The sequence below is a fragment of the Mesoplodon bidens genome (genome assembly GCF_964165515.1).
Source record: "Mesoplodon bidens genome assembly, chromosome: 19".
NCBI classification, from domain to species: Eukaryota; Metazoa; Chordata; class Mammalia; order Artiodactyla; family Ziphiidae; genus Mesoplodon; species Mesoplodon bidens.
The window spans coordinates 46,638,330-46,772,802 of NC_138179.1; the positions used below are offsets into that span (position 1 = coordinate 46,638,330).

At 45.3% G+C, this 134,473-nt stretch overlaps 5 protein-coding genes across 20 annotated transcripts in view; 3 read left to right on the top strand and 2 right to left on the bottom strand.

Annotated features, from left to right (window-relative positions):
- CCDC47 (coiled-coil domain containing 47) overlaps positions 1 to 11,099 on the top strand; it is an 18,119-nt gene extending 7,020 nt beyond the window's left edge. For both annotated transcript variants that reach the window (XM_081219486.1, XM_081219487.1), the window contains exons 5-13: positions 462 to 583; positions 969 to 1,034; positions 3,215 to 3,316; positions 3,519 to 3,629; positions 4,342 to 4,427; positions 6,094 to 6,152; positions 6,664 to 6,773; positions 7,000 to 7,167; positions 10,511 to 11,099. In XM_081219486.1, coding sequence (XP_081075612.1) covers positions 462 to 583; positions 969 to 1,034; positions 3,215 to 3,316; positions 3,519 to 3,629; positions 4,342 to 4,427; positions 6,094 to 6,152; positions 6,664 to 6,773; positions 7,000 to 7,167; positions 10,511 to 10,591 — 905 coding nt within the window. In that variant the 3' untranslated portion in view covers positions 10,592 to 11,099. The remainder of the gene's footprint in view (positions 1 to 461; positions 584 to 968; positions 1,035 to 3,214; positions 3,317 to 3,518; positions 3,630 to 4,341; positions 4,428 to 6,093; positions 6,153 to 6,663; positions 6,774 to 6,999; positions 7,168 to 10,510) is intronic.
- A 5,262-nt stretch (positions 11,100 to 16,361) lies between these two features.
- On the top strand, positions 16,362 to 45,585 carry STRADA (STE20 related adaptor alpha). 10 transcript variants are annotated; one of them, XM_081218836.1, is made up of 13 exons: positions 16,375 to 16,776; positions 24,965 to 25,044; positions 27,646 to 27,703; positions 29,941 to 29,969; positions 36,482 to 36,584; positions 36,986 to 37,107; positions 38,964 to 39,072; positions 39,178 to 39,301; positions 40,900 to 41,071; positions 41,601 to 41,705; positions 43,787 to 44,028; positions 44,332 to 44,374; positions 44,659 to 45,585. In XM_081218836.1, exons 2-13 carry the CDS (start codon positions 25,009 to 25,011, stop codon positions 44,809 to 44,811), a joined length of 1,296 nt encoding a protein of 431 aa, XP_081074962.1. In that variant the 5' UTR covers positions 16,375 to 16,776; positions 24,965 to 25,008; the 3' UTR covers positions 44,812 to 45,585. The 10 variants fall into 10 exon arrangements, with proteins under 10 accessions (XP_081074963.1, XP_081074965.1, XP_081074962.1 ...); XM_081218837.1 differs by lacking the exons at positions 27,646 to 27,703; positions 29,941 to 29,969 and having other exon boundaries at positions 16,362 to 16,491; XM_081218839.1 differs by lacking the exons at positions 27,646 to 27,703; positions 29,941 to 29,969 and having other exon boundaries at positions 16,362 to 16,491; positions 24,965 to 25,020.
- Positions 45,586 to 46,320: 735 nt separating this feature from the next.
- LIMD2 (LIM domain containing 2) lies at positions 46,321 to 50,602 on the top strand. Of its 4 annotated transcripts, none has more exons than XM_081218848.1 (5): positions 46,321 to 47,091; positions 49,038 to 49,132; positions 49,318 to 49,368; positions 49,448 to 49,587; positions 49,683 to 50,602. In XM_081218848.1, exons 2-5 carry the CDS (start codon positions 49,091 to 49,093, stop codon positions 49,840 to 49,842), a joined length of 393 nt encoding a protein of 130 aa, XP_081074974.1. In that variant the 5' UTR covers positions 46,321 to 47,091; positions 49,038 to 49,090; the 3' UTR covers positions 49,843 to 50,602. The 4 variants fall into 4 exon arrangements, with proteins under 4 accessions (XP_081074974.1, XP_081074975.1, XP_081074972.1 ...); XM_081218849.1 differs by lacking the exon at positions 46,321 to 47,091 and adding an exon at positions 47,528 to 47,914; XM_081218846.1 differs by lacking the exon at positions 46,321 to 47,091 and adding an exon at positions 48,132 to 48,247.
- A 1,442-nt stretch (positions 50,603 to 52,044) lies between these two features.
- On the bottom strand, positions 52,045 to 115,289 carry MAP3K3 (mitogen-activated protein kinase kinase kinase 3). Of its 2 annotated transcripts, XM_081218850.1 has the most exons (17): positions 114,929 to 115,289; positions 106,652 to 106,773; positions 104,925 to 105,017; positions 95,608 to 95,648; positions 87,072 to 87,171; positions 82,072 to 82,185; positions 74,870 to 74,990; positions 65,616 to 65,749; positions 61,912 to 61,985; positions 59,746 to 59,813; positions 59,441 to 59,533; positions 58,614 to 58,805; positions 57,907 to 58,055; positions 57,155 to 57,286; positions 56,539 to 56,668; positions 55,997 to 56,174; positions 52,045 to 54,799 (listed from the first exon to the last, which is right to left on the bottom strand). In XM_081218850.1, exons 1-17 carry the CDS (start codon positions 114,930 to 114,932, stop codon positions 54,571 to 54,573), a joined length of 1,974 nt encoding a protein of 657 aa, XP_081074976.1. In that variant the 5' UTR covers positions 114,933 to 115,289; the 3' UTR covers positions 52,045 to 54,570. The 2 variants fall into 2 exon arrangements, with proteins under 2 accessions (XP_081074976.1, XP_081074977.1); XM_081218851.1 differs by lacking the exon at positions 104,925 to 105,017.
- Positions 115,290 to 123,297: 8,008 nt separating this feature from the next.
- Positions 123,298 to 127,343, bottom strand: TACO1 (translational activator of cytochrome c oxidase I). 2 transcript variants are annotated; one of them, XM_081220313.1, is made up of 6 exons: positions 127,287 to 127,343; positions 126,790 to 127,235; positions 126,379 to 126,485; positions 124,878 to 125,005; positions 124,177 to 124,354; positions 123,298 to 123,845 (listed from the first exon to the last, which is right to left on the bottom strand). In XM_081220313.1, the coding sequence occupies exons 2-6, from the start codon at positions 127,067 to 127,069 to the stop codon at positions 123,645 to 123,647; spliced, it is 894 nt and encodes a 297-aa protein (XP_081076439.1). In that variant the 5' UTR covers positions 127,070 to 127,235; positions 127,287 to 127,343; the 3' UTR covers positions 123,298 to 123,644. The 2 variants fall into 2 exon arrangements, with proteins under 2 accessions (XP_081076439.1, XP_081076438.1); XM_081220312.1 differs by lacking the exon at positions 127,287 to 127,343 and having other exon boundaries at positions 126,790 to 127,284.
- Positions 127,344 to 134,473: the final 7,130 nt, after the last annotated feature.

Here is a 134,473-nt window from a genome sequence, read left to right on the forward strand (position 1 = left end):
CTCTTAATACCACTGTTATCATTTTGCTGCAGGAAAAAACAAACTTGGATAAAGTTAAATGAAAGGAAACACTGTGAGGGAGAGTTGAATAGTTAGTATTAATGGTATTTTTAATTCACTACATAGGTTTTTTTTTTAACTTTTGGCAGAGACATTTAAACGGACTTTGCTCCATTTTGTACCTACTCTTGAGATATTTATATTCCAAGCTGAATGTCGTTAACTAACAAGGACACACAAGTAATGCTAGAGTCCATAATTTTTTAATGGCAACAATAAAGCATTTTAAAAGTAAAAGGAATGATGCCCATCTGTTGTAATCTGTGTCTAAAGGAGAGTTCTGTAAGCTAGCTAAGTATTGTTAACCTAAAGGTACCATCATTTTGGGGTCAGAGTAGAAGAGTGTGTGGTGATTAGGCCCCAACATTTCCAGTGAGTCATGTTAATGGTTTTACCCCTAGGGGATGATGGAACTAACAAAGAAGCCACCAGCACAGGAAAGCTGAACCAGGAGAATGAGCACATTTACAACCTGTGGTGTTCTGGTCGAGTGTGCTGTGAGGGGATGCTTATCCAGCTGAGGGTAAGTAGGGAATTTCTGGTACAGTGTATATCTTCCTTTCATTTTTTCCTGTGTGATCCCAAGTCCTGTAAGATCAGTGTCTCATTTTTTTCACATTTGACTTAAAATGAGATCTAAAAATCATCTTTGGGGAATTCCCTGGTGGTCCAGTGGTTAAGACTCTGCACTTCCACTGCAGGAGGCCCTGGTTCGATCCCTGGTCAGGGAACTAAGATCCTGCAAGCCATGCGGCGCGGCCAAATAAATAAGTAAATAAAAATCATCTTTTTTACTGACTGGCAAATGTAGAGTATATTTGATGAAACATTTGAGTCCCCCTCCAATGTCTTCTCCTTATATCAAACAGAAGTTGCAATTGTTCTCTTGGGTTTTTTTTGTTTTTTAGTTCCTCAAGAGACAGGACTTATTGAATGTCCTGGCCCGGATGATGAGGCCAGTGAGTGATCAAGTGGTATGTATTCTTCCTGCTGGTTTTCTCTGTACAGATTGAATTCTTTACTTCTTAGAGCTTGTTCCATTTCTTGCCAGGATTATATTTGGACTTTCTAACAACTAGTGTCCCTTGCCCAAAAAATGGAACCTTTTCTATCTAGACAGATCATCTTCCACTCAGTGTGAAACTGGGGGTGGAGGTGCAGGAGGGTGTGAGGAGACGTATGTGCTTTTTGTGGGGAAAGAGGTAATACTCTGTCACCAGGTAGATCAACAGAATCAACCTGGATGATGAAGGGAAAAACAGTTGTCACAGACCGTTTGCCCTCACATCTGACTCTGCTTTTGGTGTCTGCTTTTATCTTTGGCAATAGGCTGGGTTTCTTTTCAAATATTTTTTGCCTCAAGTAATACATCTTGGGCTGAATGAGTTCATAACACAATATGGAGACCTTATTGTTTGGCATACTTTCTTTTCTTTGTTAAATTAACATGTTAATCTGAAAATTGTGTCCTTCATTAGAAATGCCACATTCCCCCTCCCTTCATTCTTCCAATAAATAATTGTGCTGACTCCCACTGCTGCAAGAAACAAAAATACATGAGACAGTCTTTTATATAAGCTAGTAGAACAAGAAATGTATGCATATATATCAAAATACAAAGTAGTATTTGGTTAATAAGTGCTGTATTGGTAATATAATTAGGTACTTTTTATTGGATTGAAACTCAATTGTTATTTTAAAGGTCTTATTGTTAGTTGGAAACCTGTTTCTTTTATTTATTTTAATTTTTGTAATGTGGCCGCTGATGATTTAACCCACTAATTTTTAGAGCCTCCTCAGTTAAAACTCAAAGGAGGAAGTTTTGCTGCATCTTCAGCCATCTTTTTGTAGAAATTATTCTTTAGAGTGTTGTGTTAATCATTTGCAGTTCTTTCCTGAGGTAGATTTAATCTTCTCTTTTCCTCTGAGCCAGCCAGCCTTTTACCTTTTTTGCTGTTTTGGGGTTTTTTTTTCCCTGCAATGAAAAGCAGCCTCAACAAACATATGGGTTTTTTATATTTTTAAGCCTTTTTATGTGGTTTTGCTTAAGGTGTTACTTTGTGTAGTTTCCCCTCAATGATAAGAGAGCAGAAAACCTTTTCTTTAGCAGCTGCCATCTTGCCAGATCTTTGCCATATTTCCCTACATTGACATTTCCCTTCTTCCACATATATACTGGTAATTTTTGACCCAAACTTTTAAAGACATAGTTAATAAGACAAATAGGGCCATGTTTTATCATACCAGACTCTTCAGGCTTATAACTTTATCTCTCTGGCCCAATGTAGAGTATTAAAAATTGTTTAACCTGCCTCTGGGGTGTTTCCAACACCAACAACCAGTTCTCTGATTCTCCAGATACCAGTTGGGTGTCCAACAATTCAATTCAGTTCTGATACTATCTACTTGGAGTTAGTGCCAGATCCCACAAGTTAAAGGTCTCATTCCCACAAGATTGCCCACACTTCAGATGCCAGTTGCAGGCCCCAGGCCGCCATACTTCTGACTGCCCAGCTATAAATCTAGAGTTCCCACAGCCCTCCCCTCAGATTCAATAATTTTCTAGAATAGCTCAGAGAACTCAGGAAAACACTTTACTTACATTTACCAGTTTATTGTAAAGGCTACAATTCAGGAACAGCCAAATGGAAGAGAGGCATGGGGGTGGGGCGGTGCACCGAGCTTCCATGCCTCTGGAGCTTGGGCCCCTCTTTGTAGGGTCATTTAGGCTGTTGGCAGAATTCAGTTCCCTGTGGTTGCAAGTTCCTATTTTCCTGCTAGTTGTCGCTGGGAACCGCTCTTAGCTCCTAGAGGCCATTCTCAGGTCCTTGCCACGTGGATTTTCTCCACCCCATAGCCCTTTCACACTTTCACTCTTCCTTCAAGTAGGGTCCAGTCCCTTTTGAGGACTCACTTGATTAGGTCAGTCCACCCGGGATAGTGTCCCTTTTGATTAACTCAGAGTCACCTGATTAGGGACCATCTGCCATGTAACACAGCATAATCATGGGAATGATAACACCATCACATTCATAAGTCCTGCTCACATTCGAGGGGAGGATGTATACACTAGCAGGCAGGCATATTGGGGGCTGTCTTAGAAATCTGCCTATCACAGAACCTAACAGGTGAGTTTTGTTGGTTTTTTTTAAAGCAAATAAAAGTAACCATGAATGATGAAGACATGGATACCTATGTGTTTGCTGTTGGTACTCGGAAAGCCTTGGTACGCCTACAGAAAGAGATGCAGGATCTGGTATGTCAGGTTCTTTTTCAAATAATATGTAGAAACTGTGCCTCTTTATTACATAAATGTTTGACTTCAGAGCATAAGATAATTATATCACTTGAACAGTTGTATCACTTTGAAATAGGTCAGTACATATCCTCTTGAGAAAAAAAAAGTCCTAGTGCATAATAAAGTATCATGTCTTACTTTCAACTACGTCTTCCTCTAGAGTGAGTTTTGTAGTGACAAACCGAAGTCTGGAGCGAAGTATGGACTCCCTGACTCCTTGGCCATCCTGTCAGAGATGGGAGAAGTCACAGAGGGAATGATGGATACAAAGGTAAATACAGTAGAAGACATACATTTGTAGACCATTTACAGGGCAGTCTCCCTGAAAGTTACACTGTACAAATTCTTCATTTTTATCTTCCTTTCCCACACAACCATTAAAATACTTTCTTTAAACAATAGATTCACTTGTCAAAAAGACAGTTTTATTAGTCAAGAAATTCTCTCTAAATCAAGAACAAATTGTCCCTAGGATTGCTAATGGCTTTCAGGTTTTTTGAAAAAGGACTACTACTTTAATCCTTATCACCATGTCATTTACGACGTTTGTTAAAGTTTCAGTTAGTATTGACGACGGGTATATAAAGAGCTATTTTTTCCTCTTGCTTGTGTATGGTAACAGCGCATCTTAGTATCATAAAAATATAGGATTGCTCAAAGACAGTTCTAAATAAAAGTTCTGGGTGATGTGGTTGTGAAGAATTCCTAAAATTATTTTAGATTTTATGTGCAAGCTTTCACTTGTATTTTGAACACTATTTTGAGATAGACTTTCAGCTGCTCAAGTTTGATCATTGGTGTGACTAAAGAAGGACAGTAGTTTCATCATAGGGAGGGTCCTTGTTTCAATTTAATTTTTTTTAAGCTTTAGCCTTCATGACATTGTGCAAAAGTAAGGAGGATTCAAGAGTGAATATCTCTATGAAAAAAGAGAAGTGCATCAAACCTACTTTAAAAAAAATCATTTTCTTTTCTTATTTCAGATGGTCCACTTTCTTACACACTATGCTGACAAGATTGAATCCGTTCATTTTTCAGACCAGTTCTCTGGTCCAAAAATTATGCAAGAGTACGTATGAAATAAAAGTATTGAAATCAGTTTTCTTCCCTAGCTTTCTGTGTTGAAACACCTGCAAGGTGCTTCTGCAATTTCCCTTCCCAAATACGTGAGGGAAGTTGGTAACAGCACCCAAGTTTTCCTTTGCTTTGACTGCATGCATCGTGAAGGTAATTGAAAACCTATGGAGGCCAATCAAATAAGCCTCCCCAGTTTGCATGTGTCACCGCATGTATGCATCACCCACTCAGTGAGGTAAATGAGAATCTAACAGAATGGCTAATACTAAGAAAATGCAATTGGTAATCTCTGTCCTTTGTAGTCTAGGGTGGTTGTTTTTGGGGGGTTTTTTTCCTTTTTAATTTATGATGTGAATCTGTCTGTGACGTTTGATATGTGTTTGATTGCATTTTGTAATTCATGACCTTTTCCGGCTTTCTTCTTTGAATGGTTGAGTGATTATATTCTTTCTAGTGTATTATCAGACACCCTTAATGCCCATAAAGTTTCTGGCTTTATAGTAATATTGTTTGAATGTAAATAATCAGGGCTTGAATTTGCTGTTTGATTTCACATCCTGTGGCAGGAGAGCATATTTAAGTTTACCCTTGGCGTAGAATTGGTTCTGACCTAAATTTTTGGCTAAGGACTGTGGAGTTGAATACAGTTAAAAGCCAATTTGAATTTTAATTTTGTGTCAAAATCACTAAGTAATCAAAATTACTTATGCCTCTAGATGGTGTTGCATCATCCTTGCCTTGCTCAGCTCAATAATAACACTTTGGACAAAGTATCACATTGCGGCATTCATGGAGCATTTTGTATGTGGGGGGGAGGTGTGGAGGGTTGAAAGTCAAAGATTACAAGAGGATTCTTTGGGGAGTCAGAACTAAATTATATATGCTATAGTAGATTATTTCTCAACTTACTCTGAGCCTGACTCAAAAATAAGATCCTTCATCATAGGAAGATAGATTAAAAGTTAGAAATAAAACATAAAAATCCATCAAAATAGGGCTTCCCTGGTGGCACAGTGGTTGAGAATCTGCCTGCTAATGCAGGGGACACGGGTTTGAGCCCTGGTCTGGGAGGATCCCACATGCCACGGAGCAACTAGGGCCGTGAGCCACAACTACTGAACCTGCGCATCTGGAGCCTGTGCTCCGCAACAAGAGAGGCCGCGATAGTGAGAGGCCTGCGCACCACGATGAAGAGTGGCCCCCACTTGTCACAACTAGAGAAAGCCCTCACACAGAAACGAAGACCCAGCACAGCAAAAAATAAATTAATAAACTCCTACCCCCAACATCTAAAAAAAAAAAACCATCAAAATAAACAAAAAGGTTATTTAAAATATGGGCCTCATACTTAAATACAGGCTCATTTCTGGCTGCCCAGGTGAGATGGAATTATCCTGCCTGGAGGGGACATCACTGGAGGTGTTGAAGGATAGGATAAAGATCACTTGGGAATTCATCCATCAGATAGACAAGTGGACGAGATGACCTGTAAAGCTCCTTCGGGCTCTGAGATTGTATTTAACTTGGGGATGCCAAGCCAAATACTGTGCTGATTGTTTGCACAGGTATATGTTCACCTAAGTGAATTGGGTGACTTATGTGCATGGAAAGTATCTCTCTCTTGTGTTCTTTCTAAATAGCTCTTTCTTTTATGACAGGGAAGGTCAGCCTTTAAAGCTACCTGACACTAAGAGGACACTATTGTTTACATTTAATGGTAAGTGTTCTGTGTCCTGTCTGAGTTCTTTGTTTTCTGTGAGATGATTTTAAGGAGAGTATTGTTTCTTTCTAAACGATAACTATAAAAAACTACATTAAAACTAACCCCAGGGACTTCCCTGGCGGTCCAGTGGTTAAGACTTTGCTTTCCAATTCAGGGGGTGCCGGTTCGATCCCTGTTCAGGGAGCTAAGATCCCACATGCCTTGCGGCCAAAAAACCCAAAACATAACAGATTCAATATTGTGACAAATTCAATAAAGACTTAAAAAAATGGTCCACATCAAAAACAAAATCTTTAAAAAAAAAAAACACCTCATGCCAGCTCATTGGTTTTTTGGTTTCTTCAGTAAGAGATCCTTTTATATATTTTAATTTCTATTTTCTGCTGCATTTTAGCTGCCTAAGAAACTTGGAGAAAGGAGCCTATTAATACAAAAAGAAAAAAAGTTAATACAAGAAGTATGAATGCTGCCATTAACTCAATAGGAAAATGGTTTTGTTTTCCAGTGCCTGGCTCAGGTAACACTTACCCAAAGGATATGGAGGCTTTACTACCCCTGATGAACATGGTGATTTATTCTATTGATAAAGCCAAAAAGTTTCGACTCAACAGAGAAGTAAGACCTGCAGCCTTTTTATAAGTTGGAGCCTTTTATTGTGTTTTTCCCCCCAAGGGGCGGCGGGGAGGGGGGTCAGCTTTCGATTATTTCAGTGATTTTATCTTTGCTAGTTGACTTAAAAGTGCTACATGGGAGTGGTTTTATGAAAGAATATTAAATGGGATTTTGTTTCTGTTTGGATTGAAATGGATTTCTTATGAATTGCTTTGTTTCCTGGGGAAAGGGCAAACAAAAAGCAGACAAGAACCGAGCTCGAGTGGAGGAGAACTTTTTGAAGCTGACGCATGTGCAAAGACAGGAAGCTGCCCAGTCCCGGCGTGAGGAGAAGAAAAGAGCAGAGAAGGAGCGAATCATGAATGAGGAAGATCCTGAGAAACAGCGCAGGCTGGAGGTAAGACAAACTTTTCTTATCACTGGGGTAAAACTCAGATTTATAAGGATGCCTATTTGTGCCATATTGGCTGTTAAGGTAATTTTGTGTAGGAATGTACACGGGCTAAAAGCTTAGCATTTTCTCAGCACTTGGGACAGTTGATAGCACTGTAAAAAAAGAATAATCCTTCCTGTTCAAACCATGTTAGATTGAGCCTCAATCCTGGAGAATGATATGAATTATCCTGTTCCCCCAGCATAGGCCCTTTTTGAAAGTTCCACTATCATCTTTCAAGCCAAACACTTACTAAGGTAGAAAGAAATTTGGAATTTTAGTAGAAGCCAGGACATGTGTCCTATGGTCCACATAAACTTGTTTTATAAAAATTTTATTTTGATTATAGAATTAGAGAATTCTAATATTTTTTCTTTGTATTTTGTTTTCTATTTTGTACATAACTAGAATCTCAAACTCAAGAGCTTTTTAAGGCTGTAGTCTGTTTTGTTTCAAACTTCAGCATGTTCTCATGTTTTGTGAAGTAAGATGCTGTAGTCCAGCTCTAAAATTTTAAACCTTGTAAATGCTGATCAAAAAAGAGGAGAACAAAGTTCTGGGAAATATGAATTTTAATGTGAATAACCTCAAGGATTGAAGAAAATTCTTGTAAGTGAAGGAGGCAGGCTGCCAAGAAAAAGTGAGCCCCTGGACTTCCCTGGTGGCGCAGTGGTTAAGAATCCGCCTGCCAGTGCAGGGGACACGGGTTCAAGCCCTGGTCCGGGAAGATCCCACATGCCCCGGAGCAACAAGCCTGTGCACCGCCACAACTACTAGCAGCCTGCGTGCCTAGAGCCCATGCTCTACAACAAGAGAAGCCACCGCAGCGAGAAGCCCGCGCACCTCAACAAAGAGTAGCCCTCAGTCCCCGCAACTAGAGAAAGTCCGCGCGCAGCAACGAAGACCCAACACAGCCAAAAATTAATTAATTAATTTAAAAAAAAAAAAGTGAGCCCCTGTGTGGCACTTTAGTTGCTGGTAGAGTCATTAATGCTGTTGAGTGAAGTGCCCAGAGTACCACAGCCCTCCTCTCATCCTTTCTCATCAGTCTTTGTTTGATTTAGTTGATGGATATTTTTCCCCTGAAAATAGAGCTCTGTGTTTATGCAGTCTTCTTTATAAATATAAATGGCTTTTTAACAGATACACAGGAAGAATCTACATGGACTCATTAATAGATAATGCCTTTCATTTTTCTATGAAAAAAAAAGTTCTCCAGTTATTTCTAGAGTTTGAAGCTATAGTAGGTTTAAGTAAAAGAGGGGCCCAGAACTTAAGTCAGATTGTAAGTTGCTTGTGGGTGTAAACCATGTATTTTTGTTTAGAACCACCACTTTATAGTATCTAGGCCTAGGTACCTTGTAAAAAGATCCAGTGAATTAAATGGGAAAGGAGCCAAACAAAACACAAAAAACCCTATAGTGAATTTCTGGCTTGAATGGCTCATTTATACCAATGATCTGGACCTTCCTGCCACTACTGGTAGAGCCTTGTTTTGTTTTGTTACATATTTAATTTGAAAAGTATAGAGAAACATATACACAGACATTAAAATTAACTTTAATTCTACCATGTAAGAACAATGTAACATAATCCTTCAGAGAGTTCCCATCCCTAAAAGTAACCACTGTTAACACTATATAGTTTATTTAGTTCCTCAACTGTGTATATTCAGTGTACTTATTTCATTTCTTAATGTAGATCATCTTATAAACTTTTTATATTAAAAATATAGCAATCTTTCAAGAAAGTGTCTTTCCATATTTGTTCTTTTTTATTTCCTGAAGAAAACAATCCTAGGAGAGAAAAAGAGAAAGAGATTGGCTGCCAATAAGAAGTTGTACCAATTTATACTTTTACCACTACATGATATGGGAGCTCCTCTTTACTCATGTCTTTATGAAAGCTATTTAACAAGTTTTTGAATGTGTGACTGATAGTGGGGAAATGGTATCTCATTTGTTTTGCAGTTTTTGAATTATTGAACATTTTTCACATATTTATGGACATTAACATACACGTTTCTTAAATATGTTGATGTAAACGGATTTCTTCTCTTAATCACCATACTGTATTCTGTGCATTGTTAGTTTTACACATGTGTATAGTATGTAATATGGTAAGGGATGGATAGTGTTGGGGAAAGAATGAGTATGGTGGAGGTTTGGACGGTGGGAAAGGGACCTTGGGACAGTCTTTTGACCATTTTATATTGCTGTCCCAGAAGAGTATAGCTTCTGACAAATATGCTATTGCTGTTTGCCTGCTACTGAGCCCTCACAAGAGGCAGCAGCTGCCAAAGGGTGGCTTCATTCCTGCTTCTGTGAACCCAAACTCAGAATGCATTTTTCCATTGAAGTGGTGTTAACAATGATGGCTCAACTCTTCAAGATAGTTACACAGTAGCACAGCTTTGGATAGATACTCATTCAGGGTTACCCTGCTGTATAGATGGTTAGTGGATAGTTTTTTGTTAGCAAGTGTGAGAACCTGACAGAGTCAGTAGTTCCCAAACCAACAATTTACAAATCACCCTTTGAAACATAATTTGTTATACTATCGAGAACTATATATATACTATGTTCCTCTGTTTTTCCTCTTCCATATTTTCTCAATCCTGTACCAGTGGAGGAGTATGTTTATCAGAACATTTCTACCTTAAACCCCTAAAAAAATTAGGTTTGAGATTGCAGCTGAAATAAGCTTTAATCAGATGTGACCACTGTTAACTAACCGTGAAGTCATACCTTGACTTGGCCATAAAGGTTCCCTCAGTACAGGTGATAAAAACCAGTGACTTCTGCTACCAAAATAATGTGTTTGAAGCTCTTTCTCCTTTTACACAACCTTCTAATTCCTAAATAAAAATATGATAAAAATTCCCAGTTGAACATTATGAACTGAAAAGTGTTGTGCTTGGGCATAAAGTCTATGCTAATAAGAGATTTATAATTAATAATCTGATCAAACAAGATCTTAAGGTTTTCTGAACTGAAATACAAATCCTTGGCAGATACATATGTTATGATGAAAGTTGGGCTAGTGTTTCCTGTGTTTAGGAAAAATCAGACCAGAATAACGAAGTCTGCTTAAGTGTATAGTGTTTAATTTCTCTCTAACTTGAGATTTTAGTTATCTTTACTTCAAGTTAATTTTCATTAACCAACATACATATTAGCAATTCTTATGACTATCTTCTGGAATGTTATTTGTGGTGCTAGCCTAAATAGTATAGGCAGTATTCTAGTTTTGACTTTTTTTTAAACAAGTACTGAAATCTTAGTTTGCATTCCCTCTTTTTCTCTAGGAAGCTGCCTTGAGGCGTGAGCAAAAGAAATTGGAGAAGAAGCAAATGAAAATGAAACAAATCAAAGTGAAAGCCATGTAAAGTCATCCAAGAGATCTGAGTCCTTATGCCACCTGTAAGCTCTGAATTCACAGGAAACAAAAAATACCAGTTCATTTCTCATCTTAAAGTTTCCCAGTGACTGAGAAATCCTTATTTCATCATGTGTTCTGTTTTTGGTTTGGAGTTTTACAAAGTTCATAGATACATTGGAAGGACTCTGTTACAGTAATTTTCTTCCAGATAATCAAATTATTTTGATCATTTTATAAAAGGAATAATATATGAAATCTGTGTAGTTTCAAAGCATTTTAAAAATTACAACATGAATCAGTACTTTTAGTGTTTGATATTTGAAGAAATATCATGAAATTTATAGATATATAATTAGATTGTTGCTTTTTGTTTAAACTAGGCAGTTGAAATGGCTATGAAGATGACTCTAAACCAAGATTCCACAGATAACTATTGGAATTGCACAATAAACATTGCTTGGTGTTCTCTTCTGTGTCTACATTAAACTTGTAAAAAAATAAAATTTAGAACACTATATGTGGTGTTGAGATTTCAGGGACTCAACAATCTAGTTCAGTATATGTTTATAGGTGGGAGGTGCTGATGACAGTATGATAGGATATCTGTAGGCTTTAGGATACTTACATGTATGTGGAAAATTCTAGGGATAGGTAGTACAGGAGCACGGTTTCCTCCTTACCTGATACCATGATGAGCTAATGACAATGTGAATGCTGTATTTTAAGTGGTTGTATGTTTTCTTGAGTAACAAACACATGAAAAATTAACTGCTTCACCTAGATGAGATCAGTGGTCTATGTGAAGTCACAAAGTTTTCCTTGTTGGTCGCTGCAACGTATGGGATGCTCACGGAGAAGCTCTGTTCTCTGTGTTATGGCCATGTCCCTTTGCTTCTCCTTCTGCTTTTATCTCTTCCACAGTTGAGGCTGGGTATATTCTTTCAAAGAAATAGCCATGAATATGCATAAACGTACTTTTAAAAATGAGCTTTCCTAGACTATTGAGAGTTCCTTCTGCCTCTTGAGGAAGGAACTCTTGGGAGAGAGGCCCGTCTATCTGCACGAGCATTTAGCTTGTTCAGATCTCTGCATTTTATAAATGCTTCCTACTAAGAAAGCATTTTTTAAGTCACTGCTTGTACCAGGTAATTTTTGCTGGGGATGGGAAAGGGTTGGGTTTTTTGTGGGAGAGGGGTGGGTGGGTATTTTTTGTTGATGCTTTATGTGCAGGTGTGTTCTGAGGCAATAACAAGTTGCTGTGAAAACAGCATGTGCTGCTGCCTTTGTAACTGCATGGAAACTTTTCACATGGGTTTTTCTCTAGGTTAATGCAGAAATGTATGAACTGGGAGATGCAAATATAATATTTTTTTTAACAGTTCATGAAATTAAGTTATTAAAATAACAAAATTTAATTACCTTAATGCTATATAATTCTAGAATTAGCCTTGTTTTACAAACCTTTAACCTGCATTTTAGAAATCAAAGTTGGTATGCTTAGCTATCTTTTGATTAATAAAAGCTTTCTTGAAGTCCCACACATTTGGACCATGGCAGCTAATTTTGTAATTTAAGCATTCGTATGAACTACCTATGGACATACATTAAACTAATTGACAAAAGTCTCAGAGTGCCGCCTTTACTTTTCTGGGATTGCCCTACAAGAGTATAAGCCCATAGTTGTTACCAGTTTTGGGTGTTTTGTTTTGTTTTTGGCTGTGCTGCACGGCTTGCGGGATCTTGGTTCCCCAGTGAGGAATCGAACCCGCGCCCTCGGCAGTGAAAGCGTGGAGTCCTAACCACTGGACCACCAGGGAATTCCCACTAGTTATTTTAATTAATGTTTTATATTTTTAGAGCCCCATTATGTCATTGATGGGCTTCTCCCCAAAGTCCCCCACTAGAGTTAAGACACCATTGTCTCTCCTATGACTGAGAGGACAAAGAGAGGAGAATGCTGTTGACTGTCACCTGTTGGAAAACCTGTCTTGTCCTCCAGTATTGTCTGCATTGCCTGGGCACTTAGCAATACCACAACAGGTGCTGGACTGGAAGATAAAGACTTGGCCTTTAGTGCCAGCAAAACCAGTTACTAATCCTTTGACTTTGGGCAGGTCATTAACCTCTTTGAGTGTCTGTTCTGATCTTCCTTCTACAAAGTAAGGGAAGTAATTATTTTCTCTACCTACCTCACATGTAGGTCAACACCAAGAGGTAATATATGTAAAATTCTCCTGTAAATGGTAGCACTTTAAAAAATGTATCATCTGGGCCTATTCTCCAAGTGGTGTATTTTTGCTTTATTCTGTTTTGCTTTTCTTTCTCTCAGTGGAAACCAAGCAGATCCTTTCGGAGTTCTCTGACTTTATCTGCAAAACTTGACAGGGTATTATTGGGGTGGGGGGGGGCCGCGATAGTTTACAATTCTGTTTCCTTAATAATAGAAACTTTCCTTGTCAGGCACCAGATGTGAAACTCTTCTTTAGATGGAACTTAGACCAAAGAAAAACATTAATTGGCTTTCTCATTCCACCCATCCAGTAGGAATTGGAAACGTGAAAATTACATAGAGCAGTGCTGGACAAGGATCTAGTCGTTTTGGTGTGAGGGATGAAATACTGTACTTAATCACCCCAGATTCTCTTTCCTTACTGTTCCTGGCTCCATGAATTCAAATTCATGCTTTGAATTATTTGAAAGCATGTAAGAGGGAGAAGACAGTTATACCCGTAAGAGTGGCTTCTATTACACACTACTAAAACAATAGTGAAAAGTATTTTCTCAGTTTCTGGAGTTTGGTGATGGGCTAAAAATTTATTTGCATTTGGAAAAAAAGTGTAATGTTTTTATCTTTGCGCAAGTTGAATGCCATCTTCTCAGCTCTGTGAACTGAGAAATAATACCAATTTCAGAAGGAAGTTGTTTTGTTTTTTTTTCCCTGAAAGGGAGAACTTTGTGTCTACTACTATACTGCCTTTAATGGATATTATTAGGTTATATTTTCATCTTTTAAAATTAATTGTCCTCTTTAATTTCACCTATTTTGCTTTTCCAAATAGTGTAACTTTTATTTATGTAAAAGACACCCAGGCCTTTTAAAATATTTAGTTCCATGGGAGTTATTTGGAGATCAGATAATATCATATCTGCCTAGGTTATTGGTTGTATCAACTTTGCTTTCCTATCACATTTCCATCTTAAATGCTTAAATAGCTTTCTTTTGCCTCTTTTTCTTGCATGTTAACTGCATCACTTAGCAAGGTTGTAGCAAAGCTAGAATTGAAGCTAGTTTTCTGCTTCAGGAAAGAGCCCTGGGTTTGTGGGTAGGGGCCCAGGTGCTGTCCTAGTGCTGTAACAAGTCTCTTTCCTTATCTATAAGTGGGCATCATCTACTCTGCCCTTTCTAAAATGCCTTTTCAGAGGATATTAGATAACATGTGTAAAGTGCTTTGACATATAAAATGCTCTATAAATTAAATAATCCTGCTCAACTTGTTAAACTACACATTGTAAGCATTTCTAGCTCTCACTTGAGCATTCTAGGCAATTCGTTTTATCTTTCTCACAGTTAATTTATGTGGTATCTTAAAGAGGGCAGTGCATTCCGGGTGCTCAGAGTTAAAACAAAATAGCCAGGATCTTCAGTCTATCTCCATTCCTCTAGGCTTCAAGCAAGTTTCAGAAGGCTCCGGAAATCTTGGGAGAGTCCCAGCCCTTATGATACATAAATGAAAAGCAATAGGGAGTTTGTACATCCTGTGACTCAAGTCAAAAGCAAAGCAAGGAGAAACTGAGTTTGTAAACTCTCAAAATTGACCTTTCATTACAACAGTTTTCTAAGTTATCTGGATTTAGGAGGCCCTTTTGTAAGGAAATTTGCTCCATGAAACAGAGTCTAGGCCAAAAGTTTCTCAAAATATCTTTTGTGGGCAGTCCTGAAGACGGTGAGATCTTTTAGCCCCCTTGACCAACTGACATCCAATTAGAAAATGACATAGCTACTGGGCTGGACATTAGAACAAATGAGAAGTACTTCCGTGTTTAAATTCCCCATTGTGGTGGCTGCATCAAGTCTGGCATCTTTCAGGCACTGACTCCTCTAGTACCCTTGACTCCAAAGACCACACGTGAAGAAGGTCTTTTCAAGAGAACATCACAGGGGACTTCCCTGGTGGCACAGTGGTTAAGAATCCACCTGCCAATGCAGGGGACGCAGGTCCAATCCGTGGTCCTGGAGGATTCCATAGGCTGCGGAGCAACTAAGCCCGTGTGCCACAACTACTGAGCCTGCGCTCTAGAGCCCACGTGCCACAACTACTGAAGCCCACCTGCCTAGAGCCCGTGCTCCACAACGAGAAGCCACCACAGTGAGAAGCCCAGGCACTGCAATGAAGAATAGCCCCCCTTCGCCGCGCACAGGAACGAAGACCCAACGCAGCCAAAAATAAATAAATAAAAATAAATAAAGTTATTTAAAAAAACACATTCAGTAATTAAAAAAAAAAACATTGCAGGGATTTTACTTCCATTTCTGCTACTATCTTGCTTTGTCAATTTACCGAGTTTGCAGCTAGTATCTTATTTGATGACAGCATAGCGAGGATACTGTTTTGGAATGTTAAAGCACTAGATAAGAGCAAAGTGATCTGTGTAAAATTCAGTGAGATCCTGAGATGCACTGGCAGAGTTCACATTCAGTTTCGGCATCAAATTTCCATCGGTCCCTGTTTGAATGGAGCGAACTGCTTCCCCATCTTGGAAGTGAGACCAGTATAAATCCGTGTCAAGGGTCGTAGCTGGGAAGAGCGAGTGTTCATTACTTGATGGCGTATATCCAGTTTTGGATCTAGCCCACCCCATCCCCGTGGGCGGAGTAAGTCACTTAAAAAAAAAAAAAAAGCAGTGTCGCAGAAGGAAGCCTTGCTCCATCCCTTACTGCTTCATCCCTTCTCAAGCCCTGCATGCCTTGGCTTAGGCTAGCTTCCCCAGCAAGGAAGGCAAACCTGACAGGTTTCTGCAAACAGAACATGTCTCTCAGAGTTGTGGGTAAGGAAGGATCCAGGACCAAAAAGATCCAGAGGGGGAAAAAAAGATAGTTGAGGTATTTTCTTCCTTTTACCTAAGGTGGCACAGAGAAAGGGTGGGATTCCCCTTTGTAGCTTGTCAGCTTGTGCCCGAGAGGCCAAAGCGAGGGGCATTTGAGATATCTTCAAGGAAACTGCGAGACTGATTTTTCCACTCAAGTCCTACCACACGAAAGGAAGAAGAACTTTAAAGTACTCAAAGTAGCCAAGTCAGCAGCCAGTGTTGGTTTGCCTTATTCTAGTCCCCTTGACTCTGCATTACTGAAATCATCCCACTGCCTTCCTGCTTCGGGGATGGAGGCTCTGGAGAGCCCTTTTCGGACCCTGAAGGCCACACCAACGACAAGCTACGTCTTTGGCTTCCACACGCGGGGGGAAACGTGTCCCCTCCGTTGAAAACCGAATGCCCTCAGGTATGCGCATCGCGTAATGAGGTAACTCAGCACTGGAGAACCGCTCTCTTGAGAGGCCGCCGCTGAGGGCCCGCCGCACCAGAGGAGACGCGGGAACCAGGAAGAGCTTACCCACCTGCCGGGCCTAGCGGGCCGGGACGGGCCTTCCTCTCCTGAGCGGGGCGGGGCGCGGCGGGGCGCGGCGAGGCGGGGCGGGCGCGGCGAGGCGCGGCGGGGCGGGGCGGGGCGGGGCGCGGCGGGCGCGGCGGGGCGGGTTGGGGCGGTTCTCTACCAGCCCTCTCCGGGTCCCTCTACTGCGCATGGCACGTTGCGTACCTCCCTCCCAGCAAGTGGCCTGGCGGCAACGCGGCCTTAAACCAAGGAGGCGGAGCTGAGATTGGGTCGGGACTGCTTGCTAACTCCAGGACCAGGTACCGGGCTGACGGGGCCGCCTGGTGCGCTCCAGGGATCGGTCCCTCCTTGCCCTGACGCCGATTCCATCTCCTCGGGGGAGGGCCTCCGGCAGAGCGGCCATCCTGAGCCCCCCCTGGCCCTCTACGGGCCCCTTTTCACCCGAATTCTTCTTGATTCCCGCAATGAGGGGCTGCAGCCCGAGAGCAGAATAGGCTTGGGCCTGGCCCGGAGACACCGGAGCAGAGTTGCCGGGCGGAAGAAGCGAGCGCCTGCTCCCTCTCCTCTTCCCCCCTCATTTTCAGGTGGGAAACCTGGGGCCCAGGTGGCAGTTTGTCCTGATCTAGCAAAGAGGAGGCATATCCTAGGCTGCCCTCTCCCCGCATCCCCCCACCTCATCCCCATCTCATCCCAGGCTGGATAGCCAGTGGGTCAAGCCCTCCTAAGGACAGAGATCAGGTACTCCCTGAATCAGCCTAAACAGAGCTTCTGATTGTCTTGTTTTCCAAAATGCTTAAGTGCCCACAGTAGACTGGGGTGGAGATGAGGGGCGGGGGTAGGGAAGTGAGCGAGAGAGAAGGGGTGTGGTTAAATAAAACTGTTCAAGTTTTCAGGAAATGGGGAACTAACTTCTCTGCCCAGCCTTCTGCTAAGATATCCTAGGATATTCTAACTTGACTTCTCCCAAAAGAGCAAAAGCCGTTCGAATTGATTCTTTTCTTATTGTAATATCTGTTGGGGTAGAACCGTATTCCAGTATGTATTTGTGGCATTAAAACAGTTTTTCATTGATTGATGGATACTTTTCTTTAGAGACCCCCAAGACTGTTTCTTGTCCCTGAGAGTTGAAGAAACCAAATTTTTCCTGATTTTCAAATCTCCTCAGGCCAGGAGCCTATTCAGCCATATGTTAGTGCTGAACGGGTTAAATCTGTTGCCCCCCCCTCACCCTTAACTAGGTTTCTTAGAGGTATTGTGGCTCAAATGCAGTGTTTATAGTTGTAATCGCAGACATGGAGGAAGTTTAGAAAACCAGTGACAAAAACAGGGAAAAAAGGAAAAATCAAAGTAAATGAATCTCCTTTCTATACCACTTGGCATCTGGTCAACCTCATTGTCAAATCAGGTGATGCTTTTTCAGTCATTATATCTTTGCACACACAGTCTTGACACTTCTCCCTAAGCTTCTCTATTATCACTCATGGTTTCTAGAGCACAGGCTTTGGAACAGAACTGATCAGTCCTCCACCACTTGCCTGTGTAACTTTGTTTTTTTGTTTGTGTGTTTTTTATTTTTTGGCCATACCACACAGCTTGTAGGATCTTAGTTCTCCAGCCAGGGATCAAACCTGCAGTGGAGGTGTGGAATCTTAACCACTGGACCACCAGGGAAGTCCCATGCCTCTGTAACTTTGGGCATTTAACCTCTCTGAGTCTTAATTTCCTGACCTGTAAAATGAGGATCTATAATACTTACTGTGAGCTGATCTCCGTGAAGCATTTAGCACAGATCCTAGCACATACTAAGTTCACATAAGTGTCTGCTGCTTTTATTATTTTTACCATTATTAATTTAACAGATACAGGAGTGCCAATATTAAGTGTTGGTCACAGTAGCCCCTGGGAATGCAACAGTGAACGAAATGCGTTCCCTGCCTTCACAGAGTCTCTATTCTAGTGGAGGAAACTGATAAATAGGCAATTAAGAGAGTGGTAGGTATAAGGGTTGAATACAGAGGCCAGACATCTAACATGGGTGGGGAGGGGCGGTCAGGGAGGACTTCCTGTAGCACAGGACACCTGAGATGAGCAGTGAAGGACAGGTAAAAGTTAACAGATTGGGAGAGTGTTAGTGGTCCACAAGGGGAAGCAGGATCGTTAAAGTTTTTCCTTTGGGTTCCATTTCCTACCTGCCTTTCAAGCTCCATGTCCTAAATATGGACCTATCCCAAGGCTTACTTCCCAGCTTTCTGCTTTTCTCTTACCGTTTTCTTCTTTAGTGAATTTTTGTCGCTCATATAGCTTTAGCTGCTAACTTCCAAGTCCACATAGCCATCTCTAAGCCCTCTTTTAAGCGTCAGTCTTTTCAGTACTTCTCTAACTGAATGCTGTTTCTACCTGGGATATATAACTGTTTCTCAACCTCAGTATGACCTAAAAACTCAAACTCATCCTTCCACCAAAACTTCCATCTCTGAGCTTTCCCATTTTGTCTTTGACAAGCTACTCTTTTCCCAGTTACTTGGACACACACACAAAAAGTCAGAGTCATCAGAGTTGTTCACAGTTAGAATGGGCTCCCTGATTAGGTAGTGAATCTCTGGCATGAGAAGTTTTCAAGCAGAGACTAGATAACCTTTATTCAGGGGGGTTTTGTTTTGTTTTGTTTTGGGTTTTTTTTTTTGCGGTACGTGGGCCTCTCACTGCTGTGGCCTCTCCCATTGCGGAGCACAGGCTCCGGACGCGCAGGCTCAGCAGCCATGGCTCACGGGCCTAGCCGCTCCACGGCATGTGGGATCCTCCCGGACTGGGGCACGAACCCACGTCCCCTACATTGGCAGGCGGAGTCCCAACCACTGCGCCACCAGGGAAGCCCCAGGAGTTTTTAAAAGCGGTTCTTCCAAAGGGTGGAGGATAGGCTCGATGACTTACGGTGAACTTACTAACTAAATTTCTTTATTTTTCCTTCTCCCTATCCATCTACTTCTTAATATTCCCTCCGCCACAGGCTCTTATCACCACAGATGTGGTCCAGTATAATTGTATTCTAACTGGCATTCCTTTTCTGAGTTATTTTCACCTCCCCCTCTCCCATCCCTTTGCAGATTAATATTCCTTAGAATGTTCCTTAGAACAAGGCTTCTCAAATGTCAATATGATGGTCCATAGATCAGCAACATTACCATCATATGGGAGCTTGTTAGAACTACCAGGCCCCACTTCAGACCTTCTGAATCAAAATCCGCATTTTCACAAGATCCTCAGGTGATTTACATGCACAATAAAGTTTGAGAGACACCACCGTAGACCACTGTTTTGTGTTTGTCACCTTTCTGTTCAAAACCTACAGTGGCTTCCTACTGCCTGCTGAATAAAATCCGTGATCTAGCATGCACTTAAGGCCTGTTAATCGTTCTCATATGTGTGGAGTTCTGCTTCTGTAACCGCCCTCACGTTAATTGGAGAGAATATGCAAAGTGCTGACATACTGCTCTGCCCATTTGATCAGTCTTTCAGTATTACTGCGTGCCTACTCTGTGCTAGGCGCTCTTCTAGAAACCAGGAGATACACCTGTGGATATGTAAGCACTAAATAATCAGCAGCTAATACTATTTTATGCTTGGAATTCCCATTTTCTTTAAGTCCTGTTTGACATTCAAGCCCCGCCTCTTCAATGAAACTATCCAGGTCCACCTAGCTAATCTTTCCCTTTGCTGAACTTCATAAAGTGTTGCCCATTTCTACTTTTGCCTTCCCCAGACCTGCTGAATTAAAATTTCTGGAGGCGGGAGTTTGGATGGGCATCCATAGATTTTTCTAACAACACAAATGAATTTGATACACATCCTGGTTTGGGAACCAGTGGTTCAGATCCTTAGCGAAGCTGTTGAAGTGGCAGCCTAGAACCAGTTCTTGGGTCTCTCCAATTGGGCAGTTGTATTTGTTTATACGGTGTTTTGGAATTGACTTTATTTTCTATTTCCAGTATTTTTTCCAGAGCGTAGATAATTCCTTCTGAGGATAAAAATCATCTCTTTATCTACATTAATATTCTCTTTTCTTTCTATTGTAGACTACAGATGGATATGGATGTTGTTTTCTCTTAAATTTCTTTGGCTTGATGCTTTGTGTTTAATGTTATTAGACAATGTGCATTCTAATAATCTTTTTTTTCCAAATTCAATCTATATTTTTACTATTTCATGGCAGGATAAATGATTCTCTGCATGGTGGGGTGAGGCTTCTATAAGATCAGGGTTGGGGTGAGAATAAATGCAATTTGGTAAAAATCTGTAGATGATTTTGAAAGGCCTCCTCACTCCCCTGGATTGAAAACCATTGCTTCGATTTCTCTGAAGCAGTTCTAAGGACTTTTAGATTCTGTGTACCACACTAAGTCCCCACCCCCATTGCTGTACCACTGCCACAACCCCTCACAACCCTACCCACCCTTAAAGAAAGAAGGGAAATGTGGCAGGGTTTTTTCTAGATTCTTCAAAAACATTTCTGAGTATTTATTTTAGTCATTTTACTTTTAAAATCAACTTTATTCAGATGTAATTCACCTGTAACAAAATACACTTTTTTTTTGTTTTTTTGGTTATTTTGGCTGCGCTGGATCTTCGTTGTGGCGTGCAGGCTTCTCTAGTTGCTGTGCACAGGCTCTAGAGCGTGCGGGCTCAGTAGTTGCAGTGTGCGGGCTTAGTTGCGGTATGTGGGATCTTAGTTCCCTGACCAGGGATCGACAGGCCCCCTGCATTGGGAGCACAGAGTCTTAACCACTGGACCACTAAGGAAGTCTCAAATATGCCTGTACTAAGTGTACAGTTTGTTGAGTTTTGACAGATAACTCACATAACCACCATGCAATAAAGATACAGAACTTTTCCATCACCCTGAAAAGTTCTCATGTGTCTCTTTGAAGTTGGTCCCTCATCTCACTGTTGGTCCCAGGCAAGCCAAATCTGCTTTCTGGGACTTCCCTGGTGGCTCAGAGTTTAAGAATCCAACTGCCAGTGCAGGGGACATGGGGTCAATCGCTGGTCCAGGAAGATCCCACATGCCACGGAGCAACTAAGCCCGTGTGCCACGACTACTGAGCCTGTGCTCTAGAACCCGCGAGCCACAACTACTGAGCCTGTGTGCCACAGCTACTGAAGGCTGCGTGCCTAGAGCCCATGCTCTGCAACAAGAGAAGCCACCGAAATGAGAAGCCTGTGCACCGCAATGAAGAGTAGCCCCGCTCGCCACAGCTAGAGAAAGCCTGTGCGCAGCAACAAAGACCCAACGCAGCCAAAAATAATCAAATAAATAACTTTATTAAAAAAAAAGATCTGCTTTCTGTTGTATTTTTACTTTTTCTAGAATTTCATGTAAATGGAAACAGTATGTAGATCTGTGTCTGACTTCTTTCACTTAACATGAAATTGTTGCCTATATCAGTAGTTTGTTCCTTTTTATTGCTGAGTAGTATTACATTGGTGTATGTACCACATTTTTAAAATCCATTTACCAGTTGGTAGATGTTTGGATTGTTTCCAGTTTGGGGCTCTTGTGAATAATGCTTTTACGAGCATTCATGTACAAGTTTATGAGAAAATATGTTTTCATTTCTCTTGAGTAGATTACCTAGGAGCAGAATTATTGGGTCATAAGAAGCTGCTAAACCATTTTCCAGCGTGGCCATATGTGTTTGCATTCCCACCAGCAACGTATAAGAGTTCCAGTTGGTTGATATCAACACTTGGTATTGTCAGTCTTTATGTTTAGCCATTTTGGTGGGTGTTTAGTGGTATCTCATTGTTGGTTTATGTACATTTCCCTGATGACAAGTAATGTTGAACATCATTTCATTTGCTTAGTGGCCACTCATATATCTTCTGTTCAGATATGTTGCCCATTGTTTAAGCTGAGTTGTCTTATTGTTGAGTATAGAAATTCTTTATATATTCTGTATATAAAGTCCTTCGTAGACACACACACACATATACGTGCACACACAATATGTTTTCTCCCAATCTTTTCATTTTCTTAGTCGTGTCTTTCAAAGACAGACATTTTTAATTTTGATAAAGATCAATTTATATTTTTATTTTATATTTCATGCTCTTGATGTTCTTTTTTTGAATCTCTACTTATCCCAAGATCATGAAGATTTTCTCCTCTGTTTTCTTTAGTAGTTTTAACTTTCTCTTTAGTTCTATGATCCATTTCAAGTTAATTTTTGTGTACGATGTAAGGTAAGGGTCAATGTTCATTTTTTCTAAATAGATACCAAGTTGTATCCAGACTGTCTTTCCCCATGAAATTACTTTGGCCATTCTTTTGAACATTAATTGACCATATGTGCATGGGTCTATTTCTGGATTCTCTGTTCTGTTCCACTGATCCATTTGTCTATCCTTAGACCAAAGTACACTGTCTTGATTACTATAGCAATAGAGTAAGTCTGGAAATCAGGTAATGTAAGCCATAACTTTCTTTTTCAAAACTGTTTTGGCTATTTTAGGTCTCTTGTATTTCCATGTAAACCTTAGACTCAGCTTATTAATTTCTTTTAAAAGTCTGCTGGAATTTTGATTAGCATTGCACTGAATCTGTAGATCAATTTGGAGAGAATTAACATCTTAATGATATAGAGTCTTCCAATCTATGAACATGGTGCACACTCTTATCTAGATCATCTTTAATCCCTCTTAGCAGTGTTTTATAATTTTAAACGTACAGGTCTTATCCATAATTTATTAAAATATTCCTAATTATTTTATGGTTTTGTAGATATTATTGATGGTGTTTTTAAAATTTCATTTTCTACTTGGTTGTTGCTAACATATAGAAATACAGTTGCATTTTATAATTGACCTTCTTTCTAAATTCATTTTAAGTATAATGATTTTTTTATAGAATACTTAGTTTTCTATGTATACAATCATGTCTACATAGAAAATCATAAAGAATTTTACATCTTTTCCAATCTATATGCCTTTTATTTCTTTTTGCCTTTTTGCATTGGCCAGGACCACTAGTACAATGATGAATAGCAGTGATAAGAACATTCTTGCTTTTCTTCTGTCCTTAGAAGAAACTCATTCATTCTTTTTACTGTTAATAGATGTTAGCTATATTTTTTTTTTAATTTTTAAATTTAATTTAATTTATTTTTTTATACAGCAGGTTCTTATTTGTCATCAGTTTAATACACATCAGTGTATACGTGTCAATCCCAATCGCCCAATTCATCACACCCCCACTCCCACCCCCCCAAAATTTTTTATACATATCTTTTAGCAAGTTAACTTGGTAAATTCTATTTCTATTCTATTCCTAGTTGACTATTCCTAATTGACTAAGAGTTTTTTTTTTTTAACTTGTGGGTTAGTGTTGAATTTTGTTAGATGCTTTTTCTCCATTTATTGAAATGATTGTATTTTTACTTGCTTACTCAGTTAATAAGGTAAAATGACATCGATTCATTTTTTAAACTTCCTTAAAATTGGTTGTTCTTTATTTGCAAACAACTTCAAACAAAGACAGTTTTGTGTGCATTGATTCATTTTTAAATGTTAAACCAATCTGTTATTCCTGAAGTAAACCCCACTTGGTCATGATGTATTATGCTTTTAGCCATTCTAGATATAAATTCTTAAGTATAAATAGCAAACATAAAATAAGATCAGGATGATATGAAAAAAGATACATTTGAGAAATGGCAAAAGCTCTTGGAAATGGGTAACAAAAATGTAACACTTAGTAGAAAGGTTGGAAAATAAAGTTTGAAGAAGTCTCCTAGAAAGCAGAGAGTTGTGAAGTATGAGTGAAATAAGTACAAAATCGGGGGCTAATTCTAGAAGTACACCTTTAACGATTAGAGCTTCTGTTCCTATTTCTTGTCAAAGAAATTACATTCCCCAGAATTGGAAGCCCCAAATCTCCACACTATAACGGCTGACTAAGTGCAACTGACTAAGCAGCTAGTCCAGATTGCAGCAGGATGGAGGGCCTCTGGAAGGCCGTCTCCAGGGGAAAATTGGAATGGATGAGTTTGAGTGTATGGAAAAACACACTGATGAGACTAATAGCAGAAATGTTGAAGTATTTGGAAAAGTTAATAGCTACATGGAAAAACGAGCAAGTGAAAAAATGAGGCAATTATTAACTCTAGGGGGGAAAAATGAGTGTATGGGAAAGAAGACGTGGTCATCTCTGTTTGCCTCAGCAAAGAACCATGTTTGCATAGTCCTAGTAATGTAAATTTGGACTATTGTTTTAACCAAAATTTATGTCAGAACTATGTTGGGAGAATGAAGGCAGGAATGTAGGGTGCAGGAAGTTGGTGTAGGAGAGCTTAGTCTTCACCCACCGTGGTAGGAAGTTGGTAGATAAATGTCTAAAATGGATAAGTCATGACATGTAAACAGCATTTAAGAATGATGATAAAAAGGAGGATAAACAGACAAAAGAATTGAAGGTAATTGCTTCTGTAGAGGGGTCAGTGGAGGGTTGGGTCACGAGAAATTTAAAAATTAACTTAAACAAAAAAACCCTATAAAAAACTTCTCTTACAGATATTGCAGTATTTCAGAATGTATTTGGCCAAAGTACATCCAGGTTTATTGTCACTTAAAGTTTCTCTAAACAAATCTTTAGAATCTAGGAATTTGTAGGTCTAGTACAGTGCTTTGAATGGTAGACCCATAGTAAGTTTTTGTTAATCAACAAATATTTCTATAAAAGCAGATTTGACTAACAACCTGTGTCTATTTTCCTTTTAGGTTTAAATTTTTGAAATTGAAGTAGGTCTACACGTTAGGAACTCATGTCTTTTCTTGTAAGTAAACCAGAGCGAATTAGGGTGAGTGCTTCTCTTCTTCTGGCTTTACTATTTTTTATTTTCTGAAAAGCAGTGTGTTTGGCAGATATTGTAGGAGGTTTTTGGGGTTTTTTTTTATGTAATGTTCAGAATCATACAGAAGTGAGGGATGTAGAAAGTAAAGCAGGTATTGCAGCCTCCACTCCTAAGAAAAGAACTTGCAGGGACTTCCTTGGTGGCACATTGGTTAAGAATCCACCTGCGAATGCAGGGGACACGGGTTTGAGCCCTGGTCCGGGAAGGTCCCACGTGCCGCAGAACAACTAAGCCTGTGCACAACTACAGAGCCTGTGTGCCACAACTACTGAAGCCCGCACGCCTAGAGCCCGTGCTTTGCAACATGAGAAGCCACCACAATGAGAAGCCCGTGCACTGCAACGAAGAGTAGCCCCCGCTCGCCACAACTAGAGAAAGCCTGCGTGCAGCAGTGAACGCAGCCAAAAATAAATAATAAATAAATTTTTAAAAAAAAGGAACGAATTTGCAGGCAGAGGCTGACCAGTGACATAGAATATACCCACCAGCTTGTCTGATAGAGAAGAAACAAGGTGGCTTATTTTATGATTATCAGTCATTCAACATTAAATGAGTTGCTTGCCCTTTTCAGTGTAGATGTGTACCCACTAATGATCTGCCTGTTTCCTACATGTTTTCAGTGAGTTTGTATGTTTTAAAAATCAGCATTGGACTTCCCTGGTGGTTCAGTGGTGGGGAGTACGCCTGCCAGTGCAGGGGACACGGGTTCGAGCCCTGGTCCAGGAAGATCCCACATGCCGCGGAGCAACTAAGCCTGTGTGCCACAACTACTGAGCCTGTGCTCTGGAGCCTGTGAGCCACAACTACTGAGCCTGCATGCCACAACTACTGAGCCTGTGCTCTAGAGCCTGCGAGCCACAACTACTGAGCCTGTGTGCCACAACTACTGAGGCCCGTGTGCCTAGAGCCTGTGCTCCGCAACAGGAGAAGCCACCTCAATGAGAAGCCCACACACCACAACAAAGAGTAGCCCCCGTTCACTGCAACTAGAGAAAGCCCACGCACAGCAACAAGGACCCAATGCAGCTGAAAATAAATTAATTAAAAAAAAAATCAGCATCAGATTGTAGTCTTTGGAACGCTTTTTTGAACCCGGGCCCTTGGCAGTGAAGGCACGGAGTCCTAACCACTGGACCACCAGGGAACTCCCATCATAGGTTTTAATTGAAGGCTTTTTGAAAAATTTTATTACACCTGAGAACTTCACTAGCTAAAATGACCTCAAGAACAAATACTGGGTTTAGCTTCTTTACAAGCTTCCTAAATGATTTCCTAGAAGACTGTCTTGTTTATTATCAAGTACTTAATTTCTAACTGCTGTAGGAATTATTTAAAAATTCTGTAACACTGTATGTGTACTGTGAGACATTGTGAATATACCACTTTCTCTTTTTTTTCTCTTTTGGCCGCACGGCTTGTGGGATCTTAGTTCCCCAACCAGGGACTGAACCCGAGCCACAGCAGTGAAAGCCTGGAATCCTAACCACTAGGCCACCAGGGAACTCCCTTAATATACCACTTTCTTTAAATATTAAGGTGTAAATTATATTTTGTGTTCCAGTGAATATAAATTTTTTATATCAAATTTTTTTAAATTTACAGTGTTCTTTTTTAATTTGGAAAAAATTGATATAGAGAATGATGTTATAAATTCATAGTCCATATTATGCAACTTATTTCTGAATGTTCCTTAATCTTCCTTTTTCTTATGTTTATGAGATAAGAATAATTTATAGTGGAAAGAGTAAACCTCGCTATTAATTAAGAGAAACAAAACAATCCCTCTTTAGCCTGAACTCTACCCAGTGGAAAGAATACCCCTAAGCCAAGCTTTAATACCAGCCCTTGAGTGAAATATAACCTTGATCCCATTGCTTTTATGTATGAGCTTCTTTTCTATTTCAACCTAACCTGATTCAGGTGAAACCAGACCGCTGATCAGTATGATGGAAATCCAATACTAGTTTGAAATAGTCAGGTAATGGGAACCATAGATTAGTCATGCTAGTTTGGTCCTTGTAAACTTGGTAGAAAATGTAAACGTTGGTGATGTCTTTAGAAATCCTAGTGGATGAAAGAATATGCAGTCTGCTATTTCCTTTTACAAACTAATAGAGGCTTGTGAAAAACTGTTTCATCCCTATTTTCTGTGTGTGAATTCTAGTATTTTTCAAATTGGCATTAATGATCCAAAGCATCTGTAGTAGACAGCCATGGAATGAATAAGATGGAACCAAAAGGCAGTTTTATATATAGGAAGGACAAAAGCATTCTTCATTATTAGGGCCAGTACTACTTATTTCTCATCTGTCAGATTTAAGAATTGTTTATCAAACTAGGCAAAGAAGAATAGAGAAAGGAATTAATCTATTGTTTTCAGTTGATTTAAATCCAAGATTTTCAAAACTTTTCCATAGAAATGTAGCTTAACTGTACTGCATGATTCGCTTTTTGTAGTTGTCTTTTTGTCTGTCTATCTAATGGCTGATAGCTAATTTTTTGTGGCTTGGAAGAAATACTAATTCTCTTTGGGGTTTTCCTCTTTAGCGGTGGGTCTCGGAAAAGTTCATTGTTGAGGGCTTAAGAGATTTGGAACTATTTGGAGGTAAGTACAGTATGGCATTTAGCCATCACTTCAGGATAAATATCGCTGCCTTTTTTGTTGATTAAATCAATTTATAGAAATTAGCAATTTAAGGGCAAGTTGTTATATTTGTTTGGCTACAGCTGTTATATTTACTTGGCTCCTTTTTGAATCCATGCTTTCCCCAAAATTTGAGGACTAATCTGGCAGTTGTCCTTGGCCTGTCTTGATTGTTAGAAAGCCAGTATTTACTTAAAAGCACACGTGTTTCTTCTAAGTATTTTTCTATGAAATACATATTCTTAAAGGAAAAAAAGTAGGTGTTTAAAAGTCTCTAGCCTTGAAGATTTAAAAAATAAAATTATAGTCAGGACAAAGGTAGCAGTGATATAAAAGTTATGGTTTTTCTGATCAATCTAGTTGACTCATCTTTTCATGAGACTTAGAGACTAGAGAAAAAAAAATCTGTCAGGACAAAAACACTGACTTCCTACTGTAAAATCTAAATGTTGATTCAGAAGTAAAGTAGGTTTGCAACTTTGAGGTTTAACAAATCCAGGCACTCCCCTTTGGCTATTTTCCAACTGAGCTGTTTTGGGAACTGTGATCTTGACCTAAGGCAAGGAAAATTCTTTTTCTATAAAAATAATAGTTGTAAAGCCCCTTTCTTTTTATCTGTACACCATGATACTCTCTTCAGCTCCTATAGCTAAAGAAATAGGTTATCAGATAGAGTATGTTGGTTAACTGATCCAAACTACCTCGAGAGGCTTGAGTAATTGAAAACTCAAACTTGTTAGTTAGTAGGTGGCACCTATTAATTTATCTTCCCTACTACCACTCAAAGAACTTCTGGAGTTGAATTGTTCATAAACTTTGTCAAAGGGTTTTATAGAAGACAAATAAGAGTTTAGAAAAAGGATGAGTTATTTTTGTTTTGGTTATAAAGAATAAAAATAATCTGCACAGTAAAGGAAAGGCTAATGGAACAAAAACACTATGTTCTGGTGCTATTCTCATTTGTTTCCCCATCATTCATGGCAATACAGTGGTTTTAAAAGTAAACATTGGCATTGATGGAAATTGAGTTGGAAGTCCAGTTTACATTAATTAGCTAAAAATATTCCAGTTATGTGAATTAGATGAATGGATTTTGGTTTCAGTGTCTTGAGTGTAGGATCTCTGGATGTCTTTTGATAATTCCCTAGTCTCTGATCTGAGGAGGATGAAGAGATTGTTCTGTATATTGTTTGCAGCTTAATGAAGTGTATGTTACCAAGGTGATTCAGCTTGGAATTTGCCTTCTGCTCTAAGAAGCCTTGGTTTGATTTCCTTTTACCTATTCACCTGGCTTCTTATCTTTGACTTGTAAGAAGCCCCTCTTAAGCACCCGCTCCTGCCATTTGTATACCAGAAAACTGATGTCCATGGCACACACACAAAGATCTTATTTTGATAAATTGAGGCTAATGTACTGTGCACCCAATATCTAGCAATATAATTTAAGATATTTGGAGACGTGTAATCATTCCAGTACTTTACAGTTAAAATCTTTACTTTGATCACTTTTCAGAATAGAGAAAATAGAAGGCACAGATACAGAATTTGTCTTCTTTTGGAGCAGAAAGTCATTTAAGTTGTCCTTTGCTTTATTCATATTCATCAGGAGTAGCAGGGGGCCACAAGGCCCTTTTGCTTTATTTTCATTTAGAATAGAATGTATCTGACTGGAGAATCAAATTGGGTAAATGGTCCCACAAACACATGTTACTGTATTAAAACTTTTTTTTTCTTTTTTTTTGGCAAAACTGTTTTCGAGTCCCTGCACTCCCTGGGAAATAGCCAACCATGTATATAATTTTATAACGAATTTTTTGTTCACAGTATAAGACTGAAACTAGCCTATTGAAAGTAACATTGTGTGCTGATGGAAAGTAATTGTATGACCAGAACTATAGCAGTTGAGTTGTACTCAGTAAAGAATACCCGTAGAATAAGAGCCTTGACAAGTTTTGAAGAGCCGTAGATTCATGTTTAAAACTCCATCTATCTGCAGCAATTTTACTGTGGATCTCTGGGTGTGTGTGTGTGTGTGTGTGTGTGTGTTTATATGTAGCACGGCAGGCACTTTTTGCTGTAATGATTCTTAAATGGTTTCCATTAGTAAATGTAGTCCTAAGTGCAGTAATTGCTGTTCTGAATGTGGGTGTGTCTTCTTCCAAAACCCAAAATGCCAACACTCGATCTCTCCACTCCAGAGCAGCCTCCGGGTGACACTCGGAGAAAAGTAAGTGATTTTCCAGGCTCTAGTACTGTGGCTTGTTGCATGGAGGTGACTTGTGGAATGTTGTATGTTTTTTTGGTTGGCTTATCATTTTATGTTTCTGCTCATCTGTCATTGAGTTTTATACGTGGTATAATTCTTCTACTTGTGGGGACTTAGGTTTCACCCTAGAGAGATTCTGATGTGTACTTTGAAAACTGAAAAACTCTCAGGCACTTTTTCTCTCTCCTCCCCTTTGTAGCCCTACCAGTCACCTGCCACCCCCTCCAAAAACTAAAAGGGACAGTTTCAACACTCTGACATGTGGTTATCTTTCAGTGGCTAGTAGTACTAAATTTCCCATCCTTAGTCTATTAATAATAGATTTCAGTCCACAGAGGTAATGTAGATCTCTGTCTAGATTATAAGGCAGGACGTCAAATCTAGTTTAAAAACAAAACCCCATGTTTTAAAGTACAAAACAGAAAATGTATTTTTTTGGCAGAAATTTCAAGACTCTTGCCCTGCTTCTTACTCTTCTAGTTTATTTTACCAGTGGAAATAACAGCAGCGTACCAAGCTGCTTATTTTTTTTTAATTTATTTATTTGTTTATTTATTTATTTATTTTTGGCTGCCTTGGGTCTTCGTTGCTGCACACAGGCTTTCTCTAGTTGGGGCAAGCGGTGGCTTCTCTTGTTGCAGAGCATGGGCTCTAGGGCGCGTGGGCTTCAGTAGTTGTGGCATGTGGGCTCAGTTGTTGTGGCTTGCAGGCTCTAAAGCGCATGCTCAGTAGTTGTGGCGCATGGGCTTCGTTGCTCCACAGCATGTGGGATCTTCCCGGACCAGGGCTCGAACCTGTGTCCCCTGCATTGGCAGGCGGATTCTTAACCACTACGCCCCACCAGGGAGGTCCCCAAGCTGCTTTTGATACTGTGAATCAGTGTCTTATACAGAGAGGATAAGAGCCCTTTTCTCCGTAGACTTCTTCCTCTTTTCAGATAACAGACCTTTGTGCCTTTTGCAGGCAGCTCCAAGGTGAGCGAAGGGTAAGGCTGCTGACTAGGAATTTCTTCCTGAGTAAAGCTTGGCTGCGCTTTACTAGCCAAGAGCACTTCAGTATCAGATCCCAATATTTTCCAGTCAGGAGACCAACAATGTGCCCTATAGGATCAGTTGGGTATTTTTCCAGAGTACAGTGCCAATTATATATAGTTCTTATATTTTCACAGGTGTCAAAAGTTATCCTGTGTGAAACCTTTGGGAGGTTGAATGTACTTATTTGTTGGACATTTCATAAATATTGTGTTTGTGTGCTTTATTGTATTTTGTCTTTAAACAAGCTCTTTAAACAACGTTATCATTTTATGGTCATTTCTGGATAGCAGTAGCTTATGTATTTTTCAAATGCTTCAAAATGAACAAAGTGCTTTTCATGGTGGGGGAAACTAATTTGATAGAATTAGTTTCTTTCTCTAGGCAATTTGAGATTATACATTATACTAATAAAACTGTGCCATGCTATGTTTAACGAGAATGGGCTAGATATCTCCTTTTCATCTGAATTTTGACCTTTTCTAAATCTGAAGCAGTATAATGGACTAAACTGCCTTTCTTGTGGTAAAACCAGACCAAATCTCTTCCTTTCAAAATATTGCCTTTGTTTGTTTTCCTAAATAAAGGTCGCCTTCTGTCTGAGTTCAGACTATAGAACATCCACAAAGTAGAAAGCATCCATTTTAGGGTCATTTCCAGGGAGTTGGGGGCAGGATAGAGGGGTCACAGCAACCACCAGACTAGTTCATTTCATGCGATTCTGGATTGCCCAATGAACTCATATTCCCAATTACCTAAAGAATTTCATTTTCTAAACCTAACACTTTGAAGTAGTTTTCCATAGTCAACAAAGACAGTAGAAATATTGTCAAGTTACGAACGAATCATATCAGTAGTTTAATGAATCATTTCTCACCTAGGCTCAACAAAAGTGTGGCTTGAGTGTGTAGCCTGGTAGGTAGTATGTCTTACGTGGGCTCCTGGCAAGGAAAAGGGAGATAGGTAATTTTAAGAAAAAAGTATCCTATATGTAGTTTCTCCAAAGGGAGTTATTTAAAGTGCATATAAAGGAATTTTTAAAAATCTCAGGTCTCAGCTGTCCCTCATAGTCCGTTTCTTTTTCAAATTAGAGAAACAAGGAGTTTGCCTAGAGATCAGAGGAGAGACCTTCAAATACAAAGTCGTTCTAGGTTTGTCCTCATTGGGGCCATATTGTTACCTGCTAAAAAATGCAGTACTTTCTCACATGCAGGTGTCAGATTCTGATCTGTGAAGTTCTGGTAACAGGGGAGCTAGGGAATGTGTTGTAGGAGGGCTGGCATTTGCAGTATAAGTCAGCATGTTGAACTGTCTCCAGTGGAACCGACTGGTACGTTTGCTCTCCTCTTCAGCCCATGGGAATAACAAGGTCATGGGCAGAAAACCTCCTGAGTTCAAACGTTGCTTAGATGATGACTTTTTAAGTAGATGCCAGCACCGTTGTAGGCATTGGGGAATACATCAGTGAAAAAGACAGACAGGCCCTGCCCCGACAGAGCTTGCGTTCTAGCAGAGAAGACAGGCAATAGACAAAATAAACTGCAGTGACCACTATGAAGAAAATCAAGCAAGATGACATAATAAAGTGACTGGGAGCTACTTTACTTGGCAGGACAGAGTCTTCAATGAATAGGTGACATTTAAGTTGAGATCTCAAGGACGAGGAGAAGCAGCGATGAGAAAATGGTGGGGCAGGAGCGTTCCAAAGGGACAGCTGGTGCGAGTTTGCTAAGACTGCTGGTTCGTGGGGGTCAGGTGCAGTGAGTCAGTGCAGCCCTGTGTGGGGTGAAGTCGTGGAAGTAGGCAGCGGCCGGATCGTGTGGATCCTCACAGGCCAGGGTAGGGGGTGTTGGGTCTGAAAGCAAGCCCCTGAGTTTTGTGTTAACTGGGGACACTGATTTTATTGAGGGCAGGTCGATACTTGAGAAAACAGCAAAGCAGAGCAAGGGTATGTGCAGCGGGCTAGAGGTATAAGGTTAAGACAGGACTCTCCAAAGTTAGCTTAGCCTGCAGCGAAACTCTCAACAGCTGGGGAGTCGCCATTTCGGAGCTCTTGGTTTAGGCTTTTTGCTCAAATTGTTACCGAGTCCAAGCTCGCTCTGCTCGCCGCACAGCAGGTCAATAAATCGGGAGACGAGGTGTTGAGGCGAGGGATATGACTTGATTCAGAAAGCCTGCAGACCGAGAAGATGGCAGACTAGCGTCTCCAAAAAAACCATCGTATCGGAGTCTGGATGCCAGTTTCTTTTATAGAACAGAGCGGGGAGGAGATGAGGAAGTAAAGTAAAAAGGCCGTAAGTTTTGCAAATATGCCCTGGAATGGCCAGCCTCAGGGAGCGGCAGTGTTCGTTTCTTCTTTCTTGCAGCCATCCACAGGTAGACAGGGTCAGGATGCTTCCCTGAACAAAGGCACTTTGGTTTAACATTCAGGCAGAGGGGCAGGTTCCCTGAGGCAGGCCATTGTGTATAGACAGTATCCCTCCCTTAGTGAACAAAAGCGATGGAAGCAAAGGTTAAAGTAAAAGAAACAGATCCAACGTGGAGTCAGATTTGGCTCTTCCCTGTTACAACATCTGTACTCCATTTTGTTCCTTGATTGTCTGTATCCCTCTCACCTGTGTGAGGCACTGGCCTGGCACCAGTATCTTGTTTTGAAGACAAGATAGTTTCAAGAAGCTACAGTGGCTATTAAAGTCATCCTAGGATCTGTTTTCAGAGCATTTGGAAACACAGACACCTGTAAAAAAACAAAATCAAACCAACTTTAACTATCGATCCAGCCCTACTTATGAGTCTCTGTTTTCTCCATTTTCTCTGTTCCATCTTCTTTGCTGAACAGGAGAGTGACCAAAAAGTAGACAGCAAAAGAGAGAGGGGAAGAACAGAATTCATATTTATTGAATACCTGTGAAACACCGAGTAGCGCCAAGCTCTTTACATATTTTATCTCATTTCATAGTCACAGCAACCCTATGAAGTGGGAATTGTTCCACTGATGAGATGATGAAGATCCCAGGGCTTAGAGGTACCTGCCCAGGGTCACAGAGTTCAAGTTCAAGTTCTATCCCTGACCCCTCAGCCTAGAGTCTTCACATTATACCATATGTTTTACTTAAAATAGCCTTTTCCAAATCATCTTCCCCCAAATTTAACAGATGTTAGGCACAAAAGACTTCTCTGGACAGGTATCTTTGGGAAATATTAGGTTAAACAAAGTTAAACTTTGTCAAATTACAGAACTTCTCAAAGCCCTTAATGTGGGAGTACCCCTTGTGATTGTCCTTGAGAAAGAGAGTGCTGCATTTTGTAACTTAATTGGACGTGTAAACATTTTTCGTGCGTTAACTGGCAGATCCGTGTTCCATGGGGCCTCCTTTGGGGAAATCCTGCATTAAAACAACTAGGTAGAAAAGTGGACAAGAGACAGAAAGAGGCATTTTCACTCTGGAGAAAACCCACGTAGCCAATAAATACATGAAAAGATGCTCAACTTCATTAGCACTCGGAAATGTAAATCAAACCCACAATGAGACTGGCAAAAATGAAGTCTGAATATACCAAGTGTTGGGGAAAAGATGGATCAACAAGAACATACACGTATTGCTGGCGGGAATGTAAATTGATACAACCATTTGGAAAACCGTTTGGCATTTTCTTCTAAAGTCGAATGTTCATATACTCTGTGACCTCCAGTTCCACTCCTAGGTGTAAGCTTTAGCGTAACTCCTGCATATATGTGTCAAGAAACACATTCAAGTGTGTTTTTAGTAACACAGTTCATAATAGCAGGATGAAAAGTAACCGCAAAAGCCCATCAGCATTGGAAGGATAAATTGAGGTATGTTCACAAGATGAGTATTATACAATATGGCTAAATACAACAAGGTAGGTGAATCTTAGAAATATAAAGATTAAGTTAGAACTGTGATTTGCTAATAGGGCTCAATTCTACTTGACTGGGTTCCTCTTAATGTTAAGTGGTGCTGGAGGTAAAACCCCATTTGGTTTCTTTCGTCATTGGCAGCATCAACTGTTTTGAAACCAGATGTGTTTCAAACATCAGGCCCCCGCCCCCCACACCCCAAGGGGATACCAGCACATCAGAATATTCTCGACTCCAGCACTTCTCTGTCTCGTGCTGAGCCAAGAGACTCCGTGTATTCAAAGACCTCTTCCTGATCAGGGGGCAGGTTTATGAACGCAGCATATGAAATGTGAGCTGGCCTAAGGCTCTTTGTTTCAGTTAGACATACATCTCAAGAAAGAGGATCCAAAAGAAAGAAAAATACTCACAGTCCCTAAATCATACAAATAAATTTAGGTTTGGAAGAAGGAAACTGAACCTATTAAACTCAAGGAAGAGCCGTTGGCCTGCCATGTATTTTGCTGGGCACTTTTCCATCAGGACCTCACATGTGACACCCACATCCTAAGTGGCTGGGATCCAGCTTCATTTGCAGCCTGAGTGCACAGGGACGAGGGAGCAGGTCACTTCTGCTGCCTGGGATGATGGCTGAGACCTGACAGCTGTTCCCTGCCTGCAGCCCCGTGTGTTAGCTGTTTTCTGGCTTCACTTGGAAATGTCAGGGAATGATTGGTCTGGCCTCTTGGTTTGCTAACAAGGGGGCCTCTTATGGCCACATTTTGCCTATAGCAAGATTCAGTGTTTAATCTTTGGGATTTTTTTTAGTCAGGACCTTAAAAATAGGACCCTAGGGACTTCCCTGGTGGCGCAGTAGTTAAGAATCCGCCTGCCAATGCAGGGGACACGGGTTCAAGCCCTGGTCCAGGAAGATCCCGCATGCTGTGGAGCAACTAAGCCCGTGTGCCACAACTACTGAGCCTGCATGCCACAACTACCGAAGCCCACGAGCCTAGAGCCCATACTCTGCAACAAGAGAAAGCTGCCGCAATGAGAAGCCCGCGCACCACAAGAAAGAGTAGCCCCTGCCCGACACAACTAGAGAAAGCCCGCACACAGCAACAAATACCCAACGCAGCCAAAAAAAAAAAAAAAAAGAGAGACCCTAATGCAGCAGGAAATTCAAGAGAAACCCCACCTCTCCATTCCCCTTCTCTTTTCTAAATGTGCCTTTCTCCAGACATCCTTTCCCAAGTAAGAATTTCATAGTTTTTAGCAGATGAGCCAGCTGTTGGGAAGGACAAGCAAATCAACTGTTGAGTAGAAGCGGCCCTTGTCCCCATCCCCACTTGTAGGTAGCGCTCACACTTACTCTGATTGTAGTGCCAATTACTGCATTGAACCGCTGATGTTTTACTTTATATTTCTCATCAAATAGTGCTGGAACTGTTTCTTTGCTCCAGGGTCAGAATTTGTATGTTTGTTTACATGCCAGTCTCCTTGTGGGTCTGAATTACCACCTCCCCACTCTCACCCCGTCCCCAAGGTTCTCTTACTAACCTGTGTTTCTTTTTCTTTAGACCAATGAGGCGAGTGCAGAGTCAATAGCATCCTTTTCTAAACAGGAGACCATGAGCAGCTTCCTGCCGGAGGGAGGGTGCTATGAGCTGCTCACCGTCATAGGTAACGGCCAGGAGTGTCATGCTCCAGGGGATCAGGGCAGCCTTCTCAGCATCCTCAGATGAATGTGTGCCAGAAGCTGTCAGCCAGTTAGCAGGATTCGCGGAGACAAAACTGGCTTTTGTGGTTCTTCTGTGGTTTTCTTCTTCCAAGTGTAGGGGAAGAGATCATGTTTCCAGGAGAGAAGCTCTTTTCAATTTTTTCCTTTGGGCGGTACACTTCTGGTGTCCTGGGCCATAGTCAGGTAGAGTAGTTGGCTGAGAAGGAACTGATGGAAGAAAAATCAAGAAGTAACAGAAATGAAAGTTTTAACTTGAATTTTCTTTTAAAATCAAGTCGCTTTAAGGAAGATGAAAACCTGCGTTGCTCTTGTCCCTGTTTATGGCGTTTCTCTTTTCTTTTAGGCAAAGGATTTGAGGACCTGATGACAGTGAACCTAGCAAGGTACAAACCAGCGGGAGAGTATGTGACAGTACGAAGGATTAACCTAGAAGCTTGTTCCAATGAGATGGTGACGTTCTTGCAGGTAATCAGACGTGAATGTGACACTTGGAGGGTGGGCTCTCAGTTCCAGTAGTAACCACGAGGCGTCTTTACATGTGTCTTCTGAAATAGCTGGCAGGAAACGAGGGTAGACCAAGCCAAGAAGTTACGGAAGCTCTTGGTGAAGAATCTTGGGCACTTGGCATTAAGGGTTCTATAACACTGCTCAGCCCGATTTATATTCCCCTCTTCTTCACCAGATCCTCCTGTGACCCATTTATTCATGTACTTATTATTCAGAGAGGCTAAGTAACTCGCCCCCGGTCGCACACACTAGTAAGTGGCAGAGGCAGGCTTCACACCCAGACAGTCTCTTTCCAGGTGCGGGGCAGCTCGCCTGGCCACGGGCGACCGTCTTCCGACTCTTAGTGTCCTGTTTGCCTGAGGTTCCTTTCTTCTGGAGAAGCAGGTAGCTGCCCTCTTGTTAAACTGGGAGACACTGCAGGTCTAGTAAGTGCCTGGGGGTGAAGGCTTGCCCTGGGAACTCCCTAGATTTAGGGCCTGGCTCAGTGTATCTTCAGTGTACAGTTGGCTGCAGCCCCTCCCCCCTTCTTCAATTACAACGTTTTTCTGAACTCACGCTTATCTGACGGTGCTCCAGTACCAGTGCATGTGTTCAGAGTAGTTTTGGGGTCTGAGGATGGAACAGAATGTCAGTCCCAGCTCAGTTATTTGGGAAAAAACATACCTGAGTTTGTTCTAGAGCATATTTGAGCTTTGTGATTCTTTTCTTTATCCTGTACAGCCACGGACAGGTAGAAGGTGCTGCCTATTTGACCTTGGCTCATTTCCCAGAGGCCAGGGCCCTGGAGTTCCTGCAGTTTTTTTGTCCAAATTTTTTTTCACATCTTCTGTCCAAATTTATTTTAAAATTCCATTGGTCTCACACTTTTCATAGCCGCTTCTGAGGAAGGGAGCTCTCGACCTGAGGTCGCTGGAGAAATCTATTCTCATGTTTAGTAGTTGTTATTTGTTCTTTAATGCTTTCTTTCTGTGTTTCTATTGCTAACGTTTTCCTTTATAATAGGAAAACACTTTTTTGTTTTATCTTTTTTAATTTTAAAATTTTATTGGGTCTTTGTTGCTGCGTGCTGGCTTTCTCTAGTTGCAGCGAGTGGGGCTACTCTTTGTTGCGGTGCGCGGACTTCTCATTGTGGTTTCCTGTCTTGTTGCGGAGCATGGGCTCTAGGCGCACGGGCTTCGGTAGTTGTGGTTCGCGGGCTCTAGAGTGCAGGCTCAGTAGTTGTGGCGCGCGGGCTTCAGTAGTTGTGGTTCGCGGGCTCTAGAGCGCAGGCTCAGTAGTTGTGGCGCGCGGGCTTAGTTGCTCCACGGCGTGTGGGGTCTTCCCAGACCAAGGATCGAATCAGTGTCCCCTGCATTGGCAGGCGGATTCTTAATCACTGCGCTACCAGGGAAGTCCTTGTTTTCTTATCTTAAAGAGGAGTTCTGTGCCTGGGCCCTTGAAGTTGAGCTAAGCTTATAACTTCCTAAGTCTGCAGTAGGCGGTTTGTTTTCATGGCCTCCGAGGTGGTGCACTGTGACCCTCGGCTGTGTTGTTAGCAGTTTCCCTGTTGGCAGGGAATGGTTTCTCAAGGCGCTTTAGGATTGGCTGGCAGAGCCCAAGTTAGGCAGGAGCTGGCGAAGCAGGGCCGGCTTCCCTGCTGAGATGGCAGAGCCTGGTTCCTCTCATACTGGTGGCACCTGCTCGGGCTGCTCCCAGGGTTCTGAGCAGGACACGCAGGGAGGCCTAGGTCCTCGTACTATTCATGCTGCCCCCTTCACGTTGAGCATCCTGCTCGGGGCTCCGTGGTTCTGACTGCAGCTCACCATTGCTTACAGGGGGAGCTCCACGTCTCGAAGCTCTTCAGCCACCCCAACATCCTGCCCTATCGAGCCACCTTTATTGCAGACAATGAGCTGTGGGTTGTCACAGCATTCATGGCCTACGGTGAGCGGGGAAGGGGTCCTGGCAGAGATGGGCTCTAAGAACTCTGCTGTCGGCTTGCTCACGCACTGTCACCCTTTGCTCCGTCCCCGCAATCCTCTTCCTCAGGCTCTGCAAAGGACCTCATCTGCACACACTTCATGGACGGCATGAATGAGCTGGCGATTGCTTACATACTGCAGGGGGTGCTCAAGGCCCTGGACTACATCCACCACATGGGATACGTGCACAGGTGCTTTCTTGGGCCTATTAACCCTTTATAAGAGTGGTATCTGAGCCCGTGAGCCCTCAAGTAAAGGTTGACTGAAGTTAGTGAAGCCAGAGTTTAAATCAAGGGTCGAATCCTGACCTTGCCTCTGCTGGGAGGGCAGAGCATTTCCCCTGTCAGTGCTAAAGCTACTGACTTTCTCTTTACCGAGCAGCTTGGTCCTGGGTATGAGGGGAACACCTGGCGTGGGCCTCTGCGCCCCACCCTCTCCTTCCTTGGAGCACCCATACTGGGGTGTGCCCTGGAGTCAGCCCTATGCTGGGAGGCTCGGGAGAAGACAGATTGCTCTGAAGATGGTGTCCAGAAGAGCGGCTTGTGGTAGGGAAGATAATAAAACTAGGACTCCTACCTCACTCCACATACAAAGGAGCACTTCACATAGATTAAAGGCCTACATGGAAACTATAGACTTAGATAGAAGGAAATGCAAGGAAATATTTTCGTGACCTGAGGCATACCATAACTTCTAAATGTTTTACATGCACAAAACATAAGGCAAAAAATGGATGGAATTGATAATATCAAGATTAAAACTTTCTCTCCAATACAGGACACCAGGAACAAAGTTAAGAAAGGAGTTACAGCGTGGAAGATGTTAGTTTTGTCTGAAACACACAGGAGATTAGTAACAAGGAAATTCTGTGAATCAATAAGAAAAGGATAGCAAAGCAATAGAAAGATGAGCAAGGGATATGGAGTCTATAAAAGAAGACCCGAAAGACTAATGGTCATCTGAACAGACACTCAAATCTAGTAAGAATCAGAAAATCAAATTAAAACAGGAGGATGTCACCTTATACCCGGGGGACTGGCTGTAATTCAGAGGCTGGGTGAGGACCAGTGTGGTGAAGAGGTGGGTCTCCCATCCGGATGGTGGAAGGTGGCCCAACACAGCCACTCAGGGTCACTCGGAACCAGGACCGTCAGTGCGGCCTCTGGGTGCATACCCCAAAGAAACCCTCCCACAGGCCCATCAGGGGACATGTATGTGGACATGATTGTTCATATTTGTGGTGATGAGAGGCAGCCCGAGTGTCCTTCCTGGAAGAATGGATTAGTAAGTGTCAGACCCCACTCCGGAGTGCAGGTGGCATTTAGAAGCAACAGTTAGGTGTATACAGTTGGCAACACAGATGGATCTTGGAAACATTACACTGAAGAATGGGCTGCATAACACAGTACCATTAGGTCAATAGAGAACGCATGAGAGAAAACAATACACTTTCGATAATACCTACAAACAGAAAGTACAGATTAAAGGCAGTAGACGGTAGAGGAAGCAGCGGTCTGTAAGCATAAAAGAGAACTTTAACAAAACATAAATAAGTTTTAAAGTCTGGTGATATGTAAATGGGGTCCTGCTATTTTTTCTTTTTGTGTATGTTTGAAAATTTTCATTAAAATGCATGTTCTTGTGTATATATATATATATGTATGTATCTGCGTGTAGTACACACACACCCCTGCCAGGGGAGAGAGCTGACTGGGTCTAGTGTGTGAAGACAAAGGTTTGTGGTGTGAGGGGCTCCTGCTGCCCTGTGACCCCCCTCCCCGCCCCACAGGAGCGTCAAAGCCAGCCATGTTCTGATCTCAGCGGATGGGAAGGTCTACCTGTCTGGCTTACGCAGCAACCTCAGCATGATCAGCCACGGGCAGCGGCAGCGTGTGGTCCACGACTTTCCCAAGTACAGTATCAAGGTTCTGCCGTGGCTCAGCCCAGAGGTCCTCCAGCAGGTCTGTGAACTGGGTCTCAAGGAGCCCCCATTCCCCACCAACTCGTGATTCCCCAAGGAGGCCTTCAGGGATTTCTGGGGATGGGGGTTCCTAGAGGGAGGGCTTCCCTGGTGGCAGGTAGGACTGGGATGCCTCTCGCATGGATGTTCCACGCCCTTGGCAGGTGATGTCGTCCCCCCCCCCCCCGCCCAACCCCGGGGAGGGTCCCAAACCGCGCCTGAGGCTCCCTTCAAAGATGCTGCCATTTCCTGGGAAGAGGAGCGTCTGGGAAACGTTTGGCGCTCCTTACATCCCCGTCCTAAGCGGGAGCACTTCCTCCTGCCACAGAGCATCAGCAAGGCATTCGTGCCTTCTAAAACAGCAGTGACCCCTCGGCAGTACAGGCGAGGAAAGTCTCAGCATCCGGTCCCGATCTGGGGACAGGCCTTCTTGGCCTCTCCCCAGTTTTTGCTCCACTCGCTTCTTTCTCTAAGAACAAGGGCCAAGGCTACAGTGTGGAGTGACCTGTGGCTCTTTTCTCCTGATTTAGAATCTTCAGGGTTACGATGCCAAGTCTGACATCTACAGTGTGGGAATCACGGCCTGTGAACTAGCCAATGGCCACGTCCCCTTTAAGGATATGCCTGCCACCCAGGTGAGCCTGCAGCCCGGGGGTTTCCGCCTGCCTGTCTGCCTTCCACAAACACTTGCTGAGGAACTGCCACGCGCAGGACACCAGCCTGGGATCTAAGATGAAAGACCCAGTTCTTTCCTTCAGGAGCCCCACCAGTGGGGAGATAGTTGTGTAACTGTTTACTTCTGTCAGTGGTAACTGTGGTGGTAATGGAGCCCGGGGGGTGGGGTGGGGGCTCACAATTTCAGGCCTGGAGCCCACACACCAGGTGTCTATTTAACACATATAAATTAAGCTAACCAAGTTTTATAAATTTATAAAATGTGTTCTATCTTCTTACCTTGATCCATATACCTGGAAGGCCAGTTTCTAATTTAGGATTCTTAGACTTCTCAGGTTCTGTGCTACCACGTTCCAGTCAATTACCTTTGCAACCTCCAGCCTGCAAGTTCTACTTCTGTTCATGCCCCTTTTAACCACCGCCCTTGGCTTCTAGGCATACACGCAGCCAGTGGCATCGTCTACCCTTGGAGACAGACCCAGGGAAGCGGGTTATCCGGGTCTTACCAAGTCCAGGAAGTGGACTTGGGTCATTTGGGCAAGGATTACCTGGGTCCCAAGTACCTGGAGCATGATCTAGACCTGAGAGGGGGTGGGGGCAGGCGTGTAGGCTCTGAGTCAGCCTCTCCCTGAACCCACAGACTGCTTGCCCTGTGGGGAGAGGAGCAGCTAGAGAACAGCCAAAGGGCAGCTCTAGAGGAGGGGATCTGGGAAGGCTTCTGGGAGGAGGTGACCCTTGAGACTTGAAGGCAAATAGGCATTAACTAGGTGGCGTGGTTGGAGAAGGAAGCAAGGGCAGATCACAAAGGACTTTGCTTGTGTGCCACGTCAGGGTGTTTGGTTTCTGTCCCAGAGCATGTCGAGAATTGCTGAAGGCTTTTAAGCATAGGAGTGATAGCGTCAGATACATATTTTAGAAAGATGACTCTCGCAGATGGATTAGTTCTGGCAGACTAGTTAGGAGGGTATGGAAATCTATCTAGGTAAGGAGTCTAGAAAGTCTAAATAAGACAGAAACAGATGCTCAGGAAAGACTTAAAAGGCCATTTTTAGGTAAACAAGATATGGATGCAGAAACAGCAGTGTCCAGGAGAACTTCCTGAGGTGATGGAAATCTTCTGTACCTGGGCTGTCCAACATGGTAGCCACTAGTCACCTGTGGCTATTGAGCACTGTGGCCAGTGAGTTTGAGGACTGAATTTTAAGCTGAATTTAAATAAATATAAATAGCTATGGGAATTCCCCGGCCGTGCAGTGGTTAGGACTCAGTGCTTTCACTGCTGGGGCCCAGGTTCAATCCCTGGTCAGGGAACTGAGATCCTGCAAGCCAAGCGGCATGGCCAAAAGCAACCCCAAAAAATCTCTCTCTCTCTCTCTCTCCTCTATCTCTCTCTATCTCTCTCTCTCTCTCTCTCTCTCTATATATATATATATGGCTACATGTGGCTGGTGGCTCCCATATTGGACAACACAGCTCTAGAAGGATTTCCAGGTTTCTGCCTTGAACAGCTCATGAGGTCCATGAGGACAGCAGTCCCCACACGGTGGGCTGCTTTTACAGGTGTGGAGTCTGAGGACTTTGGAACAGCTGCCCAGGCCTAGCCCGCCCCTGGGTGCACTGCTCCTGTGCAGCCCGCTGCAGTGACAGTCGGCCAGAATGAACCCCATCGGACTCACCTGGGTGTGGCACACTGGGGCTGGGCTTTAAAGAAAGGACCTGGCTGCCACCTTGACCCTAGGGTGAGGGCTCTACAGTTAGAAAGATCTGATGCCTTATAAAGGGGGAGAGACTGCAAGCCCCTTCCTTCCAACCACGGTGGAGGCGGGTACTCTTTTGCAGCCCTCCTCCTCGTCAGTTTGGCCTTGCTAGGGTGTGGCTGCCGAGTCAGTGGCTGGCACTCCTTTGGAAAAGTCGGACTTTTTCCACTTCTTTCTTCACTCCCCCCGAATCACTCGTGTGTTGGGAAGAGTATACTTGTGAAGAAACTCTATAGGCCTTCCAGGGGCCCCTGCAGCCTAGCCCCTGGCTCTATCCTCCCCAGATGCTGCTGGAGAAGCTGAACGGCACCGTACCCTGCCTGCTGGACACCAGCACCATCCCTGCCGAGGAGCTGACCATGAGCACCTCGCGCTCAGCGGCCAACTCTGGCCTGAGTGACAGCCTGGCCCCCAGCCCCCCCAGGACCTCCAACGGCGACACGCCGTCCCACCCCTATCACCGCACCTTCTCACCCCACTTCCACCACTTTGTGGAGCAGTGCCTTCAGCGCAACCCGGATGTAAGGTATATCTGCTGGGCTGGGAGTGGGCTTTGTGGGGAGCCCAGGGGGCTCTGGAGTGCAAGGCCGGGTTCGAGAGGATGCATCTGTCCTGTAAAAGTCTGGGTTCCTGGGAGGAGTCCAGAGCCCCCGCGGCAGGAGGGATCAGCCCAGGGTTTGCTAGGAAGCCAGCCTGGGTAGCTCTGGCTGTTGTTTCTCGGTGAGCTGAGGGAAGGAGAGGGGGCACTTGAGGGTAAGGTAGAAGCAGCAGGATTGGGGAAATCCGGGGCACAGGGCTGATGCTGGTCTCTCCTCCCCTTCCTCTACAGACCGAGTGCCAGCACCCTCCTGAACCATTCTTTCTTCAAGCAGGTACAGTAGCACTTTCCCAAGGCTCCCTGGTGGTGGTATTTCTTGCCTGTGGTTCCAACCACCCTCAGTCCCCTTAGCTTTGGGGTCTTTAGATTTTCTCTCCTCCTCCGTTCAAATCAGAGAAATGACCATGTTTCCAAAGCCCCTTAAAGGCGCTGCTCCTTCCTCCCATAGAGACTCTTGGCTCCAACAGCCCATCTGTCCCTGGGCCGTGGTCCCTTGCCCCATGATGTCCTGAGACTCAAAACAACAGGATCCACCCCCAACTCTCTCTCCTCCCCCAGATCAAGCGACGTGCCTCAGAAGCTCTGCCTGAGTTACTTCGACCTGTCACCCCCATCACCAGTTTTGAAGGCAGCCAGTCTCAGGATCACAGTGGAATCTTTGGCCTGGTAACAAACCTGGAAGAGCTGGAGGTGGACGACTGGGAGTTCTGAGCCTCTGAAGAAGGTGCACATTCTCCATCCTGGGCTGCGTGGGCCTCCGGGACCCTTCCTGAGGGCTGGCTGCACTCCCACCCTCCTGGGGGCAGGTTGAGCAGAAAGGACATTTCTGCCAGGAGAGTAGGCTGCTTACTGACTGGGAAAGAAATTCCTGGAAGGAAACTTTTTTTTTTTTTTTTTTAACTGCTCCAAAGGCTTTTGAGACATGAGGGAATCCCAACAACCAGGGATCGGTAGGGGCCGGAAAGCTGACGTTCCCAGTCCTGTGAGCTCAGGTGACCTGACCTCTTCAGAAGGAATAGATGCTGCTCTGGCTGCGGCGGCTCAAGTCCAAGGCCAGGGTTTGACTCACCCACCCAGGGAACGGTGCGACTTCTTCCCACTCTGGCTCTCCTACCAGCCTAGTTGCGTCCTTCTCCCCTGCTCTCAGACCCTGTAGGTCCAGAGGGGCAAGCAATAAGACTCCCCTCCCCTCGGACCTCTCCCTAATAACTGAGGGCAAGGGTATTGTTTCTTTATAAGCACTAGCTTAAGGCTAGGGCAATCCATCCTCCTCCCCCTTTTTGCTTGGGCCCTGACACCTGAAACCTTCCCTTGGTTCATCTTTGTAGCTCATTCCTTTCCCACGAAGAGTCCATCTTACTGACTCCTGCCGGCCGCCTTGGTGCTTCCTCCAAGGGCCATCATGTTTTGCCTAACCTGAGGGCCTGAGTCCTTATGCCGTGTTAGTTTCATTGCCAGAACAAATTAAAAGTTCCAGAGAATCCACTGGAGAGTGACATTGTTGTGTGTTGGCCACGCAGGCTCGGACGTGAGTCATTCCACCCCCGGTCCTGCCATCTGAGAGTGGTCCCACAAGTACTTGTGGAAGCACAGCGGTGACTTCCTTCGTTAGCTAGACAGCCTCACAGCACACATTTCTTTTAAAACCCATAATGGATTTGTCTCTTAACTATCTAACGTTGAGAGGATTAATTTTAGCCTGTGGCCATCAAACTGCTTTGGGGCTGGAAAGGTCTGAGTGCTGGAGACCGGCCGCTCTGCAGTACCACTTATGGGCCACTGAAGCCCAGGCAGAAGAGGCTCCCTTTTGTCAGGAAAGGCTGTGGACGGGGTTGTTTTGGAACAGGACTCAGTGCCTCCTCACCGCTGGGACTCGTACTCCAAGAGCAGGTAACCTAAGACCCGCCCCGGCCCTTCCTGTCGTCCTGGCTGGCAGCCAGGGAGTCCGGGCCAGCGGGTGATTCTCACCTCGGGCCGCTGCGTGTGCTTCCCAGCCTGCACGCGCCCCCCAGCCGGGCCCCTTCCCCCACCAGTCTCCCGGGGTGGGTGCCCCTCTCTAGCCTGGGTACTTCAAATGTCAGATCAAGGAAGTGCCCCTCCCTCTTCCCTGTAGCTGCTTTAACCCGTCAAATGCCCTCGCGTTCCCTTTCCTCTGAAATTGTAACATCAGTTTTAAAAAGAAAAACAGAAAACCTCTTCCCGTGGGCAGTTACAGGGGTTGAGGGGAAGGGACTCGCACCAGCCGGGAGGGCCTGGGGAAACCTGAAACGGAGGGGGTGAGCAGGCCAGGTCACATTTATTTCCAGCCCTCTTGCCAGCTCGTTTTTTTTTTTTTTTTTAAGCCTCAAGTTCCCTTTTCTTAACACCCTCGGCGGCTTGTTTTTTTCCCTCTGATCTGCTTGCTCCACCTTGCTGTCGGCGCCCCAAGGGCTGATTCTGTGGGGGCCGCCCGCAGTTCAGCTGCGGGTCATCCTGGGCAGGGCAGGGGGGCCTGAGGCGCCAGCCAAGCGCTGCTCCTTGCCCCTCCGAGGGCTTCACGTTTCTTGCATCACCACGGCCCCCTTTGATCATCTGACGGCAGGTGTGGAAGCTTGGCTGGTAAAGATGCCCGTTAACAGTTTTAGAAGTTCTCACACACCCCATCCAGGGAGTTCGGGGGGGCTGCAGCTCAACCCAAACGTACATCTTCCTCCAGAGAGGGAGGGAGGCTGAGCAGAAGAGTGAAGCACAGCCTGGGCGCCCTGAGCGAGCCAAGGGAACAGCTGGGGGCTGGGGATGCCTGCCGTCCCGCTCACTCTCCTGCCAGGTGAGCACGATGAGCTGTTCTCTTCCTGACAAGGCTGTGGGCCTCGCTCTTGAGCCCCTAGTTCTACTCCTGCCATCGCATGGGAACAAGCTGTGCTTAGGGCTGTGCTTCGTGAAACAGCTTCCAGCTGCGACCGGGAGGTGGCTTCCCTGTGCTCCCCGCAGAGCTGAGGCTCTACCCCACAAGTGAGTGATGCTCCCTGGGACCCTTAGTGCCGTGTGCCGGAGCCCAGGCAGCCGGCTCGGCCTGGGGGGCGGGGGGGGGAGGGGGGAGGGGGGAGTCAGGAGGCCTGGCCTCTCACGCCAGCCCTGCCGCCCCAGCTTTGTTACTTGAACGAGTCACTTTAAATCCTCAGGCCTAGCTCCCTGTGTCAAATGAGGTTTGGGTGAACCCAGGTTTGCTTGTTTGAAGGATGGAGATCTCTTTCCCTGAAGGGGGTGCCGGCAGGGGCTGGGAGTTGGGGGGTGACGAAGCCCACAAAGTCCCTCCACAGAAGCGCTTTAGGACGGCAGCCTCTGGGCACCACAGCCGCAGGCTCCCGGTTTCCCTCTCTCCGGGGCGCCAAGAGAAGGCGCTGAGGGCAGGTGGCCAAGCTGACCGGACACGGAGACCCCGGGGCCCTTCGGCGCGGGCCGGGCCTCGCAGCCTCGCGTGGCCGGACCGCGTGCCCGGCCGCCCCTGCCATCTTCCCCGGCGGCGGGAGGACTCGGAGCCCGAGGGGGCGTGGGAGCCGCACGGGGACGCTGGGCGGGCCTCCGGGGCGGCCCCCGCGGGTCCTTCGTGCCGCAGGGTCCACGGAGCGGGGAAATGGAGGCAGCGAAAGGCCCAGACGCGCCGGGTTATCCTTTTCCGCCGCGAGGGCCTCGTCACGAGCGCCATTTGTCCCGCGACCCCAGTCAGCGCCACCTGGACTCGCCCCTGGCCCGAGGCCCGCGGCGCGGGTTCTCCAGCTCCGGTCCCTGCCTCTGTCCGGAGTGGGCCGACGGGGCGGCCGGTTTCGCGAGGACGGTGAGCGCGAAGGCCGAGGGGCGGTGCGGAGTGCTGGGAGAGCGGGGTCGGCGCTGGGTGCAGACAAAGGCGGGGGACGCCAAGCGAGGGGAAGACAAAGCGCAGAAAGGGGGTCGGCGGCGGCGCCGGGGCCCCGGAGGCGGCTCCGGGCGCTGCGGAGCCAATGGGCGGGCGCGGGGCGGGGGCCGGCGGGGGCGGCGCCGCAATAAGGCGGCGGCGGCCGCGGCCGCTCGGGGACCACAGGCAGCGGCGGCAGCTCGCGCCCGCGCACTTCTCGCACCCGAGGCGTTCCCCGGAGACCGACCCCCGCCCCGCGGCCCAGGCCGGGGCCCGGTGAGACCCGCGGGCGGGCCAGGGGAGGGGCCAGCATCACGTTCGCAATCCGGGCGGCCCAGGTGGGGGCTGTGGGCGCGAGGGCCGCCGCCCACGGGGTCCCGACGCCGAGCGCCTCAACCCGTCGCGCTCGCCCGTGGCCCCGAGGCCAGCGTCCGCCCTCCGGGTCCGGCCTCCAGACAGAGGCGGGGCCGAGGTCCCCTCGGCTGGACCCGCGGGAGTCCCGGGTCTGGGGTCCGGTACGCGGGATCGGGACGGCGGAGCTGGGTGCGCGGGCGGCGGCTCGGCCGGGCGGGGCGGGCGGCTCGGCCCGCGAGCGCTGTCCAGGGGCTGGGTCGGCCGAGCGAGGACCGCGCCTCGGCCCCGCGCCTCGGCCCCGCTCTGGGGAGGGTCGGGCCGGGGTCAGGCCGGGGCAGCGGATTCTGGCCGCGCCCCCTCCCCCCCAGGCCCGCCCTCTCCTGACCTCCCCTCGCGCCAGGCGGGGTCCTGGTTCGCGAAGCGCTCCGGCTGCTGCACGGAGCCCCTCCCCCAGCCGCTGCCAGCTAACTGTTCTTTCCCCGACACATGGTTCCACTCAGGGACCCCTGCCCCCTACGGAGCCCCGTGGGGGACGAGCGGGCCAAGGGGGAGGTGGGTGAGGGGCGGAAGTGGCAAGACCCAGGGCAACAGGAAATGACTTAGGGAAAGTCCCAACCGCGGCCCCCCAGCCCCTTGCCTGTAAACACCCCACCCCCACCCTGCGGGCTGGGGAAGGGCTTGTGGGGCCCTCTCAACCGACTTCCCCTTGCAGAACCTAGCGGGTGCCGCGGCTCCACACGGGGCCTCCATCGCCGCCAGCGAGCCATGTTCCAGGCTGCAGGAGCCACCCAGGCCACCCCCTCCCACGTAGGTGCTCAGCTGGGTGGGAGGGCACTCCATTCCCGCAGGTGTCTGGCCTGAGGGTAAAGGCGTGCCGAACTGGCGTGTTTGCCTGTCTCCCTTCCCCTCCTCCTGAGTGTCCCTGGGATGTGGGCTGGTGATGGTCTGGGGCCCTCCTCAGCTGACCCTGCCCCGCCTGCCCTCTCCCTCAGGAAGCCAAAGGTGGCAGTGGCAGTGGCAGCAGCGCGGTTCAGCGCTCCAAGGTAGGGCCCCGAGGCTGGGGTGTGCGGGAGGGCGGGCTGGTCGCGGGTCAGGCCCCTGATGGGGTCTCTCCCGGAACAGTCCTTCAGCCTTCGCGCCCAGGTGAAGGAGACCTGCGCTGCCTGCCAGAAGACCGTGTACCCCATGGAGCGGCTGGTGGCCGACAAGCTTATTTTCCACAACTCTTGCTTCTGCTGCAAGCACTGCCACACCAAGCTCAGGTGCGCCCTTCCCCTTCCCCCGCCCTGGCCTTCCTGACCTGACCCGACCCGACCCGACCCGACCCGACCTGACCGCAGCTGTTCTGCTTCTACAGCCTGGGCAGCTACGCGGCGCTGCACGGGGAATTTTACTGCAAACCCCACTTTCAGCAGCTGTTTAAGAGCAAAGGCAACTACGACGAAGGCTTCGGCCGGAAGCAGCACAAGGAGCTCTGGGCCCACAAGGAGGTGGACCCCGGCACCAAGACAGCCTGAGGCCCCTCTCACCGTCCACTCCCTCCTTCCTCCGTCGAGGGTCTGGAGCAGGCAGCGGGCAGGGTGGGAGAGAGGTTGGACTGGGCCCCGGCGGGGGCAGGGTGGGAAGGGGATGAGGCCGTCTTGCTCGGTCAGAGGGTCTTGGGGGCAGGGCTCTGCTCCGGGATTCCCTCCTTCTCCCTCAGTGGGTGGGGGGATTAGGGAACCAGGACTGGGCTTTGCTCACCAGCCCGCTTCCTGCTGCTTCCAGCCTATCCCACCTCACCCCACGGCCCCCTGGGAAGGCTCCCCAACCCAGCTTCCCTATCTAGGTGCCTTTTCTCCAGCAAGGAGTCAGCATGCCCCCCTCAGGGTCCCAAGCTCCCTCACTGCCACCCAGGGCCCTGTGTGGCCCCCACATCTCCCCATCTACCTCTGCCCTTAGCCTGGTCCTGAGCCATGGAGACTGCAGGAAGGTGAGCCAGGGTGCCCCCTGCTGGGTCTCTCCAAATGCCCACCAGGACCCAGTGGGGGAGGGGAGGGAAAGTGGAATAACCCCGCCCTCCCACCCGCCCCCACCCCCAAGGCGAGGCAGGGCGTGCCCATTAGGGCTTGGGACCATCCCACACCACGGAAGCAGCAGAAGCTGAAGCACCGGCCAGGCTGAGAGCCACAGAGACTGGTGGGGAGCTGGCAGGGTCACGTTCCCAGTCTTCTTCCATTCTGCCGGTTTTGACTGTTGTAATCAACCCTGTTTTAAACACGTTTCAACAGATCCTGACTCTGTATTATGTGGCCTGATGGGGGGTTTGTGGCAGGAACAGAGTCACCACACAGAAGTGAAGGGGGACAGGGTCAGCCCAAAGCACCCCTGGCCTTGATTGGTGGTGGGGGGCTAGTGGTGATGGGTGTCAGGGGAATGAACACTGGGCAGCCTGAGAAAAGGGGGTGCGCTTCCCAGCCAGGTCTTCATGCTGTCAAACCCAGAGTGTCTGATGACTGAACTCCACTTTGCCCCTCAGTCTGTGTTGCTTAAGCTCAGGCCGTCAGTGGGTAATGGTGCTGCGCCTCGCTGCACTTCAGTACGTTGGGGTACAAGACAATCCTTTTGCTGAGTCCTCGCCTGAGCCCCCTTTGCCCTGGAATTCAGGAAGGCATGGTGGGAACCAGCAGATCCAGCAATCTGTATCAAAGGTCTCCTAGTCTCTGTGCCCTTTCCCCATCTGTCCTCTTCCTCCTGCTTTTTCAAGCTCCAGGGAATGGGGCAGCCGTGGTCACCATCCCAAGCAGTCTAAGGAGGAACAGCTCACCTGCTCTTCTGAGGGGACAACAGTTTACAACAGAGCAAAGAAGGCAAGCTTGGAGGATCTAAGATCCCCCCGCCCCCACCCCCACCCCAGCAGAATACAGGCAGGATGTCTGGCTTGTCCTGCCCCAGACCCGACCATCCTGATTTCCCCCAACTGCCTGTGGACTATGTGAATTGGTGGAACAAGAGGGCAGACTCCTGGGGGCTTTGCTACATCCCCCCCATATACGTCCTTAAGGTCCTAAGTGACCTTATGCCCATAGCACAGGGCAGGGAGCTGGGCCTCAAACTCCGATAGCAGGTGGGCAGGCCACTGTGCTATGTTGCCCCTGGAGATGGCAGAGCTAACAGCAAGCAGAGTTGGCACCCCGAGCCTGGGTCCTCAGAGCGCGAGGAGGGCTGCCGAGAGCCTCACTCGGGGCAGGTCCAGCGTCCGCACCAGAGGCCTCAGATGGGGACAAGGATGGTCTTTCTCTGCTCCGAGCTAAGCAGCAGCAGCAGCAGCAGATAGCCCTGAGGGAGCCATCAGAGAGGTGGCTCCTGGAGGTGCCCGATCCCTGCCCTGCAAGGATACGACTCAGGTGAGTCCTTCCCTCGGCTGGGAAGACCAGTGGATGCCCCAAAGGTCCCAGGAATGAGCCGCAGTGGAAGTCGGGTCAGGTGAGCTGACACTGCCGCCTCGGGGTGGGGTCGGCTGTGGTAGAACCTCCTCGGCACGAGCTCCGAGCGGGGCGGGGGGGAGGGAGCCACTTGTGAGCTAGCAGGGGAACCAGCCAAGCCACACCATCCCAGGACCCCTCCTGGAGTCACTGCAAGTTCTCATCTGCTAAGGGAGGCCACACCCAGCTTCTCCCAGGTAAACACCTCTTCCCTCCACCCCCCCAACCAAAAGCACTGCCACGGGACCCCTGGGGTATAAATGATCCCTTTTATTGTAAGTAATGCACGACACTGGCCTGGCTTTGCACTGCAAGCCCTCGGTCAAGATATAGTCAAAATAACTATGGCTGCAGGTTCTTCTGCACGATCCACAATTCAGACACAGACACAGAGCTGGGGGGGGCAGGAGGGGCAGGAGGGTGGTGGAGCGTGGACTGTCCCCAGCCCTGGCCTCTCCGTGTCGGGCTGGCCAAGGCGGACATACCCCACGGGTTGATGAGCAAGTGGTGGCAGGCCCTTCCCACAGCCAGCCTGGGGCTGCTAAGAGACGGCCCTTCAGATCCTTTGGGCCAGGCCGCCTTAGGCCCCACAACTTTTCATCTAGATTATTTAATAAAAAAACAATAAATTAAAATTAAGCAACAGCTTGGTCCTGAGGATGCTGAGCCAGCATGTCCACAGTTTTTGGCACACAAAAAATCAGGGTCGTGGTTTTTTGGAGTGTAGGATTTGTTGGCTTGTTCGCAAATTCATTTTTAAAAACATTCCCTGTGCGGCAAGACCCCGGGGGTGGGGGGGGGGCTCTGTGAGAGCCTGAACCTGGGACACAGAGTCGTCTCATCTTGTCGGCACCGGCACCACGCCGTTTCCTGGTGGGGGTCAGGGACTGGGAGCGGGGGTGTGGGCCCAAGAAGAGTGCTACAGCCATCAGGACAGGGTCGTGGAGAGGCCGAGCTGCCGCTCGGCAGCTTTGGTCGAGGCAAGGGGCCAGTCCCCACCCTGGGCAAGAGCCAAGGTGGAGGCAGGAGCACATGCTCACTGTCTTCAGAGCGCCCGCCTGGGGGTGCCTGACAGAGACCCCTGGGGGAAAAGGATGGAAACAGAGGGGCCCAGGCCCAACTGGCACCGTGCAACACACATTCCTGCAAAACCAGCTGCTTTCATTTTCTCTTCTCTCTCTTGAGGCGTCCATCACCTGTAACAGTCTAGAATTGATATATATAAAAACCATCAAATATGATCTGAGATATAAATTAACAAGTACAAGGCCTCACATTACATGATGTGAAAAGGCTAAAAACAGCGATAGAAACTACATTCATAAAAGTGCATCGTCAACATACAACGAAGGCTTTGGCTTGTTCTGGTGCCCGTGGGGAAGTGGGCAAGCCTGGCAATGAGCTGCCTGGCGCTAATCCCCAGCTCCTTGGAGACGCCCATCCCTGGGCACTGGCTTTTTTTTTTTTTTTTTCCTTTAATGACAACTCCCAAGGAAACTGGGTGTTGGAGAGGGAGGAGCTCTAGCAATAGGCACATTTTTGGAGGGGAGGGGCCGGAAGAAAGGACCAGCGCCCAGGCTGAGGTAAATAAGGCCAACTCTAAGCTGCTTGGAGATACTGGCTCCCTGACCCCTGCTGCCATTCCTCCCCCGTAGGAGCAACAAGGGAAAGAGGCTGAGACCTCATGGGGATGAGCAAGGCTGGCCAAGGAGGAACAGAGCTTTGCGGTTTTGGACACAGCTGGTGGCATCAGAGAGAGCTCTGGCCTAGCAGGTCGTGACCCGCAGACAGCCTGATAACGGCTCCCCTGGCTGCCCTGAACGGCCCGCTCGGTCGCCAGCTGGCTCAGATGCCTTCACTGCGTTGTCCATCTTCCTCTCTGCCCCAGGAGGGGAACAGGTGCCAGGCCAGGCGCACAAAGGCCACGACCTTCAGCTCTTTCCAATCTGGCCCAAGGCCCAAGCCCAGAGCAGGGGTACTCAGAGCCCAGAGGGCACACGAAGTCTCCAGTTTAGAAACTGGGTACAGCATAAGAGTGACTCCAACTTGTAAAACAGAGACAATTGCATTGACAAAACTGGGTCTCCCTCTCAGTGGGGGCAGTTCCACATCTCAGGCCCCTGCTTGAGGGTGGGAGGGGGTCAGGGTCATGGGGGCAGGCAGGACAGGCTCCTCCTTCCCTGAATAAGGCAGCATAACATTTGCTTCATTCATCTTTGGTAAAGGAAAGGGACTGGCAAAGCTGGCCTGGGGCTCCAGGGGGGAGCGCAGCCCAGGCCTCCGCTTTCCATTGGCTGCGGGATGCTGGGCTTTACCTCAGGCTTCGGTGGGCTCATCCAGCCCAGAGATGCCCTGGTGGTCTCCAGACATGGGGAGAAGAAACAAAATAACACTCTGAATGAAAGTAACACTATTCAGACCCTCGTGTCCATCCTGTGCCCCCAGACTCCCTGGGGTCTGGTGCCGACAGCGGTGTCAGGACACAGTGCCGAGGGTGGGGCCCACGGCGCCTCGCACACTGTTGCTAGCCCCTTCCCCTCCAGGCTGAGCTTAGGACGCTGGAGCTTCAGGTCTGGCAGGCTGGGGGCTCCCAGTCCGTGAGGCTGCAGCCACCCTACCTGGCTCTGGGCCCCAGCAGCAGAAGGGCACAGACAACGCTGGCTGGACTGCAGCTCCGTGGTCCACAGCCTTGCCTGGGAGAAGCAGCAATTTTGCTGAGCCCCAGAGCAGCCCGTCACCCATGCAGCAGGGGGCGGCCAGCAACAGCGTGGCCTTGAGAGCTCAGTACACGAGCTGTGCAAAGTGGTGTGTGAGCAGCTCCTCGGCCGAAGGTCTCTGGCGGGCCTCCACAAAAATGCGCCTCAGGAAGTCCCGGCCGTGCTCAGAGATGTGGGAGGGCAGCTGAGGATTGGTGGGCTGGGTGGCAATCTTGAAAATGGCGGCCATGGCTTCATACTCTGCCCAAGGTGGTTTCTCTGTCAGCATCTCCACCACAGTGCAGCCCAGGCTCCTGGAGAGAGAACCCCAGTGTCATCCCCTCAACCTGCCCCAGGCTCCCAGCTGCCCTGCCCACTGTTGTGAAAGGAGGTGCCCTTCCCAGAACACACTGAGACAGGATGGGCCAAGCTGACGGCTGACACCCCTGTAGAGGGTCCCCAAGGCCAGAAGAGGCTTCAAAACCCCATCAGCTTCGTCCACGTGGGCTTCATCAACCTACACCCACCCAGGTGCTTCCTGACATTGGGGAAGAGAACCACTTTAGCATGTTCAGAAAGAGCTCTGAGGTCATGGTATTAGTTCCTGTTGCTGCTGTAACAAATTACCACGAACCTAGTGGCATAAATTTATTATCATTTTGGAGGTCGGAAGTCTAAAATGAGTCTCACTGGGCTAAAGTCAATGTATCAGTGGGATGGTTTCTTCTGGAGGCTCCGAGAGGAGAATCCATTACCCTGCCTTTTCCAGCTACTAGAGGCTGCCTGCATTCCTTGGTTCATGGCCCCTGCCTTGCGTCACTCCAACCTCTTGTTTCCTTTGTCACCTCTTACTGCTCACTCTGATATCCTGCCTTCCTTTTATAAGGACCTTTGTGCTTATACTGAGCCCATCTGGATAATCCAGGATCATCTCCCCATCTCAAAGTTCTTAAATTAATCTGCAAAGGCCTTACTGTCATATAAGGTAACATTTACAGGTAACATTTACTAATCCCTTTGGCATTAGTATGTGGACATCTTCAGGGACCATTATTCATCCCACCACAGTAACATTCTAAGAGGAAGTGATGCTCTCACAACTTTCAGGCCCTTTCAGAGGATGGACATGAAGTTAGGTAGAGCAGATGCAAGCCACCTGAGCACTAGGAGGGAGTGGAAGCCTGCTGCTGTTTAGAGGCAGATCCAGGCCCTCAGACTGGATCCTAGTTCTTTCAGGGATTTAGCAAACATCAGGGATGTTTTCCATGGCCAAGTTCTCAGTGATAACAAAACAGTTGCTATTCAGAGTTAAAACACAGCGCATCTGCTGTATGTACTGATGCAGGCACCACCACCTCTGCCCACATGGAGCCTGCAACCTGGCCTCGCTGGCCAGAGGTGTGTTCTCACTCCCTCCTGCCACACTGCAAAGCCCCCAAGCCTCATTCCTAAGTTGGAGCCGCTACAGCCCAGACAGGGAGATGGGGTCCCAGCACGTCCCCAGTGCTCACCACACGTCTGCCTTCCTTCCGTAGCCCTCACCGCTGATCACCTCAGGGCTCATCCAGTAGGGTGTGCCAGTGACCGAGCGCATGCCCGTGCCTGACATGCAGATGGTCTGCAGGCGCTTGCTGGCCCCAAAGTCCCCCAGCTTCACATTCCCAGCAGAGTCTCGGAGGATGTTGGCTCCTAAGGCATGAAAGGGCAGAGGCTGCAACCCTGAACCCCTGGGCACTTTCCACCATCCTCCCTCTCTCTCCCTCCCAGGTCAAAGGGCTGCTGGGGAGGATGGGGGGCTACCACGAATTAGACATGAACTGCACAGAACGAACAGGCTAGTGACGGGAAGCCTCAGCCCTACAGCACCAACTGTCATCACCACGGCCGACACCTGCAGAGCACCTCACGGTATTTTCCCAAATTGCTCAACTCATCTTCATGCCGATCCCCCAAGGAACCAATGAGGGTTCCACTTGTCAGAAAGTTCAAAACGACCCGGTCCAAAGTTCCCAGGTAACTAGGTCACGGGGACCACACAGCCGCCCGTGCTTACCCTTGATGTCCCGGTGAACAATCATGTTACTGTGCAGGTAGGACATGCCCTCCAGGATCTGCCGGGTGTATTTTCGGGTCACACTCTCTGTCAGAGCTCCGTAGGCCTTCAACTGGTCTTTCACTGAGCCCTAAAGCCACAGGAGTCAGAGGGAGTCACTGCAGGAAGGTGGTGGGAAGGGGCAAGGCTACTTCCAGCCCCCAGCATTTGGCAAAGGAGTGATTCTTCCGATCCCCATTTGTGATGTGCCAGGCACTTTGCTAGGGGCTGTCAGGCAGCTTGGAGAAAAGTCTGAGACAGTCCTTTCCTCAAGCAACGGATGACCCAAATCCAGAAGGGAGGTCTGTCTACGCCAGGTAAAGGCGCTACTTACTGGACAGTGCCGCTGCCCTGTAAGTCTCAGGTTAGGGTGGCCTGGGACACTTGTCACCCCGCACCGTCACTGCAGCCAGACGCAGGGCCTGCTGACTCCTAGTCCTGCCACTGCCTCCCTTTCCCCCCTGAGCCTCTGGAGTCTCAGGTAATCAGACCCATGTCAAAGGGACCCCTCCTCCACAGCCCCCAGCCCCAGGAGAGGTCCTCTCCTGTGTGTCCCACATGCAGCTGGGGAACATACCCCCGGCATGTACTCCATGAAGATGGTCAGAGTCTTCTCGGCACGGTCCCGCAGGCAGCCATAGTACTGCACTATGCGTTCGTGCTGCAAGTTCTTCAGCAACTGGATCTCGCACTCCAGTGCACTCACCTCCTAGGGGAGAGGCCCAGTTGTCACCTAGGCTTTCAGGGCCCTGGTTCCACCTGCCTAGGATCAGCTCAGCTTGCCCTAGTCAGTGGCCTCAGAGGAGTCTGTCTGCCTTGGGAACTTCAGCTGGAGAAAAGGGGGGACTCTCAACTGTTTGGCCCTTGTCCACAATGCTGGCTAAGCCTTGGGATGGTGGCATTCCCATGCTGGAAGACAGCAGACAGTGGGGTGGGAGACGGGTTTGTGGGTGCAACTCAACAGTTTAGATAACTGCTGTATTTGTCCACTCAAACTGGAATGAAGGTCACATCCAAAGCTAAGCTCCAAAGACAGGCTCCTTCCTGGTCTGAGAGCTGGGAGAGAGAGGCATCTGTTTGGTGAGGGTGGGGCAGGTACTGCTCTTTGTAGCACTGGCCATCACCTCCCAGTTTGGGTTGCTTGGTACTTTGGCACCAACTCAGTTCCTCATACCCAATCTCTCCCCTGGGCCAGGGTCAACAGCAAGGGAGCCTGGGAGGAAGAATGATGGGAGAAGCAACCTGTAGCATCTCGAGCAATCTGTGCAACGAGACAGGTATTTTCTTGAGAGGGAGGAACTGGACGTCAGACCATGGGGAAGGCAGTACCTTGCTTGTCTCAGGACTGTCTGGGTCAAACTGGACCTGCTTGGAAGCAAGTTCTCGTCCTGTGTCCACATCATAGCACAAATAGACCCTGCCAAAGGCACCCTGGCCCAGGAGCTTCCCCCGGCGCCAATTGATGGGGGCACTGGGAGCTACAGGAGAACAGAAGGAAAGAGCATTAGAGTTCGTGCACTTAGTTACCGATATCCTGCCTCATCCTACAGAGGCCCGAGCTGCCCCCTCACCCGGCATCATCACATGTCTCAGCATAGCATCTCCACACCCATCTGGAACAGGCTCAGTGCCCTGGTCAATCAGACCTTAAGGCCCAAGGCCTGAGAAGCAGAGGATTGGCTAAAATAGTGGTTAAATGTTCATGTGAATTGATTAAATACCTTCATACTTCCAAGGCCCCCAAATATCTCATAATATCTCATTATGGATCTCATTAGGGATTAAGGAGACTGCTCTTCAGTTTAAACATGGAAAAACTAAAGGCCAGAGAGAAGTGGCTTGTCACACAACAGTGGAGTGAGGACTAAAGTCCAGGGGATCTGCTGCCCACCCTCGGGCTCTTCCACTGGGTGCGGATGGGCCAGAGCTGCCAACTGCTGAGCCGAACAGCCCCAGTGGACCCGCTGGCCTCCCGCCCTGCAGTTGGTCTGAGCATCCCCTGGGCAGCCTCCACCTGGCCAGGGCCCACTCCTCACACTTGGTTGGCACGTTCCTCTCCTGCACAGAGAGGGCGTTCTCACTGTCCGCACTCCGCAGGCGCCCTCGGGGGTCCAGGTACTGCACCGCCAGGCCCATGTTCTCGCCATTTGTGCTCAGGGAGCGGCTGGAGGGCACCAGGGTGAACAGGTTGCCTTGATGACGTCGTATTCGGGGAAATGTTCTTCTGCCTGAAGGGTTGCAGGGGCCAGAATAGAGCAAGTCAGACCCCTGGCCACAGGCTGAATGTGCAAACCGGGCCATAACAGCAGCTCCAGTTGGGTGAGCTCTCTAGAACCTATCTGCCCTCCCACCTGACTCGTGTCAGAATGGCTAATGTCTCAAGCATCCTGAGAATCAGGACAAAAGCAGGAATTAGCAAGCAGCCAGATGGTTTAGGGAAACCTAGCCAAAGCGAAAGCATAGGGCTGGCCCCTATGTCCTACCTCACTCGCAGGGCCAATCCACGGCTGATCTATTTTCCTTGGCATCCTAACCCTAAACCTCTGAGGAAGCTCCATTCCGTTTGCTGCGTGAGGCAGAAGGGGGCGTTGGAGAGCTGGCGCCCTGGAGCACGCTGTGCACCCCAGACAAAGGACAGAGTTGCTACAGGCAGCATCAGTCTACAAATACCAGCCTCGCTCTTTTTTTTTTTTTTTTAAAACCCTGACTCTACTGCCTCAAGCCTGGGCACAGTTACTCAGGAATAAAGGAAACATGGGGCCAGGAGTGCCTGGGCCACCCGCTCCAGTGGCTTTTCCTGGAGGAGCTTTAACCACGTCCCTTCTGACGTGGCCAGCAGGGGGCAGGGTGGAGGCGCACTCACCATCATTGTAGTCCTTGTGGTGCACGGACACGTGGTAGCGCCGGGGGTAGGTTCCACCTTTGACCCCTTTGTCATAGAGCTGAGTTTCCCGATCTGAGTAGGAGAGAGGAATCACTGGCTTCTCGACAGGCCAATGTTAGTGATCCATTTAAGCCTCTAGGTCACCTGAGACCTCAGAGCAGCAAGCCCGAGGAGAATTAAAATACAGCCCTGGCTTCTCTTCCCAACTCAGCCATCAAAAAGCAGACTGCCTGCAGCCCCACCCGGACACCCCGCAGTGCTCACCCGGGCTCTGGAGAACTCACCCGAGAATTCCTGTCTGTTGTCTGGGAAGCTCTGGGCTCGGGACATTCGCGATTTCCGGAAGGATGGGCTAGAAAAACAAAATGAATCACAAAGTAGACTTCAGGGTACCTCCAGAGCAGCTCAACAGGGCAGAAGGCAGGATACTCACACAGACTGCTTCTCCTAGCTCCTTCCCACACATGTCATTGCATGGTAGGAAGCAGAGTCGGAGAGAAACAGCCCTTTTCTCAGCCTACTACTTTCTCTTCACTAGTCTGAGGCCCACAGCTGACGGGGTCCTGAATAATGAAGCCCTCCAGTGCTACCGACCTCCACCCTGGCTGCACAGCGCTTTATCTTATCCTTTCCTCCCACCTTGGTGACAGGGGAAGAGCTGCACAAAGTCCCTTGCCCAGCGCAGTAATAAAGATAGCAACAGCATCATCCTTTCAGACTAATCACCACCGTCCCATTTTAGAGACGTGGAAAACAGGAATAGAGAGGTTAAAGGGCTTGTCCAAAACTATTCAACTAATATTTGGTGGAGCTGGGTCTATATGGCTCCAGATCCCGTGAAGGGAAGATGAAAGCTCTGACCCTAGGTTACGCTGGCCCTCGAGGAAGTAAAGTCCAGGTCACTGAGTCTGACTCCCAAGGAGAAGAAAACAAAGCATTGGAGGGACAGAGGAAAAATTCAAGAATCAAGTGAGTTATCTTTCCCAGCATCCACCTGAACGGTTCTTTCCCTCATGTGAGAGTGCCTTTTGAAAAGGTCATAGGTCAGAAACTCTCAAGGCAGTGATGCAGGGGCTGTCCCCTACTTCCCAACTGCTAGACCTTCTGTGGTCCTGTCCCACAGCTCCCCTCCCCCACCAGCGTGGCCACAAAGCTTAGAAGAGAGTTCAAAGCCAGAGTCAGTTCCTGTCCTGGCAGAGCTCTCAGGTTGCGGCAGCAACTCTGGCACTTTCACCTGTGCCTTCTTACTTTTTTTTTTTGTTTTTTTTGCGGTACGCGGGCCTCGCACTGTTGTGGTCTCTCCCGTTGCGGAGCACAGGCTCTGGACGCACAGGCTCAGCGGCCATGGCTCACGGGCCCAGCCGCTCTGCGGCATGTGGGATCTTCCCGGACTGGGGCACGAACCCGTGACCCCTGCATCGGCAGGCGGACTCTCAACCACTGCGCCACCAGGGAAGCCCTGCCTTCTTACTCTTTTGGTTGGAAAGCAAGCCTAAAATAAGGCTGCAGATTGGATGCCAATAAGCAACTGTGACTGTCCTATGATACCTAGGGGGGAGACCACGCTCAGCAGCTCACAGGTCTGTTAGGAGAGACACGGTACAGATCCGGCCATGGTCACAAGGTGATTACCCATGTGAGCAATTAATCAGTTACAGAAAGAAAAGAAAATCCCCAGAACTGTTCCTTAGCCTCTGACCACAGTCCTAAGTCCAGCCGGATGTGGTCAAAATGTGCTCTTGGGCATAATAAGGTCAAGGAGAGAGACTGGCTACATCAATGATAGATATGCCAAAGCCACCAATGATAGGTGGCCAATGATAGGTGCCAAAGCCACCTCCAAACACCCCCCCGCTGACGGGCAAACCAGCTCCACAGAACCATGTGGTGTGTAAAGGATGACGCTTGTTGCCTCCCAAAGCGTAAGAACAAGATTACACACCAAGCATGCAGTGTGGTAAGCCAGGCAGTCTGAATATCTTGTTTTCTGGTTTTTATATCCCAGTTTCTTATTCCACCAGAAAGACTTGGAGAAAAAAAGAGAAAGTAAACCCAAAGGTGATAATTCAGTTTTGTCCCCCAAGCATTGAAGGTCGTCCAGATCTCAGCAATGAGGCTAAGTGTACAAGGGCAGCATGTGTTATGTGGGACGTCAAAACATGTAAAGTGCTTGGAACAACAGAGCAAGCATTTAATACATGTGAGCTGCTATTATAACCTACTACATTCATCTAACTATACAAACATAACATTCTCCCTGTTTGGAAAATTAAGGAGAGGGCTAGGAATGCTAGCGAGAGGTTTCTTTCCCAGAAGCATGACGTTTTAACCATGGGCCTGCAGACCATTGTGTAGTTCAGGGACACACACACTAGCTGACTCCATTTCCTCAGCTCATCAGTTCCAAAAATGCCTATGCACTAACTCCCGAACCAGCCACAGTCTCATACCTGTCTGCAGACCTGTCCAAGGATTGGCAGCTTCCTGACAAGGAATTTTCAGCACTGCTCAGGGGATCCAGCATCTGCAAGGCAAGTCATACAATAAAACCCCAGCCCCAATCCCAGCCAGGTGACCCAGCCAAGGCCAGCAAATGGTCCTTTTCCTTTTCCAAAATTTGAAGGTGCCCTTTCTCCGCCAGGGCAGTGGGAAGAATGGTTAGGAAGGTACCATTCTCCCCCGCAGTCTGAAAGGCAAGTTTCCAGGAGTGAGAAAAATGCCTGGCTGGCATCCCAAGGAGCTCTGCCAGGAGAGCAAAGCAGAGACGCTGCTTCTCTTGTTGACATTTTCTTGGCTTGTGAATGCTGGAGCCTGGTGCTGGAGATGGTCCTACCCTGCAGAGGCTTCCAGTGCATTTGGGTGGGACCATAATGCTTCTGTTTACACTCCACAATTTATAATTTACAATTCATAATTTTATTGCCCTCATTTCACAGACAAGCCACTGCAGGTCTAGAAAGGTTAGGAGAATTGTCTGAAGTCATGAAACTAGCTAGTACACAGCTGACACAGAACAAAAATTTCCCAGTTCCTGGTTCTCCTGCACAGCCAGTAAGTACCTATGTAAGTTAAAATGTTTCTCTGGCCCTTGGTCAGATGCAGTAACAAAAAGCCTTCAGATTAGTTTTTTCTCCAACTAATCTCCCCTTCATTTTGCCTATGGGGGGTATTCACTATCAGAGAATTTATTATCTGAGATCCAAAGTTAAACATTACATAGGGAAGCAGAGTATTAGAACCATGAAAATTCATGAACAACTTCCATAAAATTGGTTTCCATCTCAAATTCTCTCTTCCCATTTAATGCTGGAGTCCACCTCACCCATATTGTCACTCATATATTGTCATATATAATTTTTTTTAAACTGCCGATCAAGGCAAATTAATTGAAAAGTAAAATCCCAAAAATCTTGCTAAGGATATAGGATTTCCCCAAGAGGATAAAACCAACATGGGAAAGAACTGCTCCCAAACCATAAAGTACATATTTGGCGAAGTTAGATCAGATAACAGAAGAAGAGAGAATGAGCGAGTATAACAACATGACAGGTGTGATGAAGGTGGAAGAATACCAAAGGTTCAAGAGAGGCCTGTGGGAAATACACTGAACCCCGTGAAGGCTTCTGTAAAAAAAAAAAAAAAAAAAAAAAAAAAGGAGCCTCTTTAGGACAGTGCTGCAGAAGTCAAAGAGGAAGTGAAGGAAGTTATGTTGTGCTAGTAAAATTTTTGTTAGAAAAATTAAGCCAAAAAAAATTAGCCTGAATCATGCTTTGTTCATTCTAAAAATTAGCAAATAGATGCAACTATTACTCAAATCTGATTAAAGAAAAAACAAAATAAAGTTATCTTAGTTTCATTTTTCAAGAAAGTCCCAGTTGGATACTCTTTCACTATATACTATGCTGTTTTGGTCTCTGTTAAGTGGATTTATCTTGAATGGCCCATTAGCAGCAGCAATTCTCTTTAGCTAAAGAGGCGGGCACTGGGGAAGGACCTAGGCATTCTCCTGCTTCCTTGGCCTCTTTCTAAAAGTCTATCCTCACTACAAGTCTAATACTCCCATGCCTTCCAGGGCCAGGCAGGTAAAGAAGTAAAAGGACCAGGATATAGGACCATGGGGAGGGATAGAGAGCAAAGGCAATCAAACTCATTAGCAAAGTCACCCCTAGTACAGCTGATGTCTGGAAGCACTCTGGTAAGAGAAAATGGAAAGGATGGTCAGTAAGATATCCAAGAAGGGACTCTGCAGCTAAAAGCACTCTAGGTCACTGTTCTAAACATAAATTTATCTGGAAGACAGGACTGTAGAAGAGAGAAGAGGCAGTGTAAAAATGCTTCTCATAGCCTATATAGTTTGAACAATGCTACACAGAGATTAGCTATTGAGGGGAAAGAACAGTTGTAAGAATCAGTTTTAGGAAAAAGAAGTTATAAGGATCAGGGTTTTTTTGGTAAAATCCCCCATGTGATGGTGCTGGCCTTCTACTGGATGCTTTTACCCTTAAGAAATTTCCCCTTTCAAGATCAAATCCCAAAAGTTTATAAGACAGATCTTTTTCTTGCAATCAAAGCAAACTCACTGAAAAAACTTCAGAATGAAGCCAGAGATCTCATTCTTGCTGAATTCACTAAGCCAAAGTGCCATTTTCATCAAGTGGGCCACAAGTTTAAAAAGCTAGCCATTAAAATGGGTAAGCCATTGTGGTAGACACACCCTAGGATGTCCCCACTCCACCCCACCCCAATAAGTCAAAAGCCTTGCATAGCCCCCGCCCCTTGAGTATAGGGAGAACTTGTAATTTGCTTCTAGTCAATAGACTAGCAAAGAGGATGGGATATTCATTCCCATAATTGTGCTGCATTATATGAGACTTTATCTTTTTTTAAATTTAATTAATTAATTTTATTTATTTTTATTTATTTTATTTATTTATTTTTGGCTGCATTGGATTTTCATTGCTGCGTGCGGGCTTTCTCTAGTTGCAGTGAGCGGGGGCTACCCTTTTGTTGCAGTGTGCAGGCTTCTCACTGTGGTGGCTTCTCTGGCTGCGGAGCACAGGCTCTAGGCGTGTGGGCTTCAGTAGTTGTGGCACACGGGCTCAGTAGTTGCGGCTCCCGGGCTCTAGAGCGCAGGCTCAGTAGCTGTGGCTCACGGGCTTAGTTGTTCCGCAGCATGTGGGATCTTCCCGGACCAGGGCTCAAACCTGAGTCCCCTGCATTGGCAGGCGGATTCTTAACCACTGTGCCACGAAGGAAGCCCGAGACTTCATCTTTGCATACTAGAGCAAGAGATTCGTCTGCTGGCCTTGAAGAAGCTACCATATTCTGAGAGGGCCACATGGCAAGGAACTGCAAGTGGCTTCTAGGGCTCAGAGTGGCCCCTGGCCGACAGCCAGCAAGAAAACAGGGACCACAGTGCTACAACCACAAGAAACTGAATTCTGCCAACCACCATGTGAACGTGGAAGGGAACCCCAAGCTTCAGAAAGAAATGCAGCCTGGCTGACACTTGACTGCAGCCTTGTGTGACCCTGAGTGGAGAACCCAGCTAAGTCATGCCTGGATTCTGGGCCCAAGGAAATTGTAAAATAATAAATGTCTGCTGTTTTAAGCTGCTAAGTTTGTGGTTGTTTTATTTAGCAACAGATAACTAATACAGCTGTCTACTATCATAAAAGTCCACCCAAAGGAGCCAGTCCTACTTTGGACTGGTATACTCGTTACCTTTCATTAAGAAATAGCAAAACTAAAATCTGGTTGAAAAGCAAAACAAAATCTGTCTGTTTAGGACTGGTCACATGTTAAAACTCTGCTGAAATGACAGGTCGTTGTAAGGAAGTATACAAACAGCGGAGTGGTGTTCTGCAGGGAGACCAGTGAGAGGACCACCGAAGAGGAAAAATCTGTCAAATGCACATCCAGCACCAAAGAGGCCAGGTAGTTTAGATTCTGTCTTTGGTAGGAATTGATATTTGGCCCCTAGAAAGGAAAAATTCATATTTGGGCAGGCCTGGTTTACAAAAAAGCTACTGGATAGGACTCAAGTCCCTCACCTCCACACCATGCCCACAGAGGACTTCCCCTGCTAAGCGTGGTCTGACACGTCCTAAGACACACCCCAGCCCCAAAACCCCCATCCCCAGACTATACTCACGCACTGCTCGCTGGTCTCTGGGATGAACTCCCCCTCGCTGTTGATGCTGGTGTAGGACCCCTGTCGGGCAATCCGCTGCTGCCGCTCAGGCACGTAGCCAGGGGGAGGCGAGCTTCGGCCGGGGTTCTGGGAACCTAGAGCACAGAAACACGACCTTTGACTGAAGAGCCAGGACCTGCAGCCTGAGAGGAGCAGACTTGGGGCCGGCTCAGACCAAGCATCCGCTTGGTGGTGGAGAGCTGGTTTGGCTCTTTGAACATCCTGGAGGAGAGGGAGGGCCTAACAAAGTGCTGAGGTTCAAGGAAACTTCCTGAGCCAGGCAGCTCCTCCCCCTAACCCAAGGACCCCAAGAAGGAAGAAAAATACTTAAGAGAAAAGTTAAAGAATGGTGGGTAGAGCTGCTCTTTGAAAGATAGTCTTTAAGGAGTTTTAAACTATTATTTTCAATGTCCTTCAAGAAACTGACTCCTTCATTCTTCTTCATGAAGTCAGTCGATCAGAATACAAGGATCATGCGGTTTCTAGAGACGCTATTTTAATGAATTCGCCACCAAGAGCACTTGGTGCTCCAATCTCTTGTTGGAGGCAACAACCCATACTGTCTCCAAGAACCACTGACACGATCTCGGGTGGGAAGGCTAACCTGAGGCTCTTGGTAGTCTGGCTTCCCCACTTGACTTGAGGGCAGACGCCAGAAACCAAACTGCTCTAAAAACAGGCATAGAATTATGCTGGATTTCCACTTACAACACCTCACTCACAGGGTAGACGCTACCAATTCTGAGATAAGGAGGTACCTGAACCATGCCTTTCAAATGATCTCAGACAGCCATGGAGGAAAGAGTCTGTTTGTCCAAGTTTTCTAAGCCCTGGTAGAAACTGATGCTACTCAGAGTATACATTTAGGGATGCTATGCCATGAACTAACACAGAGCAATGAAATCAGCCAAGGCAATTTTTCTTTTCTTTCTCCGCGCCCCCCAACCCCCTGGCCACCTGCACAACATGCGGGATCTTAGTTCCCCGACCAGGGATTGAACCCTCACCCCCGCAGTGGAAGCGCAGAGTCTTAACCACTAGACCGCCAGGGAAGTCCTTCTTTTCTTTTTTATACTCTGTTACCTTGTCTTTAATTCTCACAACACTCTTACAGCGGAGGTGCATTATTATCATCCACAGTGTGCAGAAGGGGAAGCCAAGGCCCAAAGTCATGTAGTGTCTTAAGGGTGGTGCTGCATCTAGAAAACAGGCCTTGTGACTCCCAGTATATTTCGGCCAAGGCAATTTTGAGACCACAGTTTATTTCCAAAAGGGGCAGCCATGCTGCTCATACATTCCCCATAAGCAATCCAAACAGAGGAGGAGGGGATCCCACCCATGGGGAAATGTGACAGCCTTTCTGCAAAGAGCAGGAGGGAGGCAAATATGGGGATTTCTTGACAGCACAAGGGAAACACAGTGCCATGTCTCATGCAGCTCAAATTCAGAGTTGTTCTGTCAGTGATCACTTGTGAGTTGGATGCAAGATGCCATCTGGCCAACAGAGGGCTCGTAGGCAATGACAAGATGGAGGTGGGGGAAATCGAACAAGAAAGCTACTCCATTTTTCAGAGGGCCAGATGTCAAAGATCCATGCAGCTGGCCATTTCCCTTGCCACTGTAGCACAAAATGCCAGTGTAACCTTGAAAAAAAAAGATCCTCTTCTTAAGCCCTAGCATGCCCCAAAGCACAGAGCACTTTTTAACACATGGCTTACAAACATTAGCCCAGTGCCGACTTCCCACTTCCGGCTTTGGAAAACATTCTAGTAGCCCACAGGTTCTACGGAAATCCAATCCCTATGTTGGCAACATTTGTCAGCAGCAGAAGCGACCTAAAAAGGTGAGCAAGGTATAGTGAGAAAAGCCTAGGCTTGAAAATTACATAAACAGAGGTTCAAATCAGGCTTTGTCACTCATTAGCTGAATGATTTAAACTCTCACCTAAATTTCCTCATTTCAAAAATGGGAACAACTATCTACCTCATAACTGTTTTTGGAAATTATAAATGAAATGTGGTAGCACAGGTACACATATACGTGGTAGGAACTCAGTAGAATTCCATTCGTTCCCTTCACTCTGTGTAGCAGATATAATGGGTAAGACAGACTCAAGAGCCATTCTGCCCTCCTAGTGCGCCTTCCAGCACTTTAGAAGTTCATCGGCTAAAAGCTATTCTAAGACCTCCTTTAGGTTCAGCCAGTCAGATGCACTTGTGTGAGATCTGGATGGCTTCCTAATGTTCCTGGGCACAGTCCTAGAAGCCTTGGTTTTTCTGCTGCAGCACGAGCAGAGGCCCCACACCTGATCTCTAGTTTTCCTGATGTCAAGACACAGATGCAGGTATCCCTGTGTAAGTGGTGTGTGGACAGAGCACAGGGGACCTTTGCTTCTGGATCTGGTGGCTTCCTCATTACAGAGGGAAGAGGAGCTCTGCAGTGTGTCTTTAGACTCAGAGTCTGTTTCTCACTCTTCATGATTTTACAAGCCAGAATGTGCATCAAATGCCTTCTTCCTGAAACTAGTCAGAGTGGATTCTGTTCTGTGCAACTGAACCCTGACCAATACATTCTGGAGCGAAAAGGTATTACATATTTGACCTACAACAAACAAAAAATGTCTCTTGTGAGGAACTGATGAGAGAGAAAGAAAAACTCTTACGTATTGATGAAATCCCACACACTGGTCCAAACTACCCCCAGGTAGGCTGAACTACCCTCGATCTGTTACACGGAGCATCTAGGGTGAGACCTCCCCGGCTTAAAAGATCCCTGGCCCCTCAACACCCATACTCTCCTTCACCACTGCCACTGAACTCTCCCCTGGTTTTGCAGGTGGGATGGGACTAGCTCACATGAGGCCAGCACTACAGACCCAGGAGGGGCTGGGGGAAAACAGCAAAGGTTTTCTGAGCTTTTATTTCCAGCCAGAGACTTTCACTTTTTCCAATACACATTGCTGCCTGCCGAGAGCCAGCCTTGTTATCTGATGGGCAATGGGCCAGGGGCTATTGTGCACAGGCCCACAGCTTGGGGCAGGAAAGGGAAGTCTCCCCAAACCAATGGCTATCAGAGGAAGCGAATGGAAAAACCAGGAGTTGGCAGAACTGCTCCAGAGCATTTTCAGTTTTGTTTTTATCTTCATTTCAGAAATTAGGGGCTAATTAGACACACAACAGCATCTGAGAACGAGTGGGACAGGGACCTGAATAGGACAGGATACTGAACTGTAAAACTCACTGATCCTCACATATTTACCAGCAGGGACAACAGTGAGCCAGACAGCACAAACCAGTGCTATGCAAGACACAGCTCATCCTAGGTCTCAGAAGGCAGGCAGCTTCTCTGGGCCACCCTTCCCTGGCATTCCAGCCTGATCTTGCTCTAGTCTCATCAGGCCACTTATACCAAGGGGCCCCCTCTCAGCACCAGCTGAAGTAAAAGAACAGAGTAGTAATCCTGTGCTCAGAAGGCTCTCTTCGGAACAAGGATTTCAGCTGCCAGCTGTCTGCATTCCTCCAGGGCTCGCTGGCTCTCTGCTTGCCTCCTTGATCTGGGGCAGCAAAACCCTTATCCTAGGATATACGGTTGATTCTTTTGCTCTGTCTTCTAACTCAAAGCTGAAAGCTAGGTTCTCAGACTCTAGCCCTTCTCATAGGAGACTCCTGTCAGGAAGCTGATGCAGTCAGGAAGTTGCCTCCACAGGGAGTTAGTTCTAGGGCTTTGGGTCAGTGTTAATGTGCAGGTCATTGCAAGTACAAAGAGAGAGCTTTTTTTGGCCATCGACTATTTTCTCTAAACCTTATTCTCTCTTTGGGAGCTGATGAGGGGAAGAATCAAATCTTTTTTTCTTCTTCAATATCCTCGCACTGGACCAGGTTGTGCAGAGCAGAGCTCCTCAATATTTTCATCTCGTAAGACCTTGAGAACATCCTGTGTTTCAACTTTCAAAACTCCCATTTTATTTTGAAGTTGTGACCACCACTGAACAGTTTCTGGTCTCATCTAGTATCACAGAAGAATTTTTAGCAAGAAGGAGAAAAAAACCTGTGCAGTGAAGGAAGCTTACCTTTTCGTTTCCATGTATGCGGCCACTACCTTTGCAGTCCTGGTTCCCACTCCTGCATATCTTACCAGGACTGGAGGTTTGCACTGTGTATAGCTCTCTAACTTGTTACTGCCCGGGTGTCACTGTAAGTCATCTCATCCTTTCAACATTCCTTTTCCCTCTGCCTGAGTTTTTCCTCCTCTGTTCTCAGAGGAAGAGGGCTGCCCTCCTCCTTACCAAGGCACTATAAGCCCTCTGCCTGGACTCCCCAGTTCACCCCCAGCAGGAGTCAGCTCCCCTATGGTCCCCTCTTCACCACCTTCAATCTCCTTTTCAGCTGTCTTTGTGCCTCCCTTCATAAACATGCTCAGATCTCTAGCCTAAAAAATATCCTGACCTGATTTCTGCCACTCCCTTAAGCCACTAGCCCACCTCCTTTTTTCTTTTATGGCCAAACCCCTTGAAAGAACTGATTGCCTCTACTCATCAGCTACCCATTCCTTAGTGGGGCAATCGGGCTTGCCCCACTGTGGGACGCAGTGGCAGGACGAGGAGTGAGATGGAATAAGAGAGGCGAAGGACTTAAGATGCACTAGACCAAATGGGAGTCAGATGTAGCAGGGACAAGTCCTTTAGTTGATGGCTTAAGGGCACCATCCACTGCATTATGGAAGAAATAGTGCTTGAGCTCAGCTTCAAAGGTGATAGAATTTCTACAGGCAAAGACACAAGGAAGGGTAAATTTGTGTAGGGAAATTCCATTTGCCTTGTCTGCAGATCTTCCCACAGGGGTCTCTCTTTTGGGTTAACACATTCCCTAGTAGGTTTTTAAATTTTATTTATTTATTTATTTTTTATTTTATTTTATTTTATTTTTAGCAGACTAACTGGCTTGAAAAAAACCTGGAATTCAAGGTATGTATATTATGATGGAAAAAAGAAAAGGTGAACAGGATAGCTGGTTTCAAATATCTGTCATATGAAAGATGTTATCTGTGTTGCTCAAGAGAGCAGTACTAGAGTCAATGCGTAAAGTGAGAGAAGGCAGAATTTCAATTCAAAATATGGATGAACCTCGAATAAAGAGAGCTGTCTAAAATTGGGTTGGGCTTTGTTGCACTTCCTCATTACTGAAAATGTTGCAGTGGGAGCTGAATGACGTGGATGCTTAGTCTTTCACTCATATGCACTGGTAGCACAGGTACATTAATGCTGGCGGAGGAGGAAGGCAGAGAACCCCCTCCTGTAGGTGGGGGGTTGAATCACTAAGGCTTCTCGTTTAACCCCATTTGTATGGCTAGGACTTTTCCTAGTTCCTCATGCTGAAACCCTGACTTCTCTCTTTCTGTTTCCTTCTATTCCAGAAGGCCTTACCCTGTACCAGCACAGCAAGCACTCAGACATTTGTGGATGGAAATGACAAGTTTGTGTCTCTTACTCTTGGTCTGTCCTTTCCAACCTGGCTGGTACCATGTAATGTCTTCTTCCCACCGTCTCTTACTTTCCCTCCTACTCCTCTGGTCACTCCTTTCCTGCGTCCTTTGCAGGCTCGTCCTCCTCTAATGCGCCACCGTCTGGGCTTCTAAGGCTCAGTCCCAGGCCCTCTCCTCTCTCTTCTCTTCTGTAGTCTGTTTAGCAGCGCTCATCTGGGCCCATGGCTCCGACTGGACAATTCCTACCTCTGGTCTCAGGTCTGTATATAGAGCCGCTGCCCATCTGCTATCATTTCTTGGCTGGCTTTCTCTCTCTCTCTCTCTTTTTAAAACACAAATATGTTTATTGGTGAGTCGATAATCATACCAAAATATCCATAATTATGCCAATCCAACCTGTCTAAAACCTTAGGTCTGCCCTTCGCACGCAGTGCCTGAAACCGGGCTCTCTTCCAGTCTCTGTCTTGGTGAAAGGCACTGCCAACCATCCAAATCCACAAACCAGTGACTTACATCCTGCTCTCTCAACACCTGAAAATCCAAGCCAGTACCACAGTGGTTCGTAAACCTTTCGAACTTAGAACCCTTTTCCACTTCTAAAATTTGGGACACCGAAGAGCTTTTATTTATAGGGGTTATATCAATTGATATTTACTGTATTAGAAATAAGGGTCAAAAAATTGTAAAACACAATAATACACACGTACACATTCCATTAGCCATAGAGCAATGACGTTACCTCAGGCAGGTAACCTCTGGAAAATTCCACTATATACATGTGAGAGCCAAATCACGTCTTAGTATTATTATGAAAATAGCTTTGACCTTCCAGATCCTAAAAGGATCTCAGGGACCGCCCCCCACCATGTCCCCAGACCACGATGCCATGTTCTGCTGGCTTTACCTTCTAAATGCCTCAAATCCACCTGTTCCTTCCTCGCTCCACTACCCTCACGAGCCTAATCCACGCTTCTGTCTTCTTTCACCTGGACCACTGCATTAGCTAATACGGTTCTCCCTTGGATCCATGCTTGCCCCGCCTTGATCTGCTCTCCACACTGTACGCAGCTGGAGCAATCTTTTCAAAATACAAATCCGAATATGCCACCCATTCCTCTTCACTTAAAAATCCCATTTTCACTGCTTTCAACATAAGGATCAAAATCTTCATCACGGTCCCCAAGGCTCGGCCTCCCTCCCCAGCCTCAGCCCATCCTCCTTTCCCTTGTTCTCAGCTCTCCAGCCCTCGGGGCTTCCTTCCGTTTCTCAAACACACCACACTCCCTCTACCATGAGGCCTCTGCATGGGGAGCTCTCCTGCCTGGAGCTCTCCTCCCTATATCCCCTTTGAGTAACGCCCCTTCATGCTCTGGGTCACAGCCTAAGGCTTCTCTGGCCCCGAAATCAGGTCACATCCTCCTGCTATACGTGCTCACAGAACCACACAACTTCTGGTCGCAGCCTGTAATTATAGATGAATCACATCATGACACGTAAGGTCTGACCTCCCACAGGTGTACAAGGGCCATAGGGACAGGAACTGTGTGTTTTTGCTTCCCATGATTCTGGCACACAGCAGACACTCTGGCAATTATTTCTTGAATGAATAAATGAACAAATGAGTAAAAATGCAGTTTGACAGGGAGAGGGATACAATAACAAGACAATGTGATAAGCATTAGAATAGAGATGGGTACAAGGGGTCACTGTTCCCAGTGGCTTTCCACCGCCCACCGAACAAGCCCACGCGTAGTCAAGGGTCCCCAGCCAAGGCAGGCATTCTTTCCCAGCCTTCTCTACTTCTCCAAATATCAGTACACGAGCCAGTCTGAAGGATAAGCGGGATCTCCACCAGCAAATCACTGAAATGCCCTCTCCCCTCATCCTTGCTTATGGAAATCCTCCATAATCTCTAAAATTCCCAGAATGCATTTCCCAGGTCATTCCAGTTAGAAATAATCTCTGCCATTTTCCAGCTTTTAGAAAGGCTGGCAGGCTCTGCCCGCTTCTCTCGTGAAACCCACCACTCCAAACCACCTGGGGTTCTCAGAAGCCACCACCTTCTTCTGTGATCATGCCTGGCAGATGCCCTTTTCTGTGCCCGGAGTATCTGTCCCTGTGCTCAGTAAATCTTCCTTCATTTGTCAGCTCTGATGTTCCCTCTCTTTAGTGAAACCTTTCCCCAAAGTACTGGGCGCCGCTGGTTATTGCCTGCTCTGTGCTCCCGCACCACCCTCAGCCTCCCAGATGCCTCCACCATGGCACTCATGCCAGTCCAAAGGCTGGTACCTAATGCTTGCTGACTGACGGAACCCAGGATCTGTGTGTGCTGGGAGGCTGTGTTGCCCATTCTCTAGATAGATAGGAACTCATTCATAGAAATCTTACATCCCAGTAAGATTTCAGCACTCTCAGACAAGGAAATTCCATATACGGCCCCTACAGTGAGGGCCCAGCATGTAGCTTCCACACACAAGTCACAGGAACCTGCTTAGGAGCCAGAGGCCCAGTCACTGCCCTGTGTCCATCTTCACGGCTTACTCCGCAAAGGAGCAATGCTGCCCTCCTCCAGCCCCTTGCTCTCTACAAGGGCTCTGGAACAGAGGCCAAACTAGCAGAGACTCCCAGGTTCCTGGGCACCTGGATAAGGTTTCCTTGTTGGGGTGCTGGCTCTCTCCTCAACCAGCTTATTGAAAACGCAGCCACCAATTATCCACAATGTTAGGGAAATATGAAACACATATACAGACTTTCAGCTTGGCCACACTTACTACCAGTGCTTGTTAGGGTTCCAGAAATTACTCAGTGAGGCAAAGTCAGTGCCTCAGCAACACATTCTTCCGGCTGCCCCCCGAGAAGGCTTATCACTCCCAGACAAGCTCAGTGACAGGACTGATGCTCAGACCTCCCCAAGCTCAGCTCAAGATCTCCAGAGAGCAGTTCAGTTTGATGCAATTCTACCTGTATGGATAGAACCTGTATGGACAGCAGCAGGGGTCTCAGCAACGTTAGGGCAGCAACCTCAACAGAAATATTGTTAAGGCCAGACTTCCCTCTTGAAACAAACTGCACAATTCAAGAAATGAGCTTTCTCCTCAGACTGTGGGAAATGGGATCCAGAGCAAAACTGGATTGCCTGGTATAATGCACAGACCTGATTTAGATTCCTTTCCTGGGGAGGCCTGGCAGCAGCTACATAGCTTTCTTCCTAATGAGCCAACTGTATTTACTATGTCAAAAGTCTCCTGTCCTTCCCAGACAACTTAGTTTGACTCTCCAGGAGTTTCACTGGAGAAACTTCGTTCCATCTTCCTTGAAGCATTAGGACTCCTCAGGAATCACAAGCAAGAGGTTTGATGTCAAAACTCAATCTTGGACCTGATTCAGAACTTCACAAGTCCCCAGTCCTTTGGGGAAAGAATGGTCAAAAAAGAGGGTATACTGCTGCTGGAGGTCTTCAAGCAGACGTTTGAGGAGATCACTTTTTCAGGGCTGTTGAAAAGGAATTTGATTTCGCCACCACATCACGAGCGTGTAAGCTCCTGGAGGGTCAGGACTCCATCCGAGTCACTTGTCTATTTCTTCTTCCCAAAGAAAAGCATGGAAGATTATTCCGAACAGTGTAGCAGTCAATAATGTTTGATGACTGTTTTTTAATAATTTTTAAAAAGAATATTAAAAAAATGCATGGGCAGATAAATTAGATGAGAGGAAAAAAGGGGTGAGATACTCACTGACAGAGAGGTGCCTGCTCCTGGGCTCAGGGGGCTGGTAGATGGTATTTATGTCTCCCGCAGACTGGGAAGCTTTGATTCGCACCTGCCTGGACACCCCGGAGTGGGGAGGGGAACTGGTCTGCAAGATAAGAGGATAAAGGCTGAGCTCACTAAGCAGACAGGCTTAGAACGGCCCCCGCCCCTCCCTGGGCCTCCCCATGCTCTCAGCCGCCATCACGCTTTCAATACGTGAGCTACCCAGCTTTCCCTCAAATCTCACTCCTCAACTCATCCTGGCAAATCACTGTTTACTCAATGTAGTTATCCAGCTTCACTGATATAGAGCACTGAGACTCAGTGCTCCAACTTATTAGGTGATGACCCAGACACAGAAGAATAACAGGCATTCCTGTAATAATGTGCCAAACAGAAAAGCGTCGTAAATACCCTCTCACAAAATTCTCCAGAGAGCTTGGGAAGAATAGCAGGAAAAGCAGGAAATTATTTCAGTGGCAAGATCACCTGCCACGTGGGGGGTCAGAATGGAGAATGGTGGCAACTTCTGCACCAAAAATTCTGGTTGATAAACTTTTAAAAAATAGCTTGGGGGCTTCCCTGGTGGCGCAGTGGTTGAGAGTCCGCCTGCCGATGCAGGGGACACGGGTTCGTGCCCCAGTCCGGGAAGATCCCACATGCCGCGGAGCAGCTGCGCCCGTGAGCCATGGCCGCTGAGCCTGCGTGTCCGGAGCCTGTGCTCCGCAACGGGAGGGGCCACAACAGTGAGAGGCCCGCGTACCGCAAAAAAACAAAACAAAACAAAACAAAACAACAACAACAAAAATAGCTTGATATGCTGCTTCTTCCCCAACCATAATCACTCCTGGAAAATTAAGGTAAGACAGTCTCAGACGCTTCATATTACTGGGGTTTACATGTGAACCATCTCAGGATTGTGTTCATCTCAGAAAGGCTATCAAGGTACCATTCTGCCAGAGGTCAAGGACTTCAGAACAGGGTCAGCAGCCTTGCCACATCTACCCCACTTTGCACTGACCCAGCTGGGCCCCAAGGTGAGCCCTTGAGAGAAAACAAAGCAACAGAAAGGGGCCCTTGCACTGAGAGAGCTTAAAGCTGAAGCTTGGAGGTGAGCAAGTGATGTCAGGATGTGCTCATAAATAAGCAGAGTGGGAGCTCAGAATTTATAAATAATTTGGGTCAAAGTTTCTACTTGTTTCTCTCTCTCTCTTACCTCCTGTAAGAAAAAAAAAAGGTCCAACCTAAACAAACTATATCCTGTCCTCCAGGAAAAAGGCTTCCCGCTCTCAGAGCTAAGTTCAGCTGCCAAGCAGCCTCCTCTAGTCCCCCCACGCCAGACTTTATCACATGCAGGGCTGTCTTGACAAACTGTCTTGCTCTAACGGGAAGTCAGACCAAGGGGAAGTGAGTGTTCTTGCTAAAGCCTCCAATGTGCAATAGCTCTCTGCCGAGGGTCAGAAAGGAAAAAACAATCAAAGCCACACGCTGGGGAAGCAGGCCAGTGAAGGGCAAGGAAAAGGCCACAGCCTTACAGTCAGAAAGAGAAGAGCTGCACGCTGAGCACCCCAAGGACACCTGCTTAGACACAGGGTGGGAATTCAATACATCTTGGCAACACGAATCTGAAACGTACCAAAGAACATACATTCTAAACTCTCAATTTTAAATCTAAAAGCTGAGCCAGGAGAGGAGGTTCAACAGCCAGCATGAGCACAGGTTTCTAAAAGGAAAGGCTGACTGTGGCAGCAGTTGGAAAACAGATGAAGGGCATCAGGGAAGGTTTCAGAGCAGGGCTTCTCACATTTTCATGTGCACACAAATCACCTGGGACCTTGATGAAGTGCAGATTCTGATTCAGTAGGTCTGGGCTGGGGCTGAGAATCTGCATTTCTAACAAGCTTTCAGGCGATGCTGACACAGGGCAGGGTGGCAGCAGGTCTTAGGAGGTGAGTCACACTTGGGTTTAAGGCAATGGTTCTCAGCCCCAGCCGACCAGCAGAACTGCCTGTGGGGTTTTTAACACCTCAGGCCAACTACAACAGAATCTCTGGGGGTAAGGCCGAAGGATTGGTGTTTTTTAAATCTCCCCCAAGTGTTTGTAATAGTCAGTCAAGTTCAGAAAACCCTGACTTAAGGACATAAAAGAGAATGGCATGGTAAACAAAAATGAGGTTGATGCAAGGATTCAGGGAAACTTGAACAAGACCTAGAAGTGGGAAAGAGAGGAAGGAGGAAGGTGGGACTAGGAAAAATAAAAGGGACCTGTAAGAGAGTGAAAGGAGAGCCAACAGGTATAAAGTGTGTAGATGGCAGAACATTCTAAAGACAGCAAACAGAATGGTCATTTCATTTGACCATTCAATGAAAACCTCACTGAAAGGCTATGGGGGTAGCAGTGTGCTGTGGCCGACACAGGTAACATGAAAAATTACCAGGGAACCACATGCACAAAGACTGCAGTCACTGGAAGCTTGGAGATTAGCAGAAAAAGAGATTATAAAAGTTGACCCACAAATCATCTCGATAAAAGATTTGGTGGTATCAGACAAAAGGAACAGGTGGATTCAATGATGCAGGGGGAAAAGAAGAGGTGTGTGCATGTTTGCTTTAGTTTGGTTCACGGAAACATGAGCTGAGAAATGGCACCTTGGATGTCCCTAGTCCTCTGCTTCAATGGTGGCAACAAGAGACATTTGCATGGCAGACCATGACAGTTATGATAGCTGTGGAAGCATCCAGGTTATTTAATAGATTTACAGCTTTAACATCCATGAATTTATTAAAAGCCTTAAAAAACTCTGCTTTGAAGCTATACAACTTGAATAAAGGATGCCATGTTTATACCCCTTATACAAATTCTTATTTCCAGTTTGTTCTATGATAATCCTCAATATTCAAGGGGCTCATTCAAATTGAGATTAGGTGTTATTATCCCTACTCTTCAATGTGTCACAGACTTTGTTTATATATATGTATTCTTCGGCTTCCTTTCCTGACTAAAGAGTTCCAGGCTTTTTAGGCCATACACATATAAAACTGACCCCAACCCCTTAAAAAGTTTGTCTTCTCTTGGACCTTTCCTAGCTCAGTTAACCTTCTGAGCTGTGAGCAAGAGAATGACACATCTCACAAGTTTTCCTCACAGGCAACAGTATACTTTCTGTTCTATTTCTAATGAACTGTGAAAGAACCTGGGTGAGGTTTTCCAAGGACTACAATAATTCTAAGATCCCTTTCCTGGATGGTATCTAATACATACTGGACTACGGTCAGAACATCTGGATTCAAGACCAGCTCTGTCACTATTTACTGTTTCACCTAGGGCAAATCACTCTAAGCCTCAGTTTCCCCAGGGGGTAGACTGGCGATAACAGATGCCTAACCGACCACTCAAAGTTGCAAAAACCGAATGAGAGATGAAAGTACCTTATACATGTAAAGTGTAATGATTTTTAAACAGCGGCCAGACTGAAGCTATTCTGCCCAACAAGTTTCGTTTTAACTTCCTGCACTTGCCCCACTACTTTCTTGGAAAACCGAAAATAATTACCATTTAGATTATCCTTGATATTTTGAACTTAAATAGTGTCAAATTCATTGATGGGAAATTTGGGAAGTGGGCAACATTTAGATGAGAAGATTATAAGTTTACTTTTGTCAGAGAGAATCTGAGGTAACAAAACAAAATGCCATTCACAGTTTAAGATGGTTGGATATTTAGTTTTTATCATATGCAGTTACAAGTGACAACAGAATGTTAAGCCTGAGATTATGTTATGGCAGTGGAAAGGTCGAGAAAGTTTTAAGAAAGTCAAGAGCAGAAAGATAAATTAAGAGTTAGATGCACACATGTTTAGAAAAGAAGTCTGTAATAGGAAAATAGCTAAGAGTTGATGGCCCAAGGCAGAGGGCTACGGCACCAAGAACTACTGAAGGAGACGGTGAAGTATCTTAAAATGGCAGTAAAACCAAGGCTAGAGAAAGACTCTTCAGACTAAGAGGAGGTTCTGTGATTGCCCAAATCCAGGAGTTCTCAGGTAAAAACAATATTGAAGCCTAAGACCTGGCCTTGGCCAGGTGAGATGGGAGGAGTATGACTTTCCACCTTGGTGAGGGATGAAGACAGAGGAAAGATCAGAAGCTGTCATAGAAGGATCAAATAAAAAAGGAATTCGGGGAGTAGAAAGAGAGAGTACATTTAAAAACAGGAATAAGAAGGGAATAAAGGTATAGGTGATAACAAAAGGTGGATGAGTTGACAGACTGCTAAAAATGGAGGAAACTAAGTAGAGAACAAAGTGACTGACAGTTACCATCAAGAGGCGATGAAGACCAGGTTGATATGGTATCCTGGCGACGTGTATGTAAAGTGTGATCTGTGGGCTGGTGCCAGGGTACAACCTGTGGCGTATACCAGTCCTCAACAAGGTAAATACCAAAATGGAAGAGTAACTCTTTAAGCACTTTTACAACAATTTGGCAGTGACTCATGTCTACTGAACTTCACAATAAAAGTTGTGGGCTTGTATTTTATACGTCTCTAGTTAATTTTTCCATTTCACTTTTCATGTTTTTAAAAAAGAATTGGTCCATAACAGATTAGAAACTAGAAGAATAAAACTGATATTTCATCACAAACAGAGAAGCACTTCTAGAAGTAGGACTCCTAAGCACGTAGCAATTTTGGATCATGATACCTCTGTTTATTGAGAAGCCTGAGGTCTAGCTGAGGAAGTCCCCAAGGAAAGATTTCATCACCGCCAATGCCACTATTAGTCTTAAATGTAAATCTTTATAAATGCAAAAAATAGGAGTAGCTTAAGTGTTCCAACAGTAGCAAAAACGGTTAATTAAATTATGGTATATCCACTCAACGGACTTATGCATCCTTATAAATTATAATCATGAAGACTATATTAACAGAAAAACGTACATGACAATGTTAAGTGAAAAATTAAAGTAGAAAATTGTATAAATACCATGACACCACTTATAGTGTGTATACATATGGCCAAAGAGGGGCGTATGCAAAAATCAATCAATGTGTTGTGGTACTAGGATTATGTAAGATGGTCCTCTGTTTTTTTTTTAAGTTTACAATAAGTTATACTGACTTTATAATAATTAAAAAAAATACACATCCTTAGAAAGAAAGGCATCAATGTGGCACTTATTTTATGCGATATCTAATGCCACGCCATCAGTGTCAGAGCTCAGATGGTCATCTTTCAAACAGCTCTGGTGTTGCAGCAGTATCTGCAGCTGAGTGCACCCCTTAATGGATGGGACAGTGAATGCAAAGAACCAGTTGTCTACAGCTTCTCACCAGGGGAGTGGTGGGATCACAATCAGGGGGCTAGAGCTCCCAGTTAAACAATCACATCATTAAACTAAACCCCAATTCCAGCTTCTTCTGTAAAGAAGGGGTTTGCAGAATATGATTTCTGCTTGACTCCTGCTAACAATTCAAGAAGTATTCCCTGTGTTCTCTTAAGAGGACGGGTTCCAAAACAAGACACAGCTCCCATTCTCAAGGAGCTTATAATCTTTTGGGGTAAAACTTACAAATATGCAACAACTAGAGGGCAATTACTCAGGAACCTATAAACTAGTGTGCAAATTATATCCAATGACTAAAGGAACAGGGAATAATGAAAATGGTGTCAGTCAAAAATACTGGCCAAACTGCAGCAGGTAAATCAAGCTAGAGCCTTAAAAAAGGTTGACAACCATGGTCTGGCAAAGAGGAAGAAGGAAGAACTGCAGAATAGTGGAAGTATGCTGAAGAACTTGGAAAGATGAGACTGGGGAGTTGAGAGGAAGGGTAGTTAGTGATAACCCTTGGGTGCCAGGCTAAATTTAGATCTTGCATGACAGGCAACGAGGAAGGACTACAAGGAGCAGGTGAGTAACTAGAACAGAGAAATGAAATAATAAAGTACATATTTTACTTCAGAATACTTCCCAAAACACAGCCAGAAAAGAAGACATTGTGAGAGAGAAGACCAGTCCTCATGCTCAAGGACACTTCTATAATATTAAAAAATGTCTTCTTTATTCTAAGCCTTCCTAACCACATTCTCCTGTGTCTTTCGCTAATCAACAGACAGTCCAAGGTGTCTTTAAAAATAAATGGTCAGGGGCTTCCCTGGTGGCGCAGTGGTTGGGAGTCTGCCTGCCGATTCAGGGGACACGGGTTCGTGCCCCGGTCCGGGAGGATCCCACATGCCGCGGAGAGGCTGGGCCCGTAAGCCATGGCCGCTGAGCCTGCGCGTCCGGAGCCTGTGCTCCGCAACGGGAGAGGCCACAACAGTGAAAGACCCGCGTACCGCAAAATAAATAAATAAATAAAATAAAGTAAATAAATAAACAAATGGTCAGCATAAAGCACCATTCCATCTAAACTCTGTCCTGGTGTGGGGTGTCCATAGTTCTCAGGCAGTAATGTCAGCTGTCCACAGTTGGCTGTCTTCAAGCATAAGGAAAAGAAAGAGTGCCAAGAAACCTTCAGGAACATGCATCTGAAGAAAACTGGTAGAGCCATCAGTGATTAGAAGACAGACCCAGATTACAAGCATTCTTGTGAAATGTAGGCCCCCAGGGGCCCTTTAGGAGAGGAAACTACATAAGGGATGATCCCTCACTTCTGAAGGCCCCCACAGATTGCTGCCATTTGGTAAGGCAGCAGCTGGTAAATTACAAGAGGCCCTTTAGCCCATGGCCTTTTTTCCACTGAACAGAAGGGAAAGTTTGTTTCCTACATGTGTCCCAAGGGAAAGCCACGGTTGCCGAGGAGTTTACAAAGCATGATAGTCTCAAATCCTTGACAGCCTCTGCTAATCAGCTCCCCCACGCTGAGCAAATCTCTCTTGCTGGGGTCCAAATCTAGTCAAAAGAACATAAATACAGAGAAAAAGAATTTCCTCCTTTATCATAAAATGTTTCCCTTCCTCCCACACCACAAGCCAAGTCACCTTCAGTGATTTTAACACCAATGATCTGGCTTCGCAGTAAAATCAAATGCAGGAGGCTAAATGGCTACTGACCCGGTGGGCTGGGCCACACCTACATTCTCGCTTTAGCAGTGACTAAGGAACACAAAATTCTGTCAAGGAAGCAAGGTGGACTCCTGAAAGACAGCAAGCTTTGTCTTCAGCTGTCAGGCCATGACAGGGGCTACTTACATGGTTTCTGTCCTGGGACAGCAGCAATATCCTAAGGCTTTTCATGCTTGAGCTTCTATCCAAAATATCAATTGCTTTATCAAGATCATCTTGGTTCGTCAGCAGGATGGAGAGCTGTGACACAGGACACAGAAAAAGGAAATCACATAAAACGTAAGTCTTTAGTTTGCAAAAATAAGCAAAATAAATAACAAAAATATAAATTTGGAGGAAAACAATCTCAGTGGATACTATGGGGTCTTAAAAGATCTAATTGAAACCATAGAGATATTTTCTTTTCCTTTTTATTAAGTTTACAATTCAATGATTTTTGGTAAATTTAGAGTTGTGCAACCATCACCACAATTCAATTTCAAAACATTTCCATTGCTCCAGAAAGATCTCCTGTGCCCATTCATAGTCACTCCCCTTTTCTACCTCTTACCCCAGGCCACCACTAATCTACTTTCTGTCTCTAGAGATCTGCATTTTCTGGACATTTCATATAAATGAAATCACACAATTCATATTCAATTCATAGTCTTTTGCATCTAGCTTCCTTCACTTTGCTTAACGTTTCTGAGTTCACCCATGCTGTAGCACATATCAGTACTTTATTTCAAGGTATTTTTTTTTGATGGTATAAAAATATTTTTAAAAAATTTTTCAGTTTTTTTAAAAATTTTTATTTGAGTATAGTGGCTTTACAATATTGTGTTAGTTTCTACTGTACAGCAAAGTGAAACAGCTACACGTATACATATATCCCCTCTTTTTTGGATTTCCTTCCCATTTAGGTCACCACAGAGCACTGAGTAGAGTTCCCTGAGCTATACAGTAGGTTCTCATTAGTTATCTATTTTATACATAGTATCAATAGTGTATATATGTCAATCCCAATCTCCCAATTCATCCCACCCCCCCCAAGATATTTTCTAAGAAAAGCTTCATCTCTAAAAATACCCTTTACTCCAAAGCATCAAATCCGAAATGGTTATAGGCCCCATATTTCTTCCCAAATTAAGCAGTAGAATCATGTCCCATTCTACCCTGTGCTGACATTAACAGAATAAGCAGAAAAGGCACAGGAGGAGGAGGGGGCAGGCAGAGGATGAAAATGTTACTCAAATAAGAACACAAACTTAGACTGCATAGAAGGGTTTAGTACCTTAATGTATAAAGGTTAAAAAAAATCAGTGACTAGGGCTTCCCTGGTGGCACAGTGGTTGAGAGTCCGCCTGCCGATGCAGGGGACACGGGTTCGTGCCCCGGTCTGGGAAGATCCCACATGCTGCGGAGTGGCTGGGCCCATTAGCCATGGCAGCTCCACAACAGGAGAGGCCGCAACAGTGAGAGGCCCGCATACCGCAAAAAAAAAAAAAAAAAAAAAAAATCAGTGACTAGAACCAAAAACTACTTCCTCTGTTTTCATTCCACTGAAGTATTAGTGAGATTGTTCTTGAGGGTACAGATAAGCCTCACTCACTGTTAAAAGCAGAAGATATTATGAGTACTTAGTATTAAAAGATGCAAAACTATGCTTTGCCTAAGACCTAAAAAATGTCAGATCTTATGTATTTGTGACAAACATAAAGCAAAAATCCAATTAATTTCTTCAGTTCCCGATTCAGAATACAAGGAAATGAGAACTCTAAACCCAGGCCAGGAAAAAACAAATAGCAAAAACAGTATTTAAAATAAAACCTCAAGACAACCCATGGAATGGGAGAAAATTTTACAAATCATATCATATTGTAAAAGAATTCCTTCCTGGGTAACATTCAAAGTAGGGATAAATAAGGACTGGTGTCGGGGGAGGCGGGGAAGGGGTGGCTGGAGATAGGGGAAGATAAAGAAATTACTGGAGTAGGTTTTAACTTAAAAAAAAAACAACTACAATTTTGCAAATGTATGATAAGGGTCTAGTATCCAGAATATATAAAGAACTCTTACAATTCAACAATAAAAGGACAAACAATCCAATTTTTTAAAAGGGCAAAGGATTTGAATAGATATTTGTCCAAAGAAAATAAACAAATGGCTAATAAGCACATGAAAAGCTACTCAACATCATTAGTCATTAAGGAAATGGAAATTAAAAACCACAATAAGATACCACTTCACGCCTACTAGGATGGCTATAATTTTTTTTAAAAAGAAAAAAAAAAAGAGAATCACAAGTATTGGTGACAATGTAGAGAAATTGCAACCCTCATACACTGCTGGTAGGAATGTAAAGTGGTACCAGTTGATATGCGAAAGTTGGGCAGTTCCTCCAGAAGTTAAATACAGAGTTTCTACACTAACCACCATTCCACTCTTAGGTATATTTTAGAGAATTGAAAACATTTGTTCATATAAAAATTTGTACACAAAGGTTCATAGCAGCATTATATATAATAGCCAAAAGTGAAAACAACTCAAGTGTCCATCAACAGATGAATGGATACACAAAATGTGGTATATCCATATAATGGAATATTATTCAGCCATAAAAAAGGAATGAAGTATGAGACATGCTACAACATAGATGAGCCTTGAAAACATGCTTAGTGAAAGAAGCCAAACACAAAAGGTCACATATTGTGTGATTCCATATATATGAAATGTTCATAATAGGCAAATCCAGAGAGACAGAAAGTAAGTAAGTGGTTGCCAGGGACTGGGGAGTGGGGAGAATGGGAAGTGACTCCTAAGAAGTACAGGATTTCTCTTTGGGGTGATGAAAAAGTTCTGGAATCAGGTAGTGATGTTAGTTACACAACTCTGTGAATACACTAAAACCACTGAATTATACAGTTTAAAATGTAAATTTAAAAATAAAAGAGTAAATTCTATAGTAGGTGAATTATATCTCAATAAAGCTATTATTACAAAAATATAAACATAAATAAAATAAAATCTCAACAGATTCTTTCATTTGTGGTTCACAAATCCTGACAAGGCAGGGTTTAGAGGGCAAAGAAAAGAAAAATAGTTGAGACATTTTAAATTAATAAGATGTAAATTAGTCAATTTAGTCAATTAGTCACTGACATTAGCAAACTACGGAAAGACATGAATGATTTAAAATAGTAACAATCATGGGAGTTCCCTGGTGGCCCAGTGGTTAGGATTCCAGGCTTTCACTGCCATGGCCCAGGTTCAATCCCTGGTCGGGGAACTGAGATCCTGCAAGCCGTGCAGCGCGGCCAAAAAACAAACAAAAAAAAGTGATGAAAAATAAGTGCTCAAATAAATTAGTCTTCACTGACTCAAAAAATAATGACAATTACTTATATATGGCTTTAAAATCAGTATCTGTATAAACATTTGAATAAAGGAATGCTCAACATTCTGGGCAGTCATTCCCTTGGCAAAAGAGTTTGAAAATGGATTTTGGGACATCTGAAATTCTTAGTGGAAATATTCATGGAAAGAGAAACAAGTAGTACTAAATCATCCAGAAAAGTCTTTACTAACCAAAGAACACCTTCTTTAATGCTGATTGGCTAGCTGACTTTAGCCTCACTTTCTTATATAGTCACTGACGCTTGAGCTACAATTTTTTTAAACTTCTATGGATTTGACATTTGTATTTGGGGGGGTTTTCATATCCTGTATTTAAAATGTGTTACTTTACATACTTTAAAATACTTACATCTGTGTTATTTATTAACTATAGAGTTAGTGGTTTATTTTTCAAATTTGCTGTATTTCTAAAATTCATCCAAAAAGCAAAAATCAGAGGGTGTTATTTTTGTTAGCTATTTGGCAGTGCATATATCCAGTTGTGGTTGTACATTTTATATGAAGAGGACCACAGAGTTTTTGCCAACAAATCTCATCTCCTACAGATGTAAGCCCCAAAGTAGAGGAAATTCTTAACTTTTCAACCAATAAAAGAAAACTACAAAGTAAGGGGGCTTCCCTGGTGGCGCAGTGGTTAAGAATCTGCCTGCCAATGCAGGGGACATGGGTTCAAGCCCTGGTCCGGGAAGATCCCACATGCCGTGGAGCAACTAAGCCCGTGCGCCACAACTACTGAGCCTGTGCTCTGGAGCCCGCAAGCCACAACCGCTGAGCCCACATGCCACAATTACTGAAGCCCACGTGCCTAGAGCCCATGCTCTGCAACGAGAAGCCACTGCAATGAGAAGACCGCGCACCACAACAAAGAGTAGCCCCTGCTCACCGAAATTAGAGAAAGACCACACAGATACTAAGACCCAACCCAGCCAAAAATAAATAAATAAAAATAAAAAAAATTTTTTAAAGAAAAACTACAAAGTAAGGACCTGACTCTCAAAGAGCCATGAGGTTGCCCAGCTTTCCTGTCTTGCCCCCCAGCTCAGTTCCCTCAAGGTGCAGGCTCCTTACTGGGCACAAACACAGTGCCCTTCAGACTAATGCAAAGCACCGGCCTAAGCAGACTGCAGGCTCTAGTGCGTTCCTTGGAGCTGGGAAAGCAGCCAAGTAACTGACATTCAAAAGAATTCCTTCCTGGGTGATGTTCAAAGTATGAATAAATAAAATGGCTGCTGGGCAGGGTTAGGAGGACTAAGAGTTAAAGAAATCATTAGAGTAGGTGCTAACATTTGGAACCAGCTACAATCAGAAGTTAAACTCTGAGAGAAGAATCCAGCATTTATGCCTGTCAACAGAGGATCTACCCACCAGTTTTCCACACCTCCCCAGCCCTACTGAACCCTCTGCTACTAAGGCTGTGCTGGAAGGAAAAAGATAACCTACAAAATGTAAAGGAGACAGTATAAGCCCTGACCCTAATCCTGTACCTGATACCACCATGGAGTATTAGAGCTACCAGCACTGAATGAGCAGAGGGAGTGGACACAGCCAGGGAACCTCCCACGTAATAAAAAAGGGAAATCGCAGAATTACTGGAATTAAGAAAAGAGGCTCCAGAAAATGAAAACCTGAAGATGACATTAAAGGAACAAACTAGGAAATCCTCAGTTAAACAGAGAGAAAATGGTAGGCAGCTGTGCCTCCCTTGCCCGCACACCATCCATCTTTCGTACCTCATTGTTCATGTAATGTAGATCAAGAGGCTGCCCAAACACTGTCGTCACCTTGTGCTCCACATCTTCGTATCTTACAGGCCGGCTGAATGCTATAATTCTGAAAAGGAACAGAAATCATGGTTAGCTGTATATTTTAAATGCAGGGTTTAGAAGCTATGGCTCCTGAGTGTTATCTGCCTTTTCTTTTCAACATAGAATTCTCTTTTTATTTTTCATGCAGCTTGCCTTTCTCTGTATTTTTTTCTTCTCTTACATCTAGCTTTATCTTTTCACCCTTCTTCTGAGCATCTCTCAGGTTTGTCAATAGTACCTATGAGCAGTACTTAACCTCAGCCATTGTTCTTCCACTTCATCTCAGCTCTTTCGGTCAATGACAGTGCAGTATCATAGGAGGATACCTGGATTTAAAAACTATGCTTCAAATATTCCTGTTAGGAAGAAAACCTGGGGATTGGAGCAGCAGTCCTGAAAACATGGTCTTAACCCCTAAACGACTCAACTCCAGGACTTGAAAGGTCTCTTCCATTGTTCATTTTTGAGATGCCACAGTAATCTCAATGCTGATTATCCTCAGAACTGACATTTCCGGCCATAGTCACAGGAATTCCCCTTGAGTTGGTTACATGCCTGATCAGGTTTCTTAACCAGTGACACATGTGTGCATGTAAGTAGTGTTGATATTGATGCTCTTCTAGAGAGACTCTCTAGGTCAGTTCAAAGAACAATTTCTATAAATAGATGGTAGAGTAAGAACATGTTCAAAGAGGTCTTAAAATGATTTGTCATTGAATGTCACAGCAAAATTTACAAGTGGGGATAGATGAAACAAGGTTGGCAAAATGTTGATAATGTTGAAGCTGGGTGACAGGTCCTTGGGGGTTGAGTATCATATTCTATTTTTGTGTGTGCTTGAAATTTTTTTAATAAAAAGCTTTAATTAATGCATTAGGTTTAACTATATGATACTGGAGGTAGTCAACAATTTTTGCATATAAAGTGGCAATTTTATATGGGACCAACCCAACACTGTAAAACTTAAATAATTAAAACAAAAATAAGCAAAGAGGGACTTCCCTGGTGGCACAGTGGATAAGACTCCACACTCCCAATGCAGGGGGCCCGGGTTCGATCCCTGGTCAGGAAACTAGATCTCACATGCCTTTCGCAACTAAGAGTTCGCATGCCACAACTAAGGAGTCCACGTGCTGCAACTAAGAAGCCCATGAGCCACAACTAAGGAGCCCGCCTGCCGCAACTAAGACCCCACGCAACCAAATAAATATTTTTTTTAAAAAAGCAGAGATAAACAGAAGACAGTATCAGAAACCCATATATATTATATACATACATACATATATATATATATATATAAAGAAAATACAGGATTGAAAAAAAATATTAGAGTAGGGAAGGTCTTCCTAAGCATTACATAAAATAGAGAAGACAAAAAGGAAGAAGACGGGCCTCCCTGGTGGCGCAGTGGTTGAGAGTCCGCCTGCCGATGCAGGGGATACGGGTTCGTGCCCCGGTCTGGGAGGATCCCATATGCCGCGGAGCGGCTGGGCCCGTGAGCCGTGGCCGCTGGGCCTGCGCGTCCGGAGCCTGTGCTCCGCAGCGGGAGAGGCCACAGGAGTGAGAGGCCCGCATACCGCAAAAAGAAAAAAAAAAAAAAAGGAAGAAGACAAATTTGACAACAAAAATTTAAACTTTTGATGGGAAAATAAACCATCAACAAAGTTAAAAAGAGGGCTTCCCTGATGGTGCAGTGGTTGAGAATCTGCCTGCTAATGCAGGGGACGTGGGTTCGAGCCCTGGTCTGGGAGGATCCCACCCGCCGCGGAGCAACTAGGCCCGTGAGCCACAACTACTGAGCCTGCGCATCTGGAGCCTGTGCTCCGCAGCAAGAGAGGCCGCGACAGTGAGAGGCCCGCGCACCGCGATGAAGAGTGGCCCCCGCTTGCCACAACTAGAGAAAGCCCTTGCACAGAAATGAAGACCCAACACAGCAAAAATAAATAAATTAATAAACTCCTACCCCCAACATCTTCTTTAAAAAAAAAAAAGTTAAAAAGAAATACCAAACTTGGAGAAAATACTTGCAAAAATCAATAAGAAAAAGACAATCCAATAGAAACACAAGCAAAGGATATGATGAATGGCTAATAAACACATGAAAAGATGCTTAATGTGATAGGGGAAAATGTATATTAAAACCACCTTAATCTGTTAGCATGTCTAGACTTAGATGAAATCTGACTAGTGTGTGGCGGACTAGCAGAACTCAGCCATCAGCCTCTATAGTTCTTGCCCTCCTCCATACTGACAGGAAGAAGTGTGTGGTTCTTTCATATACTCCCTGCTCCCCCAGAGTGGGAAGTGGTATAACCAGAGGAAGAAGCAATAAGCCACAGGAAAGAGGGACCTAAGCCATTTTTTAAAAAAATTATTTTATTGAAGTATAGTTGATTTTACAATGTTATATTAATTTCTCCTGTATAGCAAAGTGATTCAGTTATACATATACATGCATTCTTTTTCATATTCTTTTCCATTATGGTTTATCATAGGATACTGGATATAATTCCCTGTGCTATACGGTAGGATCTTGTTTATCCATTCTATATATAATAGTTTGCATCTGCTAATCCCAAACTCCCAATCCATCCCTCCCCCACCCGCTTCCCCGCTGGCAACCACAAGTCTGTTCTCTACATCTGCGAGTCTGTTTCTGTTTCATAGACAAGTTCATTTGTGTCATATTTTAGATTCCACATATACGTGATATCATATGGTATTTGTCTTTCTCTTTTTTTAAATAAATAAATTTATTTATTTACTTATTTTTGGTTGTGTTGGTTCTTCGTTGCCGCATGCGGGCTTCCTCTAGTTGCGGTGATCAGGGGCTACTCTTCCTTGCAGTACACGGGCTTCTCATTACAGTGGCTTCTCTTGTTGCAGAGCACGGGCTCCAGGAGCGCAGGCTTCAGTAGTTGTGGCACATGGGCTCAGTAGTTGTGGCTTGCAGGCTCTAGAGCACAGGCTCAGTAGTTGTGGCGCATGGGCTTAGTTGCTCCACAGCATGTGGGATCTTCCCAGACCAGGGCTCAAACCCATGTCCCCTGCATTGGCAGGCGGATTCTTAACCACTGTGCCACCAGGGAAGTCCTATCTTTCTCTTTCTGACTTACTTCACTTAGTATGATAATCTTTAGTTCCATCCATGTTGCTGCAAATGGCATTATTTCGTTCTTTTTTATGGCTGAGTAGTATTCCATTGTATATATGTATCACATCCTCTTTATCCATTCATCTGTCAATGGACATTTAGGTTGTTTCCATGTCTTGGCTATTGTAAATAGTGCTGCTATGAACATAGGGGTGCATGTATCTTGTGAATTATAGTTTTGTCTGGATATATGCCCAGGAGTGGGACTGCTGGATCATATGGCAACTTTACTTTTAGTTTTTTGAGGAATCTCCATACTGTTTTCCATAGTGGCTGCACCAATTTCCATTCCCATCGACAGTGTAGGAGGGTTGCCTTTTCTCCACACCCTTTCCAGCATTAGTTATTTATAGACTTTGTAATGATGGCCATTCTGACCAGTGTGAGGTTATACCTCATTGTAGTTTTGATTTGCACTTCTCTAACAGTTAGCGATGTTGAGCATCTTTTCATGTGCCTGTTGGCAACCTGTATGTCTTCTATGGAGAAATGTCTATCTAGGTCTTCTGCCCATTTTTCGATTGGGCTGTTTGTTTCTTTGTTATTGAGTTGTATGAGCTGTTTGTATATTTTGGAAATTAAGCCCTTGTCAGTTGCATCAATTTGCAAATATTTTCTCCCAGTCCATAGGATGTCTTTTCGCTTTGTTTATGGTTTCTTTTGCTGTGCAAAAGCCTGTTAAGTTTGATTAGGTCTCATTTGTTTATTTTTGCTTTTATTTCTCTTGCCTTGGCAGACTGACCTAAGAAAACAGTATGATTTATGTCAGAGAATGTTTTGCCTATGTTCTCTTCTAGGAGTTTTATGGTGTCATGTCTTATATTTAAGTCTTCAAGCCATTTTGAGTTTATTTTTGTGTATGGTGTAAGGATGTGTTCTAACTTCACTGATTTACACGTGGCTGTCCAGCTTTCCCAACATCACTTGCTGAAGAGACTGTCTTTTCTCCATTGTATATTCTTGCCTCCTTTGTCAAAGATTAATTGATGGCAGGTAATGTGGGTTTATTGCTGGGCTCTCTATTGTGTGTTCCATTGATCCAAATGTCTGTTTTTGTGCCAATACCACACTGTTTTGATTCCTGTAGCTTTGTAGTATTGCCTGAAGTCTGGGAGGGGTATGCCTCTTGCTTTGTTCTTTTTCCTCAGGATTGCTTTGGCAATTCTTAGTCTTTTATGATTCCACATAAATTTTAGGATTATTTGTTCTAGTTCTGTGAAAAATGTCATGGGTAATTTGATAGGTAAGCCATTGGATTTTAATGAAATCTGGCTGGCTGAAATCAGTGGACACCGTAAAAGCTGTTATCATCTAGAACTGCGCTGTTCAATATGGTAGCCACTAGCCACATGTGGCTATTTAAATTCAAATTAAATTTTAGAATTGGCTCTTTCAGTCCCACTAGCCACATTGCAAGTGCTCACTAGATACATGTGGCAAGTGCCTAGTATACTGGAGAACACCGCTATAAATCGGCCCTCCATATCCACAGGTCCATATCTGCAGATCAAAAATATCTGAAAAAAATTCCAGAAAGTTCCAAGAAGCAAAACTTGAATTTGCCACATGCTGGCAACTATTTACATGGCATTTACATTGTATTAGGTATTATAAGTAATCTAGAGATGATTTAAAGTATACACGAAGATGTACGTAGGTTATATGCAGAGACTGCACCATTTTACATAAGAGACTTGACCATCCAAGGAGCAAACTCCACAGGGGGTCCCGGAACCAATTCCCTCGGCTACCAAGGGATTACTGTAGAACCTTTCCATTACAGCAGAAAGTTCTACTGAACAACATTGATAGGACATTACTGTAAACCATAATCTATCCTTCACACAAAGCATAACATCTCAGGAAGATAATTTCTCTATAACTTTTCCTTCATCCATCACTACCTTTCATTTTTGGAAATTATACTGCTGAATGGGTTAATTTATATCCACCAGGAAATCCATCCATATTGTAAACCTTATTTTTCCCTCAAATCAACTGTCCCAAGCAATAATTAGGTGCGATCTAGATATGGGTTATCTAGATACGAGTGTTTTCTGGATTCTTTTTTTTTTTTTTTTTTTTTTTGCGATATGCGGGCCTCTCACTGTTGTGGCCTCTCCCGTTGCGGAGCACAGCCTCCGGACGTGCAGGCTCAGCGGCCATGGCTCACGGGCCCAGCCGCTCCACGGCATGTGGGATCTTCCCGGACCGGGGCACGAACCGTGTCCCCTGCATCGGCAGGCGGACTCTCAACCACTGCGCCACCAGGGAAGCCCCTGGATTCTTTTGAGAGAATACCTTTCTATTAATTCAAAAGGGGCCAGCCTTTTTTTTTTTTTAATCAATTTTTTAAATTAACTTTTTTGGCTGCGTTGGGTCTTCGCTGCTGCATGTGGGCTTTCTCTAGCTGTGGCAAGCAGGGGCTACTCTTCCTTGCAGTGCACAGGCTTCTCATTGTGGTGGCTTCTCTTACTGTGGAGCACAGCTCCAGACCTACGGGCTTCAGTAGTTGCAGCACGCGGGCTCAGCAGTTGTGGCTCGCAGGCTCAGCCGTTGTGGCTCACAGGCTCTAGAGCGCAGGCTCAGTAGTTGTGGCACACAGCCTTAGTTGCTCTGCAGCATGTGGGATCTTCCTGGACCAGGGATCGAACCCATGTCCCGTGCCTTGGCAGGCAGATTCTTAACCACTGCGCCACCAGGGAAGTTCCCGGGGCCAGCCTTTCTGAATAAAATACCAGGATGTCTGTAGCACAGTTAGAAAAACATCAGGCTCAGAGATAAATGTTCCTGCATTTGGCCTGGTGATGAGCCATTCAAAACCCCCAAAAGCAGCCCAGAAGTCTGGTCAAGATCAGAAGCCAGCACTCGCGGGTTTGGTAAGATCTAAGCTGCTGCTGCCACCTTGAAGAAAAGACATTTGTAGGCCAGTACTTCAAAGAGGGGTCTAACACCCAGGACAACCATCCCCACCAGTGTTCAGACACGAAGGAAAGGAGATCCTCATCAACAGTCCTCTTCTGCCCTCCTGAGGCTAAGAGAGAGGACGGGTAGAAGTCTGAGGCCCACCCTTCCAAAGCAAAGGGAAAGTCCGCCCACCAGAATGGATACCTGGCCATGACGAATGGGAAAAGTCACTACTTTCCTCTTTTCTGTAAATTCTTATTCTATAAGGGCCTACAACATTTAGGTAGATACTGTCCATATTCCCTGTAAAAAGCAAAGAAAGCCCACAATAACAGTTTCTACAAAATCCTAAGACATGAAATACACGAAACCAGAGCTGTCTGGCACAGAGCAGCTTGAACTTGGCTTCCCCGCACCAAAACTGAGGACTTTATAAAGTCCTCAATTGCACACGCAGTACACGAACAGTGAAATGCCATGGCTCCCAAAAACAGCTCCATAAAAAGAGAATATGCAGTTTTCAAAACCTTGATACCACCACTGCCGCTCAGGGCTTCAAAAGCCTGTGACCACCTTAAATATTTGTGGCTTCGATCTGGCAGCATCTCTGAAACTGAACACATACACTCTTCCTCAGTGGAAGTCTGCTCACTGTGACTGCACAGACCCCCGGGGGAACAGAAATTCAGGAGCGCGTTCTGTGTAACTAGGCTCCAACACAACTGAGCTTTTCATTCCCGATCTTCGTACTTCTGAAAACCCTCTGCCGCTCCAAGCTTGGCACAATCCATCCCAAACCCAGTCAGATCAGAAGAGTGTGGAGGAGGGGGCAACAATGAAGTAACAGTTTAAGTTCCATTCACAGGACAAACAGCTGGGGACAGAGCTCAGGAGACCTTCTTCCCTCCGGCCCTGGAACAGCCCTAGAATGCGCGTGGCGGCAGCAGAACCCTGGCTCGGCAGACCACTCTTTGTGCCATGTTTCCATCCGGCAACCTCTGACAAACTTGCAGGCTTCCGGATGTATGTTTTTAAGGGAAAACAGCAGCCAAAGACCTCCTCCGGAGCTAGTTTCAAAGTGGCCTGAAAGATGCCAGCAGTAGAGAACTACCAGTACAAGAGCATTTGAAGGCACTAAGGTCCTGGTGGGACTCCTCAGGTAGGTGGATCGTATCCCGATGGGTATGCTCCTTGCCCCTCCAAATGCTCAAAGCAAAGGAAAAAGGGCGGGGCACTTATCAACGGGAGAGAAAGGCAAAGAGGGGGAAAACAGATATTGAAAAGCATGCTTGTGCCACATACATGCACACACAGGGTCTCAAATACCCCCTAACCAGAGTGCTGTATGCTTTCTTAACGGTTTTCCTTAAAATAACTTGAGAAACTCGGTGGAGTCATTTTTCCCCACTGAGAACTTCTACCTTGACTTCCTACAAAAAACTAAATACTGACAGTGGAGAAAAGGATACAAGGGTTTTGTAACGTTACTTTCACTTCCCTAACAAGGTAAAACACAGAATGCAGACTGAAAACTCCCTTTCTGTGTCCTCAAATGAACTCAAATCTTTCACAGCTGAGGGACTTGATGCAGCTTCCCATGACCTAGAGACATTTTAAACTTTTTTTTTCTTTGTCCGCTGCGTTGGGTCTTCATTGCTGCGCACGGGCCTCCTCTCGTTGTAGCGAGCAGGGCTACTCTTCGTTGTGGTGTGCAGGCTTCTCACTGTGGAGGCTTCTCTTGTTGCGGAGCACGGGCTCTAGGAGCGCAGGCTTCAGTAGTTGCAGCTCTCAGGCTCTAGAGCACAGGCTCAGCAGTTGTGGCGCACGGGCTTAGTTGCTCCGCAGCATGTGGGATCTTCCCAGACCAGGGCTCAAACCCGTGTCCCCTGCACTGGCAGGTGGCTTCTTAACCACTGCGCCACCAGGGAAGTCCCAAGACATTTTAAAGCAAAAACTTCCAATTCACCAACCTGACCCCTGATGTGGACAAAACCAGGGACACTCTACCAGGGATAGGAATGGCACCACGTAACAGGAGAATCCTCATCTCCCTCTGATGCCCATGGCTGGCACAGTGTCAGTGTGTCTGGAAGCCATGACTCAGTAGAGCTGGGGTCCTGACTTCCTCCCCTAGCACAATGGTGGATCTCACAGTAGCAAAATAAGAGCAGAAGAGTAAAACATTAGCAGTTGAAATGGCTTCCAATTTTAAGACCAGAAACAAGGTTCAATCAGTAGGCCAAACCAAGGGTGAAACTTTCCCCTTTATGCCCTATCAACCCCATTCCCCAGCCAGTGACCCCACAGGAATCACTCCAGGGCAACGGCTTCCACAAGCTGAACGCTTTCTAAGAAATGCAGCAAACATGAACACAACCACTCATCAGAAGGCAGACTTACCGCCTCTCCCCGTTGTGCTCGAACTTGATTCTGACGTCACTCTGCCAAAGAAATGATGGACAGGTTAGCGGGTTCTCTGGCGTGTGTCACTCCTGCCCTTCCCAGGTAAGCCTCAGGCAGTCCTTTAGCAACCTTAGGCAGACATCCCTGATGGCTCCTGTTAGAGCTTCTCTACCCCGACAGGCATTCCTTTCAATGAGTTCTAACCTCAGCGGCAACAAAGCTCTTGGGACAAGATCCTTTGGTGGCTGCCCCAGCTCAGGTGCTCTGCTCTGACATAGCATTTCTAAGTTCACACACTCTCTATTTCCACAACAGGCTCTGGAGTTTCTCCCACTATATCACCACCTCCTGCCAGGACACCGTTCCTTCTGGGCTGATGTAACTAGACAGAAAAAGAAATCTTAATACTGATACTTCCTAGCTCTACGACCACAACCAAGTTACTTATCCTCTATAAGTCTTAGTTTTTCCATCTGCAGAGTAGGGCTAAACATACCTAATTCACAGAGTTGCTATGAGAACTAAATGAGAAAATGTAAGTAAAATACCTAATACATAGTAGACATGCAATAAATGGTTGCTGCTGCTACTAATGATTTCCACGATCCTTTCAAGGCTGCCCTCAGTGGGCGTAAAGTGGCTCTCTGGACAAATACCTTATAATTGTCCCCAGCTCTAGCCTAAATGACCATCATGTGTACCCTATAAGCTCCAGGAGAAGAGGGATCATGTCTCTTGTTTCTGTAGCTCCAGTGGCAAGCAAAGGTAATAGTATATATCTGTGCTTACAATATTTATTAAACGGATTAATTGACTGAAGAATAGAGTTGGGTGTAAGTATCAGAAATTAAGACGAGGTAGGAGTGTTAGAATGTTCAGAAACAAATCAAGGAGGACGAGAGATACTGTAAAGGGCAAACAAACAACTTGAGGGAGTTAAAAATGACAGGAAAAGGGAGAAGACATTATAGAAGAAAAGAACAGGTACAGGGCAAAAAGAAAACTAAGATAGCCGGGAAACCAACAACTAATAGAGGGGGAGGTAAGAAAGTTCATGGTCAGTGAATGAAAATTATACTGAGATTCACAAATTAAAAAACTGTGGCTTGGAAGAAAGAAGAGGGTTTCAGAGTATCTGAAGATGAAGAACACAGAGCAGACAGAAAAGATGACAGAAAAGGGAGAAAGCTGAAAGGTAGGGTGGGTGCACACAGGACTTCCTTTTCCCCAAGAGACTGGGGGGCTAGAATTCCCTTCCAGTCAAATGAACTAGACTGGCGTTTCTAATTTACACTCTAAAAATTATTGAGGACCCCAAAAAGCTTTTGTTTATGTAGATTATATCTACTGATATTTGCCATGTTAGAAATTAAAACTGAGAACATTTAAATTTTATTCATTTAAAAATAATTAAAAACCGTTATGTGTTAACATAAATATATTTTAATTAAAAAAACTTTTAAAAAGTGAAGTGAGAGAATGCCAGTCTCTTTAATGCATGGCTTAATAGGAGACAGCTGGATTCTCATATCAGTTTTTGCTTTCAAACTGTTGTGATAATATGTATTGTGTAGCCTCTGGAAGACTCTACTGTACATTCTTTAGAGTATGAGGGTATAAAGGGCAAGGAACATCTTCGTACTATTATGAAATAGTTTTGACCTGATGGACCCTCGAAAGGTTCTTGAGAACTTCCTAGGGGTCCTAGAACACACCTTGAGAGTCAATGAATTAAAATATAAGAATACAGCCTCTAACTCACTATTTTAAAGACAGGGAAATGGAGGCTCAAAAAGCTTCATGACCCTGAAAAGCTCACATACTAAACAGTGGACAGCAAAGCTCCCCTGAGGAGCAGGCCTGCAATGTGACAACTTTTCAAAATACAGCCCTGATAACAGCCCTTTCATCCTTTGATGTAACATATGGGCCACTTGATCCCATTACTAATAATATGACAATAGTTAACATTTACTGAGGATTTACTATATACTAAGCCTTGTTCTAAGCATGTTACATATATCAATTAAACTAACCCTCACAACAGGTACTATTATTGTGTCTATTTTACAGGAGAACCTAATTTACAATGCAGTTAAACAAGTTCTCTCAAGATTATAATGCTTTAAAAGAAGCCCAGATATGCTACAACTTAAGTGTCACATAGGGCAAGGGAGGTTTATTTTACTCACAGATGCAGGGCTTCAATGGGAGCACTGAAAGAAGGAAACTATCAAAGGATCTTTTGAGACCTTACTTTTCAGAACTCATGGAGGAAGTGGAGTAATAATGGAGCCAGCATCAGGAGACCAGGGTAGTGATCATGCAGGAAGCTATGGGGCCTGGGGAACCAGTAGGGGAGGCTCGGGCTGAGGCTGTGCGTAGGTGGAGATGGAGGAGGTGGCATGGGAAGGCAGTGTGCCCCCTCTGGTGTGCATCCCAGGTGAGAGAGGCTGTGTGTGTATGTGTGCACACGCGCGTGTGAACATGAGCGCGCAAGCAGAAAGGTGAGGCACTGCTGCAGAGGAAGTTATCATGGGGCTTCAAGGTTTGCAGGAGCGACAGCCGTGTTTTCACTGTCTTCTTTTTCTCCTTCCCCTGAACTACTAAGCAGTTCCCGTGGCAAGGCCTCCCGAAGCACAGTGCCTGCAACACGCTGCCGCATCTGACATGCTGTCTCCAGCTTCCCATGTTGTCTGGTTCCACAACTAGCTCTGGAGTATCCCAAGTGCTCACCGCAGTTTGCAGCCCTGTCTGTCCCAGCAGCTGGGTTACCACCTCTTTCACCTCCTCCTGCTCACAGCCCAGCAAACCTTGGTGTAGCACTCATTATTATTATATTTTATTAATCGATTCTATTTTTAGAACAGCTTTAGAATTACAGAAAAATTGAGCAGACAGAGCAGAGAGTGTCCATATACCCTTCTCCCCACCCACCCCCAGTTTCCCCTATCAGTAACATTAGTATGGTACATTTCTTTTTGTTACAACTAATCAAACAATATCGATGTGTTAAATAAAGCCCATAGTTTATTCAGATTTCCCTTTTTTCCTGTTGATTAAAAAAAATTTATTCCTCTGTTGATTTTTATCTAATTTTTTATAGTAATAAAAAACACATAACATAAAAACACATAACAATAGCTCTCATTCTAAACTGGGACATTATATTTAGATGCACCTATGAAGAAATCCCCTCTGTCCCTTTGTGGGACTGAAGGAACTAAATTTATTTCATGATGGGCCACAATCCAAATACTATTCTACTTGAATTTAGTGAGAAAGGGAATTAAACTTTTGCCTCAAACTACAAATCACTCCTACTCAAGACTAACCTAGCCTGTGATTAGTAAGCAGTGTAAACAAAGACGCCTAGCCTTCTGAATCCCTTGTCTGATGTGGCTACAGCCTTTCCAGAGCAGGATGCAGGCCCATGACTGGCTTCCATGTACCACATGGTGTGCCCAAATCTGCCAAGTTCCTAAATCTGAGTGACCCCTGTCAGGCTGACTAGAATAAGCCATGGATAAGAAAGTTCAGGTGAAGCTAACCAGGTTCAATTCCTTCCTGCCCACCACCCTCCTTGCCCCTCCGAGGCATTTCGCACTGGTAGCGGCGTCCTCTGGCATGAGGTTCTCTCCTCTTGCCTCTGTGACTCTATCCCAAGCCAGGGAACCTGCCACCACTCTAACCACTTCTGCTTCTTTGCTGGTTCCTCTTCCTCATGCCTTCTCACACCCCTCCCCCAACATGTAACCGTGCCTCAATGTTTGGACTTTTGGCCTCTGGATTTCTATCCCTCTTCTCACATCTTCTCCTCGGCAGGAATTAAAAAATCAGGCAACCTCTAAATAGAAGATTCCCAAATCTCTATGTCCAGCCCCAATTTCTCAAGCGAAACCTCATCTGTCTGCCACGGATATAAGGCAGGTAAGTCATTGTTAGGAATGCGGCACTAGAGTCAAACTGTCTGGCTTCAAATTCTGGCTCTATAACCTCCTTGTTGTAACCTTGAACTAATCTCTCTGTGACTCAGTTTCCTCATCTGAAAAGCGAAAATAGTGACAGTATCTATCTCATGGAGTTATCAAAATAATTAAATGAAATAACTGGATAAAGGTATGAGAAAAGTTCCTGACACATAATAAGTGCTCAAAAAATGGTAATACAGGTCCTTTATCCTTTAGCCAAAACCCTTGGGGCCGAAAGTGTCTCAGAAAGCACTTTTGGATTTAGAGAGGTAGTGGTACGTGTTCTGTATGTTAAGCGATGCCCTTCCAGGGGGCAGGTGTCTGGGCAGCACTCCATGGCAGAGCAGAACGCTCACAGGCATTCCGTGCACCCCTCTGCGCTGCTTAGCCTCTCCTGAAGTTAGTCTGGGATTTTGTAACTACTTCTGACCAGCAGCTGGGAACAAAGTTGAGTTCTACACTCTCTTCCCTGGCAGCCACGTGTGCCAGGTCAATGGAGCCACCTTCAACCAGGGTCCTTAAGTGACTGTGGGGAACACTGTCCCCCCTTCCCTGTGCTGGCCATATCTGTACAGTCACTAAGATTTAGGGTTTACCTGTTAAGAGCAAAAGCTAGTTTTTGTACTGAAAAGTATGAATATTCACAATTAGTCAAATAAATAAAGACTGTAAATAGCCCTGTGTCCATTCAGGCCAAGTTTTGTTGCCAAATGAATTTGCTGTAAATTTAAAAATAAATAAATAAAAATTTAAAAACACCTTTTAGTTTGCAGTACTCTTTGGATTTTAGAGTTGCAGATAAGGGATTGTGTACCTGCAAAAGCAACATACACACATACCTGCACACACTCTGAGTATTTCGCTGTAGTCCCAAACTCAACCGAGCCATGTGTGTCTGCATCAACTACCCTCCCGAACTAGTCCCCCTTCTCAGTGTTGCCATTTCTAATACTGGCTACAGGCTCAAACCTCTGAGTTCTGCTTGATTCTTTTCCCTTTCTCACAGCCAGACAGCAAGTTCCAATTCTCCCCTCCAGGGACTCCAGTATGAGACTCTGCTTCCCATCCTCTCAGTTGTCATTCTCGGAGCCCCTTTCCCCTCCTGAATTCCTGAAGCAGTCTCTGTACTTCTCAGCTCCCCCTTTCCAGCACATTCTACATTCCTCCAGTTTCAGTCATCTTAACCACCACTTTCACCACATCCCTTCTTTGTTCAAAAAGTAATCAGTTGGGCTTCCCAGGTGGCGCAGTGGTTGAGAGTCCGCCTGCCAATGCAGGGGACACGGGTTCGTGCCCTGGTCCGGGAAGATCCCACACGCCACGGAGCGGCTGGGCCCGTGAGCCATGGCCGCTGAGCCTGTGCGTCCGGAGCCTGTGCTCCGCAATGGGAGAGGCCACAACAGTGAGAGGCCCGTGTACCACGAAAAAAAAAAAAAAAACAGTAATCAGTGATACCCATGACCTACGGAATAAAGTCTAAGTTCTTTACTGTCATTCAAAGCCCTCTGGAATTTAAGCTCACTCAGTTTACCTAATCATCTCACACTGTTCTCAAAGGGAACCCTCTCTCCAGCCAGATCAATGCCCACCCTATTTCCTGAAATATGCCATATTCATTCCTTCCCCTAGGCCTTGAATAATTCAGCTTCCCAACCTGGAGTGCCATACTCCCTCCTTGCCACCTAACTAAACTCTTCTACATCCTTCACTGCCTGGTTCCAGTGCCACCTCCTCCAGAAATGACTCCGTATCTCCTTCGGCCCAAGTTCACCTTTCACTTTCCTGGCCTCCTGTGGCTCTCAGTATCTGTACCATATATTTAGGCATAGTCACATAGTACCTTACTTTTTTTTTTTTTTTTACATATTTCTCATTTCTCATAAGACTGCATGATTCCCAGGGTACAGGGAATATGACTTATATTTCTTTGTCTAAGAAGGTTGAGTATAGGCCCATGTTGAACTGAATGGAGAGGTGCCAAACCTGCTGAGAAAGAAGTGCCAGTACAAAAATTCAGATCTAGGCAGGTTCAAGTCCCCTGCCCACCAGAGCTAATTTGGTGAAAGGAAGAGTGAGAGCCATGCCCAGGAGAAGGACAGTGCAGGCCTCCAGGCTGAGCTACAGATTTGGGAACTCAGGGGGCAACAGGAGTAACCAACGATACCAAACTTAAGCAGACATGACCTTCTCAAAGTTTGAACTCAACAACTGGACATGTAACCCAAGAAGACTCCCAAGAATTCAAAAAAACCTTTATTAAACAAAGGTTTGTGAACCTCTGACCTGGCAAAGGCCCCAGCCAGCCCGTGTCTCCGGTGCCCTGTCTCGGACTCTGCAGTGCTCCCCCTCCCTGTAGTTGCCATATACCTTTGGCTCCCACATCTCTGGCACTGGAGTCCTTACTTTGCCAAAGAAAGTGAATAAATCAGAAGAAAAGAGCAACGAAAATAATTTTATTTGTGTGACTCAGGAAAGTCCTAAGAGATCAGTGGAAGAGGTGATTATAAAGCAACCTTCTTCCCTACGCTAATTCTTTCTGTATCCCCAGTCCCAGCATTGTGCCTGGCATGCAGCAGGGGCTCAGTGAGTATCTGAATAAATCAATGATGAAATAGTGTATTAGTTATTTATTGCTAGTTAATAAACTACCACACACAAAAAAGGAAGCTTCTTACAAAATAGAATGTGAGGCTTGTATACTATATTATGTTTTATTTTCAAACTAGCCAGCCTATCTTATCAACAACCCATGAAAGAGAAAGGAAGTCCTGAAGAGTCAGGTCTATCACAGTAAAAGCAAAAGACAGTCTGCTCACTCACTGACCCTGTGGAGGAACAGCTCCTAGAATTCTCCTCCTCTGTAACTGACAGCCAAGGGCCTGCCCTTCTAGCGCCTGCTATGAAGAAAGCAACTTTTCCATTCTTAAGCACCCACTAGTGAACACTGGAGGGTCAGACCCAGACCCTGGGCTCTGTTCAAGCCTCTACCTACCACCGTGATACGATTCAAGGGAAACAGAAATCCATGGTAATAAGGATTCTATTTTTTCTTCTACTGGGACTTTCATATATCAGGTTAGCTTCATAAGTCTGCAAAGGACCATCTGATATATAGTAATGTCAATCCAATAAAGGTAGAAAACCTTAACCCTTTCAGTTCCATGACAATCTGCATACTTTTGGTTAGACGCTTTCACTAGCGCTCATACCCACAATGCCCGAACATAACAGAAGTGATGTAGTCACTACCACTTTACACCCGTACCTTGTTTTACAATGTATAAAATCTTTTATATTCTGTCTATGATCTTACAACAACTTTCAGAGGTAGACACTATGCCTGTATCTTCAGACGGAAAAACTGAGGTTTAAAAAGGTTATCAGACTTACACATGGTAAAATTACTGTGACCGGGAGTCGGAAGATCTGGGTTTGCTTCCTGGCTGTACTTAATATCTTTGCACAAGCACTTTGTAAACCTTAAAGTATTATACACATGCTTATAGTTTAGCTTATAGTTGTTGTTATTGCTGTTAACCGTTGCTGCTGGAAGCACTCTCTAAACTGTAAAATCCCATGTTAATGGATTATTGACAACTCAGTGACTTCTGGGCCAGTGCTCCTCTCACTACACTAAGCTGTCGCCCTCACAGAGAAATAGCACCTGTTGATAAAGCACTGTTAGTTGATGACTGCTAAAGGGTCTGCCCTTCATGGCCTATGAAACCATCCACAGGCCCCAGCTGAGGATGTGCCACACATATCTAAGAACAGGCAGCCAGCTCTAACCGGCTGTAGGCTTCCAGGGACCTAATGTCCAGGTGGGAGAATACAGAGAACACAGACCCTAACTCTTAGCAAATAGTTGAATAACCAAGTACTTCATACCCCTGTACTTCCGTAGCTGCTCAGAATGCTTAGTTTTCCTCAAATGTATTCTCTTTTTCAATTAATTGCCTAGCTTGTTTACTCAGGGAAGAGGATATCTGAAGTCTTGCCAAGCAGAGGTATTAAATTACGATTTCCCGTTCTTCCAGGCCTCAGCCCCCAAACGATGCTGTCAGTGAACCCCCAGCTCCTGTGGCATTCCTTGCTGTGCCAAGCTTGAGCCCCATGAGGCTATGCCAATCTCAGCACTGCCATTCTCACTCTGAAGCGCTGCCTGCCTCTGTCAACATCATTCCATCCCCGAACAAACCACCTTTCCTGGTGGCCAAAACACTTGGGTACTTTCAACTAGGACTCTGCAATTTGAATCTTCAGCCCAATTTGACATTTCTTAGACCAATTTGGCATCTCTTAGCCATTTAAATTAGGTTTTGATCTTTCAGTCCTCTCTCCTCCTAAGCATGGACCTTCTGACAGAAGAACTGCTACTGGAGAAAACCATTTAATCCTATACTAGGCCCAAGCAAACAAAACCAAGAATTTTAAAAAAGGGAATTCACTGTGTAAACTGTAAAGTCCTACGTTAACAGATTATTAGCATCTCAAGACTCAGGCTGGGCTCTTTTCATTACATTGAGCTGTAAACACTTCTCCCCCTAAACGTTCCCACCATCCCCATCTCACCCCATCCTTCCTTGGAAATGCAATCACTGAGACTCTCTCTCCTTCTGCTTTCACGATTTTGCTGAAGACTATTTCTCCTGGTCAGAAGCTGAACATCTGCTACACTTCCCAGGAGAGACCATTCTACAACCTTGACTTTATTAAGGGGAGAAGCTATTTTGACGTTTTCATTGCCCTTTTACCCAATATTAGCATAAAACTTTGAGCTTCAATTTCTAAACAGCCATGCTAGTTCCAAGCTTCATATTCCCCCCAGATCCCCATGCCCCCTGGAATAGACTCTTAGCTGGGATTCCCACTGATGAGCTTATCACAATGCATAGAAACTCATGACCTGTGTGGTGGAACGAACGTACCAAGGAGATGTGCACATCTCCAAGCATGTACTTAATTTCTTGCCCAACAAATCAATAGTCCCTTATAGAGTATATAAAGTGGTGCTATCCAAGACAATAGCCATTAGCCATATGTAGCTATTTAAATTTAAATTAATTAAAATTAAATAAAATTTTACATTCAGTTCCTCAACTACACTGGGCAGTACAAATACAGAACGTTTCTATCATCACAGAAGTTCACTGGACAGCATTGATAGAGGTTGCTTATGAATAATACTGTTGTGAGCAACGGTGACAGCACACAGGTAATGAGTAACCAGTGCTCCCTGCAAAGCCACTAAAACAACTTGTCCAGGGAATGAATTCCACACCCTTCCAGCACTAGTAGATTTAAAAGCACATTTTAGCTTTAACGGGTAATTTTGTTCCTTACCAAAAATTTCTTTTTCTCACTGGCCCCTGCACATGAGCTTGTTGTTACTGTGGGGCTGTTCAGAAGGGCTGAGCTGCTGCTGTTGTGTTTTTTCTTTAAAAGCAAAAAAACTGAGGTTAATAATTTGTATCCTTCATGCAACAGAAAAAGTTTGACGATATTCAAGTAAACTGTGGGTCCAAAGAGCTAGCACCGCTTGTTAAGATTATTTCCTCTCTACTAGTCAATCCTTTTCACAGGCTTCTACCTTCATAACCACTGCCTTCACCCCAATAACACAGCAGCAGGCATGGTAAAAGATCAGGATTTTTCTTATAATAGCTTTTAGGCCTAAACAGGATTCCTAAAAGGTAATTAAACAGGGTTCCTAAAAGGTAATCTCCCTTCAAGGAATGATCAGAGACCACTCCACCCCTCCTCTTCTCGGCAGAGTCCCTTTAGGCCTTCCAACTCAAGAAAGCTTCCCCTTTTCACCTACTAACTGACATCCACGCTAATAGTCCCATTTGGAGAAAGATCAGCTGACTGGAGCAGCCTTAACAAGCACACTCTACATAGGAAGACAGGAAGGAAAGTGAGGTCATTAGGCTCAAGCCTGGGGGAGGGGATTCACTTCTGGTAAAATGCTCCTTCCCAAAGCAGCTTTGAATAGAAGTGTTACAGCAAGTGAGAACCCACACAATTAGAATAATGTATGAAAACAGTACAAGAATGGGCCCTATTCTGTTGTTCCCCTAGTTCTGTAAGGTAAACACAAAAAATAAAAGCAGCTTTCTAAACTATTCCTTATGTTATAACTGAAACAAAAGGACTTGGGGTCCCTAGTTTTCCTAAAGGCAGGAAATACTCTGAGAGGCGGTATCTAGCCAACCTCAGACAGAAAAGTTCTAGCCCCTTATACTTTCTCCAGGAACCAAGAGTACTTCTGAAGAATTGGTAGACAAGGTGCAGATGAGGAGAGAGAAGACTAGTTGATAACGAAGAGAACCACAAGGAAGGATATCATCAAACACACCAAACTCAGCCATCTGATACCCACTAGGAAGGAAAGCTCCCCGTCACTCACTCCTCTCTGTGGGCCAAAGGGCCTAGGCAACAGGGAGGTCAGTGACACTGGAGGCGAGAAGAAGGTTCTCAACAGCGCACAACTTTAAATGTTAATAAAATAGAAGCTGTTTTCCTAAAGAAGCACACACCTCTCAATAAAACAGGCACTCTCAACTACCTGAGTTAATGGGGGGAAACAACTGTAAACAACAATAACAAAATCACTCGTTACTTTCAGAATATATATGATGTTTTATTAAATAAATTTCCCTTCCTAGTTACATTTTAAATAAACCAATACTAAAATTAATTACTTTTTTCTGAGTATATACTGTAAGATAGCTAAAAAGTTTCTGAGTTAGGGATCGTGAATCTGGATAAAATATTTGCCAAATGATCAGTAAAGGAAAAAGTATATGAATACTGTCCCCATAATTAGTGAAGAAATTATTCTTACTCTCCACAGATGAAACACTATTTACAAGGTGAGATGCACAAGGCATTGGGACTCCAGATCACAACCCACACCTGGTTAGTACATATCACTTACCATTTAACAGACTTAAGGGAAGGGAGCAATAGCATTCAAGCCTGTATCAGAGTATCACTGGCTTCTCACATATTTCCCACCTGAAAACCCCTCCCCAACAAATTTAGTTAACAGCCATGGCCGCACACACCTGCCTATTTGGGTGACCCGTTTCTTTGTTCTTCATGGTCTCATATCCAGGCACCCGGGGACGTCGGCTCATCTGGAGGGCCACCAGATCCTTCATGATTGAGTTCAATGCCTCCTGTTCGTCTGCAAAGAAAGAGAGCACATGGGCTAAGGTACTTTAATACAGACCACAGAAGTACTTTCACAAATTATATGACTAATACTCAGGGAGTTCTGCCCAGGTGAAATGAGAGACCTTATAACTATAATCACATGAATTTGCTATCTGTGAAAAGTAGATAACTGAGGTCAGACTATGGCAATTTGAATTTTAATGGATCCTTAACAGCTCTCCAGTCAGATTTCTGGCAGCAATATCTACCAATTCACTGGGGGCAAGGGAGGTGTTCAAACAGACCAATTCTTCCAGTGCCAGAGAAACTCAACCAGGAAAAATAGATGAAAAGTTGAAGTGAAGAACACCACAGCACAGTGTGGTAGGGTACTGAGTGAAAAGATGAATTCATGGAGAGCTGATTATGGGACAGAGTCAGTCAGACTTATTCCTAAACTATCGTACACAGGAGAGCATATTTAAAAGGTACCAAACAAGGACCTCAGGTCGCTGCTTTGAACAAAAGTTGTTTTACAAGCCTAGCCTCTGAATGCCCCTCCCAACTCTTTACAATTTTATAGGCCTTCTGCTTCCCACAGGGAAGTCAAAAGGCAGTTCTATTGTTTTTCTTCCCTAACTGACCAAGCAATACATTGTCTCTGCCTTAGTGGTATTACTTTTAATCCCCCTTTCTTGACATAGCATAGAGCACTAGAGTTCTCATGCAATGAAGACAACTGGCCAAAACCCAGAACCTAAACCAGCCCAATTCCATGTTTTGCAAAATCCTCCTAGGTCCTTCAAGAGATCCTTGTCTACTCAGATAGCACTGGGGAGTTGAAAATAAATCTGCTGATCTGCAAAGAAACATGAGGAATGAGCTGTTACACTTGCTTTAGTGACAAATGAGTCACTTAGGGACTTGGGGCGCACCTTAAAAGAAGTACAAGACTGCACCCACAGAGTGTGCCTATCCTCTGCGCTTTATCACCGTCCCTTGAAAATACTCTAATACCCTGTGGAAAGGAAAGAGCAGCATGGAGTATAGGAAGTAAAGCGGCGTTATTTGCTTCTCCCCTCTTCCTAAACCAAATCTGCTCGGGTGCCCTACACGCCCTCTGAGGAGATGCAGGAAAGGAAGGAGAAGGGTGCCCCTGAAGAGATTTCTGTCTGCTCAGAAAAGTAAAACTAGATTTAAGACTTGCAGGAAAAACATCAGTAGAGTAGCTTCCCAACTAATTCCACTTCAAAATACATACAAAAGTATGAGAGTGATATAGTTGTAGTATGAAAAGAATGAGGTAAATGAGATAACGAATGAGGAAGTGGGTGTATACAGAAAGACATCTGTCAAAATTAAAACACATACATCCCATCAATTATTTTATACTTTCTCACAATTTACCTATAGGCTCTTTAAAAGGAACTTGCTTGGTTTTTGTTTTGTTTTTTAACCTCCCAACCAAGATTTTAAAACTAGAGCATAACATCTAAGCTAGGATGACTAGCTTATATACATGTATAACATATATATATAGGCTTATATATTAAATTGGCTTATATATCATTAAATATTATAGATGTATAAATTTATTGGGCCAACTGTAACAGTACATTGGGGTCATTATGATTATGACTAGGTGGGTGTTTTCTGAGGAGCATCCAGTGATAGTCCTAACAGCAGAATGCATGTAGTTTTCACTATCAAGGTAACCAGCCTTAGAATTGAGAATTTTAGTTGTCTCAACTCAGACATTGAAACAAGATGGATGTGAATATACACACACAGACACACGCACATGCTTTTCAAGTCAATCCATGACAAGTATGACTAAAGAAATTGTTTCTAATTCTGTATATGATGATGCTATTATAAGAGCTGGTTTATCAGGTTGACAAATTCTGTTTCCAGGAAGCTAACCAATTCCTGGCATTACTTAATGGATAAGAACTTGTTTGGTAGTTCCAGTGGTGAGAACACACTAGAGGAATGGTTTGGTTCTATCTCTTGAAATCTGGGACAACTGACCCAAGTGAAACAAAGTAATAGAATCTGATTTTGTGTCAAAGTTGCATATATTTCTAGAGGCAAACGGGTTCTTTTTTTAAAAATAAATTTATTTTATTTATTTATTTTTGGCTGTGTTGGGTCTTCGTTGCTGTGCACGAGCTTTCTCTAGTTGCGGCGAGCGGGGGCTACTCTTCATTGTGGTGTGCAGGCTTCTCACTGCGGTGGCTTCTCTTGTTGTGTAGCATGGGCTCTAGGTGCACAGGCTCAGGAGTTGTGGCGCACAGGCTTAGCATGTGGGATCTTCCCAGAACAGGGCTCGAACCCGTGTCCCCTGCGTTGGCAGGCAGATTCCTAACCACTGCACCACCAGGGAAGCCCTGGTTCTTAAACTGATACTTCAAACTGAGGACATGGATAAAGACAGGAAGCAAATCGAGTGGTTCTTTTAGGCATTTCTTCCTGGATTGGGATTTTAACTGAATTATCTGTGCTACCATACTCATTCCTTAAGAAATAAAAACAAACAAACAAACCTTTTAAAAACAAATAGCAGCTTTCTTAGAGTGCAGTAGTCAGTTATATGGACTTTGGAGTCAGAAAGACCCGGCTTTAAGAGGCCTTAAACAAACTACTTATTCTCCCTAAACCTCAATTTCCTCATCTGTAAAATGGAGATAATAAAAGTATCATTAAACAGAGTTGCTGTGAAACTTAAGGGAAAAAACAAACCAACAAAAAACCTTACAAATTATTCCTCATGGTACCTAACACTTAGTAATGCTGAAAAAAATGCTGGCTATTATTTTCAGTAATGGAGAAAAGGTTAATGTTGAAAAAAATGCTGGCTATTATTATTAGCAATGGAGAAAAGGTTAATGGGAAAAGACTGAAGGCCACAATCTATCCTAATATTTAATTGTATTTCTGAATTTTTATTATTAATCATTAACAATAACCATTTACTGAATACCTATCATGTATTATACATTAGACAGTTTTGAAAGATACTTTAAGGTATTCAAACTCTAGGGGTAAAAAGACAAAACACACAAATACAAGGTTACACAAATAAAGAGACTGAATTAGACAAGAAACAAACCAGAATACATAAACACACATGTGTAAAAAAATTTTTTTTACAGTGTGAGTAGCAAGAGATTATATAGATGATTTTACAGAATAAAGAGTTTTCCAGAAAAGCAAGCTGTTGCAGCTATGCAAGAGAACTTTACAAATAAACTGAGGAGAAGGACCTGAAAGCAAGTGAGTGGTGAAGGAAAAGAAAAGAAGGTCAGGGACTGATCCTCAGTGAATAGTAATGCTATCGAGTAGAGTAGGAAGAAGGTACGCTGGCACAGAAACCTTTAAGAGGATTGGGAAAAAACAAGAGGGACACCACAGAAGCTCACACCAAAGAATAGCAGCGGCAGGCAGAGGCCAGGCAGGTCCAATAGGGTTGTAGAGGCAGAAACAATTTTACAGGGAATAGAGAAGCTGGAGATTAAACGAAAATTGGAAGGAATGGAAATCAACAATTCACTTATGAACTTTACACGTGAACAAGTTGAGGCAGAGGTAACAGTATGCTATGACCTTGAAAAGATTTCCGAAGGATGGAGGGGGGGGGGGAGTCTGACACACTTAAAAGCTACCAGAAAGAAGCACAGAGGAAGAAGTTAACTCTAGAGATTAGGAGGTTAAGGATCTAGAGGTGAGGAATATTCATAGAAAAAGAAAAGAAGGGATCCATGAAACAAGGTTTACAGTTCAGTCTTAAAAAGCGGAAGCTCTTCAGCAGTCTCAAGCAGACAGCTATCCATAATTATGCAGCGGCCTGTACTGTTCCTTCTCCCCATACCCTGACCTAAGGCTTAGGGGCTGCCAGGCAACACACTCCTCTCTCATTAGTCCCAGCAGGAAGTCACTCTTCCAGACTGAGCTATTACTTCTATCTAAAAGCAGGGTCTTAAGGCACTCCCATTTACAAATTCCCTTGGCTAAAAACCCAGAAAAGTTTCCAGAAGCAACATGTCTGTCCTTCGATAAACGTTGTTGTCCTGCATGATGCCAGACACTCACTCTTTTCCATATATACAACTCCCAAATTGAATCTTTGTTTTCATTTAACAAACTGCTTCTTCACCTTGCTCTACCCAACTCTGCCAGATCATCTGATCACACTGCTCACTCAGGAGATCCTGTGCTTCAGAGTGTCTGTGAGTCAGATTTTACTGTCTTACTGTTCATGACATGTTACATACTCACACTGCCTCCACCCTCTCCATACCTGGGCAAACATCATTTCATAGTAAGTATAAGCAAAAAGGTCTGATCCTCAATTCACAAGAAACATTTTTCCTTTTTCCTTCAAGGCCCTGGCTGAATCTTTGCTAGATCTCAAAGTCAAATTCTGCTGTTTATTTTTCTGTTTCTGGGACATACCTGCCCTTCAATATTAACTGATGACTTAAAGTTTAAACATACATATTACAAAGTAAGCTATTGCTTCCTCATAAAAATCAATACATCACCATCATATTTTATTTTAATGGTTAATGAAATTAACCTTAGAGGTCTGAGGACTATAGGATAATGTGTGTCAATCCCAAAACTACAGAATTGATCTCTCCCTCCTATGTACCTTTACAGTTTTGATGAAGTACCTATAACACCTCATTGCACTGATTTGTTTACATGTTTTTGGTTCACCTCACCTAACTGTAACTTCTTAGACACAGGATAAATGTATGTACAGGGCCTAACACTATATCTGACACATAAGAGACGCTCAATAAATGGGCAAAGAAAAAATGGATAGCTTACATAGTCAGAACCAAGAAAACTGCTTCTTCCTCTATGTATTCCCCTAAGTAATGCTAAGTTGGACTGATACTTACTTTTTACAAATGCCTAAAATTCAGTTTTAAAAACCAATCTTCATTTTGTAAAGTATCAGAAATCTAGTCGTGACATAGCCATGTTGATTCATTAAACTGTGATCCCAATTTCAATCAAAACAGTTACTATTTAGAGTATACACAGGTGGTCAGATTCCAGCCAAACTGAATTGAGATTGGTCTAATTGGGAGCTCCCAACAGCCTTAAAACCCTAGAGACACACAAGGCATCTGTGAATCACAATGATTCTGACTTCAAACCAAGTTATCAAACCAGAACCACAACATCCTAAATTCTATACTCAGTTCACGATCGTTTCCAGTAACATTTCCAAGTTGTTGCATATTTTTCAGTAATACTTCCCACTAAATTTTAGATTGCATTTACAGAGTCCAAATAAACACTAGTAAATTAATCTTAGGTGTTATTAACAGCATTTGCCATTATAATTACTAAAACTAGGAGAGAATTTTGGTGTGACCAAGAAAAAATGACCAGTCAAGCCCCAATTTTTTTTTATAACCACATAGTATCAAAGCCAAAAAAAAAGACTATTTCCTATTATTTACAAGGATAAGTGTAATTTCCACTAGAAATTTACTGGGGCTAACAGCCAATACAAAATCTGACCTGTTTTCATTACCAACCCAAGTTGTCAAACAAGCTTGAGTCTGGGACTTAGAACAGCTCAGGAAAATATGACTATTAACCAAGGAACCTGCAGGGCAGGGACTCAAATTAGTTTTAGTCCTTTCCTCACTGGGCTGGAGTTTAACAAGTATAATAAAAATATTAATAAGTCTATGCTTCTCTCTTGTTACCCCTTGAATTTATTTAGGACTGCATGCAGCAACTAAAGCATACTAACCTGGGAATTTGATTTTTCATCATTTATATCACCAAAATGGAAACTAGTATTTAAGAGAGACTCTGTGTGTGTGTTTGTACATATATGCTTGCTGAGCCCTACACAAAGCAAACTAAAGGCCAGGTTCTAAGAGAATTCAGTATCAGCTCTAATTGCATGTCAAGGTCATCTACTAAAAGGAAACCGAGAATGGTATGAGGGGAGAGTTCTGAAGAAAGCCAGGCTGTGGTTCTTAAATCAGCTTGCCTAATATACTGCAACCACCAGGCAAGTTGATTCTCCCCTCACTGTCTCACTTTCTTCATGTAAAAACTGACATGGGGACAAATGAGAAGATACTCAGTTTTTGGTCCTTTTTCCTTTGGGGCTCTGGACCCTACCTATATAGTTCCTTTCCTCCTCATCATTGTCTCTCCATATACTCACACACTTAAACTTTTTGAAAATATCTTTTTTTTTTTTGCGGTACGCGGGCCTCTCACTGTTGTGGCCTCTCCCGTTGCGGAGCACAGGCTCCGGACGCACAGGCTCACGGGCCCAGCCGCTCCACGGCATGTGGGATCCTCCCGGACCGGGGCACAAACCCGCATCCCCTGCATCAGCAGGCGGACTCTCAACCACTGCGCCACCAGGGAAGCCCCTGAAAATATCTTGAAATGTGAACACAGGCTGACATCTATTTTATTGTTAGGCATGCAATGTAGTCAACGCCATCTGGACACTCTGATTTACCAGTTGAGAAAGTGGGGAGCAGGAGGTCTGCATACCCTCAAGTATTTCACACTCCCCTCTGGGACTTAAGACTGTCCCCCCAGGACAAAAAGGAAAGACTTAGAAAGATTATCGCAAGTGTAGGCTCACAAATCAATTCAAAGATTTAGTTCAATCATCAAATTCCAGAACACAAAATAAATGTGTGAAAACTGGGGAGGACAAGAAGAATTATGTGCCCCATTTATAGTAAATGTTCAATGAGTATTTGGTGAATTATGTATTTAAATATCAGGCCTCACTGGGTTCCTTTTCTGCTTACTGTCACAGACTTTTCCCAGAAAAGCAAGCAAGCACTTCTGAAATAAAGCATGGGAAGGAAACAGTAAGCCCAACAAATGAACAAACCCATCTCTTACTGTATGAGGGGCAGTATGGAACAGAACAAGGTAATTCATTCAAAGCCAGAGTGTAAAGATGGGCTGCAAAAGAATATCTGCCCCATGTGACACAGCAAACCTCCTACAGAAACGACTTGACCTTGCTATAGGGCAAAGCAAACATTAATGTTCCCTCTTCACAGATGCAATCAATGGCTGTGCAAATGATCTTTTTACTGACATTTACCCCTTGATTATTTATGACAATACCAAATACCTTGCAAAACTTGCCACTGCAAACAACAGTATCAAAATAACTGATCCAACAAGAGAGGCAAAGTACATCTAAAATGTTATTTGCTACTTAATCTAGTCCAACAATCATTTGGTAAATTACCAAAAAGGACATGAAATATAATTCAGTTCAAATGCTGCGTGTGGAAGACATTAAAAGCTTTCCTTAGATTACATCTTCACAACAGAAATTGCAAATATCGATTAAAAAGGAAATGATTTCATAGAGATTCTTTTGTGTAGTGAATGTTTCTCTCTTTCAAAAGTTACATAATTTCAGGGATACAGCTAGATTAAAATAACGGATGTAAAACACTGCAACAAGATTTTTCGAAAGGTAGGATGTGTATTATAACTGGCAGCCCGCGACCAGTTCCTAACCTCCAGCAATCTGCGTGCAGCTCGCATTTCTCAACCGCGCGGTTGATAACAGTGATTGCCGTTTTAATCACCTCCCAACCTATCTCCCTGCACGCCCTCCCCCCTGCGCTGGGGCGCGCACAGGGCTCGAGAGCAAGCCCCGGGAACTCTCACAGGCCAGCCTGTGTGAGCAAAGGGAAGGAAATGACACAGGCAGGAAAAAAAAAGCAAATCAAGGAAAAGACACAACAGCAGCTGGGCCTGCACCAGCCTCCAGCCCGGGCCCCACACTGCGCTCGCGCTCCCCCGCCCTCGGGCTCGCGGTCCGGCTCGCTCGGCCCGGAGCGGGCTGCCCCGCCAAGCATGGGCCCTCGACCCGCCGCCGCTTCCTTGGGATGCGCCGGCCGCGCGGCCCGGAAGGAGGCTGCCGAGTGGGCTGCGTCGGCCAGGACCGCCCCGGCGGGCCGAGAAGTCAGAACCCCCGCCCGGGCCGCGGAGCCGCTAAGCCGCGAGCAGGGCGGGCGGGCGCCGGCGGTCCGCAGCCCCGGCCCGGCTGGCTGTCCATGCCTGTCAGGCGGCGGCCCAGGGTCCTCCTCCCCTCAGTCCGGGGCGGGGCGACGCGAAGCAGCGCGGGCACAGGCCGGGGCGGTGGCGACACTCACCCATGGTGGCGATGGCGGCGGCGGCGTCTTGGGCCCGAGTGTCACCTCCGCAGCCGGGGCTGCATGCCGGGGGCCCGGGCGGCGGGGACGGCAGCGGGCCTGGCTCCGCGCAGGGGGCGCGGGCTGCGCTCAGGGCCCCCGCCGCCTCCCCAGGCTCCGGCTCCGGCTCCGCCCGCAGCCGGGCGCTGTGGCATGGGCAGGGTGGCCCGCTACATCCCCGGCGCTCCTCGGCTCGGCCCAGCCCGGCCTCGGCGGCGCCGCTCGGCCCGCCCGACCGCCAGTCCCTCAGCCCCGCAGTCGCTCGGTCCGGCCGCCGTTCTCCACCTCAGGAACGCTCCGAAAAACAAACCGCTGGTCGCGCAGCTCGCCCCCTTGTCTGTCACTCACCCCAGCGCCCGCCAATCCTAGGCAGCCGCTGGACCTTGGTACCACCCCCCACTCACTTCACCAGCCAATACCAAGGAGGAAGTCGCTGCCCCCGCCACCCCTCCGCCCCCCCCGCCGGCTCTCCCTCCAACATCCTAACTCTCAGCCGCCAGCTAATCATCAGCACCACTTGATGAACCAATCCCGCCTACTCTCTCAGAATGCCAATAGGCGAAGCCAAGGCAGTTTCCGAGGGCTGTCTACCGCCTGCCAATCACTGAAACAGCGCCCGGTTCACTCCACTGCTAGCCAATCACATAGAGGGCTCTGAGCACCCTCCTCTGCGCATCCCTCGCAGGCTTGCCCTCCCTCTCTCCCTGGGAGGTGTGGGTCGCTCCAATCACAGCTCGTGCTTGAGGCTCCGCCCACATTCCCACCTCCCGTCAGTCACCCAAGGCTCGGCGGGCGCGCGGGCTGGCGCGGTTCCCCGCCGGCTACTTTGGGGCTGGAGTTTGGGAAGGCGGCTGGAGGGGCCCCTTGGCCTCCCGCCCTCCCGGCTCTCGGCGGTCTCTGAGGCTGAGGCCCTGCCCCTCCCTGTGCCCACACCGGGCGCGTAATAAGCGGGGAGGGTTCTGGCTCTGAGCGCTTCCCGGCGTGTGGCCACCTCTGCCGCCGGATCCCCAGGCAAGTCCTCCGGTCCAGACGCTGCGCTTGCCGGGAGGCAGAAGCGGCTTACCACTGCCCGCCTTTTCCTGGGTCTCACACCTCCAGGGCCACACTCTCCAAGTGGCTGGGGTAGTGACGGAAAGTGGGTCCTAGGAATCTGCTGGCCAGGGCCGAAACCATTAAGTGCAAAGCCAGAGAGGTTCTTTCGGGAAGAAAACTTTTTTTTTTTCCTGGTCATAAAAGCAATACAAGCTCTTTGTATTAAAATTGAAAAAAATAGAAATAAAACTTCCACCCCAGAGATAATTTTATCTTTCCTACCTAAATATACAACGTTTGATAAAAACGGCTTCACATTGTTTTGTAGTGTGCTTACATTTTATCCTAAGTGTTTTCCGGGGCCACTAAATATTGTTCCAAAACAATTGTACTGGCAGCATGATATTTCAAAATAGAGATGACCATAATTAATTTTCCCAACCCCCATTGTTCAACATGTTATACACCCAGATCTTCAGATTCCAAGTCCTCCACAATCCGGGTTCCCTTCCTCTGGCCTCTGTTCTACTGTAATATAAAGCAGACGCCAGAATCATCTTCCTCTTGTTTTCAACTGTCAACTAAGAACCTTTAGTGGTGGCTTTGCCTTGGTATCAAATCTCTTAAGAATTACCTTAGATTTCTCTCTTCTCTCTTTCTTTACACGCCCCTTGTCTGTTATTTTTTTCCTCCAACAAGCTTTTAAGTCTGTCATTTTCCCACTTGAGTAGATCCCTACCCAGTTTATTGTAGTTCCTTAACTATAATAACTTCTCTTTTCTGGGAAGGGGAGGTAAAGCAGAGAGAACTAATATTTATCAGTCATTTTCTATGTGCCAGGCACATCCTCAATCTTTTCAGTAACTTTGAGGTAAGTAGTAGAACTGGTGTTTGAATGATGAAGGTGAAGCTCAGAGAAGGTTAAGTATCATGTCCAAGTGGTAAAGCCAGGATCCACATCAGGGCTTTCTGACACCCAAAGGCCATGCTCTTGCACATTTCTCAACTGTTTTTTTCATTACCACCCCCCAAGGAGAAAATTTTTAATTACTTAAATTTAAATTCTCCCTAATGTGAGAAATTAAATATTAAGGGATAAGATTTTGTCAGGTAGGGCTGAGCTTTGAAGCCCATATACCATCATATTATCGAAGATTTTTTTCACCTCTTAAGAATCATTTTTCGTCCTGTTGGGGATATCACCCTGTTAAGAATGTGTGTAATAGGCCAGTGCTGGAGGTCACAATCTGCCAATCTGAGGCTCAGATCTGACCCTTAATTTTACTGAGCTGTGAAATAAATATTAAAAATAAAAGACATTTATGACAATGGAAATGTAGGACCCACTCCTAGATTTAGGAATACTTGCCTGTATTCAAAGGTCCACTCAGCAGCTTCTCTTGGAATGTCTAAAACACCACTCCAATTTAATGTGTTTTACACTGAACTCTTGATTCTTTCCCCCCTCCCCCCACAAACCTTGCTCCTCTGTTTTCCCAACTGTTAAAATACAAACCTAGGAGGCGTCTTCCTTGATTTCACTCTTTCCCTAACATCCCTATATCCAGTCATCCAGCAAGTCTTTTCAGCTCTCCTTTCAAAATGTATCTGAATCCAACTACTTCTCACCACTTCCACCCTAGTGCAAGCCACCACCCTCTCTACTGTATAACTGCCCTAGCCTCCTAACTGGTTTCCCTGTTTCCTCTGTGGCCACCCAGCAAATGATTCACCACACAGAAGCCAGAGTGATCCTTGTAAAATGTAATTCAGATCATGTCACTCCCCTGCGCTCAACCCTCTAATGGCTTCCCACCACACTTAGAATAGAATCTTCCAGGCCCAACAGGAGCTGGCTCCAGCCATCCTCTCCTACCTCAACTCTCCTGCTCCCTCAATCGCTCCAGCCACACTGGCATTCTCACCATACTTTGAACCTACCAAGCTCAGGACATTTGCACTTGCCATTTGTTCTGCCTAGAATGCTCTTCCCTAAGATGTTCCCACAGCTAATTCTTGCATTTCATTCAGGTCTCTGCTTAGATATCAACTATTAAGAGTGCCTAAACACACCATCCAAAATAGCCCCTCTCCCCTCCATCATTCTGTATTTCCATATTCTGCCTTATTTTTCTTCAGAGTGCCTGAAATTATATACTTATTATCTTTCTTCCAACTATAATGAACATAAGCCGGGTAGGAAGAGGGATTTTGTCCTGTTCACTGCGCTATCACCAGCACTTTGAACAGTGCCTCGTACACAGTAGCACATGCAATACAACTACATTAAGGCTTTAGCTGAAAAGAGCCTTCTGATTTTTCTTCTACTTTCCTACCAACTGCTTTCTTTGAGGGCTTCATTTCTGTTGCCAGCTGCTTAACCGGCCATCTCAGACATTCCCATGCTGCATTTACCATACTGGGCTTTCTTCTGAACTTCAGAGGCATCACCCATTGAGTATCCCACAGGCACCTCAAATTCTACAGGTCCAAATTGAACTGATCATTTTCCTCCATAGTTCTCTATATCCTCTCTCCATCTTCAGTTCCCCAAGTTGGATGCTTTTGAGTTATCTAACTTGGAGAGCTCTTCCTCTCCATTTCCCTTCCCCCACAGCTAATCTTGACCATGTCTCCAATCTGTCCGCTCCTCTCCCAGCCCCAGCTCCACCATCCTAGTTCAAACCCCCAAAATCTCTCACTTGGATTACTTAGTTTAACAGCCTCTCAAGATCACTCCCATCACAGGGTGATCCTTTAAAACGGATACCTGATCCTGTCATGCTCTGCTTAAGAACTTTAGGGCTTCCCTCGTGGCGCAGTGGTTGAGAGTCCGCCTGCCGATGCAGGGGACGCAGGTTCGTGCCCCGGTCCGGGAAGATCCCACATGCCGTGGAGTGGCTGGGCCCGTGAGCCATGGCCGCTGAGCCTGCGCGTCTGGAGCCTGTGCTCCGCAACGGGAGAGGCCACAACAGTGAGAGGCCCGCGTACAGCAAAAAAAAACAAAAAAACAATTATTTGTTGAATAAATAAGTGAACTTCAAATGGGTATGTTAGTAATTGAATGTAATTTCCACAAGTGTGCCCTTTTAGCTATGTACTTTATCTACTCTATGCTGTCTCTCTCCTCACTCTTCATTTTCCCCATGTGAAGCCTCCCAGCTGGGCCAGGCCTTCTCAAGTCTATTCCCCTAGTTTTACACTGAGTAGATGCTCCTGGTTAAGCACGTGAGCCACTCCTGACCCCAAGACTCATTAGGCAGCCAATCACACACCAGCTGCACATTTTCCTTTTTTCTTCCAAGAGCATAGGACACGTGACAGGGAACAATAAATACAAATGAATAAATTTCCTTAAAGGATAGCTCAATGAATTTGGTGTAAAAAAGAAAACAAACAAAAAAACCTATCACCTAATTTGATGAAAATTCTTTTAATTCAGAAGTAAAGTGGAATATATTCAGATTACCAGTTCAACCAGTTAGTTTACCTGCATTGTTAAGGAGTGATGTACACAGAAGATTTTTACATCTTCTTTACATTTTTATATATTGACATTTACTTCTAAAGAAAAATTGCTTTTCGTTTTGAAATTCCACTTCTATAAATTTATCCTAAAGAATACTTTGCAAGAGAGCAAAGATAAAGAATGTTCATCGTAGCATCTTCTGTAAGATAGACAACCCAAATGTCCATTGATAGAGACTAGTTAAATAAACTATGGCACATTAATTAATACAATAAAATACTATGTAGCTACTAGAAAGAATGAAGCAGACGTCTCCATTCTAATACCAAAAGGAATCCAGGATATATCTGGGGGGAGGGGGCGCAGGAGACAGGTTATAAAGCAGATATATATAGGGTGATCACATTTCAGTTTTTAAAAAAGTTCTTTCACACTTAGTGGGAAAAAAGGCCAACATACACTAACACTTCCTATTGCCAGGCACTGTTTTAAGTGCTTAGCATATATTAACTTATTTAATTCTCAAAACAACCTTATGATATAGATGCTATTATCCCCATTTTATAGATGAAGAAATAAGTACAAAGAGGTTAAGTTCTTCCCCAAGGTTGCTAGCAACTGACAAGAGTCAGAATTTGTTCCCCAGCAGATTGATACCAATGAGTAGAGCAGACTGTTAACGGTGGTGGTTATTTTAGGAGGTTAGGATTAGATGGGACTTTTATGTTTTTGCTGTATATTTCTATAAGGTTTGACTTTTTAAAAAACAATAAAGGTTACCTTTTTGGCACAAACCAAAGAAAGATAAAAAGAGGAAAAAGTAAGAACTTCCATCCCATTCACTGTCTGGGGATAGAATGATGAGAGAAAGTGATTTCAGTCAAGACGAGTGTAGTATCTATCAGGACACTCTCTTTTGTGAGATCTACTGGCTCATTTATTTTCTCTTCATAGAATGTCTTCAGAGGAGTCCTCAGGGATTCAAAAGTTGAGGACTCTTAGAGTGTTAAGCTTTATTGACAGCTGTGCTATATATTTCCGAGAGAGAAAAGAAGTAACTCAACCACACGACTGCATTTCCGTAGTTGGCTAGAGGCAGAGTCTTCATTGTTCCTGTCTGATTCAGCGGGGGCCCCTGGCAGAGGTGGGGCAGCCACATACCACACGAGCGCTTCTTGTAAGAGTCAAGGCTATGGACAGAGCCTGTCACTGATACTTCCATCCCACTGAAAGGAAACTTGAAAATGAGCCCGAGCCAGCTCAAGGCTCTAAGTGATTTTGTGTTGCTAATACAATGACCAAAGATAAGGCAAAGGCAAGCCAGGACCAGACCCTATTCTTTTTTTTTTTTTTTTTTTGTGGTACGCGGGCCTCTCACTGTCGTGGCCTCTCCCGTTGCGGAGCACAGGCTCCGGACGCGCAGGCTCAGCGGCCATGGCTCACAGGCCCAGCCGCTCCGTGGCACGTGGGATCTTCCCGGACCGGGGCACGAACCCGTGTCCCCTGCATCGGCAGGCGGACTCTCAACCACTGTGCCACCAGGGAAGCCCCAGACCCTATTCTTTTGACTTTAAGGTACACCTGAATCCCACCCTCTCACATGCTGTCTCCCTAACAGGACAATAATGTGACTAGTTTTCTTTTTAAAAAAATGCTTCCCTGATAAAAGTAAGACACGATTATTGAAAATAAAACTCAATTATAACATCACCACCCAGAGATAACCAGATTTGATATTTTGGTATACTTCCTTCTAGTCTTTTTTTAAAAGTTCATATATAAAGTATGATATATATTTTAAAATTTGGACCATACTATACATATAGTTTTGCATCTTTGTTTTTCACTTAACATTATATTGTAGACATTTTCTCTGACATAATATATTCTTTGAAAAATAATTTCTAGTGGCAGAATAACTCATACCCTCTTTACTTAACTATTCAGTTAAATAGTTAACTATTTAACCTATATAGCTAAGGGTCTCTTTACCAGATCTAGAGGCAGAGCTGGTCCAAGTAAGCTTTCATTCCTGCCTTTCCCATACTAACTGCAGGAAAGACTGCAGGGCACCACCAGGGGTCAGTGCAGAGCTGTTTAGTATGTCTTGATGCAAGAAAACTGGTTACACAAGAATTCACATTAACAAATCCTATCTATTAGATTAGAGGACTATTCACACCAGTAATCAAGTTCCCTTCTAGAGCAGGCTTCCTTAGTACAGATTTCTCAGATCAGAATGACCACATTCCTTAAATTAAATTATATTCAACATTTATAATAGACTTTGGTTTATTTTATACAGATGTAGTTCTCACCTGCTCGGTATGAGATCATCTGTGCATAAAATACTTGGCCTAACTATTTTATAGGTTTTGAAAATCAAATAAATAAAATATGAAAGTATCTTATAAGTTAGGAAGTGGCATTTAAACTTTACATTGCCCTATTTTAATGATGTGCTATTCAGATATTTAGATGAGTTATCTCCTATAAAAACTAAAGAATGCCAGGTAGTACCAAAATTATGAAATGAGGTATAACAGCATACGCTTTGGCACGGTAACAGATTATTTCATTGGTTTTCCTCCCTCTAGCCTTCACTCTCCAGCTGTTGAAGTCATCATGGAATTAATAATCTGTTTTTCCTAGAAGGTGAAGTTATCATTTATAGCCAATTTGGTTTTAGTTCTTTTCCATCCTCATTTACCTAAGAGTCCTTCAGGAAAATTACTCTGAGCTCAGAACTGGCTTAAATAACTTACAAGAAGGTGAATAATGGGATCAAAAAGCTGCTCCAGGGCTTCCCTGGTGGCACAGTGGTTGAGAGTCCACCTGCCGATGCAGGGGACACGGGTTCGTGTCCCAGTCCGGGAAGATCCCACATGCCGCGGAGCGGCTGGGCCTGTGAGCCATGGCCGCTGAGCCTGCGCGTCTGGAGCCTGTGCTCCGCAACGGGAGAGGCCACGACAGTGAGAGGCCCGTGTACCACAAAAAAAAAAAAAAAAAAAAAAAGCCACTCCAGGCCCGACACGCTTGACGGGCTCCAGCACAGGTGGTTGGCACTCCTTGTCTCTCTAAACCCAGAGGTGACTCAGGAACAAAAGGCACCAAGGCCCCTATTTTCCACCTGGCCAGGCTTCTGACTCAGCCTTCTTTCTGCTCTTATTTCCTTCCCAGTTCCCAGTGCCCCATCATCAGCATCAGGGATGAAGAAGAGCCAGGGTTGGGCATTCTGGGGATCAAGGAGCTTTCAAAACCAGCTTGGTATAGCCCTTCCTGAGTGCAGCCCACTGACAGGTCCACTCTGAGCAATCTCAGAACACAGAGGGACCCAGGCAAAGCAGGGCCTGGAGTCCCTTATCATTGGCACTTGATCTCCTTCGGGGCTACAGCCTTAAGCTCTCTGACAGAAGAAGGGTACAGAGGCCACACAAAGAGAACAAGGATGCAGGCACAGCACCTCACATTGCCCTGGGACAGCTCTGGTAGAGAGCAATCCTGTGTCTTCCCCCTGAGGTCCTATGTCTTAGAGTGGATCTAACGCAGGGCATCAATTGAACAGCTTGTAAGTACAGTTCCTGGTACACGGTAGGTGTTTGATCAATATTAGTTATGTGAAAGAATGACAGGTTTAAGCCATTAGATGAGCACTAGAGCACAAAGTACCTGGAGGGACCTACATTTCTATGGTCAATCAAAAAAATTAAGTCTTGGGATTGGAGTAGTGGAACTAAGCCTATAGACTCGAAAGGAAGTCAAGAGGGTCCCAGCAACTGGACACAAACCCAGGAAAACTCAATAGTCATACAACAGCAGTGCAGCAAACCCAGATCAATCACTGTTATTATTTAAGAGCAGTTTCTAGTACATGGGCCCTCAGGGCACCTACCATCCCCACAAGGGCCAACTTCCTGAGATCAGAATCTGACCAGCTGACTGGCCTTACTCTGCATCCAGAAGAATGTGGAGGGACCCACCTGGGAGGGCGCTGAGACACCAGCAGAGCTGACAAAGAGGCTTCACAAAAGGGCAGGGATTCCGTTGACCACGAACTACAGGTCTTCTGCTTCCTAACCTGCTAGACCACCCACCGCCCTGACCTGCTTGAGTCTCAGAGGACGCTGCAGAAGCTTGTGCTCCAGAGTAGGCTGCCGGGGGGCACATACAGCCTGGCTACTCAATGTTGTCATAGACGTGGATCACGTCATCGTGGTTGCCGAGAGCCTGGATGAGATGGGCAGCCTGCTCCAGGTCAGGGTCAGCCAGCCGCACCTTTGTGTTGGGGATGAACTCTAGCATACAGGACACAGAACACAGGCCCAGGGAGTCCAGCTTCTTCCTCACCTGATGCAGTGAAGAGGCATCACAAATAAACTAGGAACAAAGGAAAGTCAGGAGGTAAGTCGCCAGGAGATAACAGGACAAAGCTGGACAGAAGTTTGCAAAACCTGAATGGAATTATTGTAGCACTGGGTTTAAGTCTTCACGGGCAGAAACAGAGTTTTCAATGTTCTGAATCCTTCTCATCGTCCTCAAGAGAGTAAGCCCTACCTGGTATTCTCTTAGTAAATGTCTGTGCAATATGTGAGCTCTTTATCTCACCTGTACCCCGGGCACAGGAAAGAAGAGACTGACAGAAGCATGCCTTAACGTGTCAATCGGGGGCCTCTCAGAAGTCCACCAAACACTAAGGCTTTATACTCACTTTAAAAATGTTCGTTTCCTCTTCATCTTCAGTTTCCTTGACATCCTCAGCTCCTGCTTCTATTGCCAGCTCCAGGGCACGCTCCAGGTTCACAGCTTTCTTCTCTTTGTCCTCCACTCCAACCACGATCACCCCCTTTTTGTCAAAGGAGTGGCGAGCTCCTTCAGCCATCATTCCCCTAGTAGGAAAGGAAATGGGCCAGAATGAACGCCTTTGGACACGCAGTCTCCACACAGCACTGCCAAGCACTCATTCCCACCCTGCCCCTGGAGTATAAACAGACACGGAGCAGCTCTCTTCCTGAGACAAATGCAGCTACCACTGGGCAAGGGAATAATCCAAACATAACCCCAACCCTCTATTTTCTGCCCTGTCTGGAGTTTGGAGGATGCAAAGACTTTGCTCATCAATTCCTGGGCAATTAAGATTCCATTCCTGGTTGTACATTTTAAGACCTGGACCATTATACAGACAGATGGGATAATGGGACAGAGAGTTCGCTCTACACCTGATGAACAAGTCTTTTGGATCCTGCCCGGTACAGAACACATTAAGGGAGAATAAATGACCCCATTTGGATTCTGCTAAGGATGAAGTGTGTGTAAAACTTGAAACGCCACCGGGAACAACAGTACTTTCCCTGCACAGAATCGGAACCTAAAGACTCTGTACCCTTCTACTCTCCCCAGACACACACCTACCCATTCTTGTTCAGGATACGTTTGATGTCCGAGTGGCACTTGGAGCTACTGTTAGATAACGCCTCAATGAGAAGAGAAGAGCCACCAGGGCCTCGGCCCTCATACAACAAATAAATGTCCTTGGTTTTCTGCAATAAACAACATAATCACATTTTCCGGTTTCCTAGTTCCCTCCTACATGCCAGCCCAGGCACCACAGGCACCACAAAGTTGACTCCATGGGATGGGCTCCCTGGGCTGGAGCCTAGGCTGTTAAGCTTCAATTTTGTCCTCACCTCTGAGAGGAGGCCCTTGGGACCAACTTTTGAGATAACTGGAAGTACTATCCCTTACTTGGAAGGCAGTCTGTTTCTCTTTTCCCTGAACAATCAATCTGCCATCTCCCAGCTTTGTTTTCGCCCCTCCCCAGCTGAATCCCACATCCACCCTGCCAGAGCGCCTACTAAAACTCATTCTCGTACACCTTATCCCGCAGGAAACCCACCTGTGCTCCTACCCCAGGGCTGCTGAGTACTGCCACGTGAAATGGCACATCTGGGCCTTATCAAATAGCATGGCCTCAGAATTCAAACAATCAATCAAAAACTCTAATGACCAATCTCATCTGGATCTCCCACACTGCCTCTGCTCATTCTTTGCCCACGCATCCGACCTTCACCACTCCCTCCATCACCCCGCCCTGCCGTCTTCCCAGGAACTCTCAACTGATGACTTCTCCCTTCCTCTTTCACAAAGGAAATTAAGGACACCAGGTGGGGGGAAATCATCTGCCTCCACCGCCTTATCTGCACCACACCTGACAGGAGGGCAGTATGTATGATGGTTAGGCATAGGCTCTGGAGTCTGTCTGCTTCCCAGTCTGTCATTTCCTGTGTGACGTGGTCAAGTCGCCTAATCTTTCAGTGCCTCAGTTTCCATTTAAGGTTGTTCTGAGGATTCAGTGAGGTAATGCATACAAAGTTCTTATCAAAGAACTTGGCCTGGAATAAGCACTCAATAACTGTTAGCAATTAAGATGACTACTGCTTCCTCAGATCCTTCCCCCTTGTCCTAGAGAAGAGGTGTCCCCTCAGCTGGGCTTGAAGACGATTCCCACACCTAAGGCTCTACATCCCAGCCCCTCCCGCTATCACTATCAACTGCACCCTCTCTCTTTCTACTGGCTTTTCTCCTTTAAGGCATAAATATCAGAAAAACAAACCCTTCCTCAAACTAACACCAGGGCTTTCCCCATACTGTGCCCCTTCTTTTTACCCCATCTCCTCAAAACTCAGCTCAGCAGTCCTAGGCTATATAGTTCTGTACACTGTCTAGGCATCCTATTCCTGACTGTGCTCCCATAACCAATGGCCGAGAGAAAAGTCACCGGAAGGCTCTGGGTTGAGGGTGTCAACAACATCACTACCCTTCTCTGATCATTTAAAGAGTGTGTGGTGGCCTTCCAGACATGTGCCCTGTAGGGGCTGTGATCAAAAACAAGGAAGTTAAACTGAGGACACACCTCCATTTTCAGTGCTGCCGCAATTGTTGCCTTGGGCATGTGCTTGCTGCGACACATCTCTAAGATGCTGGCCAGGTTGCTATTCAACTCGGGGTTGGGGCCTCCTTCTGAGATAGAAAAGAGTAAGCAGAGACATCTCATTATGACATGAGAGAAAAAAGGGATTTCCGCCTCCTACCCCCATCAGCCAAAAGAGCGACAACTCAGCACTTAGATCTCAGTCTGTTGAGGACATTTTATCCAGTGTTTGAATGAGATCTGGGTAAGTATTTTGGAAAAGAAGTTTTCAATTCGTTCTGAATGAAAGGCCGAGGATCGGGGTGGGCCTGGCCCAACTCTAGGAGGCAAGCAAAGCCGTGGGCGTAGTGAGGGCAAGTGGCTACCACCGGTGGGTGACCGTCAAGTTCTCACCTTTAACCGCTAGGCGAATGCTCAAACTGAGCTTGGAGAAGATGCGACTCCTTTCGGTGTCCTTGGGACCCTTGATGTGCCGGACTTTGGACCACTTGTTGTGCCCGGCGAGGACTTCTGCCGTGAGGTGCAGCGTCCGGCCCCCACAGGGGCTACAACCTGGGGGCTCAGGCTGGAAGGCCGGGGGGAAGCACGGAAGAGCCATCCGGACCCCGGAGCCTCGCGCCCACAAGCACTGGGCAGCGGCCCTGCTCGAGGTGACAGCGGCCCAAGCCGCCATCGGCTCCGACCCTGGGCCAAGGTCAGCAAGAGCAGCGGCCGAGGTCAGTCCGCCGAGTCCGCCACCGAAACAAGCAGGTCCAGAGCCTGCGGCCTCCTCCACCCGTCACTGGAGAGCCAAAGGCTCAGACCCACCCCGGGCAGCCGGAACACGAAGTACGCCGCACCTTCCCCTCGGCAGCCCAGCCCGGGCAGCCGGAACACGAAGTACGCCGCACCTTCCCCGCGGCAGCCGAGAGTGGGTACATTCAGGGGTGTAGCACACTTCCTTTTCCCGGTCCGTTCCAAAAACGCGTCCCCACCGCCCACAAAAGCCGTTCCGTCGCGTGGTACTTGCTTTTCTGTTGCTTGCAGCTGCGCAGAGCCTGGGCGGAGGTGGGGCAACCCTGTGCTCAATCCGTCGTGGTTGCCTGGTGAGCGCCGGACTTTACTTCCCACAATGATCTAGTAGAGGTACATCTGAGTTATGAAACTGATTTTGCTTCAGAATGACTTCCCAACTCTAAGCAGGCCTAGAATGATAAATGTTTTGTTGTTGCAAAGAAATAGGTAGTTCAATCACTTCACTTTAAGGTAGGGAAATCGTCTCCCAGAGATGTGATTTATCCAATCATTTAGTCTCTCTGAACTTCCTCTTCGATATCTGTAAATAAGGATGCTCCTACCTGCTTTACCAACGTACGAGGGTTGAAAAAAGCTCTTGGAGCTTTAAAGTAATAAAATCTTATGTAAATAGCAGCAGCAATCATAGTGATGAAGTCCCTAAATGTAAGAGATGCTTGCCATCCTGGAGAGGGAGGATGATCAGAATTTCCTGGAGCCTAATTCCCCTCTGCATTTTCCCTCTGCTCTCCCAGAAGAGAAAACCGATGCCATTAGGAGAAGGTATAGAAGAAACAAAGCAGCAACTGTGAACAACTTTCCAGTGGCTCCCCAGGCTGGTGAGATTAAATCCAAAAATTTGGTGTGTTAGATAGAGAGGTTAAGTTTGTGGCCTCTGGTCTGAACTGGTGGGTTCAAACCCCGGTTGTTACACTTCCTAGTGTAACCTTGGGCAAGTTCCTTTACTTTCCCATATTTCAGTTTTCTTACCTGTAGAATGGCCTTGCTATGATTAAATGGGATAACGGATAAAATACACAGGCATAGGTTTTATGTTATTTTTTAGTTATTATTATGTAAGAAACTTCATAATCTCAGATCTACTCATTTTTCTGGTCTCATGTCCTGACACTACAGTCCAGTTGGAGGGAATTATACTCACTGTACTCTGAATACAAGTTCTTTATCACCTCTCTGTCCCTAACTGCTTGGAGTGAACTTCACTGTCTCGGTGATAAAATCTTCATCATGCTTCAAGACCCAGTTCAGCTGTCCCCTCCTTGGTTAAAGCCTTCCTAAGAGTCCTTCTTTGAGTTTTTAGCTGTAACTAATAGTGCACTTATGAATTGTTAATTTAGTATTTTTTATTATCGAAGCTACTTGGGCTGGGCACTCTCCTCCTTGTACTTTGCACATTATGTAGAAACACCAGATTGTACCTACTGCTTCTCCCAATTCTTGTATTAAGCACAAACCTGTGTCTTTGCTGTTCTACCTCACTTCTGGCTAATTTTTGTTCTTCCTTCAAGATTCAGCTCAGGCATCATTTCCCACCAGAGGAAAACATCTCCAAATTCTCCGTTTGGGTTCAGATGCCCTACTCTGTGTGTTCATATAACCCCTCATACATGTCTGTACCATAACACTTACTTTTTTTTTTTTTTTTTTTTTTTTTTTTTTTTGTGGTACGTGGTCCTCTCACTCTTGTGGCCTCTCCCGTTGCGGAGCACAGGTTCCAGATGCGCAGGCTCAGCGGCCATGGCTCACGGGCCCAGCCACTCCATGGCATGTGGGATCTTCCCGGACCGGGGCACGAACCCGTGTCCCCTGCATCGGCAGGCAGACCCTCAACCACTGCGCCACCAGGGAAGCCCAACACTTACTTTTTAAATATAAAAATGTTTGTCTCTTCCATGATATTAAATACTTTGAGAGCAGGACTGTACTCCTGTGCCCAGTACAGCTTTTTTTTTTAACAAAAACTTTACTCACATGTAATTTAAATATCATACAAATCACCAATTTAAAGTGTACAATGTTTTTTAGTATATTCAGATTTGTGCAGCCATCACCAAAATTTTACATTTTCATCACTCCCTAAAGAAAGTACCCATTAGCAGTTACTCCCCATTTTCCCCAGTTCCCCCAGTCCTAGGCAACCACCAATTTACTTCTGTCTCTATGGGTTTGCCTATTCTGGACATTTCATATGAATGGAATCATATAATATGTGGTTCTTTTGACTGGCTTCTTTCATTTAGCATAATGTTTTCAGGGTTCATCCATGTTGTTAACTAATGTTCCATTGCATGAATATACCACTTTTTATTTATCCATTCATCAGTTGATGGACATCTGGGTTTTTTCTACCTTTTGACCATTCTGAATAATGCTGTTATGAACGTTCACATACAGGTTTTTGCGTAGACATATTTTCATTTCTCTTGGGTACATGCCTAGGAGTGGAATTGGTGAGTCATACAGTAACTGTTTGGTCTTTTGAGGAACTGCCAGAGTGTTTTCCAAAGTGGTTGCATTGTTTACATCCCTACCAGTAATGTGTGAGGGTTCCAATTTCTCCACATCCTTGCCAAAACTTGTTATCATCTCTTTTTGACTCTAGCTGTTGTCATCCTAGTGGGTATGCAGTGGTATTTCATTGTGGTTTTGTTTGTTTGTTTTTTCTCATTGTGGTTTTGATTTCTATTTCCCAAATGACTAATGATGTTGATCATCTTTTCATGTGCTTGCTAGCTATTCATATAGAGTATTACTTTTTGTAATTTAAAAATATAGCTTAAAAATATAGCTTAGGGGCTTCCCTGGTGGCGCAGTGGTTAAGAATCCGCCTTCCAATGCAGGGGAGAGGGGCTCGAGCCCTGGTCAGGGAAGATCCCACATGTCGCGGAGCAACTAAGCCCGCAAGCCACAACTACTGAGCCCGCGTGCCACAACTACTGAAGCCCACGTGCCTAGAGCCCGTGCTCCATAACAAGAGAAGCCACCACAATGAGAAGCCCACGCACCGCAATGAAGAGTAGCCCCTACTCGTGCAACTAGAGAAAGCCCGCGCGCAGAAACAGACCCAACACAGCAAAAAAAAAAAAAAAAGAAGTATTAAAAGTAATAATAAAAAATAAGAATATAGCTTAATATAAATGTTACTTCAAGTAGCAAAAAGCAAATGAAGGAAATCTATAATCACAAATAAGAGTAGAGGCCAAGGGCTTCCCTGGTGGCGCAGTGGTTGAGAATCTGCCTGCCAATGCAGGGGACATGGGTTCGAGCCCTGGTCTGAGGGATCCCACATGCCGCGGAGCAACTGGGCCCGTGAGCCACAACTACTGAGCCAGTGCGTCTGGAGCCTGTGCTCCGCAACAAAAGAGGCTGTGACAGTGAGAGGCATGTGCACCGCGATGAGGAGTGGCCTCCGCTCGCTGCAACTAGAGAAAGCCCTCGCACAGAAACGAAGACCCAACACAGCCAAAAATAAATAAATTAACTAAAAATTTAAAAAGAGTAGAGGCCAAAACAAAGTTTGAGATAGTCCTGGTCCAATCAGCCTAAACCCACCAGGGCAAAGCTGTAGTCCAGCAATGTCAGGCTATCAACTCACTGCAACAAGGCAAACTGCACACCAGAGGGATGGTGGAGTGTCTCACTAAAGGAAAAGATCGCTATTATATAATTATGGGAATGAGTGGAGGTTAGGTGAAACTTCAATGAAACAGGGCTTGATATACTCAAAGGAATACAGAGGTATATGAAAAGAGAGTCAACGTCAGCTCTGGACTGCAAAGTGGACCCAAGGTTCAGTTTCCTTGAAAACTACAATGTTAAATGTGGAAAGTTGTGTTCAGAAAGCCCTGAAGGTCTACACCTGGGTTGGAAATCAAGGCTGCTTTTCTGTCAAAGCAACTTAGATTCTCCAGGCAAGACTGTAAGGCTTCATTCTCACTGGACATAATTTCAAACAGCAAACTTCCCGACAGTCTATGATTTTATTTTAGTTATTTATTTATTTATTTTTGGCCACACCACGTGGCACGCGGGATCTTAGTTCCTCGACCAGGGATTGAACCCTGCAGTGGAAGCACGGACTCATTGCTGGACCACCAGGGACTTCCCAGTCTGATTTTAGAGAACAGTTTCTTAGTGAATTTTTAAAAGTCACCCAGAGAAGGGAATTAAAGTTGCAGTGTGTGCTTGGGAGAAATATTGTTTCCTGTTAATTTTGCACCTGGTTTTATCTGTATCTGTTTATCTGTGATTAATGGCAGGGCAGATTTTTACTTTCTCAGTCTGAGCTAATATTCATGTCCCAAAATGAATTCACAGGTGACTGAACCATCCCTAGAGACCTGGCTGTCAAGATCATTGAAAAAAAAAAATTTTTTTTTTTTGGCTGCTTTGTGTCTTTGTTGCTGCGTGCAGGTTTTCTCTAGTTGCTGTGAGCAGGGGCTACTCTTCGTTGCAGCGTGTGGGCTTCTCACTGCAGTGGCTTCTCTTGTTGCAGGGCACGGGTTCTTGACCACAGGCTCAGTAGTTGTGGCACAGGGGCTTAGTTGCTTCACGGCATGTGGGATCTTCCGGGACCAGGGCTCGAACTCGTGTCCCCTGAATTGGCAGGCAGATTCTCAACCACTGTACCACCAGGGAAGTCCCTGAAATTTTTAACTTACAATGAACCTTGGATTCTAAAGACTGGCTGAAGGCATCGTTCTACTAGGTTTGAACAGGTGTCATCTAGTACTAATGGCTCTCAATGAATAGAACCACACTCGTTACTATCCCAGATACTCTTGCTAATTTGATGGCGTGGTAGAGACATTACTTTATTTCCTCTTCCTAGGCACACAGGAAAAATACATTCCTTGCAGTTAGGTTGGATGACGTGACTAAAGTGGAAGGCACTTAGTAAATACTGGCTCACTGAACCAATCAAAATTTCGTTCTTCTTTTCCTTTGAAATGGCTCAACAAGAGCACAGAATGAAAATAAAAATAAACAGAGAGAGTATTCATCTAGGACTAACAGCATTTGAATAGCAGTGGGATAAAACTCCTCCATCCTATCACATTGGGGCACAGGCTCGGTAAAACAGCTTGGGCTTGGAAATTCTAGTCAGCCATCAGAGCCTGATGTCCTCACCCAGGGGCCATGGGAGTTATCATTTCTTGGTTAGCCTTCACAGCCAACAGATTACTGAATCCTGATTAGCCTGTCCCTTAAATCTCTTCAGTTGTGCCCTGCCCGCTCCTTCCCTGCTGCTCTTGCCTTAGTTGAGGCTTTTGCTTTTTCTTATGTTGACTATTTTAATACGTGAGGTGACTCGTCTCACCCCCACTCAGAGGCATGTTCTTCACTGCCTCCTAAAATGCAGAACGGAGCATGACTTCCCTCTGTGTAAATTTTCCAAAGTCTCGTACAGGAGTAAGGTCTAAACTTTCTACAAAGCACAAGACCACCTGCTCCTGCTCTCCTCTCTAGACCCACTTCCCACCACACCCAATACAAAACCCCACATCACCTTATCATTCTCTGAATAGAACCATATTCTTCTTGCCTCTATAGATTTATACATGGATGTTCTCTCTGTCTTAAATATCTTTCTTTACTCCCAGAAAACTCCAACTAAGCCTTCAAAACCCAGTTCATACACTACAAAGCTACAGTAATCAAGACAGTATGGTACTGGCACAAAAACAGAAATATAGATCAATGGAACAGGATAGAAAGCCCAGAGATAAACCCACGCACATACGGTCACCTTATTTTTGATACAGGAGGCAAGAATATACAATGGAGAAAAGACAGCCTCTTCAATCAGTGGTGCTGGGAAAACTGGACAGCTCCATGTAAAAGAATGAAATTAGAAACTCCCTAACACCATACACAAAAATAAACTCAAAATGGATTAAAGACCTAAATGTAAGGCCAGACCCTATAAAACTCTTTAGAGGAAAACGTAGGCAGAACACTCTATGACATAAATCACAGCAAGATCCTTTTTGACCCACCTCCTAGAGCAAGCGAATTAAAAACAAAAATAAACAAAAGGGACCTAATGAAACTTAAAAGCTGTTGCACAGCAAAGGAAACCATAAACAAGACGAAAAGACAACCCTCAGAATGGGAGAAAATATTTGCAAAGGAAGCAGCTGACAAAGGATGAATCTCCAAAATATACAGGCAGCTCATGCAGCTCAATATCAAAAAAACAAACAACCCAATCCAAAAATGGGCTGAAGACCTAAATAGACATTTCTCCAAAGAAGAGATACAGATTGCCAACAAACACATGAAAGGATGCTCAACATCACTGATCATTAGAGAAATGCAAATCAAAACTACAATGAGGTATCACCTCACACCAGTCAGAATGGCCATCATCAAAAAATCTACAAACAATAAATGCTGGAGAGGGTGTGGAGAAAAAGGAACCCTCTTGCACTGTTGGTGGGAATGTAAATTGATCCAGCCACTATGGAGAACAGTATGGAGGTTCCTTAAAAAACTAAAAATCGAACTACCATATGACCCAGCAATCCCACTACTGGGCATATACCCTGAGAAAACCATAATTCAAAAAGAGTCACGTACCACAATGTTCACTGCAGCTCTATTTACAATAGCCAGGACATGGAAGCAACCTAAGTGTCCATCGGCAGGTGAATGGATAAAGAAGATGTGGCACATGTATACAATGGAATATTACTCAGCCATAAAAAGAAACGAAATTGAGTTATTTGTAGTGAGGTGGATGGACCTAGAGTCTGTCATATGGAGTGAAGTAAGTCAGAAAGAGAAAACCAAATACCGTATGCTAACACATATATATGGAACCTAAAAAAGAAAAAAAAATGGTTCTGAAGAACCTAGGGGCAGGACAGGAATAAAGACGCAGATGTAGAGAATGGACTTGAGGACACAGGGAGGGGGAAGGGTAAGCTGGGACGAAGTGAGAGAGTGGCATGGACATATATACACTACCAAATGTAAAACAGATAGCTAGTGGGAAACAGCCGCATAGCACAAGGAGATCAGCTCAGTGCTTTGTGACGACCTAGAGGGGTGGGATAGGGAGGGAGGGAGGGAGATGCAAGAGGGAGGGGATATGGGGATATATGTATATGTATAGCTGATTCACTTTGTTATACAGCAGCAACTAACACACCATTATAAGGCAATTATGCTCCAATAAAAATGTTAAAAAACAACAAAAAAACACCCGTTCAAGCATCCTTCGTCTCGTGAAGTTTTCCCTGACCCTCTGTGGCTCCCATCCAGACACAGGTGATCA

Excerpts from the sequence above, each read along its gene's own strand:
- LIMD2 (XM_081218848.1), top strand. The coding sequence starts at position 49,091 with ATGTTCCAGGCTGCAGGAGCCACCCAGGCCACCCCCTCCCAC. Across the intron at positions 49,369-49,447 it reads GCGCGGTTCAGCGCTCCAAG|TCCTTCAGCCTTCGCGCCCA; the intron begins GTAGGGCCCCGA and ends CTCCCGGAACAG. Across the intron at positions 49,588-49,682 it reads CACTGCCACACCAAGCTCAG|CCTGGGCAGCTACGCGGCGC; the intron begins GTGCGCCCTTCC and ends CTGCTTCTACAG.
- TACO1 (XM_081220313.1), bottom strand. The coding sequence starts at position 127,069 with ATGGCGGCTTGGGCCGCTGTCACCTCGAGCAGGGCCGCTGCCCAGTGC. Across the intron at positions 126,486-126,789 it reads CATTCGCCTAGCGGTTAAAG|AAGGAGGCCCCAACCCCGAG; the intron begins GTGAGAACTTGA and ends TTTCTATCTCAG. Across the intron at positions 124,355-124,877 it reads CGTATCCTGAACAAGAATGG|GGGAATGATGGCTGAAGGAG; the intron begins GTAGGTGTGTGT and ends CTTTCCTACTAG.
- MAP3K3 (XM_081218850.1), bottom strand. Across the intron at positions 59,814-61,911 it reads TTGGACAGGTCTGCAGACAG|CCCATCCTTCCGGAAATCGC; the intron begins GTATGAGACTGT and ends TTGTTTTTCTAG. Across the intron at positions 54,800-55,996 it reads GGAAGGAAGGCAGACGTGTG|GAGCCTGGGCTGCACTGTGG; the intron begins GTGAGCACTGGG and ends TTCTCTCTCCAG.
- STRADA (XM_081218836.1), top strand. The coding sequence starts at position 25,009 with ATGTCTTTTCTTGTAAGTAAACCAGAGCGAATTAGG. Across the intron at positions 25,045-27,645 it reads GTAAACCAGAGCGAATTAGG|CGGTGGGTCTCGGAAAAGTT; the intron begins GTGAGTGCTTCT and ends TTTCCTCTTTAG. Across the intron at positions 41,706-43,786 it reads AGGATATGCCTGCCACCCAG|ATGCTGCTGGAGAAGCTGAA; the intron begins GTGAGCCTGCAG and ends TATCCTCCCCAG.